Here is a 121896-nt window from a genome sequence, read left to right on the forward strand (position 1 = left end):
GAAATTATGAAATAAGGATCTGTCTTTATGGCCATTTCCAGTCTTGCAGTAAGGGCATCAATTATCTGTTTCCTTCTAGACAATGAAGGATAAATTGTTATCTAAAAAAACCGAGTCAGCTATGAAAACACATTCTGCAGAGCAGAATAAGATCTAGAACTGTCATCCTAACCCCAGGTCTGGAAAGGACCTCAAGTCATCAGGGGCTCTGAGGGAACAGAGCAGACCACAGGGCCTCCTAGTTCCACTCTCAGTCCCAGTATATTCCTACTCTTACTCCTCTTATTCCCTGGGTAGTAATGCAATTGCTGTATCTCAGCTGACAAATCCACAGGTCTAGACCCTTTTTCAAAGCCAGGTTTACCTGCCATCCTCAAAGCCTTCAACTCCTACCTCAACGTGAGCTCCAGAGCTCACCAGAAACTACTGAAGTAAGAAAGGCTTGCCACCCTACCCCAGCTGCCATCCTTCAGGTGACTGCTTAAAGCAAGGGCAGGAACGAGCATGGTCCAACCCAGTCCACCAGCAACAGGCTCGATCCTTCCTAAGGGGAGCTGAGCTCAGAGCCCAGATCAACCAAAAGCAGGAAGCAGTGCTGGGTTATGGGACTGGGACCAGGCTGGCGGTCCACGTTGTGAAGCCTTTTCTTTGCCATAGGATGCAGACTCTCAAGTGTTACTCTATCACACAGGACCCTTGCAACCTTCTGCAATTTGCACGGCTTTAAAACTTTAAGAACTTCCTAGTTATTTCCTCCCAAGAGAAAGAGTTAAAGAATTTTAAAGCCAAGAGATTGGATTTTTGCTGTGTGAAATGAATTCAGCTGAAGACAGCAACCCGGTGGAATCCCCAGACCTCCTTTAACTGAGCCCCTACAGCAGATAATCTTTTAATCAGTTTGATGCTCTGATAAATTGACTCCTATTTCCTAGCATGGGGAGAAAAGGAGCAACTGACTCAATGCTTGTTTGAAACAAAGTATTTTGAGATAGAAGCTATTTCTATATGTAAATGCCAGAAAGCCTCTAATTTAGAAACACAGGCAATTCATTTCTATTTCAGCTCCTTAAGTCTGTTTGTCTAATCCTGGGATATTTTGAGAGATTTTATGCTAGTCCATGTGCATATCATTCCGCTTGCCTGCACAGCACAGCAAAATTTGCTTGAGTACACAAAACATATAGCAACTTGTTGGACTGAGTAATAGTAATAATCCATCTAATCACAGTCAATTCAGCTGCTGGTTGCTTATGGGCATCTTTTACACATTAATTTAAAGACTGAATAAGCAAGATCAGAGGAGCTATTTAACAAAAACATGCTCGTAAAGCTTCTCTAAGCACCCAACACTCATTTTCAGAGGCTTGTGATCTGGGAGCATGCTTTTAAAATAAGTTTATCAGCTTTAACCTTTCTGTTTGTCATCAGAAAAACTCTCTCAAGTCAGGGAATTTTACTTCATTTATTACTAAATAACACACATTTCTGATCACTAATTTTGGGCATTGAGAAGCAGGACACATACACAAACATAAGAGGGGGTGTCTGTGGGTTTTTGGGGTTGTTGGGGGGGGAAGGTTTTGGTTTGGGTTTTTGGTTTAGTTGTTTTTTTTTTTTTTTTACATAGAACATTTATTGTATCCATTCCCCAGTCTCAACTTGCCTTATTTTCAGTGAGTTGCACTTAGTCAGAATTACCCCAGTGAGGTCATAGGCAGCACAGGAGGTCTAGGCGGCACAAGCAGTTTCTTTGTTAAAGAATATTTTTTATGTCAATATGTTTGAACAGAGTACCATGTGCTCTAACTGGCTGAGGTTGTGGCCCATGATGGGTTGCCACTATTTTTTCCAGCTGCGTCAGAGCTGGCTGGCAGCAGTGGTAACCGGTACAGGACTGTTCATAGCCTACTCAAGTCACAACTGCAAGCCCCCACTCCTTAAACCTGGTGGCCTGTGTCTCTTACACTATCAGAACAGGGAAATAAAGTGGTCTGCTAGCTTGTGGCTTCAAGGATGGATGTGGAAGAACTAAGGATAAAATTCCCCCAAACTGGGTCGACATTCTCATGTGGAACAAGCCCTCCCTGGCCAGGATGTCAGGAGGTGGTATATGCAAAGTACACAATTAAAAAGTATGATTGCAGACTTCTGTCCAAAGTTGTGCCAAAGGTTGTCCCATGGCACTGTAAACAGGATCCAGTCGTTCAGTGCTTCAATAGATCTGTTCTAAAGCTTGCTTAGTAAGAGCACCCCTTGTGCATATGGGCTCCTAATATACTACGTCAGCTTCAGCCTTTCTTTGATATGTTCCCAGGGCCACCATAGTACAATTCATATCACCCATTAGCTTCAACCTTTTCATTCAAATGTCAAATACTTGGTATACATTGAAATATCTTTCCTTCTCTACAAGAAAGCAAAATTTAAGATAAACAGAAAAGACGCCTGGGTCAAGTTTAGAAAAAAAGGTACAGAAAAGATTTTCAAGCTTTCCTCTGCACCCTGTATATGTTCTTCTACAGCTCTCCCAGTATCAGTAAGCCTGTTCATCTCAGGGGAATTAAACTTGATAGCATATTTAGTTCACAGGACTAGCACAGTTACATTAAACAGAGGCTGCTAATAAAACATTACATCTCCCTCCCCTCAGCACTCCATTTGCCATGATGTAAAAGGCAGACACCCCATAGAGAAATTAATCAGAAAGAAGGGGAATGAATCTAAGGAGTGAAAATTAAAGACCCCATGACATCTACATCCATCTACTATATCCAGATGAAACAGTGTCCCAAAACTCAAGGATGTATTAAGATCCTTCTGAGAGAGGGAAATGGTTATAGAATTCAGCATATTATCATCAATATAAGTTGTAGTTATTTAAATTGAAAGATTTCTCTTTGCTCATCACTGACGCTCCACAGAGAACACAATGCCTTTTAGAGGAAAGCACACCTGTTTTGCTCTGCAAAGCAATGAAAGACTTAAAGCTTAAAGACAGATCCTGTAGAGGCAGCGTCAGTCTGACTTCAGTAAAGTCATGCTGCTTTAGCTCCACTAAGGGTACAGCCTAAGTATCTACATTTCTCCTATAAAGGGAAATCTGAAGAGGTGTCTGTGTTCAGGGAAGGAGATGTAACTGGGTGTCCCCAGCTCCAAATTCTTCCCCAGCTGGTCTAGCCACTCTCAAACATTTTCAGCACCAGAACTATTCCAACATAAGGAGTGCCTGAAACTGTCTTAAGGACATCTTCATTTTCATTTAGCCCTTAGCCAGATACTGATCTGTCAGCATCCCTACGAAAAGATGTTTGCAGAATGTACTGAGGCTGTATATGGGAAGGATCCCAAATGCCTGGGCTAACAGAGTCAGCTGAAATGGATTAACCTGGATAGAATGCAAAAGAAGCAATCTAGGCGTTAAGTAAACATCCATAACCTTTATAGACTTGAACCTGTAGCACAGAGCACAGCTTTAACCAGCAAGGGAAATAGTAAGATGTGGGCAAAAGTCCATGCATTATGCAGCATGTTTTAAACAACCATGCATGTTTTGCAACACCCTAACTAAATGCTGGGATTTAAATTTATGACATGAGAGCAAAAGTATATGAAGAAAAATCTCAAGAACCTTAGCTCTTACAGAAAGTACCGGATTTATGAAGCAGTACCAGATTAGAGCTTCCTCAAAAAGAAATTTGGTAGAGCAGGGTGTGAAATGTTACTTCCAAATCTGTTATGCCTGATTCAGATAGAAGACCTGAACTTGGAGTGGGGAGTAAGGAGAGAAAGACTCTTAAGTAAATCACAGCCCTCCACAATACAGGATACAGAGTAAACGCAGTATCCTTGCTGTATAAATTAAGTTACATCATGACAGGTGTTTGGAGATTAAAAAGGCTGAATCAACCATGCAAGCCTAATTTTTCACCAAAGGCTTTATTTTTTACCAAAATAAAAGCTTAACTTTATTTTAAATTTAAGCTCACCTCTTCTAGACATACATAGCAACCCTAAGTCACTTTAAGGGAGACTGCAAAAATCCCAGCAGGACAAGAACTTTAAGTATAAAGCTGCTTCTATTCTCAAACACCAGGATTATTCCAATCTTGGCAGCTCCGGGTCAGAGATCGCACTGGGCCTTGAGAGGCTATTATACAAGTATTAAAGTAGAATAAGGACCACATCACATGCTCTGGCAAGACAGTCCCCTGCTTTCTGTGTCACAGAAGCTGTTACTTTGCAGCAAGTGGCTGCACACCAGAAGGCAGGTAGGAAATAGCAAGTTCAGTTAGAGCTGACTTTCAAAACACACTTCGTAACCTGGAGTGAGAAAAGTTTCTTACCTCATGTTCCTGTAGACTGCTGAGTGGAGAAGAATACCGTGATCTTGTCTCCTCTGCAGGAAGGACAGTAGTATCAGACAATTTAAGGGTAGAAAGGGTCTTCCTGCATATTTAAGTCCTGTTCATGGCCATACTCCAGCAAAAATCAATCGTGGTAGACACTGCAACAAAATACCAAAACAGATAGTGCTCCTGTTAGTTGCTATCAGTGCAAGCCCACTACTTGTCAAGGAACATCTTTGGTACAGTCCTGCTTAGTTACAGAAGACACACACAATGTCTGGCTGCCAAAGCACCAGAGGAGCAAACAGCAGCAGGCATTTACTTTGCTACAAAATACACATCTGCCTTTCTCACTTTGCCTCCCCAAGTGCTCCTTCTGTTTCCTCCATCTTCACAACAGCTTCCTTATGTTTCTGCTACTACATATGCAAAAGCAAGCCAACAACTAACCAGTTGCCCAGGCCCTGTGTTTTTCAGAAAAGCTCCTCTGAGACCCTCAGTTCATAAGGAGCCCCTGCTTGAATTCAGCAAACAGCCCAGTGACCAGGAAACCCCCTGCTATTTCATCTCTGGTAACAGAATATTACAGACATTTCATTTGAGAAATTTTACTAGATCATAAAATTGTTTAGATTGGAATATACCTTTAATCATCAAGTCCAACCGTTAACCCAGCACTGCCAAGCCCACCGCTAAACCATGTCCCTAAGCACTGCATTTTCACAGTTTTTCAATACCTCCAGGGATGGTGCCTCAACCACTTCCCTGGACAGCCTGTTCCAGTGCTTGACAATCCTTTTGGTGGAGAAATTTTTCCTAATATCCAATCTAAACCTCCCCTGGCGCAGCTTCAGGCTGTTTCCTCTTGTTGTCTCACTTGTTACTTGGGAGAAGAGACCGACCCCCACCTCCCTACAACCTCCTGTCAAGTAGTTGTAGGGAGCGATAAGGTCCCCCCCTAGCCCCCTTTTCTCCAGGCTAAACCCCCCCAGTTCCCTCAGCCACTCCTCATAAGGCTTGTGCTCCAGACCCTCCCCCAGCTCTGCTGCCCATCTCTGGACACGCTCCAGCCCCTCAATGTCTTTCTTGTAGTGAGGGGCCCAGAGCTGCACACAGGATGCAAAACGCAGCCTCACCAGTGCCGAGCACCGGGGGACGGTCACAGCCCTGGCCCTGCTGGCCACACTATTTTGAATGCAAGCCAGGATGCTACTGGCCTTCTTGGCCACCTGGGCACACTGCAGGCTCATACTCAGCTGGCTGTCAATCAACACCCCCAGGTCTTTTTCTGCCAGGCAGCTTTCCAGCCACTCTTCCCCAGGCCCAAAGCGTTGCATGGGGTGGTTGTGACCCCAGTGCAGGGCCCAGCACTGAGCCGTGTTGAAACTCACACCACTGGCCTTGGCCCATCGACCCAGCCTGTCCAGATCCCCCTGCAGAGCCTTCCTGCCCTCAAGCAGATCAACACTCCTGCCCAACTTGGTGTCATCTGCCAACTTAATGTGGTTGCTTTCAATGCCCTCATCTAGATCATTGACAAAGTTATTAAACGGAACTGGATCACTACTTGCTTGTAGATCAGACACTTGATAACCACAATTCCTCCCAGTATGACATTATAATACCCAGTATTACATTATAATAGACTTCTAACAACACCATCAACAAAATAACAGCAAACCACATGGAAGCACCGTGTCTATGTCCAAGACTGTCCCAGTATTTAATTTTTCTAAGTGATGAAATTTTTCTTGGGCTGTGGTAGCATCTGCAATACCAAGATATCTCATTCCACCACTGCATCAATAGCAAGGTGCTATCCTGGTTACATGACCAGGAAAGAACAAGTACAAAGTGTTCAAGTAAGATCATTTCATAGAATTATTTATGCTACAATATTTTCTAAGAGTTAAGAAACATCCTGAGTACATCCTATAAACCTTATGGTGCTGCCTTAGTAAAAGATAAGAGGGGAAAGGATAAGAACATTTATAACAAATATTCATGACAGATTAAGTCAAGATTACTATCTATGCTTAAATGTTATTTGGAGGATATTGTTTTATTTACCTGGTAAAAGCCTTAGGTGGACTAGATCTTAGTACTGATCAGCACTACACATGTAAACACTCTGCAAAATATTAACTAAGTGAAATAAGTGAGTTGGAAGTTGCTATGTGTTTGACTTTGTGTAATGCCTAATTTTTGTAAATTAACTTTCACTGGCTTAGTCTTGCCATTTCTTTTGGTTATTTTCCACTACAGCCTATGAAACAAAAGGCCTTATTTCCTCACTATGTTCAATACTGTCGTTTCCTCTCGTGTTACCATCACAAGAACAGTAGAAGGAGGGCTATTCTCTATACCTTGTAAGAGAAAGGTCTAGCCCCATAGGTACTTGCTGAATAGAAATGTAAAAGGGTATTTTTGCCCCTGGCACATTAAACTGTTCCCTAATACAGCAGGCAAATTATAATTAAGATAAAGGCTTAGGCATATGAGTAACTTTCACTACTTATTAGACTGAAGTCAAGGGTAATTTCGCTTAAGGGTTAATAATCTGCCCAGGGTTGAGGCCTGTGTGAAATGTCAGGGTTTACCTGCAGATGTATAGAAGACTTCTAGCTTTCAACACCAACAAATAAAACACCTTATTTTAAAAAGTTCACAAAGCAATACAATGTTGTTACTACCACAGTTTTCTGCCTGAATAAGTGCCTGTGCGTATAATAAAATGAATCATTTAGTCCACATCAGCTTTCCCCAGGAATGTGACAATATCCAAGTGTAAAAATGTCAGCAAATTCCTACCTGAGGCAAGTTTAGCAGAATTCAAATTTGCTAGTTTTGCAGTGATGAGCATCCTTTTCTCAGAAGCACATTTTTGTCCTGCAAATAGCATTTCTGCGTTTTATTCAAGGTGTTTGGGCAGGTCCAGGCAATACTAGACTGGTAGCTCTGGGATGTGGTCTATTTTCCAACAGCCAGAGTGAGGAGCAAGGAGCCAAGCCTACTACCCTCACTGACTTGTGTGCCTTTGCTCTTCCTCACTTTACCCTCCATAGCACAATTCTAATAATAGCTTGGTTCAGTGTTTGCAAAATATATTGAGTGCTAGGCACTGTGCACCTAAATACATACACTAACAACTTCTCTTCGCAGAAGAGTGCTCAAGTCTGAAAACAAAGTATTTTGGCATGCCATATGAACATGAGAAAAGGCTTAACTGAAAACATCTTCTCAGACTAAATGTTTCAGTTCAGACTGACTATTTACATTAGAAGAATTCACATTCACTTCAGGCTAAATTCTATTTCAACCTAACGTAGCTTTTTGCACTACTGCGAGAATAAGAGAACTCTGCTGGGAAATACACACATCAGCACTTTCTTCTCCCTTTAAGGGCAGTGCAGGCTTTGAAGTAGCAACAAATGAGAACAGGTGTATTTTGTAAACAAATTCCTACATCAACTTTCAAGATTACCATGTAAAGAGATTAAAAGACTCATCATCTTCCTTACTGTAAAAAGTAACATAAATAAACAATTATTGTGTCTTTTTTTTTTTTTGGCAAAGATATTAAGTTGATCAATTAGGCCTATTGCAGAAAGATTTGAATTAGTCTGATTAGTCTCAGCTACTTAAATTCAGAAACAGATGCCTCACTTCGCAAGACTGGTGATTAAAGGCTGCATTCACAAAAAAAATTGGATTACACACACTTAAGACAATACTTAGCATTTTTCAGCCCTCCCCCCACCAGCAGATGGCCTGTACAATTAGTGACTTCAAAAAATTCTCACTAGAACTCCTCCAAAGCTGAGACATGACTGCCCTCACTTCTAGACACAAAGGTGCGTGCAAGCCAAGACTATTTTCAAATGTTCTCTCCTCATGTTAGGACTGTTCACACAGGTCAAGAAAGCCATTCAAACCATTTACACAGGGGTGCAAGTCAAAATACAGAGCTTGCATGTTCCCAAAAGAGCCACCCATATGGCTACTAGCAGGATGGGAGAGGAAGAATAATAATATAGGAGGCTTGGAGGCAAATAAAATCCACATTTTACGCTCATAATGCTCTAGCCAGCAAAAGCAAGCGAGAAAGCCAGGACTCAGGCACACAAAATGGCTCATTATCTACCCCAGAAGGCACAGCACTGCCAACACTGCTCTTTATCAAGTCCTTAACAGGTGTAAAATTAGCACTTGTTATTAAAGACAATGGAGTTACATGTATTGCCAGCAGCTGAAAAAATGTGCTAGAATTGTTTTCACCTCCAGTTAATTCGCTACCATTCAATAATGCACACGAAGCCCGTAAATTAGAAAAGTGCCTTCCAAAGCAGGGCAGCAAGCTGTGCCCGTGTGTGAGCATCCTTTCTAAACACAGGTGCTGTCCTAGGCAAAGGCCAAGGGCCAGATCTTCTTTTCACCAACACTGATGTAAGTGCAAACAAATTAAATTTACCCAAGTGAATCCCAGGTAGAGCTGCTCTGATGTAATCTTTAATCAGAATCTGAAGGTGTAAAAAAATCCTTGTAAGCAAATTCCAGGACAGTTATTTTCAGCTTTTCTAACCCTGCTGAACACAGATCAGCTGGCTGCACTGATATCCTCTTTTCTCAACTACTTACAATTCATTCCCTGAAGCAGAGAAAGGCGTTATTTACTGAGAACCCAAACCTATTTCAGATGTATCTCATTATGAGAGATGACCTCGGGTTTAGGACTAGAATTCACTGAATCACTCAGGAGTGCATAGCTTCATCGTGTATTTTTATTTTTCTGTTTTAATACCATGCTCAGTTTTGAAAGCAAATTACTTAGATTCACTCTGCACTCCTCTAACTGCTGAGCCGTTTTTATTCAATAGCACTGTGCATCTCACCACTCTCCCCCTTTTTCCCAGTAACTGGGAGGAGGGTTGGCCAACATCAAACAAATCTGACCAAGGGCAGAAATCTCCGTGATAATTACATTCCCATAGGGTTTCATGAAAACTGGCAGCGAGATAGAGGAGGAAATTAACTCCTCCGCCAAGGGAAGGGCGGACAGAATTCAGTCATCGTGCAGTCCCTGTGGCAGCAACTGGCCAGGCAGCAGGCATGCAAATTGCTCTGCACTAGCCACAGCACATGCTGCCTTTTGTCTGCTGGGATCGTCACAGGCTCAACTTTAGCGTGAGGGGATGGAGGGGAGGTGTTCATATCCAAGTCCATAGTAACCCACGCTTCTCTGTTTCTCCTGCCAGGTACCATGCACAGCCTGAAGTGCAAACCATGGGGCAAAGCTCTTTTGTATTAGTATAGTCTGTTACTGGTGTGTGTGGGAATGGTACTGGTCTAAGGGAGAACAATAAACTCAGGGATAGTTACAACTAGCTACAGATTCTTTTCTGTTGTAGTAGTTCTGCAGTTATCCTGGTGTTGTTTTATGATGCAGTCAGAACATGTCTGAAACACCCAATATAAAAAGCAAACTGTGGTTCTATTCAAAGGCCTCTGGACTCGTTCAAGTTTGGACAAAATGAGGAAAAAAATTTTTGCTAAGGTATGAAACACCTTACTACTGTCCTTGGTTCATCATGCATCTTAGAAAAGGCAAAAATCACCATAAAGCAAATAAAGAGAGAAATTTCTCTTTATCCAGAGAAAAACTCCAGCTCTTGTTGGATTACCAGGTGTGGTGAGTCACCAACACACTACCAGGGCTGTCAAGTCATCACTCTTAAGCTTGCCGCAGTACAAAGCTGAGTCCTTCCACATGGTCATCACTCCCCTCCATGCACAGAAAAGTTGCAAAAGACTACAGCCTGCTCCCTCCTTGTCCTAAATGCACAGTGAAATCTGTTATTTCTTCATCAGTCTTACATCCCTCTGGACAATGGGAGTGGCTGCCACCTGATGTATGTAAATGCTAACAAAACTCCCGTTTTGACATTAAGTGGTTTAAAAGAAGGTAAGTGCAGTGCAATAAGAGCAGGAACTGGACAGGTTCCAGGTGGCCCACAGAGCCCTGATATCTGTGGCATTGCTAAAACTGGGACTTTTCAAAGACTGGGAACTAGCATGAGAACTTGAATTATAGTCAGATTGCCACAGATACTTCTGTCACCCAGTGGAGCTGCTCAGTCATGCCCTGACCTTCTCCCCAGCCCACACGATCGCACTCCAGAAACAGCAGCCACAGGGCCCTTAGCAGAGTATGTGCCAATGTGCTGCAGGCTGGCAAAACACATCAGTCACTCTCTCTGATAAGATGATAGCACCACAAAGGCAAGGCTGATGCAACACATTTGTAAAAACACAGCCGTGCTGGCTTTGTTGAAGTATTGCCACATTTTAAACTTCTATAGAAATAGCAGAAGTACTGCCTGTGCAGCCTGTTGCTGTAGGAGATTACAGTTAAATCACCCCTAGCAAAGTATCAGGAGCTCTGTGTAAATAGCAACACAGTGGAAGCCACTTGGAAATGCATGCAACAACTTGCATGGATCCTGGAGTGCTGGGAGCGGCCCTACATCTTCTCAGTTACCATCAGCTGGAAAACTAGCTGCATATATGCAAGGGGCAGAGAGAGGCTTTTGCCAGAGAAGGGAAGACAGGGCACTAGCATTTCCAAAGGTTCCCAGTTAGTTTGCATATGGTGCTGTCAGACTGCTTTGCTTGCTTCCAACCCGATCATTAACACTGCTAATGGGGAAAAGCCTTGGAGACCACGGACTGCACAGCTGCATGCCTGGTGCACATGGAGCCAAAATTCCTGGCCATATTCCCAACACATCTAGACCTATCTATTATATTAACTGATCTTATAACATCAATGACTCAACTATCACACCCATACCAGGAACACTGTGGAAGTATGAAGCTTTTATGAAGCTTTCAAACCTGCATTTACAATTTACACACCTGAAAAGGGATCTTCAGTCCCTATGGCAAACCAGTCAGTGTGCTGTCGGTATGGCTGGAAGTCCTTCCTGACAGAGTTAATCAGAATAGCTTCCCTAGTTTCTGATTTTAAAGAAAAAGGAAATGAGATGTGTTATTGAAGTTTAATGCTTCAAGTGCTATTTCAGAGCTTGGTTTGTCTTGCGTCAGCTGTCTGTCAAGGACAATCCCATCAGGTAACTTCAACATCCAGCGGGGAGAAGAGAAATCTTCCAAAGTCACATGAGCTTTGAAGAGACCTCCAGGGCACCCCAAGAATATACCAGACTTTAGCTTGCTGATCCACTGCATTTTGGTTTTTTCCAAACAGTAGATTAATAAGGCAACACAATAAGCTCTGAACATGTAAACCAAGAAAAATAGTTGGTTTCCACATTCAACATTACCTTAGCAGCCTACTGGTTATTTTATAGAGAAAAACCATGCAAATGGTTGCCCTCTTGCTGGAGGTCTTTGGAGTATGGATATGTGGTGCATATGCATTATTCCCGCAGTTGCCTAAAAAGCAATCTTAAAAAATCCTAGCAGTGTGAAGGTCTATCTTTTGAACTTGGATTTAGTAATCATCATAGCTTAATATCTATACCCAACAGTGTAATGCAAGTATTCCACAAAACTGAGCAGTTTAATTTCAATTACAGGCATAGCTCAGTGAACTGCAGGCAGGAGAAATTCTGACCCGGTATATATGAAGCAGACTAACAAATGTCTCTGCTGCGCATATCGGTACTGCTGGTCCACTTCTAAACACAACCTCCCTGGCCCCAACACAGCTGAGTGTTTGAGTCCTAGATGGGAACTCCATTCCCAGTTTTTCTACCAGGCAGCTTTTCTTTACCAACCCTTCTCCTGTGCTGCCTCCTCTCCTAGCAGGGACCAGCTCTCCATTGCACAAGACCCAATGGCAAACTGTATTTACAAAATATGTAAATATTTTGATATCTGATAGTAAGAAGAGCTAGAAGAAAAGGTGGGGATACTTTTGACTTGCTCTTTGCTATCTGAGACCAAGCAAGGAATCCGAAGAGACAACAGCAAGAAGAATAGGCAATGCCCTACAGAACACTGGGAAAAGGAGAAACCCATGCATTTGCAAAAGTGTTCCAGAAAATTTCTACATCAAAGCTATACATAGGGGTTTTGCAGATTATTTGCTTGTGAGAGACTGAGCAAAAACACCACCAAAGATATAAAGCAGGGGGAAGGATGTGTCACAGCGCTCTCCAGACTATCAATCTGCAACAAGGTCACCGCCTCATACCAGCACACTTTTCATACCATCCCTCTGCTGCCCTCACCTCATCCAGGGCATGCTTTCTCACCTCTTGCTACCTGCTCCCTCCACTCCTTCCTCAGCTGCTCTCTCTTCATTGGCTCTCAACCACTTCACTTAACCAGCCACAGCTGCACCTTATCTACATCGGCCAACCCACCGCCCCTGAAGCCAGCTCACAACTGTATATTGTCAATGATAATTAACACAGCTTCATTCTACTACACTTCCCCCTTTTTTTTTTCTTTTTTATGTTTTTAACAGTCATTACAACCTTTTTTTCATACAGTCCTCTGTAACTCCTCTACACGGGCGGGCAGAAGCACACACCTGCTTCTGATTTCTCCACCTCTTTGTGCCTGTCCAGAATGCACAGCTTTTGCAAAGAAGTGCGTGGGCTAGGCACTAGCACTTTCTTCAGTTATGGATGTATTTGTATACATTATTACATTTTCCTCCTTCTGTTTCTCTGCCCAAAAGCTGAAGGGAAAGTTTTGCTTTCCCTTATTTCCTGTCATACAAGTAAATAACATGTTTTCACTTTGAAAACTGAGTAGTTTGAAATTGGCATCCCACTGGAGCCTGTCTGCAGTGTTTCAGCTGCTGCAGCTGAAGGTTTTGCTCCATACTCAGCAAAGGACATTGCAAGAGCGAATTTTTAAGAAAGAGCTCGATTTGGAGGGAAGCACAGTAGTCCACTTTGTCCTTCCCCTTCCTACCCTGTCTGTTTAGGCTAAAAAATCCTGTCTGTACAGCACTTAACCCCATGAGACTGAAGCATTTAGGTACAAATGCAACTCCTTTAAATGGTAATGTACAACAAAATGAGCGGCATCCTTCAAAACAAGCAGCATCTGTAAGTCTGTCTGTGCCAGGTGCTGACAAATGGAGGGTCATTGTTACAGGCACAGGGAAAGGTCTCTGCAAGCCAGTATTTAAAAGTCAGTTTTTCCAGTCAAAGGCCAAACTCTGAAGCGTCTGCTTATTTCTCTATGGCCTGTGCCCTGGAGCGCTGTGCGGGCCTCCCAGAGAGCAGCACAGAAAGACTTCAGAGGTATTTCCCATACAAGGTCAGATCAATTAAAATGTGCTTTAAATACATTCACGTGAGCTGTGTCAGGAGCTCTGCAGCCCTGATTAGATCCCTGACACTCTGAAGGGCAGATCTAAAGCAATCCACTGACCTCGGGTAGGAGAGCCAGATAACAAGGAGGCATGAATCTGCTTTTTCACTACCCTGGGACTGAAGGCTTTTCTCCTTCTGGCCACTTAATATTGCTGTAATACCAGCAATGCCAGGAGTTAACTAATGACCTGGTTCTTCTCCTACTGAATCAACAGCAAAGCTCCACGAACAAGTCTTTCAAAAGTCGGGACAAGCTCTTTCAGCCGCTCCAGCGAGAGCAGGCAGCACAGCGTGCAATGCTGCCTTTCTTTGCCAGACCTGGTAAGAAGCTCCCACAGAAATGTTTACATTAAAGAAACAAATGAAGCAAAACCTTTGCAAAATGAAGCTCTACTGGCTCACACCATGACCTGGGCTGTCCACTTGGAAGATAAATCAGCCAAACAAAAGCTGTCTCAGAGAGACCTCCTTACCACCAGGATTTGAATAAGGTCTGAATCACTATAGAATATATTAATATAGAAGTACAGCAAGTGAATTATGCTACGGATTGTGATGATGCAGTGGAGAGAAGGCAGAAATGTTATTTGTACTTGCTGTAAGAGCATCTCTTTACTGTCCATCCCCCAGTGAAATGTAGCCAAGTGACAGCTGCCCTTCCCCCTAGTTCGGGAGCCACAGGAATATCCAGGAATGACCTGTCTCAAGCTGAATGCAATAGTCAGAAGCTTTACCATATAAAGAAGTTTTACCATATAAAAAAGGTAAAACCAGGCCACTGAGGAAGCATGCATCATCACCTGCAGTCCCAGTGTGTGGCTTGCTCTGAAACATTGCCCTCCTTTTGCCACCATGCTCCAGCTGTCCCCCCTCAGCTTGGGAGAGTCTTGGGAAGGAAAACCTTCCCAAGTGGAGTAATGGCCTCCTATATAAGCTGTTGTATGGTTACTGTCGTGCCAAACTCACACCATCACCAGGCAGTTCCCCTGTAGGTCTGATAATAAACCTCTCTGAACATCTACACTGCCAAGACTTATGTCTTATTCCATGTGTACCACAAACAGATTTCTGCAAGTCAGATTCTGCATGAAGCCATGAGATGCTACATACAGGAGCAGCCTGGGAGGCAGTTTCTGCTTTCTAATTTGCACTTGTGATATCATTGCACATTGACAGAATTATTCTTTCCTTTCTCCCAAATACCACTGATAAGTAAAACATTTTCAGCAGGACCTTCATCTGGTGAAAGTCAGCATAGCTCCATGGAACCACTGCTAAAGCAATTTACACCATCTGAAGCCCTGGAGCAAAAAAAATCCAAGTCAATGGGATATAAGCCAAAATTGGAGTGTTTTGCTGGATACAAACCAGATTTACTTGCTTGCTTAAACAGGTGCCTAAGTGCTCTAGTGAATTGGGGCCCAAATACAGCACCATATTTTATTTGTGTCCACTTCTGCCAGCTTTGACATCTGATACAGAGGTCATCTTATAGCTAACATTTTTGCCTTAAACCCTGCCTATAGCCACAATATAGAACAGCTGCCTGTGGAGTTATGTTCCACACAGAACTTTAAAAATAAAATGCAAGTGACTGGAAAACATGGGTTTATAACTAGAAACAGAATACATGGGTACCTTGAAATAGAAATAAATGAAACACTTTCTGCATGCTGAGAAAAGAACAAATAATCTCACATTGCTATTGCATTCTTTTTTAGTACTATTGTTTCAATACTGCAGTTAACAGTGTCCTAGAAATGCCTTAGCTGGAACTGGTTAGACCAGCAGCACTGTAAGGAAAAAGGTTTTACACATACATTAAATGAGTTTTTGCCTACACACAATCTGATGTCTCTATAGGGAATCTATGTTTGTAATAACTGCATTTCCAAACACTCCTGGCAATGTAGCAATGTCCCCATAGATGTACACTGCTTGGTACATGGGTAGCAACACCACAGCTTACAGGCGTGGCTACTGACTCTTCTAGCTCACCCGTCCAACTTGCAAAGTCTGACAAGTGACTTGAAATCCCATCTCCCAGGAATAGTTTCATATATTTGACGATGACCATTGGATGGCAAAATGCAAAAGTAAGCCCAGCATGCAAGGTTCTCCTCACTTTCCTGAGCCCCTGGTCACCAAAGTCCCACTTTCTCGCTGGATTTCTGTTCCAGTCCATACTTCATGTCTCCTGAAAGATGCCTGCCCATGTGACTGAGGCAGTGGGGACCTCTCCCTGCCCGTCACACGCAGGCAAGCTCACCTCTGGCCTCCTGGTTAGTAAAACCTGGTGAGAGGTAGGGCTTGAGGAAAAGGGAATTTATGTCCTGCTTCCCAAAATTTAATCTTTAGGCTTTATGCGGAATCACCATTGCATTGCTTTAAGAAAACACCAGCTGTCAATTCATTTTTTCCTGTTGCTGGGAAATAAGCACGATGTGAGCTGCTTGGTAAACTGGGCCATCAAGGGACCCAGAAAGGGTTGTCGCAGCAAGGAAGAGCTGAGGGATTTCATGGGAAGATCTGCAACCAAGGGAGAAAGAATTCTAGTGTGAATTAGTCCTGCCAAAAGTAACTCAGGCAGTTCTCCAGCACCAGTGGGTTTCTAAAGTTTTATTTGATACCATAACAAACCCAATAAGATCGCGTCTTTAAGTGTGCCATTTAATGGCTATTTTAAACCATTAAATCTCAACAGAAAACTAATGAAACAAAGCATCCAGCTTGAATTTGCAATTATAATTTCTAACCTTATGTAATTAAGCCTTTTTCAAAATAGGCTTGAGTCATAAACTAAGCATGTATTTGTATAAATTTTCACTGGACAGAACTGCAAAAGTAACAAAGAAAAAGAACTATTACAGGCTCTGATGCCTTGATATATGAAAGATAATTTACTATCCACAACCACCAATGAAGAACAGCATTTGCGTAGGGAAAAATCTGCTATTTCATCCATCTTATTTTGCATCTCAGGTTTGTTTTGTGTCACCAAGCCAGAGGCTAAATGCATTCCATATGCATGCTATTGCCATGTTGACACGGAACTAAGCATCCCTGAAATGTCTCTTTTGCTACTTTGTGGCAAACGTTACCACAGGTAGAAATTAAGGAGAAAGTATCAAAGGATGCAGTCCTGATCAGCAAACACTGTACAACATGCGTATTTAAACAAATTTTCAAGTTTATAAAAATTGGGATGGATCCTTGGCGGCTTGATCATTATTTCAGACTATTATAATTCTGCCAAAGCAGGGGAGAAACAATGAAGACCTCTGAGGAACGGATGAAGTGGCTAACAAATACAGGAAACAAAACTTCTTGTGTCCATTGAAGAGGGGGTTACAGGCTACCTTGAAAAGACTGTGAGCCCAGCCCTGCCATGTCCAGGGCTCAGAGACTACCACAGGTCAACGCGTCTTGCAGCAGCACCATCAAGATGTGCATCTCCAGAGGACAGTGTAATGGCACCAGCACAAAACCTAAAACCACAGTGCAGGGCTCCCCATGGCTATATTCTCCTCTGGCCTCTCATTTGGAGGCTTTTCCCTTAGCTAAGAAATACTTGTCCTCAGCATGCTGCTGCCTTTTTATTTTGGTTGTATTTATCTGTTCCTTGGTCTGAAAAAAACCCACAATGTATTGAATTGCTACATGGTTTTGATTTCATCTTTGGAAGAACTGTGACTTTCTGCACACACACAGAAAGTAAATATAGCAGGAATTTACAACTTAATAAACACATCTGGTATTCCAGGATATCAGCAACGGGATCCTCTAGCAATTCTAGATGCCACATTCCCCTGCATACAACCTAACACAGTGCCAAATGTCAGTAAGCAAACACACTGCACCCTTTTCCAGGCATAAATCACAGAGAGGTAGGTAAAAGCAGGAGGAAAGAATTTACACCACTCTCACAGGCTGCTCCTGAGGGTTGGAGCTTGGTGCTTAGTTGCTATGCTGTTAGGTCTACGTAAGGAGAGAAAAAGAGGGAGGGGAAAATGTTACATATTACAGGTCATTTGGCCAAATAGCTGGAAAATATTCAAGATGTATCATCAGAAGCACCAGCTTTACATTCAACGTGCCTGGAGTTACTCCAGCCAGGATCGGTGGGAGATGAGGACTAGGCACCGCTGCTGTCTGTCCCGAGAGCAAACCCACCAGCGTCAGACAAATGTAGTCATTTGCTATGATGGACCTACAGGGACCAGGGCTTTAGTTCCTGAAGTTTTCTTGTGGTTTTAGACCCATTTTTAATTGACTTGTTCTCCCTGATGAGACAAAGATGTGAGCCGCAGGTCTTTGTTCTGTAAACTATGAAGTGCCAAGAGAATATAAGTATTATCATTGCTATTTATTTTACCCTTTGGTATTTTGTCTCTCTTTCCCGATTAGTTTATAATGACTAATATCAAAACTCTGTTCCCAGTTATATCTCTTGGGCAAAGAGATAATATAATATGACATTTAATACAGTGTACCATAGGCGTCTTCTCTCTTCCAAACATTAAAGTCGCATACATAGCAAGAAGCAATCATAACAATAGATGTATCTTTTATTCACAGATAAAAACTGAAGCAAGCTGTTATAATACATATTTGTACAAAGGATTTGAAAAAACCATAAAAAGGAAGATGATTAGAAAATATGATTCGTTATGAAATGTGGTATTACATACACTATTAAACCTTTTCAAAAGTATTTGTTTGGCAACAGTTTATCAATAGTTTCCACACTTAAGTGGCCTCCTTCAAAAAAGCACAAATCTCATGCAGCATGTATAAACTTGATCCTGAGGGTTTGCCTTCCTTAGAAAAACTGTAAAAAGATATACTATTTGTCTTAAAAGTTCAAAATGCAAATGCTATATTTATAGTTAAAACTATATAAAAATATGGACCTAACTTAACATTTACAAAAACTTTTTGTTCCTTTTTTTTGTTTTATGGTTTTGGTAATAAACATAATTCTCAATTCCTGCAGTCAGAGAAGAAAAAAGAAAACCAAAACAAACCACAGTGCCCTTTGTAGAATTCCTCACATTAAGTCTACGACTCCAAAAAGACCAGGTCCGTGATAAGTGAGGTTAGTAACCAAGGAAGTAGGTAAGCAGTTAATATATATCTATATAAGTATATATAAAATGGAAAACAAACATTTATTTTGATCTGAAAAAGTAATAATACAAAACCTGAAGGTAAAACAATCATCTCAAAATGCCATAATGCACCTTTTCAATAGATAAATGTTCATAAAAATATCTTGAACCCTAACCAAGAAAACAATTATAATACAATTTTAATTCTGCTACATAAAACAGCTTTTCTGTGAAACAAGAAGGCAAGTTCAGGTATGAAAACATAATTTACTTATTGCTTTTGCTACAATGTTGTTTGTTTTTTTACATATAGTCATAAATACACTATACAGTATAAAATATTTCGTAGGAATACATTTTGTGGTCTGCTTAGGTTTGCTGGCTTTAATTCTAGCACCAAATACAAAAATGAAAATCAAATGAACTTTAAAGGCACTTCCATTGTATGTTTGTTTGTTAATTAACATCTTGGTTTGTAGTACATTTCTTTGCTTCCCTCTGGTAGAAGCAATACTTGATCCTACTTTTATCTTTGTACAGTTCAGGTCACGTTGAGGCACCACATGATTTATGAACATTCCCATCCCTCAGCTGTTTCTTTCTCTTACAACATTCACTGTTGCTTTTTAGTCTTCACCTTTCCTCCTTCACTTCCCAGCTACTTTATCTCTTCACTTCATGTCAGACGATCCAGCTTCACTTCCTTCAGTCCCTTGGAAAACCTCCCTTCAGACCTCCACTTCCCTTACTCCATCTTGCGCATCTGTTATTCCAATATCAAAACACGTCACTATCATGATATGTGACTTGCACAGATTAACACACTGCTCCAGTTCCTCTGTCACTTGTTCCAGTGCCTCCAGGTACTCCTGTGACTCCTTATCGAGATCAGGATCCACTTCAACTGTCAGACAAAAAAAATTAGTGAATAAGAGAAACAGCTTGTAGCAAAACATTATTCTATCACAAGGGAGCCAATAATGTAGAGTACAATTCCATTTCTCTTAAACTAAGAAAATTTTTTCACTTTGTTCAGTAGATGCAAAACTCTACCCTGAGGCTCCAGTTAAGCACAAGCACTCAGCCTGTGAACAAGCCTCATGCCTCAGTTTCCCAGCTGTAACAATTCTTACGAAACATTTTTTTTTCCTTCTTTGGAAAGAAGGATAATAAAAAGTTATATAAATATTTAACATTAACAAGTATCACAGCAAGTCTTTGCACTGTTTTGATGTTCTCTTCTGGTTGGTTTGGAGGCCTTTTTTTGTTCACTTCCCACACTACTCAGCACTGAGCAAATCCCATATCACAGAAATATGAATGGAGTCATAGAGTATTTTAGGGCTCAGTTCAGCACAATATCTTAGCAAGTGCTTAATTTTCCAGTAGGACGGCTCACACGCTGAAAATTGGTTACGTGCTGATCACACTGCTGCTTTTACAAAATACTTACAGTCTTCTTTCCACTTATTTGGATCCATCATCAGCCTGCACTTTGTCTCTTCCAACTCTTCCTTCAAAAACTCATGCTTTGCCTTTACTTCTCTGATTCGCTGCTGGCGCCTTTCTAGTATCTTCAGCTTGGTATGGAAATACATCAGACCCTTTTAAGACACAGAATGACCATTTCAGGAATTTGCCTGTTATGAGATGACCTCCAACAGTTTGACACACATTGCTCCCAGCTCATTGCTCAGAGTTAGAAGGTGGGTTGTTTTGTTTGGTTACTGGGTTGGTGGTTTTGGGGGGTTTGAGGTTTTGTAGGGTTTGGGGTTTTTTTAAATTGAAGTTTACATTAATGGATTCTAAATCTAGAGAAACAGCATGCTACATCACTTGAGCATTTGTTGCACTTCTCTGAATTAGCAAACATCTCTTAATACATTCTGAAGTTACTACTGTTTGTAGAGGAACTTTTTTTCCAGCAGTACAAATGACGAACACAGCCCAATAATAACATTAGAATCATATTTAATCCAAAACCATATGAATTCTTATTTTCTAAAAAGCATTCCTACCTTTTCAACATCCTGGAAAGGCTATTATGAAAGAAATGGGAAAAAGGCATCAGAAGAACATAGAATTCTGGTCTCCAAAATAGAATTAGCTGAAGTGTTTTCCAATTACAAGTAAATTAAACTCAGTGTATCCCTGATTTAATAGAATCTAGTCATTTACATAAAGAGTTAATGACTCTATGGTTGTGGGAGCCTGTAAGGCTTCCTCAGCCAGGCTAAGATTATAAAGTCTTCTCATAATGTATTCATTGGTAACTTCCATTTACACCATCAGTCATGTTAGACACAATTAATTTTAGACAGTAATCATTTTCATTTTCTGTGTTAAGGGTACCCCAACATATGAATTGTAAAATTAATAATTATAGTGTTTTAATTGCAATCAATTTCCTGAACACCATTTCGGCATTCAAGCAAGGACTCTGACTGTATACTGTAATTTAAGTTGTCTACAGTTGTTGTAAAATATGTGCTGACCTCAGTTTCCTCTTGTCTGTGTCGCTGTAATCGTTCCACATCATCAATCTCATAAACTTTAATTTCAAATGGCTCTTTTAAAGTGCCTGGCAAAGGTGGCAGATCAACCCACTGGCCAGTGACACTGGGTTTTCTTCCTAGGGAGGCAGCATCTGGCAATGGAGCAGGAATCAGTCTGCGACGCTGAAGACCTAAGATATAGAAGACAAGTGTTCCTTGAACTCTAAGAGACTAACAAACTGCAGAACGTACTGCAGTGAATTAAAGATACAGGTTATCAGGATACTTAGGAAGAAATGCTTTCCTTGATCTTTTCCTTTTAGTAAAATACCCTCAGGCTGCTAATTGAGTTACTGCCTTGGCAATGTATGTTTCACTTGGTTCATGGATGGAAGTAACAGCAGGTCCTCTCCTAAAGCAGATGTCTGAGCATCAGTTCTTTATTCTCTCCTTGGAAAAATATTTTGCCTGGATTAATTTTTCTTTAGTGGGCCATAACGGTATTCATTATTTTGCAATGCCAATGAGATAGTAAGTAATTTCAAACCAATACCGATAATGGCATACGAATCTGGAAATCTGCTCCTCCAGTTAAAGCCAAACAAGGCTAAGATCCCTCCCATTGTATTACCTCTTTTCGAAGAGCAAACAGTTCCCTCCAGAACCTCTAGCAATGCTTTAAGATGCTAAATACCAGCAGTTTTCAATGACAGTGGGACTGGGAGGTGTTCAGAAGGCAGCAACCAACCAAGCTGCAACTTGAGCCACCTCTAATGTCGAGGTCTATCACCCACCCATTTGCACCAGCACTCAGAAGCTCAGAGCATGACAAAACTCACCAATTCCTCAACAGGAGGGCTCCCACATTTACAAATACACACCATACTGCCACCTCAATGCATCTCCTAGGACTCAAGTTTCATGAAGCAGAGACTGACTTACGTCCTTCAAAAATGCTGGTACTTGTGTACCCAAGAGTTGGCACTTTGGTGTCCAGCATTTTTTTGCAATTGTAAGCCTCTCTTCATTCTCCAAAAGGCTGACCTTTACACTACATGTGTCAAGGATGAATACATGCACGGAGCTAGTCAGGCAATGTTAATAAGGCTGCAGTCTAATTCCTAAGTAAATAGGAGGGCTAAAGGCCACCAGAAACAAGCTGAAATGTCACATAGTAGCAGCAAGTATAAGCAGCTTTTGGGTGACTGGTGACAATAAACGTAGTGCCTGATTTCCTCCTCTGAAAACCAACTCTGAAGTACAGAGTCTTACTTCTTCTGGTCTTCTTACAAAAGGGAGCACATCTAACAAACAGACGAGACAGGGCTGCCAAAATAACTTCTGGGATGAAACCTGTACAGAAAAGTTAAGTGCAAGTTAAGGCTGTCAGGTAAGCCCTGTCCCAAACTTCAAAATGAAATGGAGACAAATTCCCAGCAGGTACCCCCCAAAGCAACACACCTCTATAAATACCTGAAGAGTTATATGCTTTACACATTCTGCAAAAAAAAACTTCCCTAATTCCTAAATGCATCCTTGCTAATTTCTAAGTAACAAGAACAATCACAATGGAATGTTTTGGAAAGAGGAAGACTTGATTCTACTTCTACAATACTTGTTCATCATTCTCACAATCCCAGCTCATTTAGCCTGAATCACCACTATAGTCTTGCTTGCTGAAATCACCTGCTGCAACTGATCCTGTAACCACATCGATGAACAGAATCCCTCCCAAGAGGACAACAAACAGATGCAGTCAAACACATATACTAAGCACACAAACTTCATACCCTTCCAGTGTAGCAGCCAGGATCAACATTTCTCCAAAGATAAATTTAAAGGATAAGGGAACAAGGTTTCCAGTGACATATACAGGAGTAGAATCTGTCATAAATCCAGGGACTGCATGATTCCAACATAGTTTGAAGCAACATAAGCTACTCCAAGAATTTCTAACACTTATGCAAAGATTACAATATATTTTAAACCAATAATAGGTCTGCACTACACATTTCTTTTAAGAAGTTTTGACATTTGACACTGTCCCACATGACATCCTTGCCTCTAATCTGGAGAGACATGGGTCTGACAGATGGACCACTCAGTGGATAAGGAATTAGCTAGGTGGTCACACAAAGAGTTGCAGTCAATGGCTCGATGTCCAAGTGGAGACCAGTGATGAGTGGTGTTCCTCAGGGGTCTGTAATGGGACCAGTGCTGTTTAACATCTTTGTTGGCAACATGGACAGTGGGATTGAGTGCACCCTCAGCAAGTTTGCTGATGACACCAGCTGTGTGGTGCCATTGACACTCTGGAGGGAAGGGATGCCATCCAGAGGGACCTTGACAGGCTCGAGAGGTGGGCCTGTGTGAATCTCATGAGGTTCAACAAGACCAAGTGCAAGGTCCTGCACCCAAGTCAGGGCAATCCCAAGAACAAATACAGGCTGGGAAAAGAATGGATTGAGAGTGGCCTGGAGGAGAAAGACTTGGGGGTGTTGGTGGTCAAGCAGCTCAACATGACCCAGCAATACGTTCTTGCAGCCCAGAAAGCCAACCACATCCTAGGCTGCATCAAAAAAGGTGTGCCAAGCTCAAGGGAAGTGATTATCTCCCTGTACTCCACTCTTAGAAGAGCCCACTTGAGTACTGCATTCGGCTCTGGGGCCCCCAGCATGAGAAGGACATGGACCTGTTGAAGCAAGTCCAGAGAAGGGCCATGAGGATGGTCAGAGGGCTTAAGCACCTCTCCTATGAAGACAGGTTGAGATAATTGGGGTTGTTCAGCCTGGAGAAGTGAAAGCTCTGAGGAGACCTCACAGCAGCCTTCCAGTACCTAAAGAGGGCCTACAAGAAAGCTGGAGAGGGACTTTTTACAAGGGCATGTGATAGGACGAGTAGGAATGGCTTTAAGATGAAAGAAAGTCAATTTACATTAGATATTAGGAAGAATTTTTTTACTTTGAGACACTGGAACAGGTTAACCAGAGAACTTGTGGATGCCCCATCCCTGGCAGTGCTCAAGGCCAGGCTGGATGGGGCTTTGAGCAACCTGGTCTAGTGGAAAGCGTCCCTGCCCATGGAAGGGGGTTGGAACTAGGTGATCTTCAAGGTCCCTTCCAACCCAAACCGTTCTATGATTCTATGAAATATTTCATGAACTTCCTAAGAAACCTCATTTCATGTATAACACACACTGTCTTGAAGTCTACAGCACTCCAAAAAAGTAATACATAATTTACTGATACACTGCAATTTAAATTGGAAAAAGAAATAGTTCGTCATTTTTAAAGACTTTATAAGCATTTCCTGGGGTAAAAACAAATACAAATCCATCAGTGGGTAATGCCTTCTCAACATGTGTGCAACTTAAACAGCCGTTAATATTGATTTGTAGGAAAGGTTTAAGAGGTTGATAATGCTATAGAAAGAAGTGCAGCAAATGCTGCACTAAGTTTCCAAAATGATTTATCACCAGCTGAAGAAACTCAGTTGCTTTGACCAGAAAGCACCACGAGATCACCAGTTTCACTCATTTTGTTTTACTGCCAGAATTGAGCATCACAAGTGTCTATAGGGACTGCAGTAATTACTGCTTTCTAACCAAAAGCTCGGATTCAGCGCATTGCTGATATTAGTTCCTACCATGTTCCCGTCAATATGCTTAGGTTGCTGAATGAGGCTGCTGGTCATTAGCTACGTGACACTGATTGCCACTGATGCTTTATGATACTACAGGACTGCACCTAGATCAGTAAAAATGAATACGGTAACAGCAGTCATATGAGCCTGACTTTGAAGGTGGCTACAACTAGCAGCACTTACATGAGCACCGCCTGCAAAAGCAATAAGGAAAGGCACCAGAGAGCAGGGAAGGGGACCTGGCTCCCGTACGCCCATCTCTACAGAGCGTGGTCAGACATGCCTGCCCTGGCGCAGTATGTGAGCCAGAGCCGCCTCTTCTGAGCAGCTCCCACAGTCAGTCTCCTACTGCTTATAGTAGCCACATGTACACACCAAGATGTCTTTATAACAGCACCATTACAGTGCAATACAATAATTTTACAATTAGCTGGCAGCATTAACATAGGAGTCACTGTATCTTACGTACACATCCTGCTGCTCCGCCCCTAAGCCTTATTTTTGGGTAATATAACGCACATCCAGCAATCCTCGTTACTTCACAAATACTCTTCTACCTTCCAGGCCCATTCCCTTGTTTCCAAACTACAGTCCCAGCCCATCTCACTGAAATTCCCTCATAGCTGCCTGGCAGCAGAGCTTCTTTCCTCACTGCCCTTCTCTCACTCATCTTCCCTGACACTCACTTGATCCTCACAAAAACTCATCAGTGCCCACCCTGGACTCTCACTCTTCCCAACCCACCCGTAACACCTACTTTGGGCCACACTGGTGCTGCGCCCACTGCTGACCCTGCTGAGGGAGGATGGAACAGCTCCCACCTGCCGGTGGCCATCCACCATCTCCTCCTTCACAGGGAGGCTGTTGGTGCCCCAGGGCACCAAGCGCCTCTCCTGCCCTCTCTGCTGCAGCATCTGTGTCACACCTGCACCTTTGAAGTAAAATAAATAACAAGTAGCTGCTGTCGCAGCAATACGTGTGCACACACAAGTGCATGCCCCCAGTCGACCTCCATGGTTTGAGCCTCCCCAAAACCTCCCCTCCCTCTGTCACAGACGCCGTGAAAACCCCCATCCTCAGGGACACAGTGGAGCACCAGTGACCACCTGGCCACCTTCCCCTTCATTTCTTACCTGTTGATCGTTTCTTGGGGGACTTGAGGCTCCTCATCCGGCCCGGAGACGACATCCCGCTTTCGCTCATGGAGTCATGTGCCGAAGAGGCACTGCCAGTGGCCTCGCTGTCCCGAATCATGCTCTCATAGCCGCTGCTGCCACCACTGTGGTAAAACAGAGCCGTTCTCCCCATGGCTGGTGGCAGCTCCCCACTTAGGACACTGCTGTTGTCGCTGCCATGCCCGCTGCTGTACCGCTGAGGCCGCCGGGGTGCCGTTATCTTGCTGTATGGAGACGGCAGCACTGGGATCTGTGACTTCTCATCACTGAGGTTAATGCCACTGTCGTTGCCGCTGTCAGAGTCGGTGGAGCCTCGGAAGTTGCCCACCTTGGCAGAGCCCCCTGACACCAGCTCATTCACGCGGCTGTTGGCTGCCCTCATGGCCTGCTTGGTTCCCATGATGGTCCCTCGGCCGGGCTTGCCGCTGACGGGCTGCACGGAGCGGGGGGCCACCTTCCCACCAGGGGCCACACCAGAGCCCTTCCCCACAGGCTGTGCCAGGGACTTCACAGAGGAACTAAGAGACTTTGACCCACTGGTGGAGAGGCCCCGGGTTTTATTCCCATTTGCTTGCACCTTCTGGTTAGCTGTAGGTTTTGCCTGGCTGTTTTTAACAGGCGCAGGGGCAGTGAAGGGTGGTGGTAAACCCACACTGGAGACAACAGGAGGGACCCCCAGCCTGGGGACAGAGCGCCCTGCCCGGCTGTTGCTGGTGCTCCCGTTCTCCCTTGCCATGCTAGCTTTGGATCCAACCGATGTCAGGCTGTCGCACCTCTCCAGGGACATGTGGCTCCCATAACGGTGCACAGCTTCGCTCTTTGATGCTTTCACCTTCAAGCTGGACGTCATCTTGGGCAAAGAGTGGTCGCCCTTCAAGTTCATTTTGCTGCTGGCACTTTCGCTGAAGTAAGACCCAGCTTTCAACCGCAAATCTGCTTCGTCTTCAGCCTTTGGTGTGGCAGCTCTGGCAAAGTCCAGGCCAGAGGCTTTTCCCCCACCATTACCCAGACCAACAGGTTTCTGCTCCAGGCTCGATTTGCGTACGGGAGGTGTTGGAGGTGTTGGCCCGCCTGGCCTGGGCAGCATGGCTGACTTCTGTGGTGTAGTCTTCTTTCCCAGTGATGATTTCAAGCTGCCAGTGGCTAAGGGAACATCTGAATTCCCTCGGGTCACAGACTCCAATAAAGTACTGCTAGCATGCGACACTGGCATCACTCCCAGAGTGGTGGCTCCTCTCTTCAGCTGTGGCATCTTCATCGTAACTTCTGACTTCTTTGCAGCTCCACTAGAGGATTTGCAGGCCATTTCACAACCATCCACAATTCTCTGTGAACAGGCAAGCATAGTCTGCGACTTCGTTGGCCTGGATGCTGTGCCAAAACACTGGGCAGATTTTCCTGACTGCTTCTCAGTACCAAACGCATGAGATTTTGGAGACAGCAGTGAGTCTGCAGGTTTTGCTTCTACCTGATAATCGGTGCGCAACAGCCAGGGATCTTCAAATATACCATGTGGATTCTGCAGCTCTTTATAGCTGAGGACAGTATTATTGTTGATTGGAGACGAGGTAGTTTTTGTTTTCCTAGGAAGACTAGAATGTATTGTTTCTATCACAGGCATATCACGAGAATTACTAAATTTTATTTTTACGGGCTGATCAGTGACACAAAAAGCACTTTTTATCTGAGACGCTTTGGTAGTTTCAGAGGTTTGAGGGCTTTTGATGATGCCTGAGGACAGCTTGCTGGAACTCAAGCTCTCACTCTCCAGTTCAGAGAAGCAAAACCCACTGTCATTCAGAGCGCTTTTCAGGGGGACAGATAAATGAGATGAATCCAAGTTGAAGGGTTCCTCAGACTTATTACAGCTGTAAGATGACTGTGCGACAAAACTGTCACTAGACCGGGCTCCATCACTTTCAATTGTACAGATGCTGACTTCACTAAGCCATGAACTGATGGAGGAACGTCTGCTGCTGGTAAAGGGATCCTTAACAAAGGGCACAACAATATCAATATTTACACCAGCAGAAGTCTCCTGTGAGGTATAAGCATCAAACTCATCATTTATGCTGCTGATAATACTGACTGGCCTCGAACCCGATGCAAGGGCCTGAAGGGAGCAGTCGCTGTTAAAGCTAATGATACTGGAAGGCCTTCCGTTATCCATAATCCCACTAATGGATAGTTCTTCCACCACAGTGAAAACAAGTTCATCCTCTCCATTCAGCTCAACAGGCTGCTGCAAAGTCACCGTGGTGGTTAGTATGTCCCGATCAAAGCATTTCCCTCTAAACGCTGACCTGAAGCTGTGTACCTCTATCGCACCTGACTGATTCTGGGCATTACTACCAACCAAGAATGTGCTTCCTACAGGGTTTTGCTCAGCTTTGTTTCCCATCTGTTTGCTCATTCCCACAGGAGGAGTCCGAACTGCATTGCTATTTGCATGGCTATTGTCCAGCTCCAAATTCTCAGCTTTGGAGCTTGGCACGTGCTCTTTCTGCTGTGGAGGTGGAGGTGCTGGGCTTGGCAAAGGTTTCTTGACGTACAAGGACTTTTCCTTAATGAAACATTCAGCTGTGGCCTTATTCTGCTCTGGATTCCTTGAAGGGCTACACCTTGAGGACTGCAGGGAATCAGTGATTGTCTCTATCTCTCCCTCCAGTGCTGAGTCTATTATCCTGTTGTCAGCTCTGCTCTGCGGCTTGGAAAGCTCTGTTTTCAAGTGAGGTGTGCTCTTTTCATGACAACTGCCATTGCCACCCCTTGGGGCAACAGCCTGGAAGGGAAGGTTATGTCCTTTTTTGGGAGATGCAGTTTCTTGTGGTTTCTTAAATCCTCCAGAAGGAGAAGATATTTTTTCCTTTATCAGCTTACACTGTGCATTTTCTGTACCTCCAGGGACTGGACTACAGTTGGACACGACAGATATTTCTCCACAAGCAAATTTGATGGGTTCCTCACTTCCATCAATGCACTCTAACCTTTCTTGCAATTCAGCAAAAGTGTTGCATTTAAAATGGTCCTTGTCAGAACTCCTACCAATAGCAGAATTGTCTTTACTTCTCTTCTTGTTTAGGGATGGGATTATGGGAACAAACTCTGGAGGACCTTCATTATCTGTCAATTCCCTGTCAGACAAAGCTGCACCATTGGGACCAACATAGATGACAGTATCACAAGACTGTTCACTGCTGGAGGAATAATCAGGATCACTAGATATACTCGGGACAGGAAGGTCAGGGTCAAGGGCAACAGTTCGTGGGTGGAATGGTCGCAAGTGGGGTGGCCTTCGGACATGTCCTTCTTCACATGAACTCTCTCCTCCAGACGAGCTGGATGCATACTGCAAATGATCAATAAGGGAAAATTTCTTGTTATTATTAATTTAGATATATATATATATGCACGTATAATTGACTAAAAGGTGAGGTTCGCTATATACTCTGCGCATTGTGTGCACTATCACAACTACATCTAGTGGAAAAATGTTAAAAGCATGAATTAAAATAACAAGGTCATGCTACATAGATTTTACTGTATTATGAGTAATATAACAACCACAGCTTTTCAGATAATTTCCATTAAATATTATGTACTGTCTTTCTCCTCAACAGTTTTCTGTCCCTTATTTATTGGTTTTTAATTAATACAAATAGGAGCTTTTGAGATAGTTCCACATATAAGCGAAGAAAGAATACGCATTTGGAACAAAAAGAAGGGAATTTCAGGATTAAGGATTGGGGGCGGGATGATGGCTCAGTGCCAAGCCATTTGTCAGTTCCTCTCCTGAGCTTTTATGCATTTTCTATTACTTCTTACTGCCGAGAAATCCCATGTTCCCCCACTGAGAGGTTAGGAAAACTCATTTTCAAATGAATTAATTTCTGCTTGTTTGTGAACTAACCTTGGATTTCTTCTTTCTCATTCGGTGGATTCGCGATGCAAGCTGAACGGTGGTGAGGGTTTCTGCATAATTGGCTGGGGAGTCAGAAATATGTGCAATCATAGTAGTTCTGCAGTTGATGTTCCCAAGTGATTCCCTCAACAACATTGTCAACTTGTTGTCCCTGTGTAACAAATAAAAACACTAGGATGGTTTAAAGAAATCACAATCTTTTTTTAAGATTTTTACACCACAAGCCATGCTTTCACACTCCTAGGATATATGCATGTGCAGTACATGCAGATAAGAAATATGCTTCTATTATTTGACCACACTTAAAATGTGTCTAAATGTACACATACAAAGATAGCAATATTTTAATTATTTACCTGCCTGTGTATTTGCAGTATAAGTAATTTTATTTGCTACTTAGACAATTGTAAAACAATTGATTGATAACTAGTTTAGTTATCTCGTGTTTAGCTCTTATTATCCAAAAAGCTCATGAGTGCTGTATTTTTAGCTGAGCAGACTTAGTACCCGGATAGCTAAGCTCTGTGAGCTCTGTGCAAACAGTTTTGATAATAACAAAAAAATAAGTCAACAGAAAAGGTAAGAAATCGCTAAACAAATATAACAATGTTAGATAGCAGAACTATATTACCAATGCCACTGCAACTAACCTAGTTTCCATTCTGCCTGCTGTGCTCTGCTCTGACATAGCAAATGGGAAGCAGAATTGCTCTCTGAAGGCTTCCCTGGTGATGTGCATCCTGTGCCATGAGCAGCAAAGCTGACAAGACAGGTGACATTTTGTTCTCCACTGGTCTCCAAGAAATCTTTCTCTAGGACTCCTTGGAGGCTGCTTCCTATCACCCCCCTGAGCTGGCCCAACGTGGGAACTGCCATCATTGTCTACTCACTAAGCTATGGTAGGCAACAAGGTTGAGCATATGCCTTTCCCTGTTTTAACCCATCCATCCTCTACTCTACCCACAAACCTAGCAACTAGCCTGAGGAAATTATCTTTCTGCCTAATAAAGAAAGAAAGAACACCTGTTTGAGATGCAGTGCTAGATAAATATGTGAAATGACATGATTGATAACAACAGCACAAAGTCATAATGCAGGAAGACAAGCAGCAATTAAATTTAAGGACTGAAGGCCAAGTTCAGGTAAAGGGTGTTTACAACGTGGCTGTTGTCTTTAAGCTGGGCTCCCCACAGGTGTGTTTGACATAATATTATTGTCAAGTACACTCCACCAAGGGACACACTAAATGTTTGCTTCTTCTAAACAAGTGTGCAACATGGGGGTCTTCTTTTTTTAATTTAAAAGGTGTGTCATTCCAAAAGGCATACAGAAATAACAAGCTTAGATGACCATACTTGATAAACCCTGCAGTATTTTCCAAAATTTCAATACAACTTTTAAATTTGGAAAAGGAGAGAAAATCCTTTGAAATTTTGATGAAATTGTTTACTAATGTCCAGCTGGCTGAGATCAGTTTAAAAGAGGAGACAGAGGGAAAGAAAACATTTTGGCCATTTTCCTCTGCTTTTTTCAACAATCAAACTCTCCCCAGCATTTCACCCCACAAGTATATACCAATACGCATATAACTTTTGGCCATATAATTAAGAATTTCATGTTACTACGTGACATTTTAAAAGTTGTCTGTATGTATAGATACATACAGACATGTAGATGAATTTGTAACGCAGAAGTGACCTTAAAAGAAGACAGATCCCCTCTGACAGAACTTCCTTTAACTTCATCTTAAGTAAAGAGTAAATTGTTCATGTAATTCATTGCTAAGGTAACACCAGCCACAAATTTAAGACAGTGCAGACAATAATTCACTTACTTATATGGCACATGCTTAGCACCATTAATTAAGGCCAAAATTACATTGCCCAGGGCAGAGAGAGACAGACATAGAGAGCCTCCTCCATCTCGGCTCTTGCTCAGCACTTTTTCACAGCTCCCTAGATCAATGAGATGCAAACGGCTGCGTCCTCCAGACACTAAAACAAAAAGAGGGAAAACAGTTGTACATCACGTTCTTGCATGGACTCAAGCCAAATTTGGTATTCAAAATGTATTCAAATGAGGAAAATAATGAATACAGCATGGGATAATGACTAAATTAAATATTAATGGTAAGGAAAGCAGATATTAGCCACAGCAACCAAAGTTAAAGGTGACTCGACTGGCTTGAGGGTTCACTTCATTTTTTCTTTTAAAGTTTATTGAAAAGTATTGTTGAAACTAAACCAAACCCATGTCATTTAAAAATAAACAATATGGTAAGAAGATTCATACTTCCTCCTTTGCCACTCTTCTCCATGCGATACTGGTATATGTGAAGAGTAAAGAGCATATGTGAATTCCTCCTGTCTTCTTCCTCACATTCAGGTTTGCTGGTACTTCTGGCAGCAATTGCAGCATCAAGGAAAAAGGCAGCTTTCTCTGCTGTTGGGGCCCTTAGCTCACTTTGGTTTTGAAGCTTGAATACAAGCAAGAAAATTACTAATTAGCACAGGGGCAATTTTTTTTATTATTATTTTTTCTGAACTGGCTAAATCTCTAGGGCACTAAAAGAAACAAATATGTACACCATGGGAGAAGGGCTTATAAATTAAAAGTAATAGTTTTTTTTACTGTCTTAAAAGTTGTCGTAATTGTTGTCAGATAAAAGGAAATAAAAAGCAGAAGAAAGTCAGGCTCAGAAAAATCTATGTTGTGATATCCATTATACCTGGGTTCCACATATTGGATCTTCTCTCAGATATACCCCAGGAGACTGGCCGTCCTGAAGGCTGCCAGTGGCTACTTCAGCTAACAAATCCTTAAGGTTTTCATCTTTGCCACTGATCTCCACAGCAGATACTCTAATAGAGAAACGAGTCCCAGTTTTTTCTTTACGTTCATTGATTAATTTGAAGAGCCAAGAAATTGCACAGGGGATGATACCAAGGCTTTGCGTGGAATTATCTTTCCCAATCATAGTAAAAGATTTTCCTAGAATGAAAAGACAAACATGAACTTAATTTAATTTTCTTGTACAAGACAGTCTCTTCATATCACCACTGTACGTTACATGCAATGCCACGTGCTGCACAGATAATGGGAAAGAACATATGCAAAAATGCAAAGTATTTCATTATTAATCCATTATGATTTATTCAATTATTTTTGCAATTTTTGTAACTCAGACCCACAGCAAATTAATGTTAAAAACATCTCTGATCTTCTGATTTTCATCACAATGCACCTATATAAACTTGCTCTTGAATAAGCTAATCTGATGTTACGTTTTACCTTTTCAAATTAAAACTTACAATCACAGTGTAGAAATAAACCATGATAAGTTTGCAAAGCTAATTAAAAAGAAATTCTAATCTATTCATATACTCTAGGTTTATTGTTCCAGGAGCTGACAGCATGTAATTACCAGACTGACATAGTAATTAACTGTAACAAATTTGGGAGCTCACCAAGCTTGACATGACCAAAGCAAAATATGCAACCATCTGCACCATTCACAACAGACTGGATTACTTCTGCTACTGTTCCAGAGCATACCTCAGCCTGAAAGAAAGGTTGGAGACAAATGAGTAAAAGAGCATATACTGCTTCGGTTTTTACTATTCTTCTGTAATCAAATGAATGACTCAATATTTTTGAGGCACAATATTCTCCCCATTTTTATGGCATCATTCCTATTATTTTAGTAACTATGCTATCTTAAAAAACAATAAAATATTCTACTACAGCCTAAAATAGTTTTCAGTTCTATTAAACCAATTCTCTTGGAATATTGATTCTATGACTAATGTAGCAAACTGAATGCTATCCAACCAGGCTTCCTGCTGGTATAATAGCTTAGCCAAGGCTATTCAGCAATAGTAGCAACTCCACAGAAATTAAGCTACTCAGGAGTGCTCACAGGAATTAAAAAGACATTCATACTGGAGAAAATGCATTAAGATCCCTGAATAAGACTTCATAGTATCCCATTTCATTCTTCCAGGGGAAACATCATCATCAATGAAGAGAACTTGCTAAAATATTTAAGTGTACAAAAACCAGTTTATCCATGTCAGTGAAGGTTTCAAATATACAATAAGATGATCTATTAAGTACGGCAGGTGGGGGCAGGGGAGAGGGTTGCTGTAAATATGTAACTAGAGCAAAATGCTAAGGCTCTGTTTGCAGCTGCATGGCAGCAAGCTTTCCTCCAGCAACAACGCCTGTGCAGAAGTGGCTGCGTTGGCCAACAGTCACCCAGAGCCACCACAAACAGGCCACCCAACAGGCCCACCACAAGGACCTGAAAGAGCTTAGCCCAAACCAGGGGTCAACAACTTGGAGGACTGGTGCCAACGGCAGCAGAGAAGCAGACTGTGCACGGCCACCTTGCAGCAGGGCTGGCAACACAAGTAAGAAAAAGCCATTTCCAGTTCTGACCAAATGCTGAGCTCACCGTTGCACGTTTCTGCACAAAGATGCCATTTAAGCTTGTGCAGGATCCTGAAAACAGCCTCCTGATGTGGTCACCGTTGCTTTAGATACTGACGTATGGGGGAGACTATTCTCCATTTGTAGTGCTTGGCTAGAACTTGGACCTAATAGATATTTTTGCATCTCTAGTTTGGGACCCAAAATATTAAACAAAATCCTAGGAGAAGATCTGAGGGTGGGATTCTGAATTAGATCTTGTCATGTTTTCTCAGCATTAATATACCATTTTCACCTTGGATGTTTTGTGGTGTACTTCTCACCCTAATTTCTTTCAGCAGTTCAAACTCAAAGTAGTTCTTCATATGCTGCTGAATTTGTTCTTTTTAAAGCTGGTCTAGGATTATTTTTTTCTAAACCAAAGATTCTTCCCAGAAGGATTATCCATGAGTACAAACTCACTGAATATACCGCAGCCCACAGTCCTTTCAGATACCAGACACCTCGTTTCTGTATGAGATTTCATGTCTGGGGCTACTGCTGTACAAATACACCCTTTTTCAGGCGAAAAGAAAGGCATGCACCATCATCAGCACAACCATCAAGATAAAATAACCAGTCAAACACACAGCATAAACAAACTGGAAAAGGTGAGGAAAATAAAAAAGTTCCCTCACAGTTTCAGTTCAGCAATCCCACAGGGTTAGCTGTATCTCTTCTCCTAACAACAGCATTTAGTATAACATTAAGCACATGTTCATTTCCCATTTAAATCAGTGGGGAAGGCCCTTATTTCAGTGACATCAAATAGGTTAAAAACTAACCGGATGGAAAAGTGAAATTCAAATTGGCTGTGTGTCTTTCTCTAACAAGAGAAAATGCAGGAAGATAATTGAGTCTGCAAATCCATCTCCCCAGCTATTCCTTAATTTTACATCTCAACCAAACTGAAAATGTAAGAATTTGCCCACTTGTCTATTCATTACCATGTTTTTTTTCCAGGCATTAAGGCAACTCATTCAAATAAAATTCCCCAGAAACAGAAATAACTCTTCAGGCAACCAAATGCATTGGCCATGAGAAGACTCAGGAGATTTATGCAAGTGACTCCAGTACCTGCGAAGCATCCTGGGGGAAAACCGCATCGAAGGCAAACATCTTTGGGACAGCAACAACACCTCTTCTGTGACCTGCATTGGACGGCCCACTTGCCACTGGATCGTAAAATGTGATTTGCTTTTTTCGCGGGTCCACCTTTAGGAAGGACATGGATTCAGATGTTTCATGTGCTCCTTGAGAGGGACAAATCCTTACCATCACTTTCACCTGCAAGAATTCAGAAGAAAGTGACAACTCGAGTTCCCAGCTACAGATAAATGCATGCAAAGAATTCCTCCCAAACACACTCCCCTTCCCATGACATGTTCATTTGTAATTTTTAGGTGTGTCAGAACAACCGTGGGACAAAACCAGAGCCAGATTTTCCAGCCTGATTTCCACCCTGGGGTCTTCACTGAATCAGCTTTTAAAGGTGCACTTCGTCCCTTCAGTTGACTGTGTTCCAGTTTTATCATCTCAATTTATAAATGTCTGATCTGCAGGTATAATCTGCTGTAGGTGTAAAACCCCACCTAAAGAGAAAGAAATTCTAGTCTTCTACCTTTCAATTCTCAATGTGACTGAAAGCACAAGCCGACCCACTGTGAAAATCACTCTGAGTAATGCAAGGCTCAGACAGCTAGTACATTCAAACTGAACTAAATCTAGAAACTTTCAATTCCTTGTTCACATTCTTCTAATAGAAAGGTGCTTCTCTTACAGCTTTCCCAGGCAGGCGCCTTTATGCTGTCATTGCTAGGCTCTTCGGTGGTTAGTTGCAGATTTAATGAGAAAGAAAGGGAGAAAAGCATGAAAAGAAACCGCTCATGAAGTACCTTCCTGTAGCAGCATTGCAAATGCTGATTTCCTACACATGGCATTTTAAGGCAGCATTTTTAGAAAGCTCGGATGTGTTGGCTGTGATTTCCAAAGCAGCTTATGGGAGCCAAGTCACCGGGTCTCACAAAGGTTCAGCAAAGGCTGCACACCTGGTCTTTCAAGCTTCCTGCAAATCATAGTCTGACTTTGAAAAACTGTTGAAATACAGCCTCACACCCACTTACGACCATTTATCCTTATGAAATGCTCCCAGGTCAGAACCAGGTTTTATACACCTCGCACTGAAGTAAATGACTATTACAGGTGCAACTTCAACTCTGCACTGCCCAGCAGATCAAACCTAAGAGAAAAAGCAATGCTCAGCCAGAGCGACTTTCCACGGCCAGGATGAAATAGTTCAATAACAAGCTGAACAACAGTATTATCTCCTTATCCAACTACCAGGCAAATTTCACAGCACCAGTGTTAACCACCTAGTTTCACTGGGTGAAAAGTCTCCATGGCTGTAATATATCACAGCCAGCACTGCTGGAACAATTTACACCCATACTCCCCAGAGCACCCATCAGGAGCTTCATCTTCTGGAATGCAACTACTAAACCACAAAACTACTACACCTTTTACAGCACTTGCACCTGATTTGGAAGGGAAGTGACAGATAGCAACCCCTCTGCTGCAAATCCACCAGGGGAACCCTCCAAACACAGAGCATGCAGTCACCTGCTGAGTCATCAGCACTTGGCACTGGTGGAGCTGCACCCCAAATCCTCTGGGCCCCTCACTACAAGATAGACATTGAGGGGCTGGAGCGTGTCCAGAGATGGGCAGCAGAGCTGGGGGAGGGTCTGGAGCACAAGCCTTATGAGGAGTGGCTGAGGGAACTGGGGGGGTTTAGCCTGGAGAAAAGGGGGCTAGGGGGGGACCTTATTGCTCCCTACAACTACTTGACAGGAGGTTGTAGTGAGGTGGGGGTCGGTCTCTTCTCCCAAGTAACAAGTGAGACAACAAGAGGAAACAGCCTGAAGCTGCGCCAGGGGAGGTTTAGATTGGATATTAGGAAAAATTTCTCCACCAAAAGGATTGTCAAGCACAGGCTGCCCAGGGAAGTGGTAAAATCACCATCCCTGGAGGTATTGAAAAGCTGTGAAAATGCAGTGCTTAGGGACATGGTTTAGTGTTAGACCTGGCAGTGCTGGGTTAACAGTTGGACTTGATGATTTAAGGTCCTTTCCAACCTAAAAAATTCTATACTATGACTCAGGACCACCTCTAGCCCTGAGCGAGATATTGCATGGGGAAGATGGGTTGGAAAGCATGCAGCTCTGATACAGAATGATTCCCCTTTTCAGTAACTTTGTGTTGCTAAATTTAACCTTAAATCTGCCAGAAAAAAATTTTACTCCTACTTACTATGTTCCAAGAACATTCTGTCATTAAAATAGCATGCATTTACTATGCTGACACATTCTTTGTGTCTTTACAGAAAAAAAAAAAAAAAAAAAAAAAGCGCTTTGCAGTCAAGACCCCCATCACTCCTGTATCCAGAGGAGTAATGGCAAAGGAAGAACCAAAGCTGAAAAACTACTTCAGCAAAGCACAACATGGGAAATGCAGACAATGAACAGAGGCCAGAGCAGGCTGAGCCACTCTCTAGGACTACCCTTCATACCAGAGAAGATGAAAAGGTGATGGCATACACACCTGCACCCAGTGGGTGCAACAAAATATAGTGCCCAAGCCAAGATGATCCACAGCAGATAGGTGGGTGCAGCAGTAAGCACCATGCTGAACTGTCCCTGCCTTTGTCAACGGGGGAGGGTGGGTAATTTGAAGATCTCATTTAGGTCCTCAACTGTTTCATTTTTCCAGCTCTTCCTTTCTATGGGGGCTAAGCTGCACACGGGCATCCCTGCACAATTAATCATGCAAGCATCCTCACAGAAAACATTTTGCACAAAATGGCTATAAAAGCTTTTTCACAACAATTTTTCCAAACAAAGAGGTTAAGAAACAACTGACCCCTCCAGTAAACACTGTAGGAGGCTCCACCAAAGTTAGCGGCAAATTCTTCCACCTATTGACTCAAGCAAGTCCCCTGATTTCAACATTTTCCTTTCTTTCCCCTTTCATAGTGATATGAATATGAAAATGCAGTCCCATAAAATAAGCGAAACCTAGAATAAATGAAACAGCTGCTTCAAAAGCAAAGTGCATCAGAGGTGATACACTCAAGGCTGTTTGCCCATAAAAGCTCCATGAAGCCAGCTTTGTGCATTAGCCTGCTAGCTCAACCTTGACATGCTACCAAGGTGCTCAGAAAAATAACCTCCCTCAGGAAAAAAAAAAATCTAAATAAATATATTAAGTACAAATGCCCACTTCAGGGTTGCTTGATTAAAATGAATTTTAAAATATATGCTGTTTTCAAAGCACTTCTCTAAACAGTCCCTTCTGTTCTCTCTTCCACCTATTATTAGATTATAGCAGCCAGAGCCTGGATAAGAGGAAAATTGGTTTGCTCCTGACCTAAAGCAAGTTACCTCCATCAGAGCATTGCTCCCCCTAACACAAAGATGGCTTCACCCCCAGAAAAACCTTGTGTGTCAAATCAGCTTTTTGAGACCACGTCTCCGAAGCCGAAAGATACTAAAATAGCTTCCCATAATGGATCAGATCCCAAACTTAACAGGCCTCAAGGATCATCTTCATTTTAACAGTGGAAGTGAGCTTTCAAGACAAGTGGGAGGAGGAGGAGAAAAGCAGCTTGAGGGAGTTCCTCTTTTAGTATTTTGTGCATAAAAGCTGATTTGTGGAGTAGAAAAACACTGATTTCAAATTTTGTTTCTCTGCCCACTGAATCTAGCTCTAAGTGATGCCCACCAGAAACTGTAGGGTTATAACGTGTCCCGTTCATTCATGATGCTGAGCCAGACTCTGACTTTACCCAGAAATGAAGCAGAAATGCTCACGGAAGTACCAACAAGCACAAAGATTACTCAAGCATACGCCTTCGCAACAGCAAAACCTAAGTGCAGGCAGATCCCAAGTGAATGGACAAACTTCTAAGCACATAAAAGAAATGTTTGTTGTAATACTATTTATTCTTTTTACATTTCTTGCCCTTCTGTGTTTCAGAACCAATCTTAAGTGACAGGTTCATATTCTCAGCTCTGAAGTTCATCCCAGTACTCTTCTGGGATGAGTACTGCAGAATAAGCAGCATGCTATAGAGCCAGCGTGGTTCCTGCCTTAAGGATCAACTGAACTGCACCTTCTCCTGGGTCTCTTTATCTAGTACTCAGATAAAAGACATGTTCATCTGTAGAGACAGCAACACGCAGTGCAGGAAATCATCCAGGTACAAGGGGAGTACAAGTGAGTACAAGTGAGGGGAGGATTCAAGAAAACCCAGGAACCCATAAATCTTAAACTTTGGCCTGTAACTAGGGAGCAAAGCAGCAATACCTGCACTGCAGTCTAATGCTTTTCACAGAATCACAGAATGGCCGGGGTGGGAAGGGACCTCTGGACACCATCTAGTCCAACCCCCTGCTAAACCAGGGTCACCTGCAGCGGGTTGCACAGGGTCACGTCCAGGCAGGTTCTGAATGTCTCCAGAGAAGGAGACCCCACAGCCTGTCCCAGTGCTCTGTCACTCTCAAAGTAAAGAAGTTCCTCCGCATATTTAGGTGGAACTGCCTGGGTTTCAGTCTGTGCCTGTTGCCCCTTGTCCTGTGACTTGGCACCAGAGAAAAGAGCCCGGCCCCATCCTCTTGGCACCCGCCCTTAAGATACTTGTATGCATTGATAAGGTCCCCTCTCAGTCTTCTCCAGGCTAAACAGCCCCAGCTCCCCCAGCCTTTCCTCACAAGGGAGATGCTCCAGTCCCCTCATCATCTGTGTAGCCTCCACTGGATCCCCTCCAGTAGCAGCCTGTTTCTCTTGAACTGGGGAGCCCAGCACTGCACGCAGCACTCCAGGTGGCCTCACCAGGGCAGAGTGGAGGGGGACGATCACCTTCCTCAGACTGCTGGCCACACTCCTCCTCCAGGATCCCATTGGCCTTCTTGGCCACCCTGGCACACTGCTGGTTCATGGGCAACTTGCTGCCCACCAGGACACTGAGGTCCTTCTCCGCAGAGCTGCCTTCCAGCTGCTCAGCCCCAGCCTGTACTGGTGCCTGGGGTTGCTCCTCCCCAAGTGCAGGACCCTACACTTTGTTGAACTTCAGTAGGTTTCTCCCTGCCCAACTCTCTAGGCTGTCCAGGTGTTCACTTATAGAAACAAATTAATAGAATGAAGTGCAATAGCGTTAATTTCAGGCCCATTAAGGATCACACCTCCTGTGGGCAGTTATTCAACAATACAGCCAGCTTTCTGGTGGCCAGTTCCAACTGCAGTGGTACCAGCTTGACTGGTAACAATTGTACAAAGCAAAGAAACACATGATAAGGAATGCCGAGGAGAATGAATGAAGAAATGAAAAAATAAGATAGGTCTGAAAGAATAAGAACAGGTCGGGGTGGGGCAGGGTGGGAACAGAACTAAAAGGATTGGCAATGGGGGCAGGGGGAAAGGGGAAGAAAGAGAAAGACTACAAAAAAAAGGAAAGACAATACAAATATGGCAATTCCAGAAAAGTCATCTCAGGCTCAGGGCAATTCTGCACAGAGTCATTCCCTAGATAGTTTTTCTTCTGCCTAAAATAACTGGAAATGTACTTAAGGAGAACTAGGTTGTCACATCCATCGTGTGATGGGGGTGACCCTTCCTGCTAGAATGGGGGATTTTTAGTAACTCCTTTTTTTCCCCTCTTGTGTATTTCTTCTTCAATGTCACAGAAAGATGTGCAGTAAGAAAAAGCGTTACCAGTGGAAGTTTATCATTATCAAGGATACAAGGATTTGTACATAGCTATTCATACGGACATTGAATATTAGATAGAGGCTCCATTTTAATGAGGCTGTTGATAGAAAAAGAGGATAGGTTTATACTTTAGTTCAAGCTCTGCAAATAGAAGTAAAAGAAACACAAACATCACAATACTTGAACATTATTAACATATTTCACAGTGCCTGAAGACAGCCTAAATCATGCAGTATCTCATTAATTAACTGACTTTAATCTGGTGGGTTTTGTACACTGGGGTTTAACATTCTACTGCTGAGCTTTCCAAATTCATGTTTCTGTGGGAACCAGGAGGTCAGCAGAATTGCTGAAGGAAATCCTACTGAAATCAAAAGTGTTTAGGAAAAGAAGATGGCAAATACATCCTGAATATGCCATTAAAAGATAAAGAATTTTCAAACTAAACAAACAAGCACATAATTTGGAAAAACCCTAGAAATGGGTGGCATAAGGTCAGAGGCCCACCCACCCAGCACAATGAGTGTAATTTTAACCTTCACTAGCAAGGCTAGGAGAGAGATTCATAGCAATCAAGGATTTTTTTTTTATATATGTATTTTTCAAAAAACTTTGTCTATCAGCCTACAGTGGAAATCACAGAAAAGAAAGCCTAGAGAAGTAAATATCTGCAAGCTAGAATTCATTTGCTTCAGCTGTGTACGTGGGTGGACACTGAAGCATAAAAACAAAGATCATACCACAGTTTTATGCATGCATAAAGAATTTTAAGGGAGACAAACTCACAAAGGGCAAATATCTGAAAAAAAGGAAAGGAAAAAAAAAATCTTCTATGTGGAGGACTCTGGGGCTAAACATCTGATGAGACCACTAGAGAACCATATAGTACACTCAAATATCAGTAATTTGTTGGAGTACTGAGCTAAAATTCTAGACCTTCAAGTCTTTGACCCTTATGAAAGTCAAATTTAGATGCATATTTAACAATTCTGACCTAAACACTGAAATATCTCAGAAACTGAGAAGTGTACATCCTGGCTGGTACCAGCCATTCCTCTTTTGGCAGCCCTCCTCCTCCATCACTACTGTAGGCACTGTTTCACACCTAAGGGTCACAAGGAGAGACCTTCTGCCCCAGTGCCATGTGATAGTCACTGTTCCCATGCTGTGACCATTTCCAGTAGTGCCAGCCCCACGTGTCCCCTTTGTGCGGACTCATCATTTCCATGCCTCCCTCCACATACTGAACCAGTTGGAGTTGAGAAGAACAGGACAGAGGAGTCACAGCAACCAAAATAATGGGCTGGCTTGAGGACTGATCATGATGGTGGAGAATATCAAGCATATGTTAGTGCCAGAAAGCAGACTTGGAAAAATCAAGAGACCAAAAAGCCGTGAAACTCAAATTTCAAAGCAACTCTGACAGCAAGACATGAATGTGAGACTGATGGCTAGAGGCCAGCTACAGTTTTGTCTATACAGCCATGTATATTGGCTATGCTGAATCAAATGGAGCCATGGCAAAGCCATGCACCAGTAAACACAAAACTCCTCCAAGACCATTGAGGCATGCATTGTCCCAGAAGAAATCACATCCAAGGCTGAATTTGTAGAGAAAAGAGCCAGTGATAACAGAGAGAATGACACAATCCTACACCATTTTAGACAGAAACAGCCATGAGACTGAGACAGTTAGGTTCACATTGATTATTACCCCATAATCAAAAGAGATGGAAGGGCTATCAACTCTGAGACCAGGGAAAGGGGAAGGACCATCTCACACTTAAAGAACCAGATGATTTGAATTCTGTTCCTAAGACTATCACGAACTTCTACTACATGTTTTAGACAATGAATACAAAAAAATTCTCTCTCTCTCTCTCTATATATATACACACCTCAGAAAGTCGGTCATTCATCTTTCAGAGGAGCAAAGGGTGCCAAATACTCTATAGGGTTTAATTTGAGGCAGACATGTAGACAGAGAAGACTCCGCTAATTCACTAAGCAGCAACTAGACTCCCTGGCTGCTGAGGAAATTAAGACCCTGACCCAGCCAAATATGTTAGCGCAGGCATAACTGTAACATATGGTACCTCCTTTGAAATAAATGAATGTTTGTGTTCATAGTGATGCTTTGTTAGCATTTGATGCTTATATAGTTGTCATGTTTTAAATTAGACAGTATGAGAAGGAAAAAAATAGAAGAAATTAATTAAAAAGCATGTAAAATTTTAAAATACATGTGCTCAAACCTTTTTTACTAAAATAAACTCTGACTTTATCTGTCTGTATTTTGGGAAAGTGCTGGCACTATGCTGGAATCCATTCTAAAAATGCTGGTTATATTCTGTGTTACAGCAGTATCATAATCCCTAAATGAACCAGCAATTTGGTCTTTAGCAGTAAATGTCATTATATCAAATCTGAACAGACACTAAATATTCCCTGGAAACACACATCCTTGACAGGCATCGTGCAGCCAGGACGTTAATTTTGTCCAATGTTCACAAAATGGTGTATTACAGCAGGTTAATTAAATAACTATGTTTAGACATCCACCATTCTGAATTAAGATTTCTCAGCAAGAAATTACAAAGAATTTACATTCAGTTGAATAAAGACCATTTTCCAATGAAATCACTTGTTTTCCAACTACAGTGTAAATCAAATTACAAAAGTCCTAGTTCAGAGCCAATATTTTTCATGGATTTAATTGTAACTGACAGATATATAACCCTTGCTAAATTGGTTTACTGTGGGTAGTTCTTACAAGCCTTTCATATACTGCCACTACCAATGGATGGCAAATTTATATGCAAAATTGCTATGCTAGCATAGACCATCTAGCTCCCCTGGGAGAACCTAAAAAAAAAAAATTAAAAAAAAAATCACTCTGTATTGTACTCTATTAAAGAAGAATTGATTCTCTACTCCCAGAAGACATGAAGAAAACTATTTCATTTTTCAAGGTGAAAACAAAGTAGAAGAATTTATGTACTTTATCTAATTTTGCCACATTTTTGTTTGAGCAGTTCAAGGCATCTCAGCAGGAATGTATGTACCTTGAATGATACAGGACTACATTCATCAATAGAAGAGTACTTCGTGTGATACATGATTTATATCAGAAATAACACTCTAGTCATTAGGAAACAAGCAGCAATAAACATGACAAAATTAAGTACCTATTTGTTATCCGTCATCAAACCATCGTAAGAACTAGTGAATGGGGGACACAGCACACTTAAAACCCTGGACAATCAGTAAATCATATTAGTAGTACCTTAGCTATGGCTTGGTAAAACATAAATGAAAGTAAATGTCTAAAACACATAAATGGAGACCAGTATGTATATACCTGTCCAAGAAACATGTCTGACAATTCAGGTTCTCTTTAAATGCTCCACTTCAATTGTCTCACATAGGAGGATTCTGTCATTCGAACATAAAAAATTGACAGGTTCCTTGGAAGAGACAAGCACTTACAACTGCAACTTTAAGTGATGCCGTATTATAAAGAATGAGCTGAATAGAAACCCAGAAAAAAAAAAAAAAAACATTTTGCATGAAAAAGGCTTCCTACTATGCCAAAGAAAAATAGGAAATTAGAATGCTACACAGCAGCCACTGTAAAAAGGATGTCTTTTTTAATACCACAATATGATAAATTATCTTAAGTAGCACATTAATGTCAGAAATTGAGCATAATCTAACTTCTTTCCAGTGACAATATTAAATGGCTTTCAGACGTCTTTCCTACTATTCTGACATTAAATTTAATAACACCCAGCGAGACCACAAAAATGATTCAGTTACAAGAATCATACTATACTGGATCATTTCCTTTTAAGTAGAATTCAGCTAAATTATTTGGACTTTGATGTTTTTGGCACATTCAAGAGAAAGGTATGAAATCTTCTGCGTAACATTTATCAGTAGTGAGCAAAATTCCTTTCAGTATCCAGTTTGCATTGGTAGTGGGATTTTCCTTTGCGCATAAGCTTTCAATTATTGTTGGTTACATGAAACACCGGTCCCAGATGGACCTACAGTTCTAATTTTTTATTCTTTCTTTTTAAAAAAAAACCCAAACTTTCCCCTGCTTGGTATTTCTAATATTGACAAATCCTGCAAGCACCTGTGAGAATGTATAACAGTTTACATTCTCAGTCAAGAAAATTAAGCAAAAAGTTTAATTCGAAGACTTATGTCATAGGACAAGTCCACATAGTCCTACTGAAATTACTGTAAGGGGAAAAATTGGTCTTTGTGAAATGTAAAAGAAATTAGTAGACATTTATTTCCCATCTTCCAAAAAAGTACTTAAAATAATGTGGAATTATAAATAGAAATTGCAAAAGATACATACAGGCTTCCTGCTGTAGTAAGTCTCTAACAGCAAATGTATTCAACTATAAAAGCCATATAGTAATTTCACCACGGCAGAACTGTATGATATGCATGGAGATGATCACGGAAAAATTTAGATCTTGGGCTCAAATAATCAATAACTGAGTTCATCTGCAAGAACTGGCCACCATGATCATTTCACATTGCTGCCTCCTCCAGCAGTTCTCACAATGCACAGTTACTGCCTTTGCTATAATCATCCAGCTTATGAAGAGCAAACCTTTTCCCTTCCCTGAACGTCCACCGAGCTCACAAGTTCAAGACAAGGTCCCACAACCAGTGATAGGACCTGTCCAATTCTAGACACCACAGAAACACTGAAGACAGTCCTGATGCTGCCTATGCTCAATTCAATCAGTTCTCAGATTCAGCTGTCCCTTCACCCAGTTCAGAGTAACTCATTCATGTGTTTAACTATGAAACCAACGAAAAGGACTCAATGCATGGGGAAGCTCTTCACTGAATTGGTGCTTTGGCCAAAGGGAGTTTCTTTGGTGGGTTAAGCCAATAGTCACGGTAGGGCAGCTTTGAAAACGCATCTCAAATAAGGAAAGTCAAATTCCAAGTACATACAGATGTTAATTTGTTTGGTGAGGTTTTTGGGTTTTTTCCAAAGGTTTAGGCTTACTGAGGTCCAGGTCTGCACAAGCAGCAAAACAGACACTGCTGCTGCTGCTTCTCCATGCTGGGGTCTTAGGATCCAGCCCTTCCCTCACTTTATTATTTAGAGATTGGTTATTTATTTATTTAGAAATAAATACATGGGGGAGGAGGGGGAGGCTTTACATTTCTTGAGTTGTTAGCATCCTCTATTAAACTTAAATATATTACCTCAAGGAAGAAGGGACAGTAAAGAAAAAAACATCAGTTAGTGACTTACATAAGCACTACGAGCCTGAAGAGAAGCATTGTTTATATCACATACTGTTAGAGACCCCCTAAAACTAAAGGTACTTAATCTCTTGCCTCCTGAACGGTCAACAAAGCATTTATAATTAGAAGCTCAGGCTCATGATAACAAACCTAATGCTGTAGCTTCCACAATGACTGGTAAAATGGGTTACGGTCATGCCCGATTTCCTTACAGCTTATCGTTTGTGCATGCACAGTTAGAGCTCTTTTTCTTATGTACATTACCTTGTGTTAAGCAGTATGAAAGTTCATCTGCCTCTTTATCCGCCCAGTAACTTCAGTGTCATGACATCTTTTTCCACATCTTCACAGTCAGTTTTACCTTTGGCTGCTCTGAATATGCAGCTTACCACCTCACCCAAACCATTTAGGAAGATACCAAAGAGCACGGATCTCCACAGAATCATAGAAACATGTAGGCTGGGAAGGATCTTTAGGATCATCAGGTCCAACCATTATCCATATAACACCACTAACTTTGCTCCAGTGTGAAATCTGCTCTCTTATTTCCTACCAGTTATTAAACCACTAGAGAATACATGACTGCTTAGGGGTTTTGTAAAAAACCTAGGTCAGGACACTTCTTAAAAGCTTTTCCAAAATCCAAATACAATCTATCAACCAGACCAACCCTATTCAAATGCCTGCTGACTCTTGCACAGAATGCTAATATATATGTTCCACCTGTAAAAGCTGCATCAGCTGATCCCTACTATACCGCATTAAACCCTGCCTGCTAATTTCTATCTTTATTATTGTTTCAACTACTTTGCCTGGTTGCCTGGTCTGATAATCAGCTTTTCAGCACTATACTACTAGATACCCTCTGGAGCCTTTTTTCCATTTTGGCCCCAAAGTGACATTGCATTTTCCACATTCTGTTCCTGTGTCTCTTACAACGTATTGAATACCAGCTAAAAGACAACCTTAAGCATCAGTGGAGGGAAAAAAGTCAAGAATTACTATCACAGGGGAAACACAGGAAGTCACATATTGGTCATTGTAAATGTTTCAGCATGTACTTCGCTCTAAGCTTTTAGCAGGTTCACAAAAGAAATAGGACTACCTAGGACGTGCCATTACAGGTAATTAGTTGTTGCAGTATTCAGGCCTTACTCGATAAATAGCATTTCTGCACAGCTGACATATCAGTCACCTCTTCAGCTTTTCATAAAGGGAGCCACATCGCCCCCATTGAAGTATCTCGGACACTTCAGGGGTTTCCAGCTTGTTACTCTATTTTTCATTCCCACACAACTTATACTCTTTTTAAATTTTATCTCTTCAGTGCCTTCACAGCAATAAAAGGCACATTTCTCTATGGAATCCTGTCCTGCTCTGAAAGAAACCATTTGACAAGACAGGAGTTAAAACTTGTCAAGCCACCTGTGCTCAGAGAAAACACCTCCTCTTGAGGAGAGCAAGGGCTGGTGCTCAGTGGGTCCTTCTCGGCGTAGTAAGGTGAAGTTGGGTGGGAACCGGGCAGCCCCATCAGCACTGCTGCATTCTTTCCAGTACAGCAGAACCCAGCAAGGAACCAGTCCTCCGCATCATAACTAGCTATGAAAGACAAAACAGCAGCAAGCCAGGAGGTGAGGAAGGAAAATGCTGCCCCACCAGCTGCTTAACCCGCTATAACCACACAGTAACAACAGGGTGGGTGAGGGACACTGCTGACCTGGGAACAGCCACACAGACCAAGGGTAGCACCAGCCACAGCTACAGATGCTGCAGTAGGAAAAAGTGACTCCAGAATCCATCACTGATTCTGTCCGTTACATGTACCTTGTACCTCTTACTGCACAGGCTGCAAGAAGGAGCCAAGGAAAAAGATAACCAGGACTGTAAAGTAAAAAATCTGATAGGAGGGACAAGTTAAAGGACCACAGCACATCTGCCAGTGTTTGCCAATTGTTCTCTCAACTGCTATGCTACTTAAAGCAGTGAGGAAGAAAGGTAATTACTTTATTCCCATTATCTTCATAATGAGATACTAGCTGACTAAATCTTGATCAGCAGAAGCTGATGAAGAGGAAATTATAGTGGAGAATGTTACTGTACAGTGGGCTACATGCTACCAAAAGCTACTTTTGTTGCTCAGAGAAGCTGAAACTAAGGACACCTATATAGGACTGACACTTTTTCTCTGACCACAAGTCCTAAGAATTAGGATACATGTCATCTCATTTGTGCTGACTCATAAGTTTTACAGAAAGCTATATTGCTGGAGGTTTGGGGGGGGGGGGGGGGGCGCAAACACTGTAACTTAAAAAGTTGCAAAAAGGGAACGCATTGAGATGTTTAATAGGTATTGAATATTTTAAACTGTGGATCAGAGAAGATACCTAGTGACTTTCTTTTTGAACAGCACTAAAACTAGTAACTAGCACACACGATCACCATTTGGATGGTCCAGGTCTTGTCTAAAAACTAAAACGCTGACTTAATTAGCAGAGAGCTCTTATCCTCACCAGCACAGCACAGGATTCTTCCTAGCTATGGTCAAGCACATGGTGAGAAGGACACTGGAACCCTGGGCCCAAACAAACAGCATCTGCAATAATGTTTTCCACTGACAGCTGAACAACAGAGATATATGAGGCGGCAGCAGCATGTTGACCCATAAAGTCTAGAAATTCTTGGTGTAGTGTGACAGGCAGGAGAGAAATACCACCCCACATTGCCAGCACACTACATCCATAGCCCATGATGGAGGAGAAGCTCGCACAGCTGAGCAGCAGAGATGCTCAGGGTCCTGCCATGCCCCTTGGCATTCTGGTCAAGCTCTTCCCCTTGAAAGCCCTCTACTGTGCTCACTAATGAAGAAAGTAGGTAGACCACATGACCCAAGTCATATAATCTCCTGCCACCTGGGATCATGCACTTGATCTTTAATTAGACTTTGTTGATCTGTTTGAAGACACCAGATAAACCATAGCTTTCCACGAGGCCCAAGTCATGCTGTGAGCTCCACTGGCCACCCTCAAAGCATAGGGAAAAGGCTGAATTCTCTTGATTAGACATAGCTGCAAGCACACAAGTGCAATGAGGTACAAAGCAAGTTTGATTAAGCTGGTTTAAGTACAAGGAGATACAAGCACGCTTTCAAGGTCTTCCTAAGGCAAAGCACCTCAGAAATGCCACACTCCCTGTTACTCCTGGTGCCATGGCCAAGCGCTAAGCCTCACGGAGGAGAGGCAGACACAACAAATGGGCTCTGCTAAAACACACGCATAGAAAGGGTATTCTTTAGCAAACCCTCCTCCACCTGGGGATCTCTAAATTACTGTGTCAGGTTTGCTGTATTCCCCCATTTAATACTACAACCTCTTTTTTAACATACTGGAAAAACAGAAGAAACCACATTTTCATCTGTGAGTTTCTACCTGCTGAAAATAAGCCAAATTACTCCTTTGCTTTCCATTTAGCACAAACTCACTGACTTAAGAAATACAGAGTATTTGTCTGTGAGCAATGGTGTCAGCTGTAGGTATTTAGGCTGACAATCTCTTTATGTTAATGCTGATTTGTATGGTTACTCAAGGTGTACATTTTAGCTCTCCTGTGCACATTACATACTTCAATTCTATCTTCAAACGCTCATCTCTTGTAACCTAAGTAAATAAGTATTGAGACTCCACTGTGTGAGTGATTAAACAGTTATAAATAATGTTATAAATATGAATAAAGCTCTAAATAATTGGGCTGTATTTTAATTAACTTTAAATAAAATTAGCACAAATTTTACAATTGGAAAGGTGCTGGATTTCCTAAGTTGGAGAGACATCTATTCCTCTCCTACTAGTTCATTTCCATACTCCTGATTTGCAATGACGTGTGAAGCAGAGGGAAACAAAGCCCCCTCAACGTATCTCCTTAAGCTCAGCAGACAGACAGCACCAGCACCAGTGGCTTAGTGTTCTGGTTTCAGTGGGATGGCAAGGAGTGAGCAAGCGGCTGTGTGGTACTTAGTCACTGGCTGAGGTTAAACCATGACATGGAGCCTTGCTGGCAATACAGAGACTACTTCTGCCAGAGGCAAAGTCTGTATGCGCACTGGTTTTGGACCAGTGATATCAAAGGAAATTTTGTCTCCTTAATAGAACAGAGGACAAAACAACCTTTTCCAATGTTGTTGCCACTGTTGTTAACTGGTTTAAAGGAAGCCAACACTCTAGCACCGAATCTGCTCTGAGCACACCAACTCTTTCCAAATTCAACAGGAGATACCAGCTCTCAGGCACATTTAACTGGATGTGGCACTCTCTGTATCCCAAGACCCTTCTCTTGAGCCTTTTCAACCCTGCTCTAGGCTGACAACTTCCAGCCCTGCTAAAATTCATCTAGAAAACTATTTTAAAAAATCGAAATCTGAAGTTACCTTTCCAATGCCAGGGTTGTCCTTGATTTTGGACACAGCTCTCAGAAGGCATGGTGGTGCTGGGGGAGGACAGAGCTGCAGGATGCCACTAAAGTTAGTAGCATAAATAGAGAAGTCGTGTGTGTGTGGCAGGGGCGGATGGTATTTCTTTCTCTTCGAAGACAGGTTAAGCTTCTGTGCTGCTCTGTATAAAAGTAATAGCAAGAAAGGACAATGTTACTAGGTGTTAATGGGAACCTGGACCAGACAAACAGATGCTCATTGTCATCACTGCCTGCTTAACAAATCAAGTCATTGCATTCTAATCTGATTTCATAAGGACAGACCATCAGGAGAGTAATAGAAGGAAATATGGGTAGAAAAATTACTGGCAGAATATTCAGTTAATTCTCCCCCAACAGAGTTTCAATTATCATCTAACTTCCCCTCTTACCCCCCAACAGCTTGACAGCTGAATCCTGAAATGCTAAAATCTCAGTGATGTAAGAAAAACCTGAAATAATCTTGTCACTGGCAGGACCAGATGGACTTTGCTGGTGATAACATTATGAAAGTGGTTCTTTGTACTCTACAAGTTACTCAAGGCAGAGGATAACACTTCAAGTCAGCTGAGCTCAAGATCCTGTCTTGGTGGCTGCACTGAAAATCCTTATCTAACAGAGAGTTTCCTTCAAGACAGATTGGGTTTTCCTCCTCAATTCCATTCTTTCACATTAAAAGGGAAAGCTATTAAAAAGACATGCTTTAATGTTCTGCATGATAATGATCCTCTTTTGAAATGCAGAATTTCAAAACATAAAAGATGAAGAAAAAGGAAAAATTAAAACATACAATTAAAATTTTAACATTCTTCCTTGTGAATAAGAATAGGAACATAATCAGGTTTTCTGCTGTTCCCCATCAGCAACACCAAAAAGTATAGCAAGAAACAAAAACAGAAACTCGTCTCTATATCAAAACCCATACAGGAAAAAAGTCACCCTGCAGAGTTACGTAGAACAAATACATGTGTTAGAGAGCACATACTGGACAGCTGGGGGTTGCAATGAGGGTGAAATCTCAGCTCTTTCAAAGCCAAGAAAAGCTTTGCCACCTGAATGTGGGATCTGACCCTGAGACTGTCAGTAGATAGCCCACCCTGAGATATGTATTATAAAAGTATCCAACATGCTATCTTTTAACAGTACTTTGAATGACTGTTAAGCCAGCAAAAACGCAGTGTTACACTACCAGCATCTACGGGCAACCTGAGACCATGCTGCCAATGCCAACAGGTCTTCTGGGGACAAATCAATATTCTGGTCCATGCTTGCAATATAAAGGCTTGTCACTTTGGACAAATCAGTTTACAAATATGTGACAACAAAAAGTCTCTTTATGCAATGGCTACTTTGTATTTTCACTGTGCTTTTCAGCCCAGAGTCTCCAAGTACTTTTCAGTGAGCTCAGACAGGCACTAGCATCTGTGAAGTACTATAAGCAACATGCATATAGAGAAACTAAGGCAGCGCTTTGCTGTCATATCAAATTCAGGTTAAATCTAGACCCCTAATGAGTTGCCACAAATCTAGTCATCAGGTAGCCTCAGGCTGAGTCAGTTTAGTAAGCCGGTCAGAACAGGGAACTCTTTCTTTGCTTGTATCTATGGAAGGTGAGAAGCAAACCTGAATGCTGAGAGCAGGAGGGCTGCACAGTTTCTTCCAGCAGCACTATTGGCTTCAAACAGGTTACAGTCCAAAGAACTGGTTGCTTCTGAGGAGTAAAACTTGGGTCCAGATTAGACAGCTAGTCAGTAAAGGGGCAGGACACTCAATACAGATCTCCAGAGTTCCCAGTCCTATGCTCTATATTCCCAACCTTGTGTGTTAAACTCCTGGACCTTTTTATTTTATCAACTTCTAGAGATGCAGACCTACCGCATGCTTCCTTCTCCCTCGACAAACACTGAAGTATTTACAAAAAGACAAAGACCTGTGTGACGAAAAAATGAGGCTTCAGTTCCAAACTCAGAGGGAGCCAGAAGCCACTCACCGTCTTGCGAGGGACAAGTTGGACTTTTGCCTCTCAGGAAAGAAACGGCTTTTGACTCCTGCTGCATCCTGAAACCAGCAGGAACTGCATCCCACAGCAAAACAAAACACTGCAAGTTTGGGTTCAGAGAGAACCTCAGGGGTCTGGTGGCAATGAGAACTGATTTAAGTGCCTAAATCTCAAATCCCCTTGCTAATACCTCATTCAATATGAAAACATATACCTGAAACAGGACACCAGGCAAACAGTTGCACAACTTCACTATGATTGCAGCTGCACATTAAACCATAATGCCTCCTAAACTATACGCAGCTTTATTGTGCAGAAGAGAGTCTCTACCTGTTAGTACTCTCATTGTGGAACTCAAGACAGTCATTACCCTCTGTCTCTAAGTACCAATTAACAATTGTGGTTATTATTTAATCATCTTGTTGATTAATACGAAAGATAATGTTTATTTCCTTGCATACATGCTATGAACCCTTGTTGAAATGATGAAAACTCCTCAAGAGAATGTCTTCAAAGTGCAATCAAGATATACATTAAATCCTGATGAAATAATTATTCCTTCAACAGATCTGGCTGAAGGAGCTCCTCTGGGAAACATACGTGAAAGAGAATGAGATACAAAGGACAAATTTACTCAGGAATCGCACATTCAAATGTCTAATTAAGCACTAACACTCAATGAGTAAATGCACCCAAAAAGGCCAAGCTAAGCAAAGTATACAAACAAATAAACAGAGAATTCAGCCTTTTTAAAGTAGAGCATCTCACAAAATAGCTCAGTAACACAGCTTTGGACTATTTCAAAAAGCAGATCTAAGATAGCAAAGTCATTACTAGTTGTCTTAACTTTCCCACCAAGGCCAAGCAACCTTCAAAGTTATTCACTTCCAACAGTATTCACACACTTTCTGCATCTCCACTGCTCAAAGGATGCTAGCTAAAGCAATTAACTGCTACTGTGCTGATAAATCCTTTTCCTATGTGTCTGGAGTGCCATGATTTTACTAAGAAATTTGGCAAAGGGACTGCTGATGTCCATGCAAGATAACAGGAAACTGAAAAAGCAGAGGAACTGGAGTAGGTGTTGTAGAAAATAATCAGTGCTTTGATGGGCAACAGGCCAACAGCACTAATAATGATGTATGTGGTTCACACCTAAAAAGCATCTCTTCTCAGGTAGCAGTGCACAAAGCTTAATTACAACCTCTCTGTGTTTGAATGCAAGAATTACTTTGTCTGACATTAAAATTAGGGTGTTTCTGGAGCTGAAACATCACAGACATCTTGTACCATCAAACAGCTTGTTGGGTTTTGTTTGTTGTTTGGGGTTTTTTTCTGAAAGGGAAAAGTTAAGGATCGAATGCAAAGAATAGGGCAATTTAGGCAAAGGAAAACAGCACTCTCAAACTGTAGACTCTGAATATGAATTCAAGTAGTTGTCATCCTCAGCTCCTACAAAAAGCACAGTCAGTTCTTTAACTACTACAAAAGCCAGCTGGGCAGCAGCCTTCATATGCTTTGCTTGGGCTCCTGTACTGGTCCAGGCAAAGAACACCACAGAAGGGTTCATCAGTCCTTATGCATTTCTTGCAGCACCAACAATGTACCTTGTGGCATCCCAGCCCAGTACTCACTGGGACAAAATATAGGCCAAGCTGGCTGGGACATGGGCCTAACTCAATTCAACAAAATCCAACTTCACAAAACTCATTACTTCAGTAAAACTTGGGAGAGTACGTATTTACAGGGAGACATTTCTGAGACACTCGAGTGCTGGATTTTCTGCAGTCCTTATCTAATAACCCATTACGGAATTCACACCTAAGTTTCCAGTTCTTTTTTTCTGCAGAATTCCTTTTCTCAGGGGGGAATTTGTCCCGCAAAGACAGGGGAGGAAAAGCTCTCATAAGCTGGACCCTTTTTGCCTAGCATCTGAAAGACAGAAGTCAGGCTTATATTAATCAGATCACTTTCTGCAGGAGCCTAATTGGGTGCCATGCCTATTTCCTGATTTGCTTCTTTTTCTCAAATTTAATCTTGCACAGGAGGCCCTCACATCTATCTTCAGCACCACAGTGGGCTGTCTGACCTTCTCCAGTATCAACTTCTTTCTCCTTACAGGGAAAAATGATGACCTGTAGGGAATACTATGCAAAAATTAAGTATTACAGTCTTTTCTTTTTCTGGGCATTTTCCAAGCATTTTGTCACAGCTTTGACACAGATGTACGCTTTCTACCTACCTTTGCTTTCCCTATTCAACCTCCACAAGGCATCCTTCTAAAAAACATTCTTGCAAGGGAAACTAGGCTCCATGTACTTATGCCTCTCTTCTAAAGCCTCTCTCTTCTCTTATGCCTTTTCTTCAAACACATGAGAGACACTTGCGTGTATTGCTTTTACCTCCAGCTGTGAGATCTACTGTCTGCATTTTGCTTAACTCTTTCCAACTTTAATAGAAGATGTCTTTTAAGATGCTCTGGAGAGTTCTTTTCTCATGGCTAGGTGTCGTGGTAGAAAATAAAACTAATATATGGCACATGCAGGAGCACTCAAATATCAAATGACAAGGGACAGTCTCTAACCTGCTCTTTCCCACACACAATTTACAGATTACTAGGTTTTCTGCCACGCATGGATGAGACCAGTGAGGAAAACCATGGCCAGATCAATTACATAATGCTCAGCATCTAGGGAGTAAGACTGCACAACAACAGTAGCTACAAACCCTGCCCACTGAAAGAACCATATAATTTTTTTATTTTAAATTCTGCCTATGTAGTTAACATGACATTTCAGATACTCTGATGTACAGCAGGCTGCTTCTAGCTTACACTCGCTGCACACATTCTGCACCTTATAGCTGTGAAAGTAAGCAGCACAATTTAAATGCCTAAAGAACAGTGTTCCTTTCCAGGCATAATTTCTTCATGAAAAAGAAAAGTACATTTGAAACTTTCATAACTATGCAAAATTATAAAATTTTTGCTTAACATTTTGTGGAATTTATTCAGTTTCAGAAGAAAGACTGCTGTGAAATATACACTGGGACACATACTAGAAATTGAGCAACTGAGGTAGATACAGAGGATTTGACACAGTGGGTTTACGGACAAACCACCACAAGTCAGAAATAGAGCAGGGAGAAGTCCTGCTTCCTATTATTAAGCTCCAATGACAAAAATAATAAAAGAAAACTTCTGCCCATTCATTTCACTATGATTCATTACATATTAACAGTTTCAGTGTTATTAGCCAGCCTTATCTTTCAGATATCATTGCCATTATTCATATTGTGAGAAAGCTTAACGGCTTCACTGAAAGGGTCAAGGCCAAAGAAGTGTACAGCCCAAGCCTTAAACATCCTGAACTTTGGAGTTTACCCAAGAGGACACTTACTCAAGAGTTTTGGTTTCACCTTGACAGACAACACAGGAGCAATTTTTATCCTGAGTCTGAACCCTCTGCAAAGCTTGCAGACTTCTGGACACAGGTTTACACTGCCAATCACTCTACTCTAAAGCAAGACTTTTCCAAACTATCCCAGGTCCCAGCCCAACAAAGCATCACTCCTCTGCCACGTAACCAATATTCCAAGCCTTTCCCACTGCAACCCAGCTCCAAAGGAAGCAGTGGGAAAGTCAGTCTGCCATTGTATCTGTAGTTCCAGTTATTGTTTCCTTAATTACTTGTCAATACAGACAACAAATAGACGGATGTCCTACAATACACCCTCCGGTACTCTGTCCAGAGCCTTCCGCAACTCACAGCATAAACTTGGTTGGCATTATTACTTTTATTATTGCTATTACTATTTGATTCATGGTTCTAAAATTAGAGAGGTAGCACAATGAAACAGTGCAATTGCTACAAAAAAATCCCAAGCAAACTTAAAAACAAACAAGGTATCTCTTTCCACTAACAGCATTCCATTTGGAAAATAAAACCTGGTTCAGAAAGAGACATTTTTAAAGAAAAAACTGGGAATGCCTAAATCTGTCATGAAGGTTTGGAAAGGACAGGCATTATGCGTATTTCTACAAGATAAATTTTGTCAAAGGAATCACTTATAAAGCATATGTTAAGTTTTGCGGTTACAGTCTGTTCTTCCCCCTAGAACAAGCTTACTAGGTTCCTGTGATGCATATATAGCTTCATGAGGATATAAACCCTTTTGTCACATTAGTATCATCGCACAGCTACAGCACCAAACCTTTGTTTGCTTAGCTGCCCCAGCAATTCAGCTGAGAAGCACTGCCAGGAAGAGCAAACAATTAATGTTCCTTATTTTAGTGGTTCAGCTTCCTCAATAAATTATTAGTTCGTCTGGATCACAATGCACAGCCTCAAACAATACAATTTTTATAATGTGTGATGGTAATAAAGTTTCAATAGAAAACCATTATTCTGAAACATTCCAAAATGTCAAATCACATCTAATATTGTGGGGATATTACCAAGCCAACATTACGAGAGAAAGTATCTCCAATACGAGATTACGTTCATGCCTTGCCTCTTACACAGCATAATCCTGCAATTCAGGACTGGACTCCAGCCTCTCACTTGAGTGACCTCTTAATTTTCTCTCACTATCCCTTATTAAAATCAGCAAGGCAGAAATAAAAAAAATCAGCTGTGTTGACATATTAAGAACGTCATATGCTCACAGCTGACCAAAGAAGACAGATCCAGAAGGGATTTTAAGGGGTTATCTACACTTTCCCATAGTAGGATGGACTCCACCTAATACATTCCAACATATATTTGTCTAACTTGTTCTTAGAAATCTCCAGTGAAAGCAAGTCCACAGCCTCCCAAGGCAATCAATTCCAGTTTTTAACTAGTCCTACCATTAGAAAATTCACATCTTATGTCTCTCATAAACCTGACTTTCTGGAATTCATGTTGTTTATTTTCCCCTCACCTCCTCAGCAGACATGAGTTACCTGTATGAAGACCACTACAACCCCAATCTTCTCTTTTACAAATTAAAAAGTCCCGATCCTTCCAACTTTTCCTCACAGGTCAAGTTTCTGACAATCCTTGTTGCTCTCCCCCACCTCTATTTAGATCTTCATAAAGTACGGAATCAAGGCTTTGTTCATCAGTGAGCAATGATCAAGACTCACCTGAATTCAGGCAGCATGCAGAAAGACCAGGCAAAGCCACTCTGGGATAAACTCAAAAAGACCTCTGGAAGATGACAAAACCAACCTGCAGGGTACCCCTGACATCAGAAGAGCTTCCTCATGCTGTACAGTCCCAAGAGCTGATCCTTCTCTCAGAAGCAACCAACCAGCGCATCTTCAAGGATTCAAGCAATTTCCATACAGGAATCCCAGAAGGAATTTTCACAGCTCTTCTCCAGATTTAAGAAACACCAAAGGGCAGATCTTCAAGACTGCTGACTGTTACACTCCAACCATTGTTTCTGCTCTCCCATACCAGCAGTTTTCTGAGGTTGTTGCTACAAAATTATTATGAGTGACATCAGCTCCTTATTCTCTTCAGCTTGCAGATTTCAGACACTTTTCTGGCCAAAGAACATTGCTTCAGCAGTCAGGACCAGTGTTCAGGAACTGACTTTTACATATATATATATATCTCAGAATAACAGCTAGTCACTGCAGCTTGCCACATACCATTTCCAGCTCCATTCACTAATGATGTTAAACAAAGCAAGAGCAGATGAACATATTGCTGTACTTCCATACTCGCTGTTTACAATTGTACCATATGACAAACTGCTGAAAACCTGTGTAGGTTAATCTTTATGTAAGCAAGAATGTCAACACCTAATATAGAAATATGTTGGTTCCCGGGCTGCACGCTGTATAGATAGCTGCGTATTGAAAATACAGCTACCTGAACGCCAGAAATATTTTCCTGCTCTGTTTCATGAGCTAACTGAGCTAAGGCAGGCACAACCACATGAATCTAAGCATACTCCTTAGACAAAAAAGTTGGACTTACTTGCCAGCGAGACATAAACTCATTAAACAGTCAGGCTGAGCAAAATAGAATTCTAGCTTCGTTTGTATTCTATCACAAAAAAGTAATAAAGGCATTTTTAAAACTACAAAGTAATGAAATAGAAACAATGGTGCTAACTAGCCCTTCATTATTAAATTAATTACTTAAATAGATCACTTTAAAATTTGCCCTCTGATATCAGCTCCCGGTACACATAAAGAAGCCAGCATCAAAATGATTTACCAGGCAATAAATTGGTTTTGTTACAAAGGATATCACACTCTGTGTTATTCATCAAAAACAATCTGGTATGAAAACAAAAGCATTCTGCTCATTTAGGCTGCTCCAGGGAAGAAATGGGCACGTTTGGGAGTGGAAAGGATGAGAGATAAAATAAAGGACATGGCTAACAAGGGTTCATCTGAAGCACTAGAATTCAGGCAAATATCAGGCAGGAAAGAGGGGGACTGAACAAGGGGGAAATGAGGTATTTTCATGTTCCTGATCACATATAGCACATATGGTAAAGCCTCCTTTACCATAAAAGCTCTGGGGTGGGTTAGGTTTTCAGGTTAACTTCATTTGCCTCAAGACACCAACCCCACAGACGTACCTTTCTCATCACCTCCAGCTCCTTCAGTTCCACATTTCAGTGCACATCTAGAAAATCCACAGAGGATCCATTCCTGCTTCAGCTGGGTTTTATTTCAGATGCTTAGTCAAAGGCTTGACATCTATACTGCCAGGCAAATAACTTCTCAGGGGGGCATTTACTTATTCCTACTGTTAGCAAGTTAAATGGTCACTGACAGCATTAAATGATGTAGTGGGAATCACCCAAGCACAGAAGCTGTATCCCACACAATAAGTATTTTTAAACAGAGGAGAGACACATGGGCTTCTTAAAGCCCAGCATTCCTCTGATTTACTTAACTGACTTTGGTTCGGAAATGACACTTCTCAGAGGTATAACAGGCTGAAATTGCAGCACCATTTAAAATAGCACTTAGCAGGAAAAGGCAAGATGCATGTTCTTCCATCATAGCAGGTAGAGACTTGAGTATTTCTGACCCAAAGAAGGTAACTTCAAATTTCAGCAGAAATAAGCAATTCCTGAAGATATGCTTGAGACACATTATCAAAGAATATTCTGAACCTTGCCCTGAACTCCAACAAACTTCACTAATAACATTTAGATTAGGTTAATTTTATGGTTATTAACTTCCCCTGAGTCATTTCCTTCCAGTAAAGGCTCCACAGGGCACTGCTTCTTAATAAGTGAGCTCCACCACTGAGGACACAAAAAGGCCAACAAAGCAGAAAGCAACCCCAAGAACATCACTCTGTGATGACCAGCAAAGCAGCACTAACTGATGCTGAATGAGGTACTGGCTAAGCTCTTTGAAATGTCCTGCCAAAAGAAACATCTTCTATCCTTCACCAGGAAGGATGAGGGACATTTTAGAAAGCCAAAATTCACTGCTATTTCACAAAGAATTTAAAAGTACCTTCAGAGTAATCCTGCAGTTGATCAAGCACTGCAGCTTTAGTACTGGTGCATTATTTCAGCTTGACATTTCATTTTTGTTACAAATGAGAATGTGGGATGTCTTATTTTGCCATAAGCACAAGCAAGCAAAGCGGTCTAGCTCACTGAAAGTCCATCTGCCCTGCAAACCACATCCTGCACACTGTAAACTGAGTGTTCAAGTGACTGCAAGTCAGCCATGGGAACTAAATATTCACTTAGCTACCAGTCTCATTTTACTATTCTGCCTTCTAAGTCAGTCTGTCTGTCTTAACAAAGTACTAAAATAGTTAAGTACATTATTGGGACAGCGTGAAAGTCACTAATAAAGTTGCAAAACAGGTGCAAACTGTCAAATTACATCCCACAGGAAAGTCACCATTATCACTTTACCTATGGAATGCTCCGTTCCCACTGCAGCAAAACCACCAGCGCAGCTGCCACTGCCATCGAGCTGAGGAGCCCCAAATAACGGAGTCAGAGTAAGCACTGGTGTTCATGAGTCCAGGAGCCAAAAAAGCAGGCAGACTGGGAGGGGTGGGGTAGGGGGGGAGGTGGGAGAAGTGCTCCTCTTCACAGGCTAGGAAGGGCAGAAAGAAGGGAAGAAACCAAAAGGAAAAAGAAACTCTGGTAGCTAGAAAACAGTGAGATTCCATATATTTATTGAAAACAGAAAATAAAGAATGGGTCTCATGAAAAGTCCTTAAGGGAGAAAATATTAAGTTCAGGAAAGCAGAAGATCGGAGAGAGAACAAAGTAAGAAGAAAGATCTGCACAAGTCCAGTCAAGATTATTCATAAATACTTCAGACTTTTCCCTAGTTTAAAATCCCTTCCACTGACCACCATTTATCCCCACAAATAAATTCAGACTTGGGTGGCTCTGAAGGCACAGAGTCTTCCCTCCAACATACCTGTAAGCACATCTGTTTTAAATTATTCTGCTTTGCTTTTCCTCCTGGGCATCATGAATGTCTTGAAATACAGAGCTAATCCAAGACCCAACTACTGCAACAGCAGTCTGCACCAAACCACCTAAAGCAGCTCAAAAAGTCACCATGTTTCCTTGCAGGGGCTGCCTCTGGTGCTCCAGAACCTCCTCTATTATTGTCCATCAAGGCACTCAGAGCTTACAAAAAAAAAAAAAAAAAAAAAAAAAAATCAGCCCTCCCCAGAGGTGGCTTCACATAATAAAGGCATCTGGTCAGCAGGAAACACTGCAAGTGTTCTTTTGTGCTCCAATTCTGCTTTTGCTATAAAGCTGGAGTAAAGACCTAAAACATCCTCCCTAAAAACTTGACCTCACCCTAAGGTCCTCACATCACTAGATCTGTTTTTTCCCCTCTTTCACCATCTCCTCCTCTCCATGCTTCCTGCCAATCTGTTTGGCATCAGGCTCTCTCCTTTCCTCATTTTGCTACCTGCAGCATAGCCCAACCTGCTACCACGCAACCCCCTGTGACCTGTACTATCCAGGTAAGACTTCTCCTTCCAATCATCTCCCTGACACTGATGTCTTGCATAATCTCTCCTTGGTTCATACCATGATCCCTAACCCTCTCTATACAGGGGAGTTTCATCTTCCAAGGCAATGACTCCTAGATGCCCAGTGCTGCTTCATTTGGTCACCACCACCCTCTCTCAGCCAATTCCCTTTGAGGAGCTCTCAAATCCTCACCAAGGGCTCTCCACCTTGGCTGACCATCCAGTGTCTCCCTTGTCTAATTAATACCCATATCCTGATAACAAATGTATTGTCCTTTTTTCATTCTTTCAGCAGTGCTTGGTGTCCAAAACTCTACCTTCCCTCTCCTCTCAGCCTCTCCAATTTATTTACCTTCTCCCTTTGCTGAGCTACAGCTCTCTGTGTCATCTCTGTTTGCCCCATCAGTCTCACAGTCATCACAGATGAGCTCTTCATAGCAGGGAGCCTGGCTTACCGTATGCTGATAAAGCACTGTGTAAATGTATGATGCAGTATTAGCAATGATACTACTAATGATGTTCTGCTCTTAAACATGCTGTCCTGAGAGTCCTTTCTGTTTCCAAGAACAAAGCCTACTAAATTCAGGCTTATCTTCTAATTTATCTTCCTTACAGGCTAACACGAAACGGGATATACCTAAATCATACACTGTTGTGTTTGTCCTTAATTATAGGCAGTATTATGCTGCCACAGCAACTAGGAAAGCTTAAGCTGCCCTCAGCTGATACAAGATACTGCACAATGCTGCGCACCCTGCCCCATCTCCTGTCCCTGCACAGCACCGTGCTATGCGCAGGTCACATTGGCTCTCCGGGGACAGCTAAGCAACCACATTCCAGCAGCAGTGGCATGGCACCAGCAAGACAAGGCAAGCCCTTTGGTGTCACCCACTCCATCTCCATTTGCACATCTGCATGAGGGCTTTCTCACTCTCCCTGGCTTCATGCAGAGAAGAAAAGGGGGCTGGGAAGGCATCCCCCTCTCCAGCACCATGCAGTGGTGAGAGCACTGCAGGCACGAGGCTGCTCCAGCCCACTAGATTCAGAGGAGGGATTCATTATAGGGAAAAGGCTAATTATACATTTGGCTCTCCCTGAAACAGCTGGATGCTCCACTTCATCTGCATATATGTAGCTCTCCTCCCAGCTGCTCAGCCACCCTTCCTGACCAGTCTCCAACAGTGACCAAATAGTAGCAAGAGAAAGTGGGGCATTGCGGGGCACTTAGTGAAGAAGGGTTAATGCACCGAGTGGCTGCTGAGTTGCATTAATGCCCCTGAGCCACCACGTCCTTGAAGAGCCCCACAGCTTCTGTGATACTGCTATGACACTGCAAAGTGGGGACAAACCATGCATGAGTTTTGGATATGTCTGCCAGCAAGGCAGTCGTGGTTGGGAAGAGCTGGTACCCCACTTTCCTACGTAATTAATTCAAATTTACTTCTCCTGCATCACCTCAACACAGAATTTCTTGGGCACGGGTTATGCTTAATAAGGAAGCTCTAAGAAGTGACTCCACTTCTTCGCCTTTGACCTATCATTCACCAAGAATTTACTATGGTTACCTGTAACTATAGCAAGCACTTCTGTTTCAAGCTCACAAACTAGCTTAACTACCACAGGTCAGCACAAAAAGGTCTAACTCAGGATCCAGTGAGTCACACATTTTCTTCACCTTTTGATGAACTACTACTTATTCATAACCCATTTATCCACTTTATGTGTCAAAGAGATTTAAATTTGCCAGCTCTGCACAAAGCCAGGATACCAGTGCAACCCAGCAGGGTACAGGGCAAAAGTTTACAGCTATTAAATACAGAGAACTGGTGAACTACATTATGAGCTTAGCAGAAATATAATTCTTGCTTTTAACAGGATACAGAATGACAGACAGGTTGAAGTGATTTGGCTAGGAACATCTTAAACATGGCAACTTTAAGAAAATGTATGTTTCAGGGGGTTTGTGCTTTTTTCCCCTGCATTAAATTCTGAAAGTACTGATAGTCATGGAATAATCAGGTTTAACAGGTTAGCAGTAATATATGCCTCAAGTGTTCCTAATACATCATAATCTTCTTTCACAGAATTTGCATCACTGTCAAACCAAACTACTGATTTTCAGTTGATGCTTTTAACATGTTTCTATGGTTACTTTCCAAGGTCGCATCACAGAAGCCTGAACAGCAGTTCAAAAAGACAAAAGGCATTTTGCATCCTTCCCCATATTAAATAATTTATGAAAGTTAAGGCATCCTCATGGAAAAAAAATTAATCATAAAAGAATAGGTTCTCAGGTTATTTTCTCAGCAATAGTTTGAAGCACAGTAAAATCAGTATCTCTACAAAAGCCTTCAAGAACTAGACTATTTGACTAATGTTCCATATGGTACAAAATGCTAAGGAACACATCCTAAGTTTAGATCTATATGCACAAGCCAACATGAACTGCATGAATGGACCTTATAGCAGAATATGCAGACATCTAATTTGCTGCTGTCAGCTTCATCTTTTAAATCAGGCACTAGGCATTGTCTCGGAAAGTATTCTAAATCTAAAAAATGCAAAAATAAAACTGAAAAAAATGAAGTAAGAAATTATAATGACAGCCTTTATTATTGCCATCATTTTTCATTCAAAGCCACACAGATTTCATCTGTCCCAAAAATGTTACAAATTTTGACTAGCATAATGAAAGCTTGTACACAAAATATCTGAATTCTCTGCCTACCGCTACACTAGATCAGAGTTTATTAGAACTAATTGAAGTGTCTGAGGCTTGGAACAAAAACACATTAGTCATTTAGTGGTTGTGCTAATATTACTATGCCTTTCCTGCAGTTTCATTAGATACAGACTGCTTCAATACCCTAATCATATGCTCAGTCACAGCACAATCAGTACACAGAGTACTGACAAGCTGTCCCACCATGCCTAAAGCTGATAAGGTGTCTGCTCTATGAGTAACCTCAATTATTGACTATATTTTATGGTCAATCTAATGACCAAACGCTTATCAGTGAACCATCAGGTGCCTGTAATAGGATAGTGACCCTTAGTTTATATGTACCATTACTGCTCATTAGTGAATAATTAGATTCTTTAATCCAAAACTCGCAGGCATTAAAATATGATGGAATATCCTGAATCTATGCTTATTTTAACTCTTAAGATGTCCAATTACATTACTCAGAGACTATATGTTATCTCTTGTTAAGAAAAGCTGCTTGTAAAAAGCATATCACGTGTAATGTTTTATATCATGTCTAAATTGACACAGCTTTCCCAAACATGCAGGGATATGATGAGAGTGGAAAGATAACGGGTGTGATTCACCACCGTGATTCTACAGATGCATTAACTTAAATGGTTTTAATCTGGCAAAGCCCAGCAACACCGCAAATAATTTAGAAACCTGAAAACTAGTGAGTGCATAGGGAGTGCTGTGCTTGGAAGACTAAATCATATAAACAAAAGCAGGGGGATGCAAGGTAAAGTAGCCACAACTATACAGCTCTTTCCCTGCTTCAAAGGCAGCAGTCCCACAGCAGCAAGTGCTGTGACCAAACCCGTTTGAAAAGACGTGAAAACCCAAAGTAAAAGAAAATTAAAATTTAATAAGATGGACTTACTACAGTTTGTCTTCTGCTCAACATTGCTCTGGGTTGCTTGCTTTCATACATATTTTCTTCTGAACAGCTTTTACTCCTCCTAGCTGCCCTGTCACTGCTCAAACCTTCCTTTCAGCTTGTCCCTGTGCACCAAGGCAGACACCAGTGCTCTCTCACGGAAACACCGTACCCCCACCCAGCAGCACAGGCGGTGCTGCCACCACTGTCACCAACAGGCAGAAATGGCACGTTAATGGTGATGGCTTTGATTTCTCAGGGGCCTCGATTGTCCTCCCAGGGGACTGGTATTTTCTTTTCTGGCAGACAGCCCATTAACCTCTTCCCAAGTGCATGCCCATTCTCCTCCACCTCCTCGCTGCCCTTCTCCTGCCTGTTCTTGGAAACACGATTTCCTCTCTTCTCCAGGTGTCTGGGTGACAAAAAACCCAACAGCTTATTACAGCTTTATACCACAATATGCCAATATTTACTTAGTTGCAAGCATAGCCCACAGAAGGGTCCTACAACTATCTCACATATTTTCACTTAGTAATATAAAGTTTGTTCAGGTTCTTTATACAAAAAAAACCCCACAACTGGAAATAGGTGTAAAGTGGGAGTGCCGAGCAAGGCACGGCTCATGCCACACTAAGGGACAAAGCCCACCTGCATTCTTCTTAAATCTGAAGAACGCAAGATTAAACTTCTCCCCCTGCATTGTAAGGGTAAACCAAGAGCCTCTTCACAGCCGTCCATGCCCATGACCTGCACTTTTTGCTCTGGCTTTCTTACTCTGTCAGTGACCTACTGAGAAGCTGCATTTTCTACTAAATCCTCTGGTCCTTCAGTAACATGACCATTGAGTAATGTCTGGCAATTTGCTTGTGTGACACAGTCAGATGTTAATCAAAGCTTTCCTCCTTCTATGACAGATCAGAGTGAGGAAAAAAGCTTAAAACTGATTTAATTTCTTAATACGCTTCTGTCTGCTGTCTCTAACATTTGCCTTTGATTTTTAATATTTAGCACTTTCATGCTAGACACTCTACATTTCTAGGTAATGAATAAAATACTTTTTTTAAAAAAAGCAGAACATAATTAAGCTTAAAGAAATTAAATACGACATTCAATTGAGAAACAGCTTTGGATGAGTATGTAGATTTGGGCTCCACATGTGCTTAACAAAATCAATGCATTCACTGCAAAGACTACCTTTAAGGTACTCATTTTAACCATGGGTGCTTCTTATCACCAGGTAAATGTCTTGCTGCAGCTCTTAGTTATTATCTTCCAGGTGAGGACATGAACTCTCTATACAGTCTTTTGTGTTTGTGACCTTACAAATACAAAACTATGACTCTCACCAACGAACAAACTGGAGTAAAAAAACCAAACAAACAAAAAAACCTGCACAGACCTCTTCCCTTCCCAGGCACAAGACTGCCCACAAGCAAGAGTCAAATGTTATTTCACCAAATAGAGACTCCAGTTTTAATGTGAAAAAGACATTTGTTTGCTGCCAGGAAACCATGCCACAGCCCAAAAGCTAGTTGTGCTAGGACCTGTACAAACAGTCAATACTATTTCATGAAGAACAAGACTGGAATCCTTTATTCATGTGAAAAATAACTAGTGTTGCTGCTAAGGAAATCACAGATGCAGTTTCCACAAACACCCTATGAAGGCTTTGTCTTCCAGACTAACTAACACTGCACTCCAACACACTCAGTGTTAACATAGAAATAATAATAGCTAAGCAAAAATATGCATCTATGACAAAACAACCCTTTTCTCAAGCTAAAGTCCCAGCCACAGCTCCTTTTACAAAAAGGGTCTTGTAAAAACATGGAGGTACTCAGTACATTTGGTCAAGCAGAAGGCAATGATTTGAAAAAAAAATATCTGTGTGATTATCAATATATTAATTGCATTTATTCCAGTAAAGAACAAGGAACAAAATGTGCCAGGCTCTGCATAACGTGAGTAACACACCGGGCCTGCTATGAAGTTCAGAATTTCAGTGGCTCAGAAGAGAAACACGGTAGGGAAAGAACCAGCAAACACAATGAATAGGGACTATAGCGTAACACTAGTGCCATCCCTCCTCTTTCATCTCTAGGTGCTTGCTGAGAGAGGATTAGCTGAACAGACAAAGGGCAGAGAAGTGGATGCTGCTGCAAAGGATTCAGGGCAGGGATGACCTCCTTCCTCAGCATCCTTGAGGTTGGATGGTGCAAAGGGAAAGAGGAGACAGGACCGGAAAGGCTGGAGCAAAGCAGCCTGATATCCCGTCAGTACTGAACAAGATCAGCCAAAACTGTTGCTATCCCAATGCTTCTTGTCCCTGGGTAAGCTGCTTCCACCCCAGTTTCTGCCAGTATCTGTCTGTGTCTCATCCTTAAAGAATCCCCCTCTTCCTCTCCCCTCTGCTGAGGGCTGCACGGATCAAGGGTGGGAGGAAGGATCAGCATGGAAACTTTGATCTGTAAGGTCCCAATGTCAGGAAGAGTCGGAAAAGAAGGAGGAGCAGTGGGAGAGGGAGCCTCTCCTGGGGTAAATGCCAATGGTGGTGGAGCAGTCTGGCCAGGACTATAAAATGGTACCTACCCCAGCACCTACTCAATACATTTATGACTGCCAGGGATCAATAATGGATCTGCCTCCCCCAGCCGTTGTGAGATTTTCTGTGTTTCAATTTGTGTTTTTAATCACAGTCATAACTGAACTTGTTTCTTGAATGCCTGCTTTTAGGGAACTCAAGATTCTTAGACAGGCTCTGGAATGCCAAAATACATTTATGAGGAGTGTGATGAAATATTATGAAAATGCTACAAAACTAATTCAGGAAAATTTTATTTCTCACTTAACTCTCTCTACAACAACCACAAAAACCAAAACAAAAGTCCTCAGTGCAAAAAAAATTCAACTAACCCTGTTCTTCAGCTAAAAAAATTGAAGAGAATCAATTTTGAACAGAGGAAACATGGGTTGGGAATAAGCAAAGTACTAATGGGTTTTAAAATGTTTTAGCTAGCACATAGCTGCTAAAGCTATAAAACTCTGATTCACTCAAGGCAAAGACAGATTCATGAGAAGCAATTAGGGCCTGATCCAACATACAATGATGTCATTTTCAGCCTTGCTGTTGACTTCAAGAATCTTTGAATCAAGCCAACAACAATCATTAGTAAGGATCTGTCGCTTTACAGTAAAACCAGAACTGAGTTTTGCTGACCAGTGACAGAAACATCACTGGAAGAAAAGATGTTGGGTCTTATCTCAGATTATTAGGCACTGACTTCTTTCTCTCAGTTCCAAGGAGGGTTTGTTTTTTTTTTTCTGGATTCCCCAGTGAAAGCAACAGTCTTTACACTTGCTTATGACATACAGATTCACGTTGAAATAAACCCAAAGTAGATTAAGCTAAATCACACTGTTCACACCCACAAAGTGAAATACAGTAATGAAAGCTGCGCTGCTGCCCAGTCTAGGCACTTTGGAGAGGATTCATCTGTCCTTATTTAGGCAACTAAAGAAGAAAAGAGATGTCTGAACTTTTCCCCTTACCTTTCCTTTCTTCTCCTCGCCCACTGATTTTAGACACCTATCTTAAAATGAAACAAATCATCCTCTGCAGGCAACCATTTCTGTGTTGACTTTAAACCTGCGGCACTTTAGCACAGAGACAAACATTAACTCACACACACCACTCTTGGGGCAGCCATTTCCCAGCCTCTTGTGTACAGACAGACTGTAATATGCAGGCATGTAACAATTAACATTTGTTGTACTACACTCTTCAAAAAACAGGGCTTGGGAAGTTGAGCTCCTTTCTGAGGTCAGATTGTAACTCATAGTAAACGTCATTCATTTAATCATAGAATCGTATAGGTCAGAAAAGACCTTTAAGATCAACGAGGCCAGCCATTAACCCAGCACTGCCAAGGCCACCACTAAACACTGTCCCTAAGCACCACATCTATGCATTTTTTAAACACTTCCAGGGATGGTGACTCCACCACATCCTTGGGCAGCCTGTGCCGGTGCTTCACAAGCTTTTTAGTGAAGAAATTCTTCCCAGTATCCAATCTAAACCTCCTCTGGAACAATTTAGGGCTGTTTCCTCTTGTTGTCTCACTTGTTACTTGGGAGAAGAGACCGACCCCCACCTCACTACAACCTCCTGTAAGGTAGTTGTAAAGAGCGGTAAGGTCCCCCCTGAGTCTCCTCTTCTCCAGGCTAAACACCCCCAGTCTCCTCAGTGGCTCCTCGTCAGATTTGTGCTCCAGACCCTTTCCCCAGCTCCATTACCTGCCTCTGATCACACTCCAGCACCTCCACATCCCTCCTGTAGTGAGGAGCCCAAAGCTGAACACAGTTATTTAGCTGCAGCCTCACCAGCGCTGAGTACAGGGGGACAATCACTGCCCTAGTCCTGCTGGCCATGCTATTACGGATACAAGCCAGGATGCTATTGGTGCAACACATTTTAAAGATCAAGGAAAAGAAAACAATACAATTGCCATCATTATTACATCACAAGAAGAATCCTCACTCAGTGCATTTGACTTCTATGCCATTCACAGACACGCTTACATTTTTCAATATTGTCTCAAAACATGTTCAGTTCTGAATTAAAAAAGGAGTTTGGAATGCAAGTACAATGCCCTGAATTTTGTTTTTTTAAGTGCCATCTGCTTGACAGCATATTGCATTTAATCAACATTCTAATTATAACAAACATCTCACAAACAAAACTAACATATCGGGTTTTTTGTAAGACCCATGAATGGAAAAAACCAATATTGTTCTGGGCTAGTGCTAAAAAAAGAATGTCTTAAACTGCTTCAGCTGCTGCTGCCAACTATGGAAAAGTTTTATTTGCACACAGTAGACATGGTACTGAATAATACCTAGCTTTTTTTTATTTAGATCCGAGTGAAAAAGTCTTGTTACTTCAGCTTCTGCTTCAAGGAAAGCCACAGAATAACAGACTTTCTACAGGTGGAAATGGACGTTAAGGACTAGAGAAAGACCAATACACATTTTCTTGGGTTTTGGTCAATAGAGGTTCCTGCTCAGGTCTCCAAAGAGAGAAATGGGGCCATCACCATCACAAAAAAAAACATTGCATCTCTCCACCCCAGTGGCAGTGGAAAACCACAGTCACAACCAGGTGACCAACTCCACCTCTCAGCAAGAAGCACCACACGCTACATACACCTTCTACCCAAGGCAAGGACTCAACAGAATTTCACAATCTTTGAAGACCCACGAGCAGTTAACAGAAACCAGAAAGGTGAAATACTACCTTATGAAGAACGAAGCCGCAGCTGAGGTACCTGCTGAGACCCCAGCTGGAGCGACCATGCTCTGGGAGGCTCCCGAGCCACCTGCTCCTGCGGGGTCGGAGCTGTTCTGCCCTGAGCTGATCTGAACACTGGGACCATCTCGGCCGCTCTCTGGTGCCGTTTCTGCCTGGAAACAAAAAAGAAAAACACATGTACAGGTTAACACACTTGCTGAATGGCCATGACAGGGAGAAATCTCATGCAGCATCTCCAAAGAGCACCTTGGCAAGGTGGAAGGGGAAGATCAGCAGCAGCTGAAGGGCTGGACGAGCAGTAGCAGGTCCTGCAACAAGAAGGTAAAAAGCAGGGCTGCAGCAGAGGTGCAGAAACCCACAGAGACCCCTTGTGATGGGTAACGCACAGTTAAATAGTTTGACAGGCACAAAGAAATGAAAAACAATAAGCAGAACCTTTTTGTTTCACAGTGTTATTTGGGAGCTGGCAGAACTGCTTATCTGGTTCAGTTGTAACTGTCAGGAATTATTTCTCTGTGGCACATCATCTACAAAACCGATCTGTTTAAGAGGAACTAGCCAAACAGTCACATTTGTAACATGTTTCCACATGAATACCCCAAGAACTAAAGACATAAAACATTATTTTTAAAAAACATATACACAGCCCTGCTTTTCAGCATTATCTTCACAGCACAAGTGCGCGGCCTTGTTTTTTCTCCTGCAAACCCTTCCAGTGGAAAAACAGGAGCAACCAGAGATGCGTCTTCTCCAGCATAATCCATCTGCAGTATCTGAGACAGACTTTAAAGGGGGGTGATTGCTCTGGGATTTTGCCAAAATATCAGACATCCGTATTGTGAAATTGTGTCCTGTCGATATCTTCATGTTTAGGCCACCAACTCTTTCAGTACCGAGTTCAATTAAGCCCCATCAGTCAAACGCTCACTGACAGTGCTAGGAAGGCCTCTTTTTTGGAAGAACCTGCTCTGTGTCTAGGAGTACTGAAGATTTAATTAAAGATGACACCACAATAAATATTTGTCAGAAGATTTAATTGCTTTGTGTATGATAATATATGATGTTTCTGTCGTTTGAAATACTACTTTGACATTTCCAACTAATTAGCTAAAATAAATTCCAGAAAAGGAGACAGCCTTGTAATGAAGCACAAACACAATTAAGTACTTCCTGGGATGCCACCAAATTTCAAATTTTGTGCTGTCATAGATCATGTTTTACAACTACAGATATGCAGGCATGGTAATAGTGCCTTCTCAGCTACATACACACCCTCAATTTTCTCATACACTGACAACCCAAACAAAGTTTTTCTCATGAGAACTGAGGCAACCCAGTTATTAGGTACCAAGTAAAAGAAAACCCTGCCAACAGACTAGTGCTCAACTGGTGCATGAGAGGCTGTCTGAAGTTTCATCTGGACTCATTCCCATAGGCTGCGTGCTGAATTCCCAGTTCCCAGCAAAGCCAACTTCTTCTGAAGGTCTGGTCTTCAAAGATTAATACTATTATCAGTATTATGGAGTGGCTGCCTAATGCTTTACTATAGACTGCTACACAAAAAAAAAAAAAGTACTTTTGTAGAGCTCACCTAAGAGATCTGAGGCTGAGACACAGAAGTATATTCATGCAGATTAACTTAATCCAAGCAAAGCTACTCATGCTGGAAGCCAAACTGGAAACTTCGAATAACCCTCTGCAAAACCTCTCACTTTGCAATACAGAAGTCCCGTGAGATTGGATTTCTCAGCAATATAGGCAGAAAGGCAGATACCAAGCTCTGCTAGACATCAAGACTGACACAAAGAAAAGGTAAGGCAGGAACATATGCTTAAAAAAGGGAGTCTGTCTATCCCATCCACAATCTACTGACAATGACAGCCAGGAACAAAGATGCTTAGAAAAGGATCAGATCCACTCATGTGGTTCATTGTTTAAAAGCCAGGGATAGAGCAATGAGGACCTTGAGGTGGTCAATAAAGCAGGTACTTGATAATTAATGAATTGAAGCAACAAATGTGTGGCCTTGACCTATACCAGCCAAAGAAAGTATATGGCATAGGGAAAAACATCCAGACTGGGAAAAATCCAATGTAACATTCGAACTTCTGAGTTACATAAACTGACATAAAGCACTAAAAATAAGTGGAGCTTACTATGAATTTAGTAGTTTACAGGCTAAGAAATCTACACCAGAAGCTCTGGAGTCAGTATGTGGGGCTTACAAATTGGCACATCGAGGGGCTGCCATGCACAATGGTGGGTGGCATGATGGCCAGCAAGAGAAGGAAACCCAACCAGCAACTACTGGCAGGCTAACATTAATGTTGGAATACTCCCCTACATTCTGTCAGGAAAACAACCATAACCCCTTGCCACATGTGCTGTTGACTCAGATTAAAAATTAGAGAGTTCAAATTAATTCCCAAGGCATATTTTTCCATTCACTTTCAACAGAGGCTACACTAGACAACAGGACTTTGAAATAAAGAAAATCACATTTAAGCATAATTTTGAAGAAAGAAGGTAGAAGCAGCAACATTCTTGGTTTTCTAACCAATCATGCTTAAACTAACGCATAATGTATATGGTGGCAAACCTGAAAGCTAAATAGGAAATCTGTAGAGTTAGCATGAATCTTCAGTGGATTTTACAGCAGCATAAGAGATTTGTAAGAACTGACTGGAAACTGTTAACAGATCAATTCCTGTAAAAGCTACTCACACTTAAAAACATGAGCAATGTATGACATACATTAGTTTTTCACCACTTTTTTTATTCCTATGAGAACTTAGAAGCCTACATTTCTATGAGACAGATGATGTTGGACATACCAGGCATCTAACCTGAAATATCCAAATCAAACCTGGTATTTCAGATACCAGGTGGTTAATATACTTTCCAAACCAACATATCCAAGTTGGATGTCTGTAAATTCCCATTCCTACATTAGACACTTTTGAAAACTTAGCTTTTAATTTCTGAGTATATCTGGAAGTTTTACTCTCAATTCTGTGCATGCATGAAAGGCGGATGAGGGGAAGCCAAGGAGAAGGCATTGATTCTTGTAAAGGGGGAAAAGATGAAGTAAGGCATGCAAGATACAATCATCAGAAGACTAGTGCAGAAGGCAACCCATATCTTTTTTATTAAGCCTTCAATAACCCAATTAGTATTCTTAAACACAGAGGTAACATTAGTTTTGCTGCACGGTGAGAAGCTGAAAAAGCACAAAATAAATCCTTCCAAGTTTAGGATTCAAGGGCTGCTTGCATGACCCAAAGTGACAGGATTTTCCAGCAGAGCTGTGTTCAGCTCTCCCTGAGACAGTTACATCTCTCAGCTGATGAGGAGGACTCAGGTATGAGGAATTTTGTCAGGTCCAAATCATTTGCCCTGAGGCAGGAAAAAGACAAGTAATGGGACCCTCCTGGGCACCCTGGTTTGTCACACCATGGTTTCAGCTTGTGATGCTTACAGCTGCTGAAGGGGTATGAGTAAGAAGATAGAGGGGATTAGTTTTTAAACTAAATGCAGGAATTACTTCGTGCACATCCCTCTCTCAACCCATGCTCTTCTGGGGACAGCATGTAGAAATTATAATTCTCTAGAGGAACGGTACCAACTTTGTATAACTTTTTTAAGCACACAAAGTCTGCACAGAGAGAAGACTCCAGTCTGCAGCTGAGAGGGAGCTGTGCTTCACCATTTACTAAATTTTCATAAATCACTCATGATCAAACACAGAAATCACATCCTTGTCACTATAAAGTGTTACTGACTGCACTGCATATTTAAAGTGTCATAGGCCTCTGCATCCAGAGATTAATGTTTGTTTCAATTCTCTTAGAAAAGGTTTGCCAGACAAAAGCCGTTAACCCTCTGAAACCAGCTAATCCTCAAAGGAAGGATTTCCAAAACTGCTTTATAAGACCCCTTTCCTTTACTGTCTCCAAAGCCACATGAAATCTGGGGCCAGTAAGAGCACAGCAAGGACAACACTTGAAAATGTCACACCAGGTGTTTTGCACTTGCAGGAATGACCTATGTCTCCATTCTTCACATCGGTGCCTGCATCACGGACAGGAACGTTTCAGTACTGGGTCCCAGCACCTGTCCTGAGGACATGGGAGCAGAGCTAGACATGCATTTTGGCTGGTAGTATCCACACATGCAGCTAAGTTTGGCAGGGCCACAACAAGCAATGGCAGCATGAGTTGTTCCCAGTTAAGATGGCCAAAGGCTGTGGGAGAGGGCAGGAAGAGACAGAAGTGACCTGACATCCTCAGGTTCTGGAGGTGTGCCGGGCAGAGTAGGGGCACCCCCTGCCTCATCCTCAGTTCCCAGCACAGAGGTTCCCTGCCATGACCAGATGGCAGGAAACTTCTGCCCAGGTTTAAACAAGTCAGACTAGTCCAAAATTACACTGTAGAGAAGCTGGCCATAGACTTCCAGTGTACCAAATTTCCAGGCACACAGTACTCTGTCAGGCCATTACCATCGGAAGGACAATTACATCCCTAACAAGCTCTTTGCAAGTCTGAAGTGCAAAGCTGAAAACTAAGCCATAATGTTTCTAGTTTCCTGAATATTTCTATTCTCTGGACATCGACCTTTGTACAGGGATCAAAAAAAGCCAAACTAGGTGCTGCCACTTTGTCTCTGTTAACACATGCAAAATATATGACTGGTGACAGGCAAGAAAAACATAAGAATATAAAAGTCTAGAGAAAAACAGATCAATCCCAGGATAGTACTGTCATGGTAAAAGAAAATCAGAAGGTTAGATAGAGCTGCAGAAGAAAGTAATCAGATACAGTATCTAAATGTAAGTATCAAGAACAGATTCACAGAAGAGGGAACAGAGAAAATTACACAAACATCAATGGGTCTGACACACTTGTATAATCAGAGACAGGACTCAATACAATTTATTTTATTTCAAAAAATTGGTCCCATAATGAAAGCATTCAATAGGCCTTCAACAAAGAATTGCAGGTGAAACTCTAGCAAGATCAAGCCTGAGGCTGTAATGGGGCTTTCCCCCCTCCCCCCTAAGTTTTTTTACCCCTTTCTGACTAGCAGGCAGACACACAGAATTTTGAGCATTTGCTTTAACTTACTATTTTCTCCTTTCAGGCTAGTACATTACAGCCAATTACATTGTAAAAACTGCTTGATCTAATGATCTTGCGATACATTAAATCTACTGTTTATATATGATAAAACAATAATTTTTCCCCCTAAATGATTCATGCTAAAACTTTTATGACTTACTACCACTAACTGGAACAAACGTGACGTAAATCTCTATCTGGATAATGCTGGTACTGTAAACCCTTCTTTCCCATAGGTGTGGATAAGTCCCACATACGTCTCCTATGTGAAACGTCTCCTCTGGACTGTCTAGCATTACGTAAAGTTAACAGCGCAGTATACACTAGGCTGAAGCGAAACATGTTCTGGATAAACTTTTTACAGCCATTTGACAATGTTTCTGCCAGGGCTCATTATAAAATAACTAGGGCATTTTATAACTACAGTACACTACTGTAGTCATTTTATAACCTGCAGCTGCGATGTGGTAACAAGAATGCCGAAACCTGTAGTTTCAGACTTTTACATGCATCTCTTGTTCAATGTAAATCAAATACAGAGCATAATATCCCTTCCCCCAAAATAGGTTTTGGGCTACAAGAGTTGCTAATGCCTGACTTACCACTGATCTCTAAAGATGAAGCAGCAGGAGAAAAATGACAGACCTGTAGAATTAAATAGAAATAGGAGAGCCCATCTGCTGTCATAGATTGGAAAGTAATATGGGAGATCCAAAGACTACCTTGGGGCCCTTGCTTTTTGGATTACTATCTGAATTACTAACACAGGTTAAAGGTTTGGATCTTCACCACCAAAAATTATTAGCAGTCTGTGCTTCAAGCACAGAAAGGACCTCATCCTTCATCTGCAGGGCAAACGCATCCAGCCACATCCAGTTCTGATGTCCTTGGCAGTACAAGGATGGAGATGCAGCAGCTTGTTCCCCTCTGACCAGAGGCTCTTGATCTCAATCTGACCCAGATCTCTCCTAAACCACACTCCTTGGTCTCTGAGAAATTTACTAAGGTTCTAGACAGGTCTTGGGTAGGCTTCCTTCATCTACAAAATGCCCATTCCTATCTTCAGCCTGCCCATGTTCTCAGGCTGGAAGGTCTCTGCAGCCAGGGCTCTGGTAGCATAAATCTGCCATCAGCTAGCGATGGACCATTTACTTCACATTTCAGCCACTCAGGGCATCGGTATCAAGAGATAGCAACGCACGCTCTTTTATTGTTCCTTCATGGCTATCTGACCATCACAGAGACTTCATCCTCTTACCTGCACATGCAAACCCACCACCTGGGAAGTCAAGAGGACATGAAAAAGGGCTGTCAAGAAGGACATAGATCATGCTGCACATAAACACTCTCAAACTGGGACTTTTCACATGCAGTGGATTTAAAACAGCCAGGCTAGGAGGAATTGTTTCTTCCAGTGCCTCCAGGCAAACATCAGAAAGCGTTGCCCAGAGCCCTCCCCACTGACATGTATTACAATAGTTACAGCCTCCAAAGCCCAAATATATAGCTGTGTACTGCTCTGGGTGTTTATTCAAGTGGGCAAATACACAGTTGAATCCCTGCTTTTTGTCAGAGGCTGATAACGAGCAAGCAAAGGATTTCATTAACAAGCTCATAATAATGCAAATTTCTGTCAGTTTAGGATTGGGTTTCCTACAAGACAAATGCTCTTCCATTAGGACTGACTTCCACAGGCCAGATCTGTCTCCAACAGCAATGAAACACAGGACACATACAGAGCTTTGAATCAGGAAAACTTGTGTCACCTTCCTGACTCCACAACAAAATTCCCTAATGACTTTAGACAACTCAGCTGAAATCTCACAATGCCTTGTTTTAATCTCTATTCAGCAAAATGGAATAACCATATTCCCAAGAATTTCAGGCCTTGTAATTTTAGTATAATCATTATATTGTTATAATGATTGACATATAATGTCAGCAAATAAAGGCAAAGGTGGACAGAGACTGTCATACCTAATTGCTATTTCAATCATGCTTGAACTGCTTATATATTAGATGTAACTACTCTAAAGAGAACATCCCTTGGGATCAATTTGCCTGACAGCTACCACATGCAAGGCACCCATTGACTAGCATCTTGCTTGAAGAGGTACAAGCCCTCATTATCTGAAGGGAAAACTGGGTCTTTAGTACACCCAGATCTAGAGAACAAGATTCAATTACAGGCAAGCTCATGAAGCAGCATTAAGTTCACAAACACAGGGACAGCTCTATGTAAGCATTGTTGAAGGACACTGAGGTCCTAAATTAGGGGCAGAGCTGTGCAGATGCTGCTACCTTTTTCTTGTGGTTGTTCCCTGCTGACCTGCTGTTTAGTCCCCGTATGGGAACTGTGCAACCCAGATGCCCAGTCAGTCATGATTCACCGCAACTAGAGTTAAATCTGCAAGCCTGCAGATTTCCCAAAGCTCTTTCAAGTAGCCAAACGCCATGAGAGTAATGAGGAACTCAAGAGCTTCCCAGATGCGAGTGGGCAAAGAAGTGTCAGGTGAGATTTGACACAGACCACACATTTAGGGAAAAATAACCTAGATGATACCTAAACAATGCTGAACTCAAAACTTACATTTACAGCTTGGAAGATCTAAAGGTCATTGACAGTTCCTCTGAAATCAAGATGTAGCAGCAGCCAAAAAAGTTACCAAGTTCGGGACATGACAAGACAGGGCACAAAGAACAAGGAGAGCGTCCACAGACTGACTGCCAGGTGCAGCCCTAGTCCTGCATCTTAAGACAGGGGTGGGGGAGTAAGGGAAATGACAGAGACAACCAAGTAAATGGTCAAGAAGATAGAGCAGCTGCCTCAGAAGCAGAGATGAAAGAGGCTGGGACTCTTGTTTGAAGAGGGGAAGGCTGAGGAGGGCCTGACTGAGGTTTACAAAGTCATGGAGGTGGTGGATAAGCTGAAAGAGAGTGAGTAGTTCTTTGCACTGGGGTAGTGAATTTGTGGAACCTGCTGACACAGAAGGCTCTGGAGGCAGACAGTGTCAGCAGGGTCAAAGAGGGATTAGATAAATTCCTGGACAGCAGGTCCATATAGAGATACTAAAGGGAACAGACAGGGATGTGTCCCTGTCCCCAGCTGTGCATGCTGGGGAGCATGAGCAGACCGCAGAAAGTAGTCAGGCTCCCCAGCTCTCCCAAACCACCATTTCCAGCTCTGCCGCTGGAGATACCCCTGCACTAGATGGACTACAGTTGAGACCCAGTAGCATATTTCTAAAGTTCTTATCATTGCCATAAAATCTTCTCACTAGAGTCTTTCTTAGCTTAACAGGAGGTTGCACTATTCCCTAGGTCCCCATGAGTACTTCAGAGTCATCAGGAGAGGTTGGTGAGACTAAAAGGGATGTCTACACAGCATCAACCAGCTAAACCCAGACCTTCCTCCCAAGCCAGGCACCACAAGGGCCGCTCTCCCCTTCATCCTTCCACTGCCATCTCCCCCACTACAACAGCTGACTGCCTTGCCCAGCTTTACCAGCGCCACTCTTCAGAAGCAGAAGGGGGTGGTTCTGAATGGCAGATCCATTATCTTTGCCCAAAACCACCAAAAACATAGCAATGGATTCCTGCCTGCGGCACCTTTAACACACTTCCTTCACCTAAATTGTCAGAAAAGAAAAAACTCATCCAGTTTTGAGATAGTGGCAGCTATGCAAACTCAGAGGAATTAACTTAGAAGCATTTGGGCGTGAAACAAAATTATAATAATAGGTCAGCTCTGGAAAATGTCTAACCACGGCATTAAGTTGTATAATAATTTATATGGACTCCCTTCCCTAGAAGTGTTTCACACTTGAATCTTAGAAGTACTACTTTCAGATGCAAAGCAAACCTCTAATTATTGATCCTTTGTTACATTGGGAAATTACCTCATCGTAGTTTTAAAGTTCTATTTATAAGTCTAATAATCTCATCATTGATTAGGGTGACTGTATTCTAATTATAAATCCATTATCTCCTCAACAATGAAATAAAATCAATAATGCACGTAAATGGGAAAAAAGGAATTTAAATGCATACATTAACATCATTTCAAGTAGCGCTATTTTATGCACCATCTCTAACAAAACTGTGTCACATCATTAGCAATAATGTGAAAAATCTTTTTCAATTAACAGAGCTGATTTGATGCTATGTTCAGTAAAGTGGCAATCCATTCCATTAAACACACACATATGAAATGCTTGAGACATCTATGAACTCTATATATACATCATAAATTCTCTCCCAAGTGCTGAAACAAAAAAGTAGATACATTTTCCATCGACGATTTTTAAACCTCCTTTCAGAAGCTACCACCCAGGGCATTTCAGCGATTCTAGTTGCAAGTAACAAAAGCATCAATATTTGCCACAATGCTCAGCCACTCATGTCACAAAACAACAGGAGATGCTTTCAGCGATACTCACACTGTGCACAGCTTGACTACCTGGAGGCCCATGACCTTAACATGCCATCATTCTAGTATACAGCCCATGGAGCAAATGTTAAATTCAAAGTGCTTTCCAAAAAATGTACAATGTTCAATCCTATTTTACACAAGCAGGACGACTGGGCAATCCACACCTGCATCCAGCTGCACAATTCAGTTCCTTCCATGCGATATAGTATACAGAGACCCCTGCAGAAGACTTTCCACCAGCCTGCACGTGACTAAGGTCTGAGCTCAGCCTGAATTTGCCTGGTTTCCCTGCTACATGAACCTCTGAAACCAAAGGGTGTTATTCAGCTGCAGCCCACTCTTAACAACCATGTAGCCAGTGCAGAGCAATGGTAGCCTCGTAAAAGCACTTCTACACCAGATATAGAGTCTCTCTCAAATGTTGGATGACAGACACTTCTGAGCTCCAGCCACCTTGTAAGGCGTCTTCTTTGTAAGAAGAACCTTTACACCTTCCTTGTAAGGTGACTTCTAATGTTGGGGTGGCGCGGGATGCATTGATTAACAATCAGTTCACTGGAGAACTCAGCATGGAGCCTATGTACAGTATAAATGGACCAGTGAGAAGCAAAAGAAGCTGAAGGGAACTAAGTGAACAGAAAAGGCCAGCCCTAAGAAACTAGTTCAAAGGCAAGAGTAGAAAATTTAAATATTTGGGGTAAAAAAGGAGGGGGATTTCTTATCTTAGTGTAGCTTATGATACACTTGCTGGATAACAGAATGACCTGTGTGCCAAAGGTAAATCCAGCAGATTATCATTTGCACATAATCTCTAAAGTCTGCTTGTCTTAAATCTAACACCGATGAGTACAGGTGAAGTCTGGGCCAACATTCTTTGTTACTGCTTGTTGACTTCAATTGTCAACAAAGGCGAGTATGGACTTGTTTCCCTGTGAGAGCTGTAGTAACAACTGCTTAGCCTAGAGGGGTGAAGGATCAAAAGAACTGTTTTCAGGTGGTAATTTGAGCCACAAGAGGGTCTGAGTCCTGCAAATAGTTACCTTGTCCCATAACTGTGAAACCAATACCATGGCAGAAGTGTTAAGTGCACAACATACAGAGATGCAATCCACACCCTCACCTAAGAAAAGCTTAATTTCTGTCTTGTAGCCAATACCCTTTCTGTCAACTCTTAACATTTTTTCCTAAATCACTCTGATACCTGGGAATGCATTAAAAAGTAACCTTATTTTCACCTTCAGCATCCTACACGGGCGGCAATCTAGAAAAAGAGAGTGCAAAGACCTTCACAGCTACACAGAATGGAGGGCTACCTTTTTATCTGCATGCCTAAGGCTGAATTCCCAGCTCACACTTTCTGAGCTGGTCTGCTACCTTGCTGCTGGGGCAGGGTCTCGCTGACTCCGTACACATGGCACTGGCAGCAGCGTCATCCTCCCAACATCACAGCTCTCCCCCTGCATTTGCTAAGGCAATGCAAGACATCACTGCCCAGCCCAGATGCAACAGTGTCAGGAAACATCCTTTCTGTGGGTTAGTATGAGATGGCATTTAGTAACTTGGATCAAAAGATTTCCTTCAGCTGTTCAGACTGGTTATGGAGAGTGACCAAAGCTAACTTTGAAGGTTTGGGGTTTTTTTGCCACCCTCTTTCCTTTACATACTTCCTCTACAAGAGCAGTAACACCAGCACCGCTAAAGCTAAAGAGAAACAGAAAAGCCACCATGCAGCCTTGGCCCCACCACCTGTCTGGGGTTTGCTATGGAGTTCTGCAGAATCAAGATGTTATAACTTGGAATCTGAGAAACATCCCAAAGCTCAAAGTCATCCAGATGTCCCACAGACAAGATTTATGGTCAAAGCACTATACTTCAATTATTTTATTACACGCATTTTATTAATAAAAGGTCACTGAGAAAGCTATCAAGAAGGATTTTAAAAATTCTTTTTTAAATGCATTTGTTATTACATTTATCAAAGTAAATCTTGTCATTCTGTTTTCCACAGTCAGCTTTTTATTGCATCTTCCAAGCAAAATATGTCATCCTTGCTATAAACAAAGAGGATTTAAGGAAAGTCAGCAGAGGCTGAACTACCCTCAGATGAATCCATCTGGTTTACATTATGGCAAGCAGAAGACTTATTCCTAGGAACTACAGGAAAGCTTGAATTGTGACTAAAACAACTCAAGAGAATTTTTACATAAAACAAACACAACTCCTTTAACTTTAGAGTATTTGAACTCATTTACACATACTGCAGGTGAACCCTCCCTCTTTGAACCTCCCTGAACCAGGCCATAAACTTCTACATAACTTTAAATTTGTGAATACTCTCAGGGACATACATTGCACTTTTGATAAATTTACAATTATATATATATACACGTTTTAAGAGCTTCACTTAAGTCACTTCCAATTTTCCAGTGTTCCAACTTTTCCAATTTCCTAATGGTACACTTTTAAATATATTTTTAAAGCAACTTAGAAACTGGTAGAGATTCAAGGAGCCACAATATTTTGCCTTCTAACCAGTACCAATCGTATATATTCAAATTATAATGTGTGGCAAGGATTTCATTTTGCATAAGATGAAAGAAAAAACAATTTGCAAAACAAGCTCTATTTCACTGTGATGTCTTTATAGCACATGGCATGGCTACTTTACCACTTTTATGCAGTACATAACACTGCATACTAATGACACAGTCACTTGAAAGCATACAGTAAGACCTCTTTTTCCACAATACATGCAGATACTTTTAACAAGTGTACAAGGTATTTTCAGTGGTTTAAATGTACTACCTTTCAGCCAGACTCCAAGACATCTACGAAGCCTAAACTCTCCTCGCTCCTTTGTTTCTGTGTTAAACTGAGCAGCAATGCTGAGCACTGCTAACATGTTTTTTCATTTGAGTAGTAACCTTATATTCACTTGTCAGGTCACAAATTAAAAACATCAATATAAAACTATTTATTAATTAAAGTTGTCAGTTGTCCCCTACAAACCAGCTGCCTTACCCAGAGTTATACCAGCTCCCTCCCCTCCACAATGCTTGCTGTCTGGTCAGACTACTTATCACTGCTGCTGCTGGTGATTATTTTTTGTAATTTTTCACAACAGGCCACTTGGGTAAAGCAGCTGATTACATCTTCACCTTTTGCACCTTGGTTGCAATCCTAGTCTTCCCCTCCCTGGGCCTTCCTCCAGATCCTTAATTACTGTTCCTCTTCATGGCTCCTGAAGCCCATGGTTATTATTTTGGCTTGAGCAGCACCCACACTATGCTTCGAAGACACATTCCTGTTCAAAAAAATTTATAATCTATATAATGGATTTTCACACTTGAACTCCAAAGATATATTAAAGATTTATGACGTCCTGCACTTCTGACCCCCGACATTCAGCCCAGAAGCGTTTTCACAACGATAAGTGACATTACAAGGTAATATAGGCAAGTTTGAGGAGGGAGACCAGAAGAGCAGAATTCAAGTAATAATTTTTTTTTTTCCTCCACAGACAATTCTACTACTGCCACTATTAAAACTAACCATAAATAAAAAAACATGGATCCTGGAGAACCGTTTGTAGGTACAAGGTCTCCTGAGGTTTGGCAGTCATATGCTGGGGTGTATTTTCATGCCCACAAAGCACTGGGCACACAGCACTCCACGCTGACCGCCCATGCAAGCGTTTGCTCCACATCACCCATTTGGGCTCTGTCAGCACCAGCAGAAAACCACAGGCACCTTCAGCGGACAAAGGCGAGCCAAGACAGACATCCAAGACGAGAAGGACAAAGCACCTCTCAGAGGTGCTTGCTGCTCTCCCACAACTACAAAGGAAGCCACAGTAATTAGCTTAGAATAAAGACCTGTCTTTTTGGCAGCTAAAAATAGTGAAGATGAACCCCAGCCTTTATCTGTGTCCATCTTTAGAAAATTAACCATACTCACTTCGTATGCATCACGGGTTAAACCACTCGGGTAAGGTGCTGGGGTAACAGCTTCCTGCCAGGGAGTTCAGCACTTGTTTCAAGAACCCTCCTTTGCTAAGGAAACAAGGCAGAAGTACGGATTCCCAGTGAAGCAGGGGTATTTACAGAGTGGACAAAATAACTCAGATCACAACCGAGATTGTAAACTCCCCAGGAAAGGGGCCATCTTTTTCTTCTGCATTTGTGCAGTATCTTGCCTAGGTGGAGGCTGAAGACTCCAAGATGTGGTGACAGTACACATAATAAATAGTATATCCAGTGCTGTCCTTTCTGTGGCAATTCTTGCTCCAGAATTCCTCTAGCCAGACCAGCTTTGCCCCACAAGAAGATGGGAAAGGTTACTAAAGACAGACGTCTCTAAAAGTATGTATATCCCCAGCTCTCTCCTGGCTTAACCTTAAACCTAAACCCTGCCTCCAACTTCAGGAAAGAATAGCCAAAATCATCTCTCTAACAGGGTTTTAAAATAAATAAGGTAAGCAAACTTTTCTAATAGGAAAGGAAATTCACACTTGACAATCAATAGTAGTCAGGGAATCCCAGCCTTTTCAAAATTGAAAGATGAGGTGAGATGAGTATTGGACAAGAATGTCCTGCAGTGGATGCTATCCTAGGCAAGGGCTATACTAGTTGATTCCTGAAATCCCGGCAATCCTATTTCCTTCGACACCTGTGGTTCCTTGGGGGGAAACGTGTAGGGGAAGCATTTCTGCCTCACCCACCCAAACAGCTTCATCAGACATAAAGCTCTTAATGATACAGAAGGCAGTAGGAGGACTCAGACAGACACAGAAAGCACAATTTAGGAAGAGATGCACAACAGTCTTCAGTAACTACATTTGGGCTTAAATGAATTAAAAGAAAAAGAAGAAAAAAAAAACAAAACACCACACCACAAACCAAAAAAACAAACCCACAACTGAAGCCTAGCTTCTCTCCCAGAACTGCTTTTAAATCTAAACGGTCCTTGCAAATGACTGGATCACATCCCAGCAGCCCCCAACACTCACAGTCTAACACTGTTTGTCCTTTCATTAAAGGTCACTGTTTTCCAGGCTACTGATTTTCTTTGCACATTTCTAGATCACACTTAAACTCTGTTGCATTATACACATTTTTCCTTCACAGGGGTTAAATGAGGCAACTCAGTTTTATCTTAGAATAATGCAGTGGTTAGGGAAAACCGCATCTATCAGTCAGCACGGTTAAGCAGGAAGAAATCTGGAGCTGCCTGTTAGTGAATTATTTAGGACAAGAATAAAGGTAGGCAAGGAATGAACAGAGAAATGGAAATATTTTTGCTTTCAGAGAGTGAAGGCTTCTTAACCCAATAGCTTTCCCATTTTTTTTCTACATTTCTGTAGAGTATGCAGAGTTTAAAAGATAATTAAAAGGTACATTGGCCAAATTGATCCCTAACGCAACGGAGCTGCATTTCAGAGGAAAGAACTTATAGCAGTAGTTCCTCATAAACCACAAAGAGCTGAAATGGAACAGGTTTTTTCCTCTTTTCTCAATGTAAAATCATCAGTGGAGTTTCACTGGATTTAAATGGGGCCTCCTCAAAGGTGAGATGTATGGGCCTTCACAAATTTCTGTATGGGAGGGAGGAATCAAGTGTCCAAGCCTTTTCTGGAAGGAAACACAACAGCCACCCTGTAAAAGTAACATTACACAGCAGCACTCTTAAATTATTTCTGATGATCTTGGCGCTGAACCAGCTGATGCTACCAAGCAGTATTAGGTAGTGTTTACATACAACAGCACATAAGGCATAATGTTAAATTTAAACCCATCTAGCACCAATATACCAGATGCAAGATCTGCTACAGTGTCTTTAAGTGAAAACCATGACTTCTATCTGTACAGATTTCATCATCACTTACACTTCCCTGCTCACTACCATGTGAAAACAGCTTAGGAATAAATCTTAGTCAAAACCAGTCACTATATCCTTCTTAGCAGAGTTCCACAGATAGCCACAAATCTGTAATGAACTTGCTTTTAAAGGTAGTGTGCACCTCTATAAAGCTTTTTCATTTCCCACAAGAGTTCTTCAAGTACACACAGAATACAGGAAATCAACATCAATGCTAAAACTCCAAGTGCAATGACATTTACAGGCATGTGGCTCTGAAGCAACCTTTTGAACACCCTCCTTCTCAGCAAACTGTTTTGCAGCACATCTAACCTGCAGATTAATGCTCGCCATCACAGTCTATCCACTGCATCTGCTCAACTGAACACAGCCTTAGAAGTTCAGCGCTAGACTTAAGGGTCAAGTTCATCTTTGATATAATCCCATGAAGCTCCCAGAGTTTCACATGTGACAAACTTGGCCTTTTATGTTTTTCTAAAGGGGTCACCAGGTATGTGACAGCCAAATAACATCACCTGAATACACAAAGCTAAAATAAGTGCGGAAACATCTGAGGAAAGGCTCTCACCATCTGAGAAAAAGCAAATTCCTTGTGATACCTGACAGAACATCGTTCAAAGCTCTTCTTCAGCTCTTCAGGTCTTGAAACATGGTTCAGAATACCATTAGCTGATCCCCTCTGAGATAGATATGTATACATCTCAAATTTTATCTTTATCTGTCTGTATATCCACACACATGTAAACAAAACTCAAGCGTATGAATTATCGCTACTTACTAGACAAGCCTGAGGCAGGAAGCTGTTCACCCTGGAGATACTCCACATGCCCTCGAGGTACTGCTGAGCTTGGATGGTGACTGAGCTCAGGGCACCGCTGAGACCGCTGGGGGCCACCGTAACTTGAACGCTGGAGTTCGGAAAGCTGCCCGTGCCTTGGGACCATCCAAGTCCCTTCTTTCTCTCTGCCCCAGAAAAGAGACTCGGTGACTTTCCAGGCTGCCTGGCCACCTGCCCAGCAATGAGTGGCAGGTCTCTCTGGGAAGAGACGGTGACCATCCTGGGTACCACGCTGGTCACTGCCCCGGCGCCAGGTGGGAGGTCAGGCGTTTCTGGGTAGCTGGTTTGATTGAGGGTGTGCATCATCTGAATGGCTTCCTGCTTCAGCTGATTCAAGTGAGTGGCACAAGTTTCGCATCTGCTCTCTCCTTCATTCCTGTTTTTCTGTAAATAGTCAGGCACTTGAAGCTTGTCAAAAATTAAAGCTGATAATCGTGGGTCCTAAAGAAGTGGAGAAAGGCAGAAAAACCATAGAGTTAAAAAAATGCAAAAAAAAAAAAAAAAAAACCAAGAAAGGAAAAGACAGAAGTTCTTTGTGATTTGCTCTCTACTCATGGAAATACTTTAAATCTATTCTGCTAACTCTCCTCAGCCTTTTTTTCCCTTCAAATAAATACCCTGAGACTCGCAGGTCACAGCAGACTAAGAAACCATAAGTGAATTCATTTGTACTAGACCCAGCATGAAAATTATCATCAGAATTAAACAGTGGAGCTGTGGTGTACTTGATAACTATTCATTCTTCTAATTAACTCTACTTTGGAGACATCTAACATGCCTGTGTTTCCCATGCTCGGAAACAATGTTAGTTGAGATGCTGAACCTGCAAATACCATAACGTGTTTCAAAGGCATACCACCACCTTAAACCCAGAAAAATTAGTGCGTGACCTGGTAAACATTTTGTTGTCGTCACCCCCAGAAATGATTAATCAAGTGGCATAAAAACCAGTTTACATGGTGCTGCCCACAGCTGGCTCCTCTGCTAGCAGGGACCGTTACTTCTGATCTTTGCAACCCAGATGGTCACAGTATTCCCTTACGCTACAGTTGCTTTGATGAGAAATAGATTTGAGCCTACAGGCATGTGCGAAGGTGTGACAATGTGCAGGCTAAGAAGCCGATTTAAAAGCAACGCCTATATTGTTTCCACAAGGTAATTTCCCTGCCCCTCCCCCCCTGCTAGTTCATTTTAAGGCTGCTCAGACGTTTTAAAACCCAGCTACGTGTTTCCAGGTCAGAGATAGAGTTACCTATCTCCTGAAACACTCAAACGCCCTCCCATCCCAAACCTGCTACTGTAAAGATTAGTCAAGAGATTAAATCCAGCCCTGTTGTAAATCTGCTATCAAGACTAATGTCGTGCAGTAAAACTGACCCAACTTCACACGCTCTCACTGAGCTCTCTATAAACAATTAAGGTTTTAATGAAATCACACTGCAGCCAAAGGTTTATTTGTATAATTATTTTAAGTGAAAATATTTAATTTGCTTGTTAATAATGAGGGCACACAAAGCCAGTAAGTCAGCCATCCAGCATATGCCGGGGGTATCCCAAGATCAGTACTCATTTTTAAAAATGTATTACTTCATGCCAAGATGCAATTGCTCTCTCAGAGATGAATGTCCTATTAGAAAACTAACTAATTCTGGTTTTAATTACCACACACATCAATAAAACTCTTTTAAGAAGTCTTGGCACTGGTACTTGGCTTTGCTCATTCTCTTTCAATGCTGCTATTTCCCTTTGCTCTGAATTCAGAAAGTCCTAACGCGCTGCCTAACTTCTGCAGCATGCAGCACAGAATTTATCTCGTTTCCAGCTGCTGGACTATTGCAACAGTCTTTAATCTATCTCACAAGACACAGGACAGTGTTGACAGAAACCACTGTGAGTATATCTAGCATCACGTCATTCTGCAGCCAAAGGCCATTAACAAAAGTTGCTCTTTCCACAATAATCTAAATTATTGTTTACTGACTTAAAAAAAAAAGGCAACACAACTTCTCATGCTAAGCTACCCCTGCTGCTGACTAAACAATAAATGGCATTCACATAAGTGAACCCGTTTACAAAATCAAGTGAAAGACACCGTTCCATTTTTGTTTCTTCTCTTTATTGAGGTTTAGAATCCGGTAAAAACACCTTTGAAGTTGCACCATTTGCTTACCCTTACAGGCAAGAAAATTCCTTCCCTCCAAACCCCCCAGAAGACGATAACACTAAATTAACAGATATTAGTCGGGGAAGGGGGGGGGGGGGGGGGGGGGGGGGGGAGTAATTAATATTTTAGAAACTTTTTTCTAACCCTTCAGCAGAAAATACTATTGGTTAGACTTAAACATAAACCCTGAGCGCTGCAAGCACTGTTAAGCTTGAGGCAAAACAAAGGTCACGCAGGCTGCCTCCCAAGAAAAACAAACAGCACCAGCTCTGCAGAAACTTTTCCAAGGGAGAGAGCCCTCTGAGTGAGTTCTTGCCCAGGCTGACACACAGCATCGATTCAAACAGCCCCAAAAACCAGCACCTTCCAGCTCCGGGTGCCCCGTCTGCGGCCAGGCACATCCCTGGGTTCATTCCTTTGATCCAAGTTGGGCACACAAGGAAGCACCTGCAGGTCCCAACTGCATGAGCCTCATCTGGCAGTGTTTAAATTGCTATCAAATGTCAAAAGTTTCAAATAAGCAATTAAAGTGAATTACTAGGTGAAACAGGCTTCTCATTTAAGAGAGATGACTTCTTTTGATGTGAAGAAAATTAATGACCCCAATTCTAGCTCCATAAACACAGTTTACAGTGTAAGGCAGATCAGAGTCAGGCCCTTCTTGCAGTTACAAGGAAATCAAGTGGATACCATATTAAAGGAGTGGGGGAAAAAAAAGTAATTTTTTATTTATTTAGAAAATTACAGAGAGCAAACCATATAAGCAGATGGTATGCCAAATTTAAACCTTTTCAAATATTTGGGGGGGGGGGGGGGGGGGGGGAAGCCATCTCATTTCCAGTGCTTGTATTTTGCCAGGCACTTACAAGGAGCATTTCAACCTACTCATCCAGCCTCTGCAATCCCCAGTTTGCATCTGTGGCCACCCTCCTCCAGCACCTCACTGAGGGCCCAGCTGTACAGTTAGATTCCTTTTATTTTTCCACTCTGTGCAACCAAAACACCTGGCTAATGGTTGGGCGTGAAGGGCAGAGGAAACAAGTCACCGTTAAAAATGTTAACCGTAACTTACAAGTTAAGCCAGCCCCATTAAAGAGGTTTTACTACCCAGTGACAATGCCCGGTCCCAGGGAGCCCCCGCTTCAGCAGCTCGCACCCTAACAAGGCTGGGGTGGAAGTTACACTCTCGTGTTTTACAGAGGGAAGAAATAAAACTTCAGTGACCAAATGTGTTAGGCACACACACAGCAGTGGGGGAAGCAGTTAAAGCCATCCTTGTTACAGCTCCACTGGCACGCAAGCCAGATGAAGGGGGTGTGCAAGTCGCCAGGGGGACTGGCACAAAAATTAAACATACAACATACAAGCCTCTATTCCAAACAATGCTCCAAAACCACTTTAGTCTGCTGTGCTACAAAGATGACTCCTTTAGTCCCCCACAGCATAAACAAACCATGCTGTCTTTGTCACACTTACTTTCCAAATGCTGTTCTTACCTTCTGAGCAAGCAGGATAAACAAAATACTGTGATGCTGTAACAGTCACAGCTTCCCCTCTCACTACAGAAACCAAAACCCTAATTTCAGTCTCAGCTTATTTTCTTTTGCATACAGATTTTAAGTATTCAAACATCACAGACTGTTAGAAAGGTAAAATAAATGGTCCCACTAGGGACAACTGCACCAGAGAGCTCAGCCTTCCCCAGCGAGGTCAAGGCACTGGATAATTATTTGTACTTATATGAGGAAGAATTTTTTGAAACGCCTGAATTTACCACTGTTTTTCAGCAAGCGGTTCTTACAGAAGCAAGCTTGCCAAGTGCTGCTGCGAGGTGAAACACACGCGTGCAAACTGCTCACAGACAGAAGAGCACACGGACATGGCGTGCAAGTCCTCCTGAGCCAAACCGAGCAGGACGGCAAAGTTGGAAAGCCAGGATTTTGTGCTCCCACTAGAACACACAGCAAAAGACCCATTTAGTTCAACACCAGCTGCATTTAGCCTGGAGTTTGCCTTCAGGCTTTATCTCTAAAACCAGGAGTAGGGAGAAGCAGCTCAGATTTGAAAACATCCAACAATATATTACAGAATGAAAGAGAGAGTCATGAATTCCTGCTTCCCCCTCTGATGTAAACCTCAGCTGCTGCTGCCTCCCCATGAAATCAAGCGAGGACCAAGCCAAGTATCAGCTATTCGGGTAACACCAATGTACTGCGTGTGGGGCACACAAACAAAACCCACATCTCACAACTGTAAAATACTACGGCCTGAGACCGTTGCCCCTGAAACTACAGACACACTCAAAGCAACTGGGATGTGGCCAAAGGCAAACATCTCTGAAAAGCCTTGCTACAGCTTACGCACCAAAACCATAGCCAGGTTTTCAAAGCATACACCACCAGATTGTCTTGCTGGAGCTGAACTCCTTTGAAAACCTAAAGCAGATTCTCAGCAATATTGCACTTAAAAAATCAGATTCATTTGAAATTTTAGCTCAGTCTGTGATTTCCCAAGTATTTCAAGCTTGCAGTTAGAGCTTTTGTTTAACAGGGAGTCATAAGAGAGTTTTTCCATTGCAAAAGAGAAACAAAGATAGAAGCATTAAATCTTACCTGCAGCTACTGACTTCCAAGTCCCAAACTAAGCAAGAGGAGAGGATGAAGAAAAGCATCTGGATTCCCACTTAAGTCCCCAAAGTAATACCCACCCATCTGTAACCTAATCCTTTCAGCAAGGAACTATCCACAGTGTGCGAACAAACGATGACGAACAAATGATGAAAAGTCAAATTGCCAACAAGCATCCTCAGTAATTACCTGCAGTTCTGCCTGGCACTAGTTTCTGAAACGTGAGTGTATCTGGAGCAGTATTCTGAATTCAATTAAATTCCTGATACAAAGATAATTAAAAAGAAAGAAGAATCATCCCTGAATGTCACACCGAAATATATACTTGAATATAGACCTAGGTAAACAACATTTTTAAAGGATGCTTTGGGAGAAAGGAATGTACTTTCCCAGTGCAAAAGAATCAATGCTAATGATTTTTTGTCTTAATTGTCTTTCCAGATTTCTGCCGTGATGCTTACAAATGAGTTTTTATCTTACATGACATTGTGAAATACCCACTAATATCTTCTATATTGGCAAATACTTTGAAGGCTGATGCTTGCTTTCAACTACATAGAAGTCATTGTCAGAAAAAGAGAAGAAAAAGAACACACTATACTCAGCCACACCAGAGACTGCTCAAAGTAATGAGGGAAAAAACAGTGCTAATGGTTAACTATTCTTTTTTTTTTTTTTTTTTTTTTTAAAGAGAGAAGTTTCTGAGTAGCTGACTACCTCAAGGGAGTGAAAATCTGAACTGTAAGTCTTCAAGTAACCCATGTTGTGAATTCATTCAGTTACCGACCTAATCTTATCAGAATATAAACAATCAAGGAAAAACAAACACACAAAGCTTTCCCAAAGAGAGAATTCATCAGAAGTCCCATCTCCTCAGGGTTAAGGGTATCTGGAACTTGCAGTGTAACTTTGCTGTCCTTGAAAACAGCCCTCTGAATAAGCAGGACAGCAATCCACATTTCCAAAGTGAGCAAAATGTGCATGCATTAGAAAACAAACAGATACATTTTTAAGGCTAAACCCCACCCAGCCTCTCTATGTGAATGTCTCAGTAGCTTTAGGCAGAAGGTTAATCTAAGACAAGGGACCATGGTCCTCCTCCCATGCTGTCCCCTAGCTGGGTTTCTTCAAATCTTCAATCCCATTATTCTCTTTCTAACCACAACCTGAGGTAGTGCACACAGCCATATCCCACTGACTACCCAGCTGACACTCAAGCCGATTTCTTTTCATCTTTGGCATCCCAAAGAGTTTGAGAAAAAAAATATCAGAACACTTTTTCTTACTTATTTTATAAGTATACCCCATCTCTTTTAAACGGTGCCCATCCTTCTAACAAAAGTCAAGCGCTACAATAAATCTGCTAAAAAACGCACGACCCCAGACTATAAATGACAGCAGCATGTTTAGTTATTCTGCAGCCTCCACCGAACTCTATTTATTTCCATTTCCTGCCCACTTTAATGTACTTCAGTGGCCCGCAGTAAAGTTAAAGCAATAGGTGTCTGTCATAAAGATGAATAGTGCTATTGGAATGCATAATACAGTGGAAAGAGGAAATGAGAGCAATCTGGTTTATTTACATCTCGGGCTCCCATCAGCACCTCAGCCCACCTCCCAGTGGTTTCAGCCGCCTTTCCTGTTATCTTGCTGTATATCCCCTGCAACGACTTGGCTTTTAACCTCGCAGAACCAGAGGGTACAGGCTGATCTCCCAGATTGGTGTTCATGAGCTGGCAGGGTATCGGCGCAAACAGCCGTGCAGCACGTTCAGTGCAAAGAAAACAAAACAAAGGTAGTGGCTGCAATTTAATATAATTAAAGACACAAACAAAACAAAAGACCCCAAAGAGATCTGCTATCACAGTTATATTTAGATCAACACACAGGAACCTGACTACTTCTGAAAAACAGTAATTACTGTATGGCAAAATATTACTTTTAATCTCCCTTCTTTACGACCTAATTAAACAGATATTTTACTTGCATTTGGAAAATGTTTTTCTTAATTTCATTCAATTTTAACATTTGGTGTATTCTATAAACTACACATCCAAACTAGTATGTAATTTTGTGCTTATTTTTAATAGTGTATGACTTCATTTAAAAATTATGACTTTTAATTTGCATGTTTATTGTTGGTTTTAAGTAATCCTTTAATTTTGCCTCTTGGGTCTGTGGCTTACTGTAACTTCACAATGCAAATTCAGTACTGATTTTATTCATATGAAAGCACCGTCCTCCAACACCCATTGTGCCTTTTTTTTCTTTTTTTTTTTTTAAACCTTCATCAAAGTATCATCATTTTGAACAGCAGCAAGTGTTTGGGGAAATAGCTGCATACACATCATCACACAATAATTTAATGTCTGAGAAGCCTTTCTTTGACTATTACTTTCAGAAACAGCCACTTAGACAAAGTTGTCTTTTAGAAGTTCAGACAAAAACTTTTGATAGAAATTAGACACTTTTATTTAAAAGATAAATAGCTTTCCATCTGTAATTACTTCTTCCTTGAAACCAGAGAGTAAATTTTGGTTAGCCTATGAGCATGGGAAATCAGACTATAGAAACTCCACCTATTAGGCTGCATAAAAAGTCACAACTCTTTCCTCTTAAAAGCTTATGAGTGCTTATGAAAAGTGTCAGAACAACTACTCAGGAGACCAGTGCTCTCCAATACCCTCATCACACTGAATGCTACCTACTCCACATACAACATGAGTTCAATCAGGCTGCTCAGATAATAAGGTAGCTCTGCATTTCATCACAGGGACAAAAAAATCAGAGCACAGCATCACTACACAGAAAACACGCTGCCTTGTCAAAACGCCTCAGAAACATCAAATGTTCATACCATTTTAGGGGAAACAAAAGGCTGTTTCCACTACTACAATTATTTAGGCAGCAGCCCATGTTTTCAGAATGACAAATTGCAATGGTAGCCTTGTGAGATGGACTCCTTCACAGACAAACTCTGGCAGGAGCCCAGCAACCCAGCCCAGGCAGCCCGATGGACTAGGAGTCATGCCCAGCATGAGACCTTCAGCATGTTTAAGTGATCATAACTGTGTATGTCCCAGTAGAACTGTGCCCATTTGTATCAGACAGACCTTTAATGAGAGAGTTCAAGAACGTCTGGACACCAGCCGCAGCAAAAGTGACTCTGGCTTTGAAAAACTGGATAGGAAATAAAGTGCTTGGCGTGCTCAGGACATCTGTATACAAACCCTACAACTGTTTCAGTCCAACCATCTGAATCCAATTAAAAGAACACTCAGCAGCAGAAGTTAGGGAGTGGACACATTTTCCAAATGAACATCATTAGCATAATGTAGATTTAAAATCAACTGTGAAAACCAGTGCTTGGCATTGGATCACACCCTCTTAGTGTCTCTTTCACTTGCTCATTTTATCAATTATTTGTTTGCTAAATGAATACTTGAGGAGGTACAGAAACGATTTAGCTTTCACAACTGAAGGGCTGCCCGTTGTGCACTCCTCTTGCAAGCTGCAAATTGCTGCATACAGTGCACAGCGCACCAGGCAGCTTGTCTCCAGAAACAAAGTGGATTACCCTTATTCCTCATCTTAATAATGCCTCAGTTTAACTGCTTCACCAAAAACCAGCTTGGCTGAAAAATTTTGGGTTTACATCTGAGTTCAAATGGTACTACAGAGGGTTAGAGTTTCTTCTTTTTCTCCTTGCTTGGACTTAATCAAGAAAATAAAAAAAAATAGGAAGGAAAAAAATCCCCTCTAAGCAGGGGTGAATAGAAAAGGCATGATGAAGCGTATTTCTAACTCCTCAACCACAACCAGGCCACACACTGCCTACAAACTCTGCTGTAGTTCCTTTGCTTACTAGGTGGCACACGTGTGATGCTACCTCCCTCTCCAATCTGTTCATCCCATAGCAGCCCTTTAAAACAGATTATTGGGTGGCTTTTTTGAATACCACTTTTCAGCAGATGAACTTCAGCAAGTATATTCACAAATTTTCTGTCAGCTACCCGTTGGAAAGTGGGGTCCTGGTGCTTCCAGTATCTCTGGGCTTGGATGGAAGTAAGGTCTGTGGCTGTCTCTTGGATTCAGTTAAGATGCTGGAGCACAGAAGTAATTCACCTCATTGTGCTGGCCTCATCTTGCATTAGAAAGAAAAGATAAATACACAGGTCGTAAGGGACGTCTGCAGGTGGGGGACACTGCCCAAAGAATCAAATGATCCTCCTATGGAACCTCTTTAGAGTGAAGTATGATCTCAGCCATATAAACAGCAGATGGAGACAGACCATTTGAGGAGCGTCTATAGAACAAAAAGCAGATTACAAAACAAGAATGTTGTAGGAATTTCAACAGAGTGTGGTTTATTTAGTTTACAGAAAGAAAACTGAACAGAGTCCTCCAGTATACAAAAAGTAATTACAAAGAGACTGGTGACCAATTACTTTCCATATCCACCTGGGAAAGGAAAGCAAATTATGCTACTTCTCAGCAAAGACACCTTAAGAAAAATTGTCAAAACTGAATGAATACTGGAAAATGCTACAGAATGATGTTGAGAAAACTCATTCCTTCATGACAGGTTCTGAAGAGCAAGTAAGAAACATCCATGGGAGCTTATCCAGAGATAGGCGATGCCATTTCAGTGGAGGAAGCTTACTACTTTTTAAAGATCTGAAGATACTTTTCCAGCCCTATGTTCTTATGATCCTAGTTTTGGAAAGATGAGTAGCGCATATGTAGACAGACTTTGTGTTTGGGTTCAAGTGCCACACACAATGAACGTAGACTTCACAATATTATTCTCCTTAGATGACTATTCAGTAACCTACACTATCTTGCTCACAGCAAGTTTTCCAACTTGCATCATTCTATTAATTCCAGGACTCTTGTACTAGTTGTGACCCTCTGTATCACCTTGAATAATTCTTCTTTTGCCAGTTAGTCACAGCCCATCACCACGATACCCAGAACACTCTTTATCATTAACTTCTCTCTCTCTCTCTCCCACTTTCAATCTACCCTTACACATAAAAAGTACAGAATTGTTACATTTCATTTCTTATGGGTTCAGGGGATAATTTTAGAAATCCAAATGAGATGCCCAAATTAGATGGTGGAAGTCCAACCACTCCTACCTGTACACAGCATTCTGGAAATAAACATAATAATCAAGATTAATTAAGCCCTCAAACAAGAATTGAAAAAAGCAGCACACACACCCTCCAAAAAACACCACCAGAGAGTACTAGCTGCATTACAGTAACTAGCTCCTTGCAAAGGTTCAAAAAACCTCATTGCAAAGCCCATTAAGAAGAGCTGTGAAGGAATGCAAACTAGCCACTCCAGATTACAAATGGAAGACATCTCAGGGCTGCTGATGGTACATTGGAAATATCTGTAACAGAATGGCATGAGAAAGCTTAATCCATAGCCATCGACAGGCTTATCTGTCCAGATACTTCTAGAGACTCTGCCCTCAACACATTTCACAGCATATACAAGAAAATTTTCTCAGTAAACCTGTTGCTCTTCTGACCCTGAGACATTTCTATCAAGGTCTTCAGATCTATCAGGGTTTTCAGGAGTAAAAAATAATCACAAAAAAAAGGTAAGCTTTCCCCCAGATAGCCACACAAATTACAGATGGACAGAGATATCAAAACCTAAATATACACACTGAAGAGAGAACAATAAAGACTATTTAATTAAAGAGCTCCTGAAAACTTGAAATCATAGAATCATTTAGGTTGGAAAAAATCTTAGGATCATTGAGTCCAACCGTTAACCTAGAACTGCCAAATCCACCACTAAACTATGTCCCTAAGTGCCAGTGTGTTCTACGGCTATAATTTAGTTACAGACTGCTCCTATTTCAACAGTTTCTTTAGATGAAAAGTTCAGCACCTAGCACCACATCATCATGGACCACAAACTAGTAGCAGTGTTGTACTATGTAGAAACACAGCAAGAACAAGATTAGCAGTAGTAGTAGTAAGATACTCTTGTTGCTGCTTTTCTTGATCCTGTTGGTCTTTAACAGCCACTAACTGAACAGTATTAGACAATCCTTACCTACAAAACAACTTATTTCTAATAGTCCTGTGTCACACCAATCAATTCCTTTGCATGAGAGTACTTTGGCTTCCCCTAAGAACACCACTTTTCGCAAGCTGGCTGCTATCCTTTGATCACACAGTCTTGTAACAAGCCTTTCAATGACTATATTGCATTGTCAACAATAAAGTATGTATCCAGCCTTGAACCCTTAAAATACCTGAGTGGGCACCAAAAGGCACTGTACATCTTCTACACAACCTAAATAACAAGAATTGCCTTTGTCAGCCCAGCAAATCGCACTCTTGTGAGCAGGACAAGAGTCCTATGATTAATATCCACCTGTAATCCTTATAGTGGGAAGCCCTGCAGCGATCCTGTGAAACCTGCAAGCCGTGCAACGTCTCCCCATCCACAGGGCTGGTGTAATCAAAGAGAAGAAACTCCCTTTGCCTAAGGTCTCTCTTCTACAAACATAAATCAACATGGCTATGCCCTCAAGCAGACAAAACCCCACTCCACCCATGCTCAGAGCATCTTGAAAGCCATGTTAATAGGGTTTATAAACTCTGCTACAACACGGGATATAAACATATTAAACACATGGGCAAAGCGAGCTTGTATCTGCTTATAACACACATACACGTAGACATGCCCACAGATGGCTGGTGAAAATACCTCTGTAAACTCTTCCAGGCTCCTCACACACACACAAAAAAAAAAGCACCTTATCTCCTGAGACACAGAAGTAATCAAATACCTGGCAACAACTTCCAAAACCCTTCAAGCCAGATCCTATTAAAACCAGCAACTAAGAGATGAAAGGCTCTAGCTCATCCTACCAGTCACACTTTCAGGGTTTTTAAACATTTACTGTATCTAACATTGCTTCTATAGAAATTCCACAAACGTAGACAATGCCCAGCATCACAGGATACATTTATGTTTCCATTCAATGGAAGGTACTACATAAAAGGATGCTTTTATTTTAATTTGTGTATTGAGACCTTGGAAAAGAAGCTGCCTCATCACCTGCTGGAAAAAGCCAAGTACAGAGGAGGAAAGAGTTATTTTAAGAAGAGAAATTACAGCCCCAGAGTGAGACCTGGGCCCTAAAGAAATCCATAGCGACATTCACTCCACATGCAAAGTTGGTATTTCCCTCTCTAAGTGTCTCCCCTCTCTTTCCCCCATCCCCATTCCTAACTTCAAATCAGCAATGAGCTTTCACTAACCTGCCTCCCCATTTCATAAAATGCCCAAGAAGTGCATGTTTGTAGTTTCTGGGTGATGAGTTAAGTTACATCTTAGTGTGCAAATTTCCCCTTTCATTTTAAAACAAATTTTTTTGGCAGTAGAAAATGTGTCAAATTTGCAGTCAATCACTAAAAAACTATACACGCCACCCAAGTTGCCTTATTATTATTTTTACAGCTGTAATTAGACATTTAAACCCAGAAAACTCTGGGTAATCATGACTTGGTTACACCCTCATAAAGTCTGACAGCTCATCAAATAGCTCCCATTGTGGACAGTGGCAAAGCAGTTCTACAGATCATTACAGTTAAAGGCCAGTGAAGATAACCCTCTTGTCTGGCCTCCTGCACATCACAGCTCTGCTAATTTCAACCAGAAGAAGTAGTGACCCCGATAGGCTTATTCAATGAATATAGATGCTTTAGTATTTTAAGAAACACTCAGGGGGTTTTGAGCCCACATGTCTTCTGAAGCCATAGTACTTCTGAAAGAATCATGTTTGTAAAGTACAAGGTATATGAATAAAAAACATAAAATCAAACAGAACAGGACAGCACTTGTGATGTAAATCCAGAGATGACACACGCTATTCTTTGCTCCTGTGCCAGTTTATATCATCTGAGCCAGGAACTCCACTCCCAATGGTCAACTTGAGAAATCCAAGTGGTTGATTCCAAGACTCTCAGGACACTGTGTACTGGTAATATTTGATTTACGCTTACAGCTCTAGTCTCAGAGAAACCCATTAGGCAGGATAGACTCAAAGATGAGTGTTTTACTTCACAAGGCCGCTGCTGTAATTCGCAGGGAAAACCCGCACAGAAGGCACAGACTACAATGTTATTGCTCCGGCTCCAATCAGGAAATAGTCACTGAAATAACTTAACATCAGCATCTCATGGAAGTCCCTGCGTGAGGAAGTTAGGCAAGATTTATTCAAGACCACAATCTCAGGAGCAATTCATCAGAATCAAAGGTAAGCCAAAAAAGAAATAAATGAAAATGGGGCCAGCTAGAATAACAAAGCGGCACAGCCAAGGCAGCAGCCACATGACAGCCAGAGGCATCTCCAGAGCCATCAGAACAACTGTCCACAGATCTTGCCAATGAGCCAGATGCTGCTGCTGGAAGAAGGCTTGTGTTGATATAAACTCAGATGTGAGATGCTTAACACCAAGAGCAATCAATCTTCATGATTCCCCTGTGGCTGCCAAGCTTCACTATTATGCCACAAAGAGATGAAAACAAACTTCAGAAAACACATGTAGATTCTACATGACATCAGACTCTCCCCGCCCTCCCCTTACTACTCAGAAACAAACCAGCGATTTGGGTGTAACGATAAATGACCTGATGCCTTTCCTGAGTTAACAACAGAACCAGGAAAGAATATCGTTGGCTAAACAGCTCACTGTGCACACACTGCCAGAAAACCAGTGAATTTACCATACTGTATAGGAAATTCCTATCTTCCACACCAATTAGTGACCCAACAGTGACTGATTTTATAATCCCAAACTTGACTTACAAAATTACTTCCTCTGGGGCCAACTTTCCATTACCCAGCATGTGGAAAACTGCACACAGTCAGTGCACTATGAAAACCAAGGGAAAATAAGTGCTATTTAAACCAAAATTCTACCGTGCCTCCACATTCTTGCTTTCCTAAGGGAGATGCACTTTTGACAGTTACTTCCTTTCCCTGCCCCAACATCCTATCTCCACCACGAACCAGCTGGGCACTCAGTCAAAACAGAAACAACAACAGGAACTAGCAGCTATTCATTACAATAGGATCAAAACATTTCTAGGCACTAGTGCCTCGCCAAGTCACTGTCCTTGAAGACCTTGCTGCAATCCACTTCTTCCCTCCCACTGCAGACACCGTTACTGAAAGTGGCTCCACTTCAGCTTGAAGCACCACACATTAAAAATCACAGCTTTTTAATCAGAAGGCACTTGGTGGCATGCGCTCACACCCCAGAACTGCAGGAGGCAATGAAACTGGGCAGCAAAAAGGTGAGAAAATTAACTGGCCAACAACAAAGGATGGTGTTTGTCCTTTATTTTAATCAAGCTAACTTTAGCTCCAGTCTATAAAACCAGAATTGCACTGCACACTAACCACCAGCATAATCACAGAAACAGCGCCACAGTATGATTACTGGACAATAATTATATCTTATAAAGAGTTAAAGACAATCAAGTACATGTAATAAAGATTTATATGCAGTTTTCCACTGACCTGGAAACAGCTTCATACACTAATAAGTTAATATTACTGCCAGGAACAAAGCAAACAGTTACATCTACATGACAAAATGTATGAAACACAAGAGCCAGATTTTGGGTCCTTTCGTCAAGGAAGCAATTATTTAATTCCTGGGAAAAGACATTTTCTCTCACTGTACCATCAATACCTAAATGCATTTGCTCATAAAAGACCCAGTCCTGGCTCCATGGCATGATCTGGGTACAAATCTGCAGCACTGCACAAGGCCATGAACCAAGGGTCTCCTTTTCCCACCATGCAGTTGCTTCTGGGCAGTAAGCACGGGGCAACTGGAGACATCCTCAGACAGCATCCACATATCCCTGTTCCACGCACAACAGCACAGACTCTGAAGTGGCTGCTAAGAGAGACTCTGCCTCCCATCACACCTCTCTAGGAAGGCTGGTTCTCCATGGGTGAGCATAACGGGGAGCACCAGGGAGCTGCCCATGCTCTCCATCACAGCTGCTAACCTCTAGCTCCCAGACACAAGTAGTCCCTTGGCTACCAACCTAGTAACTCCCAGCTCCAAGCACCACTGAGAACTGCTGGTCTTTGGCGAGTCATTTGGGCCATACCCTTCCCACCCATTGTCCCTCTTCCCAAATGACAACAGCCATCATCTCTCACAGGTGGACACACAACAACCACCAGCAGCAGCCACCCAAAGATCATAGAGTGGTTTGGAAGGGACCTTTAAAGATCACCTGGTTCCACTCCCCTACCATGGGCAGGGACACCTTCCACTAGACCAGGTTGCTCAAAACCCCATCCAGCCTGGCCTTGAGCACTTCCAGGGATGGAGCATCCACAGCTTCTCTGGGCAGCCTGGGCCAGTGCCTCAATACCCTCACAATAAAAAATGTCTTCTTTGTATCCAATCTAAATCTATCCTCTTTGTTTAAAACCATTACCCCTTGTCCTGTCACTACAGACCTCGGTAAAAAGTCTCTCTCTGTCTTTCTCATAAACTCCCTTAAGTATCGAAGGGCCACAGTAAGATTGCCCCAGAGCCTTCTCCTTTCCAAGCCAAACCACCCCAACCCTCCCAGCCTGTACTGGAAAAGTGCTCCAGCCCTCTGACCATTTTCCACAGCCAATTCAAGCCTTACCCCAGCGTGCTTACAGAGGCAACAATTTACACAATGGTCACATCCATGTGTCCAGCTGGGTCTAGGACCCCCTGTCTCAAACTTGCAACTCTAAAGCATGTAATGAATTCACCAAAAATCACAAATGACACAGGACTTTATACAACAAGCAATTCAGCAGTTCTGCTAGCTATGCTATGGATGCCATAACTGAAAAAGGACATCCCTCTGCAAAGTTACTCTGAGGCTGTTGCTAGATAAAATAGCCAGACTCAGACTGAAACTACCATGTGTAAGGTACACTCCTGAACAGACACAACAGATAGAAGCATTTAATAAACAGATCCATTAACTAGAAAACATCCCTGCAGCAATTAAAACTTTGCAAAGTACTACAATGTACACCTGGTTATTGCTCTGACACCTGCTTAGGTTTTCTGTGTGTCTGTAAGTTGGACCAAAGAGGAAGATAATTGAGTTGATGGACATATCATGAAAAAAATGACAATAAGGTACTGTTAACTGTTCGTGAAAAATGGCACAAAAACTCAAAGCATGTGTACTGTTTGAAATGCTTAAAAGTTACTGCATTTTATAATGAACCATATACAACCAAATGGTGTTTCTCCTATTGCCGAAGAATAATTTTATTCTGAACTAAGGATCCCATCAAAAAATGAAAGGAAATTCACAGTCTAAACAATCGCAGTTGTGCTGAGCACTTTTTAGGCATATGGCAATTTTATAATGGTCATTGGGGATGAAGAGCTAAAATTCTGTGGCAGACTCTGAATTTAAGACATTTCACATAAAATTACATATCTCAGGAAGCAAATAAATTGTGAAGTGTGCAACCTCATAATGTTACAGCCAATATTCAGCATATGTAAATCTGACTACCTCAAAATACAAATGCCATTTTCAGTACAAGGACCCAATTGCTTTATAAAGGGTCCAAATAAGTAAAAAAAAACACCAACATTTGTCTGAAGGTATCATTAAAAGAAAACAAATATATTGAGGTCTGCCTTAACTTCATATGGTCTGAGTTACCTTGACATTATGCAGCTACAAGATGTGATCCAACATTCCCAAGTAAATGCCCTGATTACTATTGTAAGTCTGTCATTTAAATAGTTCCTTCCTGTTTAAAATTTAGAAAGCCAAAAGCGTTTTTCCCACCACTAAGCATTGTGTAAGACTCCTTTCTCTTCCAGCAAGCTGGCTGAAGATGGATGAGCTTCCAAACTGATATCATTTTTAATTACGCGTTTTTCTCTCATTACTAATTTCCTACACATGTCTCTAATCTTGCAGTGAAATCTCTCAGCACAGTAGGTGTATCCACATACACCACGGTCTAGAAAATTAATACGAGATAATGATCAGGACTGCCATCACAACATAACCTGAAACAAGCAAGATACACTAGAGGTGATACATACTCATTAGACTTCAATCTCAAGTGTTTCTGGAAAGCAGCTGTTAATGGATAGTTTCCCTCCCTCCTATAGCCTGGAGCCAATAACACAGTTATTGGGGTCTGGAAGAAGGAGATGCTCCAGGCAACTTCCCATTTGCACCTTCCACCAGGCAGTTACAAGCTTGTGATGCCCAATGCACATCCACCCCTTGGCTCCCCTATCCTAAACATCCCACCAAGCAGCGCCGTTCCCATAAGGGAGCCACAATCATCCGCTGCTCTACAGAAGACACACAGGTACCCCAGCTCCCTCCTGCTATCAGGGGTCCAACAGCTCCCTCCACCTAGGACTCCTGGTGGAGCTGTCGTCTCCAAAAGCACAGCAGGAGAGCAGAAAGCACTGCCAGCAGGCAGACCCACAAACGGGCAGGAGGGCACAGGGCCACGCGCCAGGAGGGGTCACACAGCCAGCAGCTGCCTGTATCGGATGCTCTTTGGGCAGGCAGGAATCAGGGCTATGGACAGAGCCATCAGCTCAGGTCACCCAAGTGCCAGCTGGGATCTCCCTCATTCCTCAGGCATCTCTCACCACCTGAAAGGCATTGCACAACGAAGCGCGTTGCAGCATTCTTTCACCATTAAACCAACACGTCAAGAAAGCAACTTTTAGGGGGAAAAGAAAAAAAAAACAAAACAAAAACAAAACAAAAAAACAACACAGAAGGGCAATTGTCACTAGGCTTTCTCCCAAGCTAAACACATCACACATCAAATTCTTAAGGGAATGATGCTTTCAGCACACCAGCTGCCTTCTCATCAGCTGACACTGCCCAAATAAAAGAGGAAAATCCTAGGAACTATTCAGAGTGTCTGATATTTAAGGACTCAAAGTACAACAAGACAAATCACAAGCACTTAAGTCTATGATTTCTAAAATATGGTCTTAAAATATGTCACAAGTACAACTGTCTCCTTAAAGAAAAGGAATCACTGCTGTTTAATGGTCAAAAACATGAAGGGAGAGAGAGATTAGAACATATAGTTGAAGCATACACACCAAACTAATGCACATAAAAACTGGTGCATATATAAGGAACACCAGCAAGAGGGCTCTGGTATATATGCTTGCAACTCACTAGTCAGTAATCGCATGCTGAGCAAAATGCATATGCTAAATGGGGTAAGTATATCTAAAAACCTAATGCTAGCTGACTTGCCCTAGGTCCCTGGGGAAGCCTGTAGCACAGGCAGCGTGAGTAAGCTGGAGCTGAGACGTTTCACGGTATTCACACGTGCTGCTAGGGAAGCTGGCTGATGGAAAAAATTATACAATTTCACATTTTCTTCTCAAAAAAGCAGGCAACAGGTTCCTAAAACTGCTACCAATGTTTCATCCTGGTTTTCTGCCTGCTGTCCATCTATTGACCGAGACGAAAACCTTTAAATCTAGCCTTGACTTCCTCAAGAACTTGATGAAGAAGTTTGACCCACAAGAACTCTGGTTCTTCTTGAAAACAAATACTTCTCTTCTACTAAACTTTGTTAATTCAGCACAGGTAAGGAAAAGCAGGGGGATGCCCCCATTTTCTCTTTCCCACAATGTTTAGAAAGGACCGTGAAGGGGACAGGTACAAACCCAAGGCTTCACTGGAGCTTTGCTGTGCACCACCCACCCCCTTGACTGGAACCAGCACCCACATCAGACTCGAGATAACTCAAAGCTGCACAACGCAACCCTCCACCTCAGGTGGGAACTAACTGCCCGCTGAAGTCAAGGCAAGCCTTTCGAGTGACTTCACCAGGTTATGACTGGCCTCCTACTTCTTTTTAATTCTCATTAGCATTTGCTGACAACTCCTTTACAACCAGAGGGACAGGTTCTTTATGAGAAGCTGTTTTGGCTGCCCCAGTTAATGCCTTAATCCACAGACTGAAGCAGGTCCGATTATCTACACGTATCAAAGACAACATTATGCTTCATAAGCTATTTTTCTGCTTCAGTAAGGACTAAGCACGTTTTTATTTCTTACTATGTTTACCCATTACCTCACCGAGCAGCATTATTGTTAGTCTTGCTGAGGCTCCCTTAGAATAGGAACGTATAAAGCAGGATTTCCTCCAGCTCTGCGTACCTACTTACTCCAGAGTCATTAATGACACAGGACTGGATTGAACAAAGACTTAAGATCAAATGAGCATTCAAAACAGCTGGGAGCGAAAATATATCTGCCTGGAACACTGCATCTCCGCTTTGTATTGAAAAAAAAAATTGTGCCAATGAGGCACAAACTGGCTTTAAAGATCACTTTTACAGGAATGTTTTTGTAAGAAAGATGGAAAAGCTGAACACCTGCATGTGGGACATGTATCCCAGTGGGTTCCAAATTAAGTTTATAGCAGCTTCTACCCAGCAATCTGCAAATCAAGTTGTCCTTTTTACTGGAGATCAGAGGTAACCTCACTGCTATCAAAAGGAACTCTGCAGAAAAGACCCAAGTCCTGCACAAGAACCCTCTGGAAACCCAAACCAACGACATATCATCTTTCATGTGATTACGACTGATAGCTGAAATATCCAAGGGTAGATAACACTGCTCTGCTCTGAGACTTTTAAAATACATCCAACCAATATTTTGAAGAAAACTTATGGATGTACATAAGTAAGACAAATAGAAGCAATACTGCCCTAGGATTTGTCAAAGTTGATTCTTCAAGTTATTACACCGTTTGGGTGTTGAATAGGGACGTTTATCAGAAAGACTTATTCTCCTGACAGACTGTGCTTCCCAGCAGAGCCAACACTGCACAGCAACACGTGCCCCATACCCATTGCATCGCCCCACAGGGCAGGCACTGAGAGCCCAGCGCTGAACAGCAGCACACCCTTCCCTTTCTCCCTTCCCTCCCCACCACACCACAGACAGACACGCTAACTCTGGGTATGCTTTCAGCAGAAGCTACCCTGTAAGCACATCTCCCCTGAAAATTAACTGGAATTTAGGGGAAAAAAATAGGCAAACAATAAAAATAAAAAACAAGCCAGAAGCTATGGACTGCCCATACAATTACCCTATACAGGGCGAAAGTTGGTAGGACACGGAAGAAATAACCCAAAAGCTACAAGGATTTTGTTTGGGTTCACTTCTTAGCATCCAAAATTACCTTGGCAATCTCTTAAAGACCTCCCTACTGGTGGTATACACAGAGGCAGCCAGCAGGCTGGGAGAAGCACACAAGCAATCTAAGGATGCTTGAGGAGAAACACTACCACTCTGTGTGATGCTATCAGCTCCTGCCTGCCTGAGGGCATTTCCTACCTCTCTACCTACAGAGCGATTCCCCAGCCATTAAATAAACAGTCTTTGAAGATAACGAAGCTTATTCTAATCTCTTGCTGATGTCAGTCTTGTATTGTACTCAGCTGAGCTAGAAGACTCCTGGGTTAACTAACTCCTCTGCAAGATCAGGATTACCTTAACTCTGCTCTTGCACAGACCTAAAGAATCCTGTTGAAGCACAAAAAGCAGCAGATTGTTCAACAAGAAAAAAAATGTAGATCCACTGCATGAATAATCACAGACATTTTTCAGCTTACTCCTTTAGAAGCAGGTGAACCGCTTCTGTACCATTATGCTCAGTAAGACAACCTTCTGTACCAGACCTTCCACTGCTTCCACAGAAAGCAGAGGTACAGCCTTTAGAAAGGAGGGGATGCCCTGAACTACTTTCCAACACTGGCAAATGAGGTTGTTGCTCCAGTGGCAAGAAGAAAGAAAAATCAGACTGAACCCAGACTAGCAAGAGGAATTTGAATGGAAACTACAAAGAGAAAAACACAGAAAAGTAGACACCTTCCAATGCATTGCTGTCAGAGAACAACGCCTTTGCGTTCTCCCTTGTGTTCACTTCCCAGGGTCAAGTGTCTATTCTGCATTGCAGCTCTTTAACTACCCGCTTCACACTCCTCGTCGCACCCAATCCAACGAGAGTCAAGCCCTCCCACAGCAATGAAACGCTCAGTGAAGAACCCGGGGGTGGGTCAGAAAAGCCAGCCCTGCATATAACATATCTTTCATGTCATCAAACAGCTTGGCAATAAGAAGCTGAACCCCAACCAAATTCTTGCAGCACAGATCGGAGTTATTTTGCTCTTGAGCTGTCTGTGCTTAGGGGCAGCCATGACCAGAATAATAAAAGGATATACAGCACAAATGTGAGAAAAGGGGCTCAAGTGAGGGCTGAATATTTGCGCTCAGTTTCAGTCCCAAGGCAAATTTATTTTGGAAAGTCTGAATATTATCAGCCTGGGTTGTTTGCCTCCTGGATAAGCTATGTCTTAGTTATACCAAACAGATCCTGGCACTGTTTACACACACACACAGGTAATTATGTTTCCACTGAACAGAAGAATGAAGAGGATGTGCTAGAAAAAAAAAGCAGACAGAACTATTGATACCTACACAGAGAGACAGATTTGGAACACAGACATGGACTCAGTTCTGCAGCCTGGCTTCCTCTTCATTTCACCAGTGTAAATCAACCGAAACTACACAGCGCCAACAGGCTTCATTTTCCACCTGTTAACACAGGTTTTCAATTCCACTGTCAATAAAAGAACCACGACGCAAACTGTTATGAAATGAAAATCCAGCGCCATATGTAACTGGAGACAGAAGCAGAGACACGTACAGCCAGGTTCAGGCTGACTGCAAACACTCTTCTCCAAACCCTGCCACCGCTCCCCAAAAGGCTGCTGCCAAAGCCATCACTACTTTCCGCTGCCAAACAGCTCCCAGGGACTCAGTACAGCCATGAGCTGAGGCCAGGGCATTGCTACTCGTGATCAACGGGCAAATGCTGACCACAACATCCACCCTTCCATGCAAACATCAGAGGAACTCATTCACGGTCTGCGTTTCACAAGTACAACCTGCCAGGCTGAGAAACTCTCTCCATCACACGGGTATTTTTTAATCATGTAGCTCTTTGTGGAGGTCTCAGATTTTAAACTTGAATAAAAAGTAACATCACCAGAGGTCAGTCAAGCAGCAGTAAGACTGCACAAGGTGGCAGGTTAAAGCATCTCACATTTATAAGAGTGTAAGTATGAAATTCAGAAAGGGCCCCCAGGGATCCCAATGCAAGACATGAACGTGTAATTAAAAACCATAAATCCATCAAATGAAAAATATGTAAACTTAATACATTAACTCATATATTTTTCTTTCTCAACCACATTTGTCTTACTCTACACTCCTTTGGAGCCTACAAATAAAAAATTAACAATATCAGAAGAAATATTTCTTAATATGTGGAATGCAAATATCAATAATAAATTATTTTTACTTTATTCTTACAGGTAATTGCTGAAGACGTTCTCTCAGCAGACTGCTGAGACTCTGTGCATATTATAAATTACTTCAACTGTATCTCCTCTTTACAAAACCCACAAAAGGACAGTATGTTACAGTGTTTCCCTGCCACTCAATCTTCCACACAAAATTACCCTTGTGAGAGCTTGTTGGAGGAATGTCAAATGTATTTGCCTTTCTTTGCAACAAAATCTTCAGAGGGAGACAGCAAAATATCTCACTTCTGTGTTCACAGTTACACAAGCTACACTAACACCTGAACATTTTAACTGGATATTCTGGGTTTAACTTTATATTTAATTACAAGCTACAGGCAAAATAGTTACAGGCCAAATCCTGGCCCGTGTTTCACCCACGGCATAGTTTTTAAGACAGCTTAGCTCACAAAAGATCGGCAGCACCTGTGGTTCATATTAAGGCTACGGCACCTCTCCTCAAAGGGGTATCTCGGAGGCAAACCCTCCCTTCCACCCTCTGCTCACCAGCCAGAGCAGCAGCACCAGCATCGCCCAGAAATGACGGTGGCAAAGTCACTTGTGCCTCACCTCCAACCTTCAAAGGCCAAGTTTTGTAAAGCAAATTTCTTTCTCTTCACTAATGACCGTTTCCTTGGGGCCAGTGGGCCCAGTGCCAGGCAGCGGGACGGGAACACCCCTCCTGCTCATGCGCACCCAGCACCAGGGCAGCACGGGGGGATTACCCGAGATTCAGCTCCATTCCCCTCTGGTGCTGGAGCACTCGTTCTCACAAGTGGAGCTGCCAGGGACTGGCTCATGCAGCTCTCTCCCTACCCTTCCTTCCATCATTTAGACATCAAGCTTCACCTGCTGAACAGAGGCCAGATCTGTCCAACTTTTGCTATTTACTGCAGCTGAAAATCCCTTACTTGTATGAAATAGGCCATGTGGGATGCTCCCAGTCTGGGCTGGTGACTGGTCATCCAGGCCTGGCAGCAACCTTGGCTTCTGGAGCCACTTCCACACCCACATCTACCAAGCATGCAACTGAAGCACAGGGCACATTTATAAGGTTTGCCTCCTGGCCATTTGACCCTCCTGAGAACTGTGCCATTGGTCACCTCATCCTGGCTGCAGCTGGGCAGTAGATACAAGCAGTTGCTTTTACACTCCATAGCAGACAAACTGGCATTAAAGAGAGGGTCTGTCACAACACTGGCATGTTTTGTCCAGGGGCACTCAAAGAGGACCCAACAGCTACCAAGGGAAGAGCTGAAGGCTTCCACCACTCCACACCAAACAGTATGGAGATCCTCTACAGATGACTCAAAAAGTAGTAAAGTAACTGAAACAGGGATGGACAGATTTGTACAAGCCACTTGCTCATCATCGTATTTCTGACAGCTGTTAAGACTGCCACATCCCAGAGAGTTCCCAGAGGCACCCTGCGGTCTGGGGAAGGCAACAGTTCCTGCTGCCCTAATTCGGGATGAGGATTCGATGTGTGCCACCAGCCCAGCTTAGTGCCACTGATCTCAGCCACCTCAGCAGGCTCACCCCCTCCAAAACACTCAGCAGCACCAGTCTGCCAAGGGCCACATGATGGACCCTGGGCATAGCTGCCACTTCTGAACTACCAGGAGCCACGTGAGATGCAAAAAGCAGCAGGCAACCACTGCAGGAGAGCTACATGCAAGGTGTAGGAAACCACTGTACTCCGATCCACGAGAACAGCGGCAATGCCAGGAGTAAATACATGCTACAACATACAACACAGTAGAACAACACAAGGCACCAGAAAGAGTACAGAACTAACTGAGTACATCTAACTTCCCAAACGGCTTAAAACACAAAACAAAACGCTGCCCATTTACAGTATAACCAGCACTGATCAATATATACACACAGACAGCGACACAAACCATGCTGTAACAAATTGCATGTTGTGGTGAAACAGGAAACACATTTTCATGTAATCTTTTGAATGCTGTGAGAACTAGGACTAACGCTTCCCTTTCACAGCTAAATCTGAAAGCCGGTCAATGCCCAGCCGAGCCAGAAGTATCACATTTCAGCTCTGGACAGAAGGCTTCCCACCCCATCCACTGAGCAGTGTAAAATCCCTCAGCAACGTTAGGGGAAGATTTGCTAAAAGCTAAATGAAAATTGATCATTTTTCCACAGCCGTCTGGCATTCCAATCAATTCTGCACAGGTATTGACGTATGGTAATGCTGGCCCGGCCCCAGCCGAAACTCAGAGCCGCCTGCCAAACTCCAGGAAAGCTGATCAAAGACTGATTTTAAAGCCTGACTCAAAAGAAGGGTAACTGTACGCACGTAAGCCTTTTTTTGTGAGCAAGTGCCGAGATTTCGCTGATTCACTGTACCTTAGGGTGATGCATACAACAGTCAGACTCCTGGTGATAAAACAAACATGCAACAGTGGCATTATGCTGCCTAAAACAGGGAGATAGATTCATACCAATTAAATGTTCTTTCTCTAATACAAAAACATCTTCCAGCTACACCTTAAAACCTCACACAGCTTCAAGGCAAAGAAGTCAGTCCGAAGAACTATACACCAAAAGTTTACAGTCACTTTAACTTACCCTAGAGAAGAATACATTACTCCTGCAAAGTGTCACATACCCACCACGCCTCTTGCTTGGAGTAGCTGTTTGAAGCTTTACTCTTGGGTTCCTCTACAAAATTTTCCTTTTTTTCCATTTAAGAATAAAACATGAAAAACCAATAAGTAACACACCTTGGCACAAACTTCTACAGCAGTATGAGGGACTGAAGCCACTGAAGAGCTCCCGATTCACAAGGCCACACCATATTTCCACAAGGCAGCTTTCAAGTTTTATCACAGGGAGACGTGGTGCAGATAAACCCCTTTCAGATAGCATCGGCACAGCACTAGTCCATGCTACCCGAGCAGATCCGATACCTGCTACTTAATCAAGCTCCCCTTCACCTGGACATACACCACAGCACTTTTCAGTCCCCTTCCACAGCTTCGCCACTCCCCTCCTGGTGAACTGGCAGATTTTTAGGACTATCTGTTACTATCTTCACCATTAATCTAAGTCCTTGGCTTTGCTTGCTGCTTTGCTGTTGCAGAGACCCCAGTGGCAGAACCTCCTCCCCGACACCCAACCTAAAAGTTCAGTTGCAGGTCACAGAGTCAGCTGTTTTCTGTGTCCCTGTGTTATATATTCTTCCTTATTATGCATGTTATTATACAGGAGCAGATAGGTCTACTAAGAAGAGACAGTGATGCTCGATGTCATAGAGATGGTCCCCACCACACAAAAAAATGTAAAAAAATGAAGTTTTTAGTAAAAAGGGACAGAAGATGGAAGCATTTTGTCTCTGCTGGACAAAGGAGAAATTAAACACACTGATATGATGCAGTTTGCCCAAATTCACAAAGTCAGCGACAGATCTAGGGATTTAATTCACGTCTTACATTCCTGCAGTGGGATGCAATTCCTCCTGTTAATAAAGGCAGCAGGAGGCATGGTTCTCCTGAAAGGAAGGCGCAAGTTTCCCCCCATAAGGCACTCATCTGAAGGATTATACAAAATTAGTAGACACTTGCAAAAGAAGTCAGCCTGTTCCTGATCACAAACACAACCAGAAACAGACAAGACTTCCTCCTTCCTAAAGATACTTTCCATTTGGGGATATACTGGACATAAATACAAAATCTATTCCAGTGCTGCGGGTCTGAAGTCAGAGAAGAGAGAAACAAATCCAGGCAAATTACAGTCCATATATTTCCAGTAAATAAAAAAAAAAAAATAAAAAAAAATAAAAAAAAAAAGAAAGAAAAGGCCATACAATACTCCGAGATGGGCAGCTGCCTGCCATACCCAGTGTGAACAACATCCAAATAGATCTAGTTCCTGAAGGTAATTCCATTTTGAGAAAGGCAACAGCACTGTCACAGAAAAATCTTCTATCAGATGAGCACATATTTCCAGATAGAGTCTCCTCCTCTAGCCAGGGTGAAGCAAAATCTCCGCTCACTTTTCACAACAAAATGCTTATCTGTCAGCTGAAAACCCAGGGACTAACTGGCTGTTCGCTGCTTTGGCGTCCTCACTGTGGGAAGGATTCAGACCCACAGAGTACAGTCACAGTGGAGTACCCCAGCAGCAGGAGACCCATGCAGCAACCGTGTACATGGTGGGTGATCTTGCTCCTGGGAAAGAAAAATCTCTTTTTCTTTCAATACAAAAAAAAGGTGGTTTCAGCCATCCCTGCTCCAACACCCTGCAGTGCTGGGTCCACAGAAGCAGCCACTATCTGCTACTGTGGGCTGGGGAAGAGGAGGATGACTGCTGCCTCCTACAACCTCACTGTTAAGAAGTCAGAGGTTGTGATCACTGTAGGTGGAAACTCTTGGCAAAAACAATAAAGCAGCTACTACATATTTCAACAGGTTCAAAGTAACCTCAGATGTTAGGAGCAGATGCTCTTTTCCACCCCCTGGGACTTTGAAATGGTTTATGTGTTTCCTCCCTTTTCCCTAATAGGGCAGGGTGCTGAAGGAATTAGCTGGAGAAAGAGCCAGAGCAATACTAATTATCCTCAGCTACCCAGGAGACCGCAGTACCTTCAGCTAATTGTGCAATCCCTGCTCCCCCCACTTCAGATCCCCCAGTTAGAAGGTCTCTTGCCTCCGGCATCTGAACTGCAAGATAATCCCACTCACCTGTATTTTAAAAGGGCATGCTTGAAAATCCTAAATTTCTAAAGCAAACTCATTACAATTAGTTTCTGCTGCGTATCATATAGCATGGGGACTACCGCGCTGACTGAAACAAGGGAACTGCTCATGTCAACACATTTGACACGTTGTTGTCACTAACCCCGTTATTAGACTGCACACGTACCTGAAATCCACATCTGAGCTCATAGCCTGGAGCACTCCACAGCCAAGTCTCTGCAAGAGTCTCTCTCACAAAATTAAATATTAAATGTGCATCTCAAAAAAATGCCCCGTAGTTTTGTATTTATTAACTAAGACATGACTTTTCCACTTAGGCGTTTTTGAAATGTGAAATATAAAACATTTTCAGGCGCATTAAGGGCTTGTGAAGAGCCCTGAAAACTGGATTCCTCTAGAGAGCAATCTGTAAAAGACAGTTTTCCCACTCCATTTGCCTTATCCACATCAACCCAGTTGCAGAAAGGCCTCCCATGAAAAGAAAAACAGCCCCTCAGGAGCAGAGGATCCCAAACTTACCCAAGACACAGCAGCCTTATCACCAGGACTCTCAAATTCCAGGTGACCATGCCACTCAGTAGAAGAGGCTGACACACGAGGAGAAAACTATGGGCATGGGAAGGGGAAGAAAAATTCCACAAAGTCAGGGCTTGCTTCTAAAAGCTTAGACCTATCCCACACGCATCCCAAATGCTGAAAGAAGCCCCCCATGTTCTCTGAACCCCAGCTCTTTCAAGGAAGCATGATGCTGCAGGCCAGTGCTGGGGACACACAGCCCTTTTCCAGGCTCCTGAACACCCAGTAGTGTGGAGACAGGTACTGGCAGCCAGGGATCATGCAAGCTCGCCTTGCTGATAGTCCTCCTGATACCATGCCATCAGAGTAGCCAAGGTGGGACTAACAAAGCATCCGTTGGCCCTCATGCAACCAGACCACAGTCCTCAATCCCACGCTTGCCCTGTTGGCCTGGATTTCCAAAGCAGTAAGAAGTCCTGCACTGACCTTCTTTCCATCCTCCTTGCTGCCAGCACTCCTTATCAGCTTTTGAACCTGCCAAATGATCTGAAGCTGAGGTAGAAAGCTCAGAGCAAGTTCCTGCAGCTTCCACAGACTGGCTGTGAGAGAAGCTGGCTAGGACCCACCCGTTCCTGTTCAGCAGAAGCCAGATACCTAAAGCACCAGCTTACTGTCAGCCAAAGAGTAAGTGTGCAGCTGCAGAGGTGCTGCCTCTTACTGAGTCACCAGGGACACACCGGGAACAGCTGGGACTAATGCAGAGGGATGGAGACGGCAAAGGAGGTGATCAAAGCATCCATGCTACCAAACCATCTTCCTTAGTTCTGCTCCTCATGGGAACACGTGGTGGGTATTCAGCACACAGTACAAACCCACAGGAAAGAGCATGCCCTCCCCAAAACTTTGTTCTTCACCTCCCCTTCAGGTGATGCAATCAGCAGCATGTACGGGTGTACCAAGAGACCATCGCTTGGATCAGAAGCGGGTGTGGTGGGAGGTCAGTCCAGCAGCGTTGCACAGCTGAGACGTGTCAGCGCAAACTGTATCTAAAGCCACTGCTATCCTCCCCTTTTTTCTGGAGAAGCTGGGCTTCCTCCAACTCTAGCTGGTGTAACACAAAGTCCTGCCAAGGACACAGCGGGCTAGGACTTGCTTAGTTCCCTCAAATGATTCATGGCTCATTAGCAACCAAAGGCAAGACCTGTCCTGGTCACCAAGACTCCTTGCAGACCAGGGCTGCCAGTGTGCCTCTTTACACCCAACCACAGCTCACCCACTCAACTGGGAATACAGTTTTTTTAGGTACCAGAGGAAAAGCATCATCCACCCCACCAGCAATAAAGAGCCCACATGCGCTCCCTTGTCCTTCAGGCTCCCTGGGAGCTATTCAGCGGTGTGCCTCATGTAACACAGTGCAAGTAATGCAACAAGGGGGGGGGGGGGGGGGGGAGTATGTGGAAATGGGGATGAAAAGAAGCTCTTAAACACTCGGACAGCCAGAACTTGGCTGAACTCAAGCTACAATACAATACGCGTGTTCCTGCCCCACTTAACGCTGCCTCTGACAGCCACCCACACTTGCAGCAGGTACAATACAAACTGCTCAGATTGGGGGGGCAGGGATGAGGGAGATGGGGGCAAGAGAAATGGGGCGTCTGAATCACTGGGCTGGGAGAGACACAATCCTCAAAACCAACCACTTCCAAAGTGAACTTCCTCTGGCCTTGGCCTCCATTCAGTACTGATAAAAAAGATCCTTTTATTCCAGTGTAAGTGGGTACAATTCTCACTTTTCTATAACCAAAATATTTATACCAGTATAAAACCCTAGTTTGGATGTAGCTGTACCAGTGTGCACGTTTCTCATAGCAAGACAGCTTTCTTCCTCTGCTCACAGGGGATTAGCTAAAACCATTTTACAGTAGCCGTAAAATGCCTGCCTGCACTGGAGGGAGCGCAGAGTTCACTTGCGGCGAAGCAGCTGCAGGAGCATGTCTCTCACGTTGGACAGTCCCTGCCTGTCCCTTTCCTTCCTTTTGGAGACATACACCTCTTTAAATGACAGCACGTTTGGGTTTATCAAACAGGGGCATCACACAAATTAATTAATTAGCATTTGTGAAGCACTGTGAAGATTTTAGGTGCTAAGTATTATTATTACTAATTCGATCTACATCCCCATTCAGTCCTCAGCCTCTCCTGTGAAACTGCCAACAGTGATGCCAATTAGCAGTAATTGTTGTGGTGGTTTTGTGACAAGGCTATTTGCCAGCTGGGAGTGAGACACAGACCACCAACTCATTTCCCGTGGATTGCCCCACAGCTGCCAACAGCAACAACTTCCAGGCACAACAACCTGCTCTCCACTCCAGCCAGAACCCCGGTGGCTGGAGATCCTGTATCTCATTACCGGCTCCCCAGGGACCCAGCCTGCAAGGCACATACAAAACTTTTAATTAGGGATAAACCAAGGCACCTTTCTTTTTTTCCTTCCTGCACTAGTTCGGTACATGACCCAGCCGCTGATGCTGATACTGCAATACCAAAATGCTAATCTGGAATAATTTCAGATTAAGCTTTTGCTCGTTTCCATCCATGCTTGATGGAAATCGCATTTTGATTCACACACAGGCCTCACCGTGGTGGCAAGCTGTAAAGGCAGCAGCAGTAAAAAGAAGGGAATTGACAGCGTAGGGTGCAGTAAATACTTGGGAGAACTGTTAAAAGAGTTTTAACATAAGCAAAGAGGTGTATCTTTTTATCAGCTGTCCACAGAGATTTGGAGGGCTTTAAAGAGACACAAACAACTAACAGTATTCTGTAATCAATGCACATCATCTGAGCACCGAAACTTTAAATTTATTATATATTTTAAATATGTCTAATTGAAAGGACAGCAACACATAAACTGTATGAATCATAGCCCTCTCAAGCAATTAGATTTGTTATCCCCACAGACTCCAAACAGTACCTTGGCTTTTTATTCTAATGTGAATTCAATCCCCTGTCAGCTGTCCCACGCATGAGAACACACCTCCTCTCTTTCATCAGGAAAGATATCAACAGCAGGAAACTAGCCCTTCTTTCATCTCAGAGGCACCCACCCACCTTTCCAAAGGGTTTTCAACCAGGTGTGGAAATCTTTCTGAATCTGCGCTGAAAGATCCCTTAATTATTATGGCAAAGGAGGTAAATCCTTTGAGAGCAGCATGCTCCAAGCAGTAGCCTTCTGGTGTTTACTCACCCAGTACTTGCTTAGTTTGACAGTGCATTAGAAAAGCTTGTAAGAAACTCTTTGGACTTTTGTTGCATGGGCATGAAACTCTTACAGAGAGGAGCTGCTTTTCCAGATGTCTTGTTATATGATTAAACAAGAAAGAAGGGGGGGAAGCAGCAAGCTGCCTTTCTGGCACAAACGTAACATTACACAGTGCTCAACCTGCCAGCTTATTGCATCAGATTCCCACTGCAAGGCCAATTCACAGCAGCTGAGTAGCTGAACCCCTGCCTGTTATCTCCCGCTAACCTACTTCACGCTCAGAAGTCAGTAAGTAGGGCTGTTCATTGCATCTTCCTTCCTGAGGAGCTGCTCACTACACCAGGATTACTGGGGGTCTGACCCTGCAATTAGGCTAGAGTTCTCTTAAGCATTAGCAAATGTTTAAAAAAAAAATAATTAAAATCTAACACTACCACATGCTACTCAGTAAGTAAACTCCAGGTACCTGTTACTCTGCAATCAGGTCTGTTGAGGTTCTGACACTGTGATGACTACTATTTTATTACGTTCCTAGGCATGCTTTGAAACCCTGCAGAAAAGGGGGATTAATTTACCCATCATCGAGTGCTTATCAAGGATGTCCCCAGGGACTTGCAGGAAGGAGACCACACAAACAGGCCTTTGCTCACAGGTCTCCTCACCTGAACACCTGGCCAAGGCCCCCGACTCTCCTGCGCTGGCAGCTTGCTTTTCCCATGACAGTGATCCGCTCCCGGATCGGACACTATTCTTTGGGGCAGAGGCGCACCCCAGCAGTGGGAACAGGGGTTCATGTGCTCCTCGCTCCAGCAATCGCACGCGCCTCACCAGGGGAAACCAAACTTCTTCCCACCGTTTGCAGCAATCCAGAAACAAAAGGTCCTGCAGCCCCGAATTCAATGAGATAAGATACAGATACGTGACCTTTTACACCGCAGAAATCAGAGCCCACACCAAACCCAGCAAGTCAACAGAGAGACTCCTGTGGATTTCAAAGGCCTTTGGATCTGGCCTGAAAATGCAAACCTTGCCACACATTCGGACACTGCTCCACAATGCACTTCCAAACAAAACTATATTTAGATTCAATGGGAATTCTGTAGATCATACAGGAACTCTTTGAATGAAAATGAAGGTCAGTAGGGTTTGGCTTCCTCTTCAGACCCTCCCCCCCATTCTTGCAAACATCCCGATAAGCATTGTTTAGAAAACAATATGTTACTTCCAAATGTTATCAAAGACCCAACACACGTTTTGTGTGCCCTGAAACACAATCTCAGGGTCTTCTGTTATATTTTGTCCTGTCAGCTAATCCTCGGGATCTCTTCAGGTGTCTAGGCAAGCCTCTGCATCAAGACTGTATTTTTTTCCACCCATACCACCTTTCAAAAGTTTTGTTTCATGCGCTTTGACTAAAAGAAAAGGGACAAGAGGAATAAAGACATCTAAGATACAAGGAGACACACACGGGAAGGAAAAACTGTGCATACAACTACAGTACATGCAAATAAAGCTGCACACGTGTTAAAGAAAACCTCTGGCGTCCCCACGCTCTTCCTCCATTCACTCCCAGAGATGAAGGGCCACCGTGAAGTCCCAGCTGGAGGAAAATGGCACGGCCCCGGCTTGCCCGAGGGCCACCGTGGCCAGGAAGGCACCGGGGGGGCGCAGCCCAGCACCCGGGGGGGCGCAGCCTCCTCCGGCGCCGCAAACACGAGCGGGTGACTTTCAGCGGCGTTTCACGGGCTCCTCGGGAGGAGAAGCAGAGCCGCTGCCCCGGCAGATTCCCGCAGGAAGGGCGAGGGCAAAGCCCCGCAGCAGCCCCGCGCCCGCAGCCCCGGAGCGGGACGGCCGGGGGCGGCCCCGGGGGGCGGCGCGGGGGCTCGGCCGGCGCTGGGGGCGGCTGGGGCTCGGCCGGGGGCCGTCCAGCACGGAGCCGCGCCGCTCTCGCCCGCTCCTCCTGGAAACTCGCGATTATTTTGCGTTAAACGTTTCTGGCAGCCGGTGGCTGCAGCGGAGGGTGCGCGTCCAGCCGCGCAGTTTCGCTTTTTGATAAAGCCCGGGAGGGGAAACCCTTGAAGTTCGGCAGAACCCTCCGGGCTGGAAGCGCCGGTTCGCCGTCACGCCCCCGTCCCAGACCGCGGGGACGCGCCCCGGCCCCGCGCCCCCTCCCCGCCTGGCGGGCCCGGCGCGGTGCGGGCGCACTTACCGGCGGGGCGTTGGGCGGGCAGCCGCCGGCTAGCCGTGCCGCCTGCCTCCTCAGCTCGGCCAGCTGGGCCTGGCAGCTCCGGCACCAGCCCCCGGCCGCCGCCCGCTCCAGCGGCCGCGGCTCGGCCCCCGCGGCGGCCCCCGCTCCCTCGGGCGGCGGGCGGCTGGCGCAGCGCTCCTCCTGGGCGGCGGGCGGCGGCCTCCTCCGCGGGGAGAGCTCCCGCGCCGCGCTCCCCTCCGCCACCTGCGGAGAGAGCAGAGCTCAGCGGGCAACACCGCTCCCACCCCCGCGGGGGCAACTAGTTAAAAAAAAAAAAAAGGGGGGGTGGGGGGATGGAGTGCGGGACAACTTACCCCCGGCGCCCGGGGCTCCGCTCCCAGCCCCCTCCTGCCGGCGGCCGCGATCATGACAGCGGGGGACGCGCCCCTGCCCCGCGCCCCGCTCCGCTAGTGCGGCCGCAGCGGAGCCCGGCGGCGCTGCCGGCCCGCGGTGCCCATGGCGGGGCGGGGGTCGGGGGTGCCCGCAGTGATCTCGCCGGTCCCCGCCGCCCGGGCTGCCGCGCTAGGTGATGCTGCCTCCCATGCTGAGGAGGGAGTGAAGTTTGGGTTGGGAGAGGGAGGCGGAGTGAGCTCCCCACGGCGGCACGGGGAAGGACCCGGAGCACGGGAGCACGTCGGCAAAAAAAAGCTGGAAAAGTGCTCGGAGGGCAGGGGAGGAGGGACTGGGCGGGGGCGGGGGGGTGGGGTGAGCGGGGCGGGGGAGCCGCGGCCGGGGCGGGCTGGGGTTTGGGTTTAGGTTTGGGGTTGCGGGGGGGTGACAGATGCTATTTCGTAGTGACCCCGCAGGACAGTCCCAAAGCGGCGTGGCTACAGCGCGGAGGCTCCCGCGGCTGCCTCCTTCACACTCCCAAGATCCAAGAAAGGGCCGGGCCGGGGGTGCCGGGCGGGCTGCGCAGCGCGGGGGCGGGAAAGCCGCGCAGGCGGCAGCTGCTGCCGCTTGCGCGGAGCGGGCGCTCTGGGCGCGGAGCAGCTGCAAACGGGGCCCGGGGGCTCGGCAGGGACCCGCTACCGCCGCCCCGTCCCCGCGGCTGGCACTGTCCTGCGCGGGGCTGGGTACGATGCCCCCCTCCACCTCCGCGGGCAGATGCGCGGTGCCGCGGGGCACAGCCCCCCCTACCCCACCCCCGGGGCCGAATCCCCAGCCCCGGCGGGCGCAATGGGATGTTTCCTACATGTGAAAATTGACCTGACAGATGGAGAAATTAACGTTCACGGCTAATTGTCTACTTGGCTGCCGCTCCGGCTCGTATATTTAGCACTTTTCTTTTTAGTTGGTTGGGGGTCCAGCCCAATCGTGTCCCCCCCCGAGAGAGAGGAATATACGCCACTGCCCATCATCACCCCCCGGCTGCCCGGCCCCGTTGCCCCCGCAGCGGGCGGCAGTGGGCAGGGGCCGGGGCGGGACGTGCCCGAGCCCCGCGGGGAGCAGCCCGGCCGCCGCCGCCGTCCCTGTGACCAGAGCGCCACCTGCCGGCGCCGGTGCGGGGCTGCAGGCGGGACCCCCGGTCCCACCCGGGACGGAGACGGAGCCGGAGTCGGCACCCCGCGGGGGGAGAAGGGGTCCGCGCCGGGGGGCGGCGGCGGTGGGTTCCCCCCGGCGGTGCCGAACGCGGCTCCTTGACTCTTTCCCCGCCACCGCGCGGGTGGACGCTCGTGGCACTGAACCTGGGTGGGGTCTGCGGGG

At 42.9% G+C, this 121896-nt stretch overlaps 1 protein-coding gene across 1 annotated transcript; it reads right to left on the bottom strand.

Annotated features, from left to right (window-relative positions):
- Window positions 1–18249: 18249 nt before the first annotated feature.
- KIF26A (kinesin family member 26A) lies at window positions 18250–120824 on the bottom strand. Its single transcript, XM_056347032.1, has 15 exons — window positions 120507–120824; window positions 120154–120396; window positions 87148–87648; window positions 70929–71095; window positions 50986–51169; window positions 35592–35801; window positions 33512–33605; window positions 32773–33035; window positions 32337–32520; window positions 31879–32038; window positions 30033–30195; window positions 26081–29471; window positions 21306–21496; window positions 20264–20414; window positions 18250–19714 (listed from the first exon to the last, which is right to left on the bottom strand). Exons 1-15 carry the CDS (start codon window positions 120558–120560, stop codon window positions 19539–19541), a joined length of 6132 nt encoding a protein of 2043 aa, XP_056203007.1. The 5' UTR covers window positions 120561–120824; the 3' UTR covers window positions 18250–19538.
- Between the last annotated feature and the right edge of the window lie 1072 nt (window positions 120825–121896).

Source organism: Falco biarmicus, chromosome 7 (genome assembly GCF_023638135.1).
Source record: "Falco biarmicus isolate bFalBia1 chromosome 7, bFalBia1.pri, whole genome shotgun sequence".
Taxonomy (NCBI): Eukaryota; Metazoa; Chordata; class Aves; order Falconiformes; family Falconidae; genus Falco; species Falco biarmicus.

Coding starts and splice junctions, on each gene's coding strand:
- KIF26A (XM_056347032.1), bottom strand. CDS start 120,560: ATGATCGCGGCCGCCGGCAGGAGGGGGCTGGGAGCGGAGCCCCGGGCG. Junction 87,649..120,153: donor GCCCGCCCAACGCCCCGCCG/GTAAGTGCGCCC, acceptor CCACTTCTTTAG/GACCCACGATTATCAGCTTT. Junction 35,802..50,985: donor ACAACCCTGGCATTGGAAAG/GTAACTTCAGAT, acceptor GAATTCTTGCAG/GTGAAAGTGATGGTAAGGAT.